The sequence below is a fragment of the Nicotiana tabacum genome, chromosome 1 (assembly GCF_000715075.1).
Source record: "Nicotiana tabacum cultivar K326 chromosome 1, ASM71507v2, whole genome shotgun sequence".
NCBI classification, from domain to species: Eukaryota; Viridiplantae; Streptophyta; class Magnoliopsida; order Solanales; family Solanaceae; genus Nicotiana; species Nicotiana tabacum.
In genome coordinates, this window is record NC_134080.1 from 35,373,934 (window position 1) to 35,518,112 (window position 144,179).

Here is a 144,179-nt window from a genome sequence, read left to right on the forward strand (position 1 = left end):
GCTTAAAAAATGAAAAGGATGCGTAAGTACAATAACGAAGCCCAAATGAAACACCTTTCTAAGGAAAGAAGATTACCATGGTTACGAGCCTTCCATTAACCCCTCGATAACTCCATCCTCGCACGCTCGAAGAAAGATTTTTGCGATAATAATACCTCAACCTATTGCCTCAGGTCAGGGATCACTTCTGGCACAACGACCATAACTGCAATACAAAAAACATAGATGAGGGGAAGACAAGAAGTAAAACGGCAAAAATAAATATTCAAAGGCAAAACAATACTTACGCTTCATGTTCCACTTTTCAGGGAACGGTATGTTTTCGACGGGGATTAGACCTGAATTCTTTATTAGGAAAAATCTGCCCATACAACCTTAGTCTCGGGTCTCGTCTGTGCTAGAGAATGGGGGTTTGGTGGCTCGGCAGTAAAGCTCGATCATGCCTCCCCAATAAAATTGGGGGCTGTAGAGGCGCATGAGGTGATCGAGGGTTAAAGAATTCCACTCAGTTTTGCTTACAAAGAATTGAAGAAGGATTACGATCCTCCAAAATAACGAATGGATTTGGCCCAGAGTGACATCGTACCTCTTACAAAAGGCAACGCTGATAGGGTAAGGGTTCTATCATGAAGGGGTAGGTATAGACACTCAGATACCCTTTTACGTGAGTTGTGATGGTTTCCTCGGGGCTAGGAACTACTACATCCATGACTACCCAGTTGCACTCCTCTTTTACCTCTCGAGGAGACCTTCTATAATCGTACATATGTACCTTGACATCTGTTCACATTGACCCAGTGTCGAGGGTGTATTCTCCACCTTGAAATCAGCAGTAGCGGCACACTTTATCGGAATGAAGTCTCCGAGGGGATGTTCTGTCGCGACTGCAGCGCGGAATGGTTTTTGAAGTTTTAGCCATTCTTATAAGTAGAGAAGGATGAAATAGGGGAAGAATGCTTGGTGTTTTGCGATGAAACAAGTAAAGAGATTCAGATATCTGCAAAATACAGAGCTCTGAATAAGGCAAAGATTTTGAAGATTAAAGTAAAGGAGATTTGTAAGAAAGTTTGAAAGAAGAAGAATGATGCAGTTATAGGTTGAAGACGATGATTCAATACTGGTAGTGGCTAACCGACAACTGAAGCGCCTTAAATGCCTGGGGAACTGAACCAACAGGACGTTTTGGACATCTCTACCGCTTAAGTCATGATGCTTATGTCATAATGAACTGAGGGGAAGTTCAAAGACTCAATTCATTTCTTGTCATTGCACTCTAAAAAACGAGGGACTATCTATATACAGTCAAAATCGGGCTTGCCTAATTTTGCATGACTGATCAAAATCGGGAAGAAAGATCAAGGCTTGGCCTCGGTTATATCGGAATGTGATTCGGAGATGGATTGGTAAGCTCGTGGATCAATCACCGACCAAGATCAAGACCAGCCATGATCGAGACCGAAGCGAGAAAGATATCGAGCAAGATCAAAAGAAGTCTGCTATGTTGAATAATACAAAGCCGAGATATCCGTGATCAGGCAAGGATCGTGGCAAAAATCTTGGCACATATCGAGTCAGGATCGATTATTTAGCCTATCATGGGATTTGTGTGATAACCTGATAGTTTATCTTATAATTTAAAACCAAATTCTATGTTCCAAGGCCTTTAAATCCATATTTTACCCCTCCTCAATTTGCGTGCACAGTCCGAGTTTGTTTTCGGAAAGCTTTTGTGCTGAAAGTTGATAAAAATAGGGGGTTTTGATTAAAAAACTTTAGTTGAGTTGACTTTGGTCAACATTTTTGGTAAATAGACCCGGATTTATGTTTTGACAATCCCGGTGGATCCGTATCAATATATGGGACCTAGGCGTATGCCCGGAATCGAAATCAGAGGTCCCTAGCTCGAGTTATAAATTTTTGATGAAAATTGTAAGTTTGAAAATTTAATGTATTTTATGAAATAGTTAATGTTTGATCTTGTTGTTATCGGGTTTGTTTTTTGGTTCCGGGACCCGATACAAGTTTATTGTAACATTTAAGACATGTTTGTGAAATTTTGTGAGAAAAGAAATTAATTTGACATGATTTAGACGTCTGGTTGTGAAAATAGGAATTTTAAAGTGTTCTTGAGAATTTCATTTGATTTGGTGCTAAATTCATGGTTTTAAGTGTTATTTTGGTGATTTGACCGCACGAGCAAGTTCATATAATGTTTTACGTCTTGTGTGCATGTTTCTTTTTGTAGCCCTGAGGGCTCGGGTGAGTTTCGGATAGGCTACGGAGTGGAATTGGACTTAGGCATTGGTGATATCCGCAATTTCTAGGAATTGGCCTCTGATTTTGCATTTGCGAGATCAGAGTTCACATTTGCGTGCATGACAGCTTCACATTTGCAAGCTCCTCAACGCAAATGTGAAGAGAAGTTGGGCCATACAGTCTTCGCAATTGTGAAGAATTCTTCGCATTTACGAAGTAAAGCTAGGAGGGGCAGTGATCGCAAATGCGATCCTTTTGTCGCATTTGCGGAGATTCAAGATCGCAATTGCGAGCTTATCTTCACAATTGTGAAGGCAGTAGAGATGTGAAGGACCTCGCATTTGCGAAGCTCAGGTCACAAATGCAACATCTGCAGCTGATGAAAGGGGACTTCGACGGGTTTTTTCATTCATTCTTCAAATTTTCAAAACCTAAAACACAATAGGCGATTTTCCAAAGACTTGTTCTTCCCCAAGTCATAGGTAAGTTATTCTAAACTAGTTTCTTTCAATCTTTCACTTCATTTTACAAGATTTCAACCTAGAATCTAAGGTTTTCATGGTGGAATTGGAGATTTTTGGGTAGAAATTAGGGATTTGATAAATTGGGGATTTAGACCTCAAATTGAGGTTGGATTCAAAAACAATTTCATATTCGGGCTCGAGGGTGAATGGGTAATCGGGTTTTGGTCCGAATTTTAGGATTGGACCAAGCGTACCCGGGTGTTAACTTTTGTTGACTTTTTCAATAATGGCTTAAATTGAATTCTTATTGACTGTGGGTGATTCCTAAAGTTTATTTTGAAACGTTTCATTGGTAATTTGATAGATATTGTTGGTTCGGAGGCATGTTTGAAAGGCAAAGCTGTGATTGAGCTTTGAGTGGCCTTAGTGCGAGGTTAGTGGTGTGCCTTACTTTGACTTGAGGGAATTAGAAATCCTCGGACTTTGTGTTATGTGAATTCCATGTGAGTAGCATATATGCAAGGTGACGAGTGCTAATATGCCGCCAAATTATCTGTTTCCCCTGATTTACTGCTTTACCTTAACTCTTTCCTTCCATGTATTAATTGATATATGATCTAGATGCTTTCCATGCTTAACTGCTATGTATTAATTAATATCTTCTTCTGTTAACTATGTTATCTAACTTCATAGTTCCACCAAATCCCTGTTATTTGCTTAATTTGACTTGTTTGTACCTTTTAACTGTGAATTGCTGGTTTGGTCTCATTGTGTATTATTATTTGTGTAAATTCTACATTGAACAAGGTTCCTTTTCGTGGTTCAGTTTGGTATTTATTTATCGTAAAGACCTTGTGATTTAGCCTGTTGATTTGACTGTGTACATTGACTGTTTGGTACTGATATAGTGGGATCGGGCTGCATGCCGCAGTAGGTGTAATAAGAGAGGATTGATATGGTGGAATAAAGATAAATATGTATATACGATAGGATCGGGTTGCACGCTACAACAAGTGGAATAAGGGTGGATTAAGATGGTGAAATAAGGGTGAATTATGATATTCATATTGATATATGGCAGGATCGGGTTGCACGCCACAACATATATATATTATTTATTGTTATTGATATTATGTTGGTAGAATAAGGGAGGATTATGTGATACCTGGTGGGATCGGGTTACGCGTCGCAACAACCTATATGTTTCATTTTCTTGAGCTGTGTTGTCTTCCGATACTTCTATTTAAACTGGTAGAGATTAGTAATTTTTGACGACACTGGTTTACTTTCGAGGCTGTGGTTATCATTTCCTATTGGCTATTTAATTTTGTACTGTATTTTAATTATTCTGTCATTATTATAGACTGCGTAGAGGTTTTAGCGTAGGTGACCCACCTTAGCCTCGTCATTACTTCATCGAGGTTAGGCTCGGTACTTACCAGTACATGAGTCATTTGTATTGATACTGCACTCTACACACTATGAAGATTTTGGAGACAATCCCGATAGAGGCTACTAGAGAGCTTGGATCGGACATTCGCATAGACTTGAGGTACGGCTGTTCAGCACCCGCAGCTCTTAGAGTCCCCATCCTCTGTTTATTTACCTGTGAACTTTCATTCGAATAGCTTGTTATTTACTTCATACCCTTATATGTATTACTCTAGTAGTTCGTGCACTCGTGACACCAGGTTCAGGGAATTGTAATAGATATTTGGCTAGTTCAACTTTCGCATTGTTATTTTAAATTTATTCAGTTATCTCAGTTCTTCGTTAATATCTATTTTAAACTGTTAAAAGGAGTAGATTGTTTTCATGTTGGCTTGCCTAGCAAGTGAAATGTTAGGTGCCATTACAGTCCCGATGGTGGGAATTTTGAGTCGTGACAAGTTGGTATCGAAGCACTAGGTTACATAGGTCTCACGAGACACGAGCAAACTTAGTAGAGTCAGGCGGATCGTTACGGAGAGGTATGTATTTATCTTTCGGAGGCTATGGAGTTAGGAACAATTTCACTTCTATTCTTCTCTGTCGTGCGATTTTATTCTATCATTGATGATCAAACCCTTCTATTCTGTTCTCTTGCAGATGGAGAGAACGCGTACTGCATCTTCAGCCGAGCAGCAGCCAGAGCCCCCAGCAGGAACTCCTCCTAGGGGCAGGGGTCGAGGCTGAGGTTATGCAGAGGTCGAGGCAGGGGCAGAGCTCATCCCCGAGCTCGAGCAGCAGCACCAGCGGTGGAGCTTCAGTCGGAGTTTGATAAGGAGGTTCTAGCCCAGACTGTGCATGTTGGACCAGCTCAGGTCCTAGAGGGGTTCATCGCCACCCAGTGCTTCAGTACGCTTTGGTCCGTCTAGTGGGCCTTATGGATAGTGTTGCTCAAACCAGCACATTTCCTGTGGCAATAGCCATATCTCAGGCTGGGGGAGGGTCAAAACTCCCGCTACTCACACTCTGGAGCATTTGGCTCCCCAATTTCAGATTCCAACAACCTAGCCAGTGGGGGAAGTTTTGCCGGGTGTTGCAGCACAGACCAGTAATGGATCAGCTATGTCTTCTAAGGCTTTGTGGAGGTTGGATAGGTTTACCAAGATTTTCACCACTACCTATGGTCCCTAAGACTATTTGGACAGTTGTCATGAGATGTTACGGAACATGGGGATAGAGGAGACCAATGGGGTCGACTTTGCTGCATTTTATTTGTCGGGTTCCGCCAAGAAATGGTGGAGGGATTATATGCTGACCAAACCAGCTGGGTTGCCTGCTCTTACTTAGGACCAGTTTCTCTCAGTTATTTCTTGATAAGTTCCTATCACTCAGAGAGAGGACTATCAGAGGCAGTTCGAGCATTTGTAGCAGGGTTCTATGACTATCACTCAGTATGAGACTCGATTTATGGATCTAGCCCGTCATGCTATTCTTCTACTTCCTACCGAGAGAGAGAGAGGGGGGGTGAGGAGGTTTTTTGAGGGACTTGATTAGCCTATCAGATTGCAAATGGCTAAGGAGACTAGGAGAAAGATTTCTTTTCAAGCGGCAGCCAACGTCACCAGGCAAGTTAAGATGGTACTAACTTAGGGGAGTGCTCAGGGATCTGACAAGAGACCTCGTCATTCAGGTGGTTTTAGTGGTGCCTCGTTTGGAGGTAGGGGTACTTTTTGTAAGGGCCATCCTCCCAAGCCATATCATTCAGCGCTTTAGACATCCCATAGTGCTTTAGGTAGTCGTGGTCATTATGTGCCTTATTCTAGACAGCCAGCCTACAGTGCACCGCCAGCTCCTATCAATGCACCTCCTATTTAGAGTTATTACCGTGGTTAGCTAGCTTATTTGAGTCAGTCTCAGTTTCAGTAGCCACAATACTAGGATGGATGTTTTGAGTGTGGTGGTTATGGGAATATTAGTAGGACTTGTCTGAGATTGTTGGGATATATGCCACAACAGAGTTCTCATGCCATGATTCCGGCACCGGTTGCATCATCGCCTGCTCAGCTAGCCAGAGGTAGGGGTCAGGGAGCCAGAGGTAGAGGTCAGGCCGCTAGAGGTGGAGGTCAGCCTGCTAAAGGTGGAGGTCAGGCTGTTAGAGGTGGATGCCAGGCTGTTAGAGGTGGATTCCAGGCCGCTAGAGGTAGAAGCCAGCCAGCAGGAGGCCGTCCTAGAGACATGGTTTAGAGTAGTGGGGCCCAGTTCTGATGTTATGCTTTTCCAGCCAGGCTGGAGGCTGAGTCATCTGGCGCTGTTATCATATATATTGTTTCGGTTTATCTTGGAGATGCATCAGTTTTATTTGAAGTGGGTTCTACTTATTCATACGTGTCATCCTATTTTTCTTCATATTTGTATATGTATCGTGATTCTTTGGATAATCTTGTTTATGTTTCTACACTTATGTGGGAGATTCTATTATAGTAGATCGTGTTTATCGTTCGTGTATGGTTACTATTGGAGGTTTTGAGACTAGTGTAGATCTTTTGCTTCTCGATATGGTTGATTTTAATGTCATTTTGGGTATTGATTGATTGTCACCTTATCATGCTATATTGGATTGTCACGCGAAGATAGTGACCTTAGCCTTGCGGGGGTTGCCTCGATTAGAGTAGAGGGGGACCCCTGGCTATTCTACTAGCAAGATTATCTCTTATATGAAGGCGCGACACATGGTCGAGAAGGGGTGCCTAGATTATTTGGCTTATGTCCGTGATTCTAGTGCGGAGGTTCCCTCTATAGATTCTGTGCTTGTTATTCGTGAGTTTCCTGAGGTGTTTCCTGCATATCTGCTAGGGATGCCACCCGATAGAGATATTGAGTTCAGTATTGATTTGGCTCCTGACACTCAGCCTATTTTTATTCTGCCATACCACATTGCCCCGCCAGAGTTGAAATAATTGAAGGAGCAATTGCAAGAGTTGCTTGATAAGGGCTTTATTAGACCTAGTGTCTCACCTTGGGGTGCGCCTATGTTGTTTGTGAAGAAGAAGGATGGGTCGATGAGGATGTGCATATATTATCGGCAGTTAAACAAAGTCACTATCAAGAACAAGTATCCATTGTGGAGGATTGATGCCTTATTTGATCAGCTTCAGGGTGCCAAAGTGTTTTCAAAGATTGATTTGAGGTCTGACTACAATTAGTTGAGGATTAGGGTATCCGATGTCCCTAAGACAACTTTTCAGACTCGGTATGGGCATTATGCGTTTCTAGTAATGTCATTTGGGATGACAAATACCCCAACATCATTCATAGTTTTGATGAACCAGGTGTTCAAGCCCTATTTGGATTCCTTTGGGATTGTTTTTATTGATGATATCTTGATCTACTCCCGCAGTCATGAGGAGCATGAGCAGTATCTTCGGATCATTCTTTAGACTCTGAGAGGCAGCCAGTTATATGCTAAGTTTTCAAAATGCGAGTTTTGGTCGAGTTCAATTGCTTTCTTGGGTCATATTGTATCAGCAGAGGGTATTCAGGTGGATCCTAAGAAGATTAAGGCAGTCAAGGACTGGACTAGACCCACATTAGCTACAAAGTTTCGGAATTTCTTGGGATTGGTGGGTTATTACTGTCGGTTAGGTTGACCCTGAAGGTTTCCCCATTTAGATGGTCAGGCGAGTGTGAGGCGAGCTTTCAGAAGCTCAAAACTACTTTAACTACGACGCCAGTGTTGGTGTTGCCCACAATATCAGGTCCTTACATAGTATATTGTGATGCATCTCGTATTGGACTTGGTGCGGTATTGATGCAGAGTGGCAAAGTTATTGCATATGCTTCACGGCAGTTGAAGGTTCACGAGAAGAATTACCATGTTCACGAATTAGAATTGGCAGCCATTGTTCATGCGTTGAAGATTTGGAGGCACTATTATTATGGCATGTCGTGTAGATGTTCACAGATCATCAGAGTTTGCAGTATTTTCTCAAGCAAAAGGAGCTTAATTTGAGGTAGATGAGGTGGTTAGAGCTATTGAAAGATTATGATATCACCATCTTGTATCATCTCGGGAAGAACAATGTGATGGCCGATGCTTTGAGTAGGAAGCTAGCTAGTATGGACAGCCTTGAGTACATTCCAGCCGGTGACCACTTGCATTAGACATTCAGGCTTTGGCCAATCAGTTTGTAAGGTTTGATGTTTCTAAGCCCAGTTGTGTTCTAGCTTGTATGGTCGCTTGGTGTTCATTGTTTGAGCGCATCAGGGAGAGGGAGTATGGCGACCCTCATTTGATCATTTTCTTGTCCTCAGGGACACAGTGCGACACGGAGATGCCAAACAAGTTACGGTTAGACATGATGGAGTTTTTAGGATGCAGGGTCGTGTTTGTGTGCCTAATATGGATGGACTTCGTGAGTTGATTCAAGAGGAGGCCCACAGTTCCCTGTATTTTATTCATCTGGGCGCCGCCAAGATGTATCAGTACTTGAGGCAGCATTATTGGTGGAGGAGAATGAAGAAAGGTCTAGTGGCATATGTGGCTCGGTGTCAAAATTGTCAGCAAGTAAAGTAGGAGCATCAGAGACCTGGTGGGTTGTTTCAGAAGATAGAGATTCCTGAGTAGAAGTGGAGCGTATCATTATGGATTTCATTGTTGTACTCCCACAGACTTAGAGGAAGTTCGATGCAATTTGGGTTATTGTGGATAGACTGACCAAGTCAGCGTATTTCATTCTTGTGGAAGTTTCCTATTCTTCAGAGCGGTTGGCAGAGATTTATATCCACGAGATCGTTCATCTTCACGGTGTTCCCATGTCTATCATTTCCGATTGAGGTACGCAGTTTACCTCGTATTTTTGGAGGGCATTACAGCATAGGTTAGGCACGCAGGTTAAGTTGAGCACACTATTTCATCCTCAGGTAGACAGACAGTCCGAGCGCACTATTTAGATATTGAAGGATATGCTTCGCGCCTATGTTATTAACTTCAGAGGCTCTTGGGATCAGTTCTTGCCACTTGCAGAATTTGCCTACAACAACAGCTACCAGTCGAGCATTCAGATGGCCCCCTATGAGGAATTATATGGTAGACAGTGTCGATCGCCTGTTGGATGGTTTGAGTCGGGGGAGGCTCGGTTATTGGGTACAAATTTTGTACAGGATGCCTTTGATAAGGTTAAGATCATTCAGGATAGATTTCGTGCAGCTCAGTCCAGGAAGAAGATTTATACCGACCGTAAGGTTCGTGATATTGCATTCATAGTCGGAGAGAGAGTGTTACTCCGTGTGTCACCCATGAAGGGTGTAATGAGGTTTGGGAAGAAGGGCAAGTTGAGCCCTAGAAACATCGGGCCTTTCGATATTCTTGATCGAGTGGGAGAGGTGGCTTATAGTCTTGCATTGCCACCTGGTTTATCAACCGTTCATCTAGTGTTCCATGTGTCCATGCTTCGGAAGTATCAAGGCGATCCATCTCACGTGTTAGACTTCAGCAGTGTCCAGTTGGACAAGGATTTGACCTACAAGGAGGAGCCTGTAGCTATTCTAGACCGGCAGGTTCATTAGTTGATATCAAAGAGTTATCCTTCAGTTCAAGTGTGGTGGAGAGGTCAGCCTATTGAGTCAACTACTTGGGAGTCCGAGTCCGATATCCAGAGTAGATATCCCCGCCTTTTTCCCAGCTCAGGTATTTTTCTATGTCCGTTCGAGGATGAACGGTTATTTTAGAGGTGGAGAATGTGATGACACGATACGTCATCTTGTGATTTAAAACAAAATTTTGTGTTTTGAGGCCTTTAAAACCTCATTTTACCCTTCTTCGATTTGCGTGCATATTCCGGGAATGTTTCCGAAAAACTTTTGTGTTGAAAGTTGATAAAAAAAAATAGGGATTTTTTAATTAAAAACTTCGTTTGAGTTTACTTCGGTCAATATTTTTGGTAAATAGACCTTGATTCATGTTTTGACAATCCCAATGGGTCTATATCAAAATATGGGACCTAGGCATATGCCCAGTATCGAAATCGAAGGTCCCTAGCTCGAGTTATGAATTTGTGATGAAAATTGTAAGTTTGAAAATTTAATGATTTTTATGAAATTGTTAATGTTTGATCTTGTTGGTATCGGTTCCATATTTTGGTTCAGGATCTCGGTACATGTTCATTATAATATTTAAGACATGTCTGTGAAATTTGGTGAGAAACGCAATTGGTTTGACATGATTCAGATGTCCGGTTGTGAAAATAGGAATTTCAATGTGTTCTTGAGAATTTCATTTGATTTGGTGCTAAATTCGTGGTTTTAAGTGTTATTTTGGTGATTTGATCACACACGCAAATTCGTATAATGTTTTAAGACTTGTGTGCATGTTTGGTTTGGAGCCTCGAGGACTCGGGTGAGTTTCGGATAGGCTACTGTCTGGAATTGGACTTAGGAATTGCTGATATCTGCAATTTCTGGGAATTGAGTTCTGATTTCGCATTTGCAAGCATGACAGCTTCGCACTTGTGAGCTACTCATCGCGAATGCGAAGAGAAGCTAGGCCATACAGTATTCGCAAATTGCGAACTTTTCTTTGCAATTGCGAAGGCAGCAGATATCTGAATGACCCCACATTTATAATTGTTGCGAAGCTCGGATCGCAGTCAAATCATAGGTAAGTGATTCTAAACTAGTTTCTTTCACTTCATTTTACAATATTTCAACCTAGAATCTAAGGTTTTCATGGCGGAATTGGGGATTTTTGGGTAGAAACTAGGGATTTGATAAATTAAGGATTTAGACCTCAATTTGATGTCGGATTCCAAAATCAATTGTGTATCAGGCTCGGGGGTGAATGGGTAATCGGGTTTTTATCTGAATTTCGGGTTTGGACCAAGCGGGCCTGGATGTTGACTTTTGTTATTTTTCAATAATGGCCTAAATTGACTTCTTATCGATTTTGGGTGATTCCTAAGGTTTATTTTGAAACGTTTGGTTGGTGATTTGCTAGATATTTTTGGTTCGGAGGCGTGTTTCAAAGGCAAATATGTGCTTGAGCTTTGAGTGGCCTTAGAGCGAGGTAAGTGTTTTGTCTAACCTTGACTTGAGGGAATTAGGAACCCTCAGACTTTGTGTTATGTGAATTCCATATGAGCGACGTATATGCAAGGTGACGAGTGCTTATACATGGCCGAATTATTTGTTTTCCCTAATTTACTGCTTTACCTTAACTGTTTCATTCCCTGTCTTAATTGATATATGCTCTAGATGCTTTTTATGCTTAACTGCTACGTGTTAATCAATATCTTCTTCTGTTAACTATGTTATCTAACTTCATAGTTCCACCAATCCTTGGTATTTGCTTAATTTGACTTGTTTGTACCTTTTAACTATGAATTGCTGGTTTGTCTCGCTGTGTATTATTATTTGTGTAGATTCTATATTAAACAAGTTTCCTTTTCTTGGTTAAGTTTGGTATTTATTTATCGTAAAGGCCATGTGATTTAGAATGTTGATTTGACTATGTACATTGACTATTTGCTACTGATATGGTGGGATCTGGTTGCAGGTGTAATAAGGGAGGATTGATATGGTGGAATAAGGGTGAATTTGTATTGTATGGTGGGATCGGGTTGCATGCCGTAACAGGTGAAATAACGGTGGATTGATATGGTGAAATAAGGGTGAATTATGATATTGATATTGATATATGGCAAGATCGGGTTGCACGCCGCAATATATATATATATATATATATATATATATATATATATATATATATATATTATTTATTGTTACTGTTATTGATATTGTGTTGGTGGAATAAGGGAGGATTATGTGATGTCTGGTGGGATCAGGTTGCGCGCCACAACAACCTATATGTTTCATTTTCTTGAGCTGCATTGTCTTCCAGTACTGCTATTTGAGCTGGTTGAGAATAGTAATTTTTGACGACACTGGTTTATTTTTGAGGTTGTCGTTATCATTTCCTGTTGGCTGTTTAATTCTTTATTGTATTTCAATTATTCTGTCATTATTATAGACTGCGTACAGGTTTTAGCGTAGGTGACCCACCTTAGCCTTGTCACTACTTCATCGAGTTTAGGCTCGACACTTACCAGTACATGGGGTCGGTTGTACTGATACTGCACTCTGCACACTGTGTAAATTTCGAAGACGGTTCCAACAACAGCTACTAAAGAGCTCGGATCGGACATTCGCGAAGACTTGAGGTACGACTGTTCAGCATCCACAGCTCCTGGAGTCCCCATCCTCTATTTATTTAGCTGTGAACTTTCATTCGAACAACTTGTTATTTACTTCAGACCCTTATGTGTATTACTCTAGTAGTTCATGCACTCGTGACACCAGGTTCATCTAAATTGTAATAGATATTTGGCAAGTTCAACTTCCGCATTGTTACTTTACATTTATTCAATTATCTTAGTTTTTCTTTAATATTTGTTTTAAACTGTTAAAAGGAGTAGATTGTTCTAACGTTGGCTTGCGTAGCAAGTGAAATGTTAGGCGTCATCATGGTCCCGATGGTGGGAATTCTGGATCGTGACAATTTGCTTCTGTAATTAGAATTATACCATAAATAGGATTCATCTACTATATAACGATGGTCTTAATCATTTTGTAATCATCATATATTCCCGCCTAAATATACTACATTTCTCTCTCGTAAACTCTCTTAAGTTCTACTGTTCAGTTCATACTTTTTCAACATACTCATTTGGTTCGAGGGCGATTTAGCTCGAAGGCCATAGTTGCTCATCACATTGGTTTACTTTATTTTACTGTTAATTTGTAGCTTTAATTCTCATATTTATCAGTTTGTGCGAAGAGAAATCACATATCCATAAAACCATTTATAAGTTTAATTGTTGTCCAATTTTAAGAGTAAACATGTCATGACCCAAGTTCTCCCTCCGTGAACTATCGTGACAGCACCTAGTCTCTACGACTAGGTAAGCCTAACAAATTGTGGAAAATGAAAATGAAATACGAAACTGGCAAGGATAAAACATAATAAAAGAGTCTAAAAATGTCGCTCGGCATATGCAATACATACTCTCAATATTGAATCAAACTCCCAAAACCCGAAATCTCATGAAGTCACAAGCTGAAGAAAAAAAATATAGTGTTCTAACTCCATAATGTCTAATCAAAAGTAAATTCAGGAAGTATAAAGCTAGAGGGGAGAATAAAGAGGGACTTCTAGATCTGCGGACGCGGCAGGTATACCTCGAAGCCTCTGATATCGCACACCTCACTGGTAGAACGGCTGAGCAGAAGAACATGGATCTGCACACGAAAAAAACCTATGAAGGAAAGGGCATGAGTACACCATAGCGGTACCCAGTAAGTGTCAAGCCTAACCTCGGTCGAGTAGTAATGAGGAAGGTCAGGGCCCTACTGGTTATATATATATTGTCACACCTCCTTTTTTTCTACACCCCCTAGAAGGGTGTATAGATGAGAATTTTTTTCAACTTAAAGTGACAATCGAAATGGGATTATTTTATTTAAAATCAGAGTCGCCACTTGGGATGATTTATAGTGTCCCAAGTCACCGGTTCAAATCCCGAATCGAGGAAAAGATTGACTCTGTATTACAGTCTGCGAACACAGAAATCCGGGTAAGGAATTTTGTTAACCCGGGAGAAGGTGTTAGGCATTCCCGAGTTTCGTGGTTCTAGCACGGTCGCTCAACTGTTATTATTGGCTCATTATCTGATTTTAATACATCTTTGAAACCTATGTGCATTTTTAACTTAACCGCTTTATTTAATTAATTTTAGGAAAATTCAATGTCATCTAAAATGCGTCTTGAACCACGCCACATAAATGCACCAGCGGTCCATGATACATTTTATCTAACGTTGTAGATATTTGGGTTTGAGTCACATAAATGCACACCCGAGTTTAGGAAAGTAATTTTAATTGCGCGCCGAAAGCAATTACACATTCTCAAGTTTGCGAGGGCCATGGAAAATTCGCTAAATGACACGCCTCGATTTCTAAGGAGTTAGCTCGTTTATTCAATTATTTCTCTTAGGCCTTGAAAAATTCATCTTATTCGATTCCAATTTATTCAATACTTCAAATCTGACCTCTCAAATCCAGTGAACAACCGGCCCAAGTAAGTTAACAAATAATGGTCTAATTATTTCTTTCGACCTAAATCTTTTCTACGTCATCTAAGGCCCAGCAAATTGTCTTGAAGGAAATGGCCCATCTTATTCCCCAAAATAAAGGGAAAATCCCCGTTTTCATTCCCACATATCAAAACAACAAAATTTAGCCCCATCACAATTAATTGGAGGAGACAATACCAAACAGATTTAGAAATGGGAATTATTAAGCCATCGAAGAAACATGCTTGCATTAGCACTTAAATGGACAAATTCATTATTTTCAAGTATTCATTAATCTAGCTTAGACAAAATAAGCAAATCAAAAGAACAAGTAAAACAATGAAAAGAGAATAGTCAAAGAAACGATATCTTAACAAATCACAAAGGAAAATATCTAATTAAAGTGAAACATCAACAACAATTAAGATGGAACTTCATAGCTTAAAGTGAAGAAAAATGACCTTCATATTGAATTGCTTCACACAACAAAGCTCGTCTGAGATTGGACGTTTAATAAGAAACAACACATCGACCGAAACCAATGAATGGAGCTCGAACTCGACCTCGACGACTCAACCTTGGAGCTGCAGTTTTTCTGTGCAAAAGGGGACGGTTTGGTATTGGTTTTCAGCCATGTTTGGGCTATTTTTTTACAGGAGATTTTAGCTAATGTTTGGGGTTGTTTTATAGCCGGTTTTGCCTCTGATTTTCGCTGTGAACAGGGCTGTTTTGAGGTCTTATTTTTTGGATTTTCGGACTGATTTTCAGCAATTTTTGCGATTGACTTTGCTGGTGATTTCCAGCTGCGTTTTTGGCTAGGAAGCCATGGCAGCAGGTCACTTCTTCTATGAAAAAGAAGATCAGGAGATGGAATGGGTGGTGGGTCCGATCTGCAGTTGTCAGCTTTAGGTCCTCTATTAGCCTTTTCTTATGGCTTTTTTGTGTGTCTTTTTCGCTGATTGTATGTATTTTCATTGATCCTCTTTGAAACGGCTGCCTCTTGATTTTTTAGGGTGTTCTCTTTATATAGAGTATAGGTTTAGGTTATTATTTTTGTGTATTTTCCAATTAGTCCCTAGGTCTTTTGTGTTAAGTCCTTAGGGTCTTTTTTATTTGTTTTTGGTTCCAAAGAAGAGTCTAGAAGGGTCCCTAGGCTTAATGGACTAATCTGAATTGGGCCAAGAATTGGGCTCTAAAGCTCTTGAAATTGTGATCCAACACCTTAATTGACTTCTTTTAAAATAAGATAAAAATACTACACAATGCAAAAGCTAATATGAAACTATTATGTATTTTTGTATTTTCAAGATTATTTAAAGATAAAATAAAGGTACTATTTTTGTATATTTTATTTAAATTTATGAAAGATATGTAAGCTAAAATATTTTTTGTGATTTTCCATTTTTATGACAAAAATAAAGGAAAAAAGTCAAAAATAGTTGAAATAGCTATATTAGGCCTAAATTAAATATTTACATGCTAAAATATAAAAAATCTTGGGGAGGGTGAAAAATCACATGTCTACAGCTGCCCCTCTTTGACTGGAAACGTGAAGCGTTTTCGGACAAAGAACGACTAGACAGGTATTTTGACCCGACCCTTATTTAAAGAAACCAAAACTAAGAGAAAAGGAGAATGTGACCGAGCCCTGGTATCTGAGCTGCCTACATATCCTTGGCTATAAAGGAATCAGGCCACGTGTAGTTCAGAGATGAGTGAGATGACGGAGTATGCCGAGGTGGAGAGCCGGTCGAGGTGCCGTTCCGCCGATGTTCCGGTCTGCGGTCCTGATGTTACATAAAAAATCAAAACATGAAAAAGACTAGCTAAGCCTATCAACTATGAGTTACAAGATTCCTATCTATAAGTCTTCTGAAGCTTGATCTTGAGTTTTGAATGGTTCTTTATACAGACTTTGGATTTGAACCTTGACGCTTGCTAGTTGCAGGTGCTAGTTCGTTCTTCTTCGGATTTTCAAAACAAGACGGATCATGCAGAGCTTGTGACCTCGGTCATGTCTTGAGCAGCTCACATCTTTCATCAACTTCTGCATTTGGATTCACTTCTTGCCTTTCTTTTTTTTATTATTCTGGATTGTGACTAACTTCTATTGATCATCTCGGACTGTTGACTCGCATTCCTGTCGTGAGCTTCTTTTGTTGCTGACTTGAATTGCATTCTGAAGTGAATTCCCTTGTTTTCCAGGTGGGTGCCTGATTGCCAAATCTTGAACTGTCTTCCTTCGGAACTACTTTCCCTTGAAACTTGAACTGTCTTCCCTTGTTCTCCAGGTGGGCGCCTGATTACTGAAACTTTCTGTATTCCCTTGTTCTCCAAGTGGGCTCCTGATTGCTGAACTTGAAATGTATTCCCTTGTTCTCCAGGTGGGCGCCTGATTGCTGAACTTGAAATGTATTCAATTGTTCTTTAGGTGGGCGCCTGATTGCTGAACTTGAAATGTATTCCCTTGCTCTTCAGGTAGGCGCCTGATTGCTGAAACTTGAATGTATTCCCTTGTTCTTTAGGTGGGTGCCTGATTGCCAAACATAAGAAATGTATTCCCTTGTTCTTCAGGTGGGTGCCTGATTGCCAAACTTTGAAAAATGTATTCCCTTGTTCTTCATGTGGGCGCCTGATTACTGAACTTTGAAAAATGTATTCCCTTATTCTCCAGGTGGGCGCCTGATTTTGAAATGTATTCCCTTGTTCTTTAGGTGGGCGCCTGATTTCAACAAAAATAGACGAAAGCAAAGAAAATTTCTGCCCCAGTTTGGTGGCTGGGCACATATGTGATTGTAAACTAAATCATGTTACCACATATCAGTAAGAATTTGAAAGGTAAGACTTGAATTGTACTCCCTTGTTCTCCAGGTGGGCGCCTGATTACTGAACTTGAAAATATATTCCCTTGTTCTTCAGGTGGGCGCCTGATTGCCAAAACTTGAGCGTGTTCCCTTGTTCTCCAGGTGGGCGCCTGATTGCTGAACTTAACATGTATTCCCTTATTCTCCAGGTGGGCGCCTGATTGCTGAACTTGAAATGTATTCCCTTGTTCTCCAGGTGGGCGCCTGATTGCCGAAACTTGAACTGCATTCCCTTGTTCTCCAGGTGGGCGCCTGATTGCTGAACTTGAAATGTATTCCATTGTTCTTTAGGTGGGCGCCTGATTGCTGAACTTGAAATGTATTCCCTTGTTCTTCAGGTGGGCGCCTGATTGCTGAAACTTGAATGTATTCGCTTGTTCTTCAGGTGGGTGCCTGATTGCCAAACATAAGAAATGTATTCCCTTGTTCTTCAGGTGGGCGCCTGATTGCCAAACTTTGAAAAATGTATTTCTTTGTTCTCCAGGTGGGCGCCTGATTACTGAAATTTGAAAAATGTATTCCCTTATTCTCTAGGTGGGCGCCCGATTTCAATAAAAATAGACGAAAACAAAGAAAATTTTCTGCCCCAGTTTGGTATGTTACCAAATATTAGTAAGAACTTGAAAACTGAAACTTGAACTATATTCCCTTGTTCTCCAGGTGGGCGCCTGATTGCTGAGCTTGCAATGTATTCCCTTGTTTTCCAGGTTAGCGCCTGATTGCCAAAAACTTGAACTGCATTCCCTTGTTCTCCAGGTGGGCGCCTGATTTCCACAAAATAAACAAAACAAAGAAAACGTCTGCCCCGGTTTGATGTGGGCGCATTGAATCATGTTACCAAATATCTCTATGAATTTGAAAGCTAAATCCCATTATCCAGGAGGGTCCTGAAAACTCCTAGTTAAATGACGGCTTTAAAAATCTTAATCATATCTTCTAAAGGTATTACTCCTGCTACATCTTGATATCTAAGAAAGTCTTAAACTACAGGGTCCTGACAACAAAAAATTAAATCTCATTATCTAAGAGGGTCCTGAAACCTTAAACCTAAATCCCATTATCTAGGCGGGTCCTGAACACCTAAAACTAAATCCCATTATCCAGGCGGGTCCTGAACACCTAAAACTAAATCCCATTATCTAGGAGGGTCTTGAAATTTAAAATCAAATGTCATCTTAAGGGTGAAAATTTCAGAGCTAAATTCAACTTCCTAATGGTGAAACTTATGCTAAATCTTAGCATCTAAGGGAGGTATTAAACTAAGCCCCATTATTAAGGAGAGTCCTTAAAATTTCAAATTGAATCTTATCCTAAGCATGAAAACTTCAAAGCCAAACTTATATTCCCTCAAGGTAGAGCCTAGCTAGATCTTGTTACTCACGAACATTTTGAATTTTAACTAAGTCCCATAGTCCAGGAGGGTCCTGAGAATTTTTAAGATTAAATCCCATTATCCGGGAGGGCCCTGAAATTTTAAAATTAAATTCCATTATCCAGGAAGGTCTTGAAAACTTAAAAACTAGATCCCATTATCAAGGAGGGTCCTGAAAACATAAAAACTAAATCCCATTATCCAGGAGGGTCCTGAAAATTTTAAATTAAATTCCATTATCCAGGAGGGTCCTGAAAATTTAAAAACTACATATCATTATCCAAGAGGGTCCTGAAAACTTAAAAAACTAAATCTCATTATCTAGGAGGGTCATGAGAATTTTAAAATTAAATCTCATTATCCAGGAGGGTCCTGAAAATTTAAAAACTAGATCCCATTATCCAGGAGGGTCCTGAAAACTTAAAAACTAAATCCCATTGTCCAGGAGGGTCCTAAAAATTTTAAATTAAATCTCATTATCCAGGAAGGTCTTGAGAATTTAAAAACTAGATCCCATTATCCAAGAGGGTCCTGAAAACTTAAAAATTAAATTTCATTATCCAGGAAGGTTCCTAAGAACTTTTAAAATTAAATCCCATTATCCAAGAGGGTCCTGAAAATTTTAAATTAAATCCCATTATCCAGGAGGGTCCTGAAAACAATTAAATCTCATTATCCAGGAGGGTCCTGAGAATTTACAAACTAAATCCCATTATCCAGGAGGGTCTTGAAAACTAAAAAACTAAATCCCATTATCCAGGAGGGTCCTAAGAATTTTAAATTAAATCCCATTATCCAGGAGGGTCCTGAAAATTTTAAATTAAATTTCATTATCCATGAGGGTCCTGAGAATTTAAAAACTAAATCCCATTATCCAGGAGGGTCCTGAAAACTTAAAAAACTGAATCCCATTATCCAGGAGGCTCCTGAGAACTTTTAAAATTAAATCCCATTATCCAGGAGGGTCTTGAAAATTTTAAATTAAATCCCATTATCCAGGAGGGTCCTAAAAATTTTAAATTAAATCCCATTATCCAGGAGGTCCTGAAAACATAAAAACTAAATCCCATTATCCAGGAGGGTCCTGAAAATTTTAAATTAAATTCCATTATCCAAGAGGGTCCTGAAAACTTACAAACTAAATCCCATTATCCAGGAGGGTCCTGAGAATTTTAAATTAAATCGCATTATCTAGGAGAGTCCTGAGAATTTAAAAACTAAATCCCATTATCCAGGAGGGTCCTGAAAACTTAAAAAAACTGAATCCCATTATCTATGAGGGTCCTGAGAACTTTCAAAATTACATCCCATTATCCAAGAGGGTCTTGAAAATTTTAAATTAAATCCCATTATCCAGGAGGGTCCTGAAAATTTATAAACTAGATCCCATTATCCAGGAGGGTCCTGAAAAATTAAAAACTAAATCCCATTGTCTAGGAGGGTCCTAAAAATTTTAAATTAAATCCCATTATCCAGGATGGTTCTGAGAATTTAAAAACTAGATCCCATTATCCAGGAGGGTCCTAAAAACTTAAGAACTAAATCCTATATCCCGGAGGGTCCTGAGAATTTTTAAAGTTAAATCCCATTATCCAGGAGGGTCCTTAGAATTTAGAAACTAAATCCCATTATCCAGGAGGGTCCTGAAAACTTAAAAACTAAATCCCATTATCTAGGAGGGTCCTGAAAACTTAAAAACTAAATCTCATTATCCAGAAGGGTCCTGAGAATTTAAAAACTAGATCCCATTATAAAGGAGGGTCCTGAAAACTTAAAAACTAAATCCCATTATCCAGGAGGGTCTTGAAAATTTTAAATTAAATTCCATTATCCAGGAGGGTCCTGAAAATTTAAAAACTAGATCCCATTATCCAAGAGGGTCCTGAAAACTTAAAAAACTAAATCTCATTATCTAGGAGGGTCCTGAGAATTTTAAAATTAAATCTCATTATCCAGGAGGGTCCTGAAAATTTAAAAACTAGATCCCATTATCCAGGAGGGTCCTGAAAACTTAAAAACTAAATCCCATTGTCCAGGAGGGTCCTGAAAATTTTAAATTAAATCTCATTATCCAGGAAGGTCTTGAGAATTTAAAAACTAGATCTCATTATCCAAGAGGGTCCTGAAAACTTAAAAATTAAATCCCATTATCCAGGAGGGTTCCTGAGAACTTTTAAAATTAAATTCCATTATCCAGGAAGGTCCTGAAAATTTTAAATTAAATCCCATTATCCAGGAGGGTCCTGAAAACAATTAAATCCCATTATTCAGGATGGTCGTGAGAATTTAGAAACTAAATCCCATTATCCAGGAGGGTCCTGAAAACTAAAAAACTAAATCCCATTATCCAGGAGGGTCTTGAGAATTTTAAATTAAATCTCATTATCCAGGAGGGTCCTAAAAATATTAAATTAAATCTCATTATCCAGGACCCTCCTGAGAATTTAAAAACTAAATCCCATTATCCTGAAGGGTCCTAAAAAAATAAAAAACTGAATCCTATTTTCCAGGAGACTCCTGAGAACTTTTAAAATTAAATCCCATTATCTAGGAGGGTCCTGAAAATTTTACATTAAATCCCATTATCCAGAAGGGTCTTGAAAATTTTAAATTAAATCCCATTATCCAGGAGGTCCTGAAAACTTAAAAACTAAATCCCATTATCTAAGAGGGTCCTGAAAATTTTAAATTAAATTCCATTATTCAAGAGGGTCCTAAAAACTTAAAAACTAAATCTCATTATCCAGGAGGGTCCTGAAAATTTTAAATTAAATCGCATTATCCAGGAGGGTCCTAAGAATTTAAAAACTAAATCTTATTATCCAGGAGGGTCCTGAAAACTTAAAAAAACTGGATCCCATTATCCAGGAGGGTCCTGAGATTTTTCAAAATTACATCCCATTATCCAGGAGGGTCCTAAAAATTTTAAATTAAATCCCATTATCCAAGAGGGTTCTGAAAAATTTAAATTAAATCCCATTGTCTAGGAGTGTCCTAAAAATTTTAAATTAAATCCCATTTATCCAGGAGGGTCCTATGAATTTAAAAACTAAATCCCATTATCCAGGAAGGTCCTGAAAACTTAAAAAACCTGAATCCCATTATTCAGGAGGGTCTTGAGAATTTTAAATTAAATCCCATTATCCAGGAGGGACCTGAAAATTTTAAAACTAGATCCCATTATCCCAGAGGGTCCTGAAAACTTAAAAAACTAAATCCCATTGTCTAGAAGGGTCCTAAAATTTTTATAATAAATCCCATTATCCAGGAGGTAATGAGAATTTAAAAACTAGATCCCATTATCCAGGAGTGTCCTGAAAACTTAAAAACTAAATCTCATTATCCCGGAGGGTCCTGAGAACTTTTAAAATTAAATCCCATTATCCAGGAGGGTCCTGAAAATTTAAAATTAAATCTCATTATCCAGGAGGGCCCTGAAAAATTAAAAACTAAATACCATTATCCAGGAGGGTTCTAAAAATTTTAAATTAAATCCTATTATCCAGGAGGGTTCTCTGAATTTAGAAACTAAATCTCATTATCAAGGAAGGTCCTGAAAACTTAAAAACTAAATCCCATTATCCAGGAGGGTCCGGAGAATTTAAAAACTAGATCCCATTATCCAGGAGGGTCCTGAAAACTTAAAAATTTAATCCCATTATCCAGTAGGGTCCTGAGAACTTTTAAAATTAAATCACATTATCTAGGAGGGTCTTGAAAACTTAAAATCTAAATCCCATTATCTAGGAGGGTCCTAAAAATTTTAAATTAAATCCCTTTATCCAGGAGGATCCTGAGAATTTAGAAACTAAATCCCATTATCCAGGAGGGTCCTGTAAACAAAAAAAACTAAATCACATTATCCAGGAAGGTCCTGAGAATTTTAAATTAAATCTCATTATCCTGGAGGGTCCTGAGAATTTAAAAACTAAATCCATTATCCAGGAGGGTCCTAAAAACTTAAAAAAAGATTCTCATTATCTAGGAGGCTCCTGAGAACTTTTAAAATTAAATCCCATTATCCAGGAGGGTCCTGAAAATTTTATATTAAATCCCATTATCTAGGAGGGTCCTGAAAATTTTAAATTAAATCCCGTTATTCAGGAGGTCCTGAAAACTTAAAAACTAAATCCCATTATCCAGGAGGGTCCTAAAAATTTTAAATTAAATCCCTTTATCTAAGAGGGTCCTGAAAACTTAAAAACTAAATCCCATTATCCAGGAGGGCCCTGAAAACTTAAAAACTAAATACCATTATCCAGGAGGGTCCGGAGAATTTAAAAACTAGATCCCATTATCCAAGAGGGTCCTGAAAACTTAAAAATTAAATTTCATTATCCAGGAGGGTCCTGAGAACTTTTAAAATTAAATCTCATTATATAGAAGGGTCCTGAAAACTTAAAATCTAAATCCCATTATCTAGGAGGGTCCTAAAAATTTTAAATTAAATCCCATTATCCATGAGGGTCCTGAGAATTTAGAAACTAAATCCCATTATCCAGGAGGGTCCTGTAAACAAAAAAACTAAATCACATTATCTAGCAGGGTCCTGAGAATTTTAAATTAAATCTCATTATCCTGGAGGTTCCTGAGAATTTAAAAACTAAATCCATTATCCAAGGGAGTCCTGAAAACTTAAAAAAACGATTCTCATTATCTAGGAGGGTCCTAAGAACTTTTAAATTAAATCCCGTTATTCAGGAGGTCCTGAAAACTTAAAAACTAAATCCCATTATCCAGGAGGGTCCTGAAAATTTTAAATTAAATCCTATTATCCAAGAGGGTCCTGAAAACTTAAAAACTAAATCCCATTATCCAGGAGGGCCCTGAAAACTTAAAAACTAAATACCATTATCCAGGAGGGTTCTAAAATTTATAAATTAAATCCTATTATCCAGGAGGGTCCTCAGAATTTAGAAACTAAATCTCATTATCAAGGAGGGTCCTGAAAACTTAAAAACTAAATCTCATTATCCAGGAGGGTCTGGAGAATTTAAAAACTAGATCCCATTATCCAGGAGGGTCCTGAAAACTTAAAAATTAAATCCCATTATCCAGGAGGGTCCTGAGAACTTTTAAAAATAAATCACATTATCTAGGAGGGTCCTGAAAACTTAAAATCTAAATCCCATTATCTAGGAGGGTCCTAAAATTTTTAAATTAAATCCCATTATCCAGGAGGGCCCTGAAAAATTAAAAACTAAATACCATTATCCAGGAGGGTTCTAAAAATTTTAAATTAAATCCTATCATCCAGGAGGGTCCTCTGAATTTAGAAACTAAATCTCATTATCAAGGAAGGTCCTGAAAACTTAAAAACTGAATCCCATTATCCAGGAGGGTCCGGAGAATTTAAAAACTAGATCTCATTATCCAGGAGAGTCCTGAAAACTTAAAAATTGAATCCCATTATCCAGTAGGGTCCTGAGAACTTTTAAAATTAAATTCCATTATTTAGGAGGGTCCTGAAAACTTAAAATCTAAATCTCATTATCTAGGAGGGTCCTAAAAATTTTAAATTAAATCCCATTATCCAGGAGGATCCTGAGAATTTAGAAACTAAATCCCATTATCCAGGAGGGTCCTGTAAACAAAAAAAACTAAATCACATTATCTAGGAGGGTCCTAAGAATTTTAAATTAAATCTCATTATCCTGGAGGGTCCTGAGAATTTAAAAACTAAATCCATTATCCAGGAGAGTCCTGAAAACTTAAAAAATATATTCTCATTATCTAGGAGGGTCCTGAGAACTTTTAAAATTAAATCCCATTATCCAGGAGGGTCTTGAAAATTTTAAATTAAATCCCATTATCTAGGAGGGTCCTGAAAATTTTAAATTAAATCCCGTTATTTAGGAGGTTCTGAAAACTTAAAAACTAAATCCCATTATCCAGGAGGGTCTTGAAAATTTTAAATTAAATCCCATTATCCAAGAGGGTCCTGAAAACATAAAACCTAAATCTCATTATCCAGGAGGGCCCTGAAAACTTAAAAACTAAATACCATTATCCAGGAGGGTTCTAAAATTTTTAAATTAAATCCTATTATCCATGAGGGTCCTCAGAATTTAGAAACTAAATTTCATTATCAAGGAGGGTCCTGAAAACTTAAAAACTAAATTCCATTATCCAGGAGGGTTCGGAGAATTTAAAAACTAGATCCCATTATCCAGGAGAGTCCTGAAAACATAAAAATTAAATTTCATAATCCAGGAGGGTCCTGAGAACTTTTAAAATTAAATCCCATTATCTAGGAGGGTCCTAAAATTTTTAAATTAAATCCCATTATCCAGGGGGGTCCTGAGAATTTAGAAACTAAATCCCATTATCCAGGAGGGTCCTGTAAACAAATAAAAACTAAATCACATTATCTAGGAGGGTCCTGAGAATTTTAAATTAAATCTCATTATCCTGGAGGGTCCTGAGAATTTAAAAACTAAATCCATTATCCAGGGGAGTCCTGAAAACTTAAAAAAAAGATTCTCATTATCTAGGAGGGTCCTAAAAACTTTTAAAATTAAATCCCATTATCCAGGAGGGTCCTGAAAATTTTAAATTAAATCCCATTATCTAGGAGGGTCCTGAAAATTTTAAATTAAATCTCGTTATTCAGGAGGTCCTGAAAACTTAAAAACTAAATCCCATTATCCAGGAGGGTCCTGAAAATTTTAAATTAAATCTCATTATCCAAGAAGGTCCTGAAAACTTAAAAACTAAATCCCATTATCCAGGAGGGCCCTGAAAACTTAAAAACTAAATACCATTATCCAGGAGGGTTCTAAAAATTATAAATTAAATCATATTATCCAGGAGGGTCCTCAGAATTTAAAAACTAAATCTCATAATCAAGGAGGGTCTTGAAAACTTAAAAACTAAATCTCATTATCCAGGATGGTCTGGAGAATTTAAAAACTAGATCCCATTATCCAGGAGGGTCCTGAAAACTTAAAAATTAAATCCCATTATTCAGGAGGGTCCTGAGAACTTTTAAAAATAAATCCCATTATCTAGGAGGGTCCTGAAAACTTAAAATCTAAATCCCATTATCTAGGAGGGTCCTAAATTTTTTAAATTAAATCACATTATCCAGGAGGGTCCTGAGAATTTAGAAACTAAATCCTATTATCCAGGAGGGTCCTGTAAACAAAAAACCTAAATCACATTATCTAGGAGGTTCCTGAGAATTTTAAATTAAATCTCATTATCCTGGAGGGTCCTGAGAATTTAAAAACAAAATCCATTATCCAAGAGGGTCCTGAAAACTTAAAAAAAAGATTCTCATTATTTAGGAGAGTCCTGAGAACTTTTAAAATTAAATCCCATTATCCAGGAGGGTCCTGAAAATTTTAAATTAAATCCCATTATCTAGGAGGGTCCTGAAAATTTTAAATTAAATCCCTTTATTCAGGAAGTCATGAAAACTTAAAAACTAAATCCCATTATCCAGGAGGGTCCTGAAAATTTTAAATTAAATCCCATTATCCAAGAGGGTTCTGAAAACTTAAAAACTAAATCTCATTATCCAGGAGGGTCCTGAGAATTTTAAATTAAATCTCATTATCCAGGAGAGTCCTGAGAATTTAAAAAGTAAATCCCATTATCCAGGAGGGTCCTAAAAACTTAAAAAAATTGAATCTCATTATCTAGGAGAGTCCTGAGAACATTCAAAATTAAATCCCATTATCAAGGAGGGTCCTGAGAATTTTAAATTAAATTCAATTATCCAGTAGGGTCCTGAAAATTTAAAAACTAGATCTCATTATCCAATAGGGTCCTGAAAACATAAAAACTAAATTACATTATCCAGGAGGGTCCTGAAAATTTATAAACTACATCCCATTATCCAAGAGGGTCCTGAAAAATTAAAAACTAAATCCCATTGTCTAGGAGGGTCCTAAAATTTTTAAATTAAATCCCATTATCCAGGAGGGTTTTCTGAGAATTTAAAAATTAGATCCCATTATCCAAGAGGGTCCTAAAAACTTAAGAACTAAATCCTATATCTCGGAGGGTCCTGAGAACTTTTTAAATTAAATCCCATTATCCAGGAGGGTCCTGAAAATTTTAAATTAAATCCCATTATCCAAGAGGGTCCTTAGAATTTAGAAACTAAATTCCATTATCCAGGAGGGTCCTGAAAACTTAAAAACTAAATCCCATTATCCAGGAGGGTCCTGAGAATTTAAAAACTAGATCTCATTATCCAGGAGGGTCCAGAAAACTTAAAAATTAAATCCCATTATCTAGGAGGGTCCTGAAAATTTTAAATTTAATCCTATTATCCAGTAGGATTCTGAGAATTTAAAAACTAGATCCCATTATCCAGGAGGGTCCTGAAAACTTAAAAACTAAATCTCATTATCCCGGAGGGTCCTGAGAACTTTTAAAATTAAATCCCATTATCCAGGAAGGTCCTTTAAATTTAAAATTAAATCCCATTATCTATGAGGGTCCTGAAAACTTAAAAACTAAATCCCATTATCCAGGAGGGTCCTAAAAATTTTAAATTAAATTCCATTATCCAGGAGGGCCCTCAGAATTTAGAAACTAAATTCCATTATCCAGGAGGGTCCTGAAAACTTAAAAACTAAATCCCATTATCCAGGAGAGTCCTGAGAATTTTAAATTAAATTCCATTATCCAGGAGGGTCCTGAGAATTTTTATTTAAATCCCATTATCCAGGAGGGTCCTGAAAACTTAAAAAAAAGATTCTCATTATTTAGGAGGGTTCTGAGAATTTTAAATTAAATCTCATTATCCAGGAGGGTTCTGAAAATTTTAAATTAAATCTCATTATCCAGGAGGGTCCTGAGAATTTAAAAACTAAATCTCATTATACAGGAGGGTCCTGAAAAATTAAAAAACTGAATCCCATTATTTAGGAGACTCATGACAACTTTTAAAATTAAATCCCATTATACAGGAGGGTCCTGAAACTTTTAAATTAAGTCTCATTATCCAGGAGGGTCCTGAAAATTTTAAATTAAATCCCATTATCCAGGAGGTCCTGAAAACTTAAAAACTAAATCGCATTATCCAGGAGGGTCTTAAAAATTTTAAATTAAATACCATTATCCAGGAGGGTTCTTAGAATTTAGAAACTAAATTCCATTATCCAGGAGGTCCTGAAAACTTAAAAACTAAATCCCATTATCCAGGAGGGTCCTGAAAACTTAAAAAACTTAATCTCATTATCCAGGAGGCTCCTGAGAACTTTTAAAATTAAATCCCATTATCCAGGAGAGTCCTGAAAATTTTAAATTAAATCTCATTATCCAGGAGGGTCCTGAAAATTTTAAATTAAATCTCATTAACCAGGAGGGTCCTGAGAATATTTAACCTAAATCCCATTATCCAGGAGGGTCCTGAAAACTTAAAAACTAAATCTCATTATCCAGGAGAGTCCTGAGAATTTTAAATTAAATCCCATTATCCAAGAGGGTCCTGAAAATTAAAAAACTAGATCTCATTATCCAAGAGGGTCCTGAAAACTTAAAAAACTAAATCCCATTATCCAGAAGGGGTCCAAAAAATTTAAAAACTAGATCCCATTATCCATAAGGGTCCTGAAAATTTAAAAACTAAATCCCATTGTCTAGGAGGGTCCTAAAAATTTTAAATTAAATCCTATTATCCAGGAGGGTTTTGAGAATTTAAAAAGTAGATCCCATTATGAAGGAGGGTCCTGAAAACTTATGAACTAAATCCCATATCCCGGAGGGTCCTGAGAACTTTTAAAATTAAATCTCATTATGCAGGAGGGTCCTGGAAATTTAAAATTAAATCCCATTATCCAGGAGGGTCTTGAAAACTTAAAAACTAAATCCCATTATCCAGGAGGGTCCTGAGAATTTTAAATTAAATCCCACAATCCAGGAGGGTCCTGAGAATTTAAAAACTAAATCAGGAGGGACCTGAAAACTTAAAAAACAGAATCCCATTATCCAGGACGGTCCTGAGAAATTTTAAAATTAAATCCCATTATCTAGGAGGAAACTAAAAATTTAAAAACTAGATCCCATTATCCAGAAGGGTCCTAAAAACATAAAAACTAAATCCCATTGTCCAGAAGGGTCCTGAAAATTTTAAATAAATCCCATTATCCAGGAGGGTCCTGAGAATTTAAAAACTAGATCTCATTATCCAAGAGGGTCCTGAAAACTTAAAAATTAAATCCCATTATCCAGGAGGGTCCTGAGAACTTTTAAAATTAAATCTCATTATCCAGGAGGGTCCTGAAAAGTTAAAAACTAGATCCCATTATCCAGGAGGGTCCTGAAAACTCAAAAACTAAATCCCATTATCCAAGAGGGTCCTGAAAATTTTAAATTAAATCCCATTATCCAGGAGGGTCCTGAGAATTTTTATAATTAAATCCCATTTTCCAGGAGGGTCCTAAGAATTTTAAATTAAATTCCATTATCCAGAAGGGTCCTGAATACTTCAAAACTAAATCCCATTATCCAGGATGGTCGTGAAAATTTTAAATTAAATCCCATTATCCAGGAGGGTCCTGAGAATTTTAAACTGAATCCCATTATCCAGGAGAGTCCTGAAAATTTAAAAACTAGATCTCATTATCCAGGACGGTCCTGAAAACTTTAAAACTAAATCCCATTGTCAAGGAGAGTCCTGAGAAATTTTATAACTAAATCCCATTATTCAGGAGAGTCCTAAGAATTTTAAATTAAATCCCATTATCCAGGAGGGTCCTGAAAACTTAAAAACTAAATCCCATTATCTAGGAGGGTCCTGAAAATTTTAAATTAAATTCCATTATCCAGGAGGGTCCTGAGAATTTTAAACTGAATCCCATTATCCAGGAGACTCCTGAGAACTTTCAAAATTAAATCTCATTATCCAGGAGGGTTCTAAAATTTTTAAATTAAATTCCATTATCCAGGAGGGTCCTGAGAATTTAGAAACCAAATCCCATTATCCAGGAGGGTCCTGAAAATTAAAAAACTAAATCCCATTAGCCAGGAGGGTCCTGAGAATTTTAAATTAAATCCCATTATCCAGGAGGGTCCTGAAAATTTTAAATTAAATCTCATTATCCAGGAGGGTCCTAAGAATTTAAAAACTAAATCCCATTATCCAGGAGGGTCCTGAAAACTTAAAAAACTGAATCCCATTATTTAGGAGACTCATGAGAACTTTTAAAATTAAATTCCATTATCCAGGAGGGTTCTGAAAATTTTAAATTAAATCTCATTATCCAGGAGGGTCCTGAAAATTTTAAATTAAATCCCATTATCCAGGAAGTCCTGAAAACTTAAAAACTAAATCACATTATCCAGGAGGGTCCTAAAAACTTAAAAAACTGGATCCCATTATTTCGGAGACTCCTGAGAACTTTTAAAATTAAATCCCATTATATAGGAGGGTCCTAAAAATTTTAAATTAAATCTCATTATCCAGGAGGGTCCTGAAAATTTTAAATTAAATCCTATTATCCAGGAGGTCCTGAAAACTTAAAAACTAAATCGCATTATCCAGGAGGGTCCTAAAAATTTTAAATTAAATCTCATTATCCTGTAGGGTCCTTAGAATTTAGAAACTAAATCCCATTTTCCAGGAGGTCCTGAAAACTTAAAAACTTAATCCCATTATCCAGGAGGGTCCTGAAAACTTAAAAAACTAAATCTCATTATCCAGGAGTCTCCTGAGAACTTTTAAAATTAAATCCCATTATCCTGGAGGGTTCTGAAAATTTTAAATTAAATCTCATTATCTAGGAGTGTCCTGAAAATTTTAAATTAAATCCCATTATCCACGAGGGTCCTGAGAATATTTAAACTAAATCCCAATATCCAGGAGGGTCCTGAAAACTTAAAAACTAAATCTCATTATCCAGGAGAATCCTGAGAATTTTAAATTAAATCACATTATCCAGGAGGGTCCTGAAAATTTAAAAACTAGATCTCATTATCCAAGAGGGTCCTGAAAACTTAAAAAACTAAATTCCATTATCCAGAAGGGCTCCTGAAAATTTAAAAACTAGATCCCATTATCCAGAAGGGTCCTGAAAATTTAAAAACTAAATCTCATTGTCTAGAAGGGTCCTAAAAATTTTAAATTAAATCTCATTATCCAGGAGGGTTCTGAGAATTTAAAAAGTAGATCCCATTATCAAGGAGGGTCCTGAAAACTTATGAACTAAATCCCATATCCCGGAGGGTCCTGAGAACTTTTAAAATTAAATCTCATTATGCAGAAGGGTCCTGGAAATTTAAAATTAAATCCCATTATCCAGGAGGGTCCTGAAAACTTAAAAACTAAATCCCATTATCCAGAAGGGTCCTAAAACTTTTAAATTAAATCCTATTATCCAGGAGGGTCCTCAGAACTTAGAAACTAAATACCATTATCCAGGAGGGTCCTGAAAACTTAAAAACTAAATCCCATTATCCAGGAGGGTCCTGAGAATTTTAAATTAAATCCCACTATCCAGGAGGGTCCTGCGAATTTTAAATTAAATCCCATTATCCAGGAGGGTCCTGAGAATTTAAAAACTAAATCAGGAGGGTTCTGAAAACTTAAAAAACAGAATCCCATTGTCCAGGACGGTCCTGAGAAATTTTAAAATTAAATCCCATTATTCAGGAGGAACCTGAAAATTTAAAAACTAAATCCCATTGTCCAGAAGGGTCCTGAAAATTTTAAATAAATCCCATTATCCAGGAGGGTCCTGATAATTTAAAAACTAGATCCCATTATCCAAGAGGGTCATGAAAACTTAAAAATTAAATCCCATTATCCAGGAGGGTCCTGAGAACTTTTAAAATTAAATCTCATTATCCAGGAGGGTCCTGAAAAGTTAAAAACTAGATCCCATTATCCAGGAGGGTCCTGAAAACTCAAAAACTAAATCTCATTATCCAGTAGGGTCCTAAAAATTTTAAATTAAATCCCATTATCCAGGAGGGTCCTAAGAACTTTTATAATTAAATCCCATTATCCAGGAGGGTCATAAGAATTTTAAATTAAATTCCATTATTTAGGAGGGTCATGAAAACTTAAAAATTAAATCCCATTATCCAGGAGGATCGTAAAAATTTTAAATTAAATCCCATTATCCAGGAAGGTCCTGAGAATTTTAAACTGAATCCCATTATCCAAGAGGGTCCTGAAAATTTAAAAACTAGATCCCATTATCCAGGACGGTCCTGAAAACTTAAAAACTAAATCCCATTGTCCAGGAGGGTCCTGAAAATTTTAAATTAAATCTCATTATCCAGGAGGGTTCTGAGAACTTTTATAACTAAATCCCATTATCCAGAAAAGTCCTAATAATTTTAAATTAAATCCCATTATCCAGGAGGGTCCTGAAAACTTAAAAATTAAATCCCATTATCCAGGAGGGTCCTGAAAATTTTAAATTAAATCCCATTATCCAGGAGGGTCCTGAGAATTATAAACTGAATCATATTATCCAGGAGACTCCTGAGAACTTTTAAAATTAAATCCCATTATCCAGGAGGGTCCTGAAAATTTTAAATTAAATCCCATTATCCAGGAGGGTCCTAAAAACTTAAAAACTAAATCCCATTATCCATGAGGGTCCTAAAAATTTTAAATTAAATCCCATTACCCATGAGGGTCCTGAGAATTTTAAAATTAAATCCCATTATCCAGGAGGGTCCTGAAATTTTAAAATTAAATCCCATTATCCAGGAGGGTCCTGAGAATTTTAAATTAAATCTCATTATCCAGGAGGGTCCTGAGAATTTAAAAACTAAATCCCATTATCCAGGAGTGTCCTGAAAACTTAAAAAACAGAATCTCATTATCCAGGAGGGTCCTGAAAACATAAAAAACAGTATCCCATTATCTAGGAGGGTCCTGAGAACTTTTAAAATTAAATCCCATTATCCAGGAGGGTCCTGAAAATTTTTAATTAAATCCCATTATCTAGGAGGGTCCTGAAAATTTTAAATTAAATCCCATTATCCAAGAGGGTCCTAAAAAACTTAAAAACTAAATCCCATTATCCAGGAGGGTCCTGAAAATTTTAAATTAAATCCCATTATCCAGGAGGGTCCTAAGAATTTAAAAACTAAATTCCATTATCCAGGAGGGTCCTGAAAACTTAAAAACTAAATCCCATTCTCCAGGAGGGTCCTGAGAATTTTAAATTAAATCCCATTATCCAGGAGGGTCCTCAGAATTTAAAAACTAAATCCCATTATCCAGGAGGGTCCTGAGAAATTTTAAAATTAAATCCCATTATCTAGGAAGGTCCTGAAAATTTTAAATATAATCCCATTATCCAGGAGGGTCCTGAAAATTTTAAATTAAATACCATTATCCAGGAGAGTCCTGAGAATTTAAAAACTAAATCCCATTTCCAGGAGGGTCCTGAAAACTTATATAAACTGAATCCCATTATCCAGGAGGGTCTTGAGAAATTTTAAAATTAAATCCCATTATCCAGGAGCGTCCTGAAAATTTTAAATTAAATCCCATCATCCAGGAGGGTCCTGAAAATTTTAAATTAAATCTCATTATCCAGGAGGGTCCTTAGAGTTTACGGTCAAACCTGTCTGGTGCTTGCCTTTCCTTGCGGTGGGTTTCTCCGAAACAAACGAAATTTCCTGCCCCTCTTTAAAATCAAAGAAAAAGCGTGTCAGTTTAAAATATGGTGGTTGGTTTGTGGCCTTGACTTTGAGGGCGGTTGCTCCTTCACTTCTCATGATAACTGATTCACTCGAAGACCTTGCTTGTTCCTTGACTAATCACTTTCTCTGTCATCCTTACCACAGAAAATACCTCTTCTCCGTTCAGACCTAATACCTTTTATTTGTTGCATTACTCATGAATTGACATTTACCAACCTTTGTGTCTCACATGAATCCCAAAGCACGTCAATTACCGTCCACTCAATGTGCATGCTGTTCTTTCCTAATTTAACCCACCGGCATTGGCCTTGAGGTCTATTGCTCCTTCACTTGCTCTGATAACTTTGATTTCTACTGGGAAGACCTTGCTTGTCACTAGTTAACCACTTTATTTGTTAATCTTATCACAGAAAATACCTTTGATCCGTTCACCCTACACCCTGCATCTGTTGCATTGTTCATGAATTGATATATACCAAACCTTTGTGTTTCTACGAAAATACCTTTGATTCGTTCACCTAACACCCTCCATCTTGTTGCATTATTCCTGAATTGATATGTACCAAACCTTTGTATTTCATAAGGATCCCAAAGCATGTTGATTATTACCAGCTCAATGCGCTTGTTGTTCTTTTCTGACTTATGACATTTTGATGTATTAGCCAGACCCCGTTTTGTGCAATTGGACAGCTGGTAGCAAATTTGAAGTCATTTCTCACTTGTTCTAACCGCACAGACTCAGGAAGAGGAAGTGAACAAGACAAAAAGAACAGAGTTAAGGACAATGGAAAAGATGATTCCTAACGAGAAAACAACAAAGTAGAAACCTATCATTTGTGGATACTAACTCTAATGACCATGACATGCACCTGTGGCCTATTCTATCAAGTAATCCCGATGTTTGACTCTTGTTGTACCTTTAAACCATGAAACTGGGCTTTAATGCTCCGATTATCCAATCTGATTCACAATCCTTATTCGACTTGTAGTGCCCGGAGAGTTTTCACCATCAAGCCTCTCTCATTTGTTCTTTCTCTCAACTTACCGTCGCCTCAAGGTGCCCGTGAAGGTTTTCACCAATAAGACTCTCTCATTTTTTATTTCTCTCAGCTTTCCATCGCCTTACAGTGCCCGTGAAGGTTTTCACCAATAAGACTCTCTCATTTTTAACATTTCCCTACTTGGACCAAAGTGATGCCCCTGATATGCATTACCTCTCATTGTTTGACCTGGCATTTCTCGAAAACTGATCGGAAGGTCTTTCTTTGGACCGTAATGTGGGATTTTTGATAGGGTTAGAAAGAAAGAATATCAAAACTCAAAACAATTCACATGGGTTCAAAATTACAACTTTCAGAATCAGATTTCTTACAACAACCACAACTTCTGCCCCAGTTTCTTGCTTGGGGACTTTTGGATTTTTATTTTGATGGGACCGAACCGTGAGGCTGCCTACGTATCCTTAAAAAGAATCAGGTCGAACGTAGTTCATGACATAGGAATTACTTTGTTTGTTGTGATTTTTCTTTTCTTTTCTTTCTCTTCTTTTCTTCTTTTTGTTTTTCTTTTTGTTGTTTTTTCCTCTCTTTTTCTTCTTTTTCTTTTCATTCTTTTCTTTCTCTCTTCATTCTTTTATTTCTCTTTTCATTCTTTTCTTTCTCTTTTTCTCTTTGTCCTTTACTTATATTTTGCACTTGCGTTTCTGAACTTTACTACTGATTCCAAAAAAGGGTATGAAAAAGAAATAAATAAGGCTCAAAAAGGGTAACAAAGGATAAAGTGTTTAGATAACAGAACAAAATGCCTTCGTCAATCCAATCTTCAAAACATGCCAAGTATAAACAAACACAACTTAACCAAAGAAATCATACATAATATCTTTTGACCGCATCAGAACTGATAGCCATTTCTACACATTTGCCTTCTACCTCTATTAAATACAAAGCACCATTGGACAACACTCTCACTCTCATTACCACGAACGGCCGCCTGCAAATTTGGGGCGAACTTGCCTTTAGCTTCGACCCGATGCGGTATAATGCATTTCGGGTGTTGACTTTTAACAATTCGGGCTTGAAGTGATCTCAAAATGCCTTTGCTTATTTCCCCTCGCATGTCCCTACATCTTCAAAATTGCTTCATTGCTTCATGACTAAGTTGACTTTTAAAACCAGGCTGAGAATTACGCGTGCATGTCATGTCACTAGAGTCAACAGGAAAAGAACTATAAAAAGAAAAGAGAACTAAACGAAAATGACTAGAAATCACAAAAACAGAAAATTGCATTAGACAGATGGTGAAAGGGTTTGGACAACAAAACAAACAAACCAAACTGGGGTTACAAACCTAGACAACATGAAACGGGCTATTATGACTAAACAAACCAAGCAAAATAAAAGGATAGAAGGGTTTGAGTCACAAGACAATATCCGGATTACAACCCTAAAATAACTCGGACAATAGAAATGACAACAAAATAAACCACCAAAACTCCTCCCTGGCAAACCAAGAAAAGAGCGTCTTTCCAATCATCAAACTCAACATATTAGCCACTAACTTCTGCATCAGCAATGTTAGGACCTTCACAAGCCTCCATCACATTGTTCTGAACCGATTGTCTTTGGGTTCCCTTTGCATGCTCATTCTTAGGATCAACCTCTGATAGCACTGAAAGTTTCGTAGCACGTGGAGCTCCAAGGATCCCAGAAGAATTCTCACATTCCTTTTCAAAATAAATCATACCCACCATATGTGTCTCATTATGCACAGGTGACAGACTTTGGCTAGTGTCTGCTGCATCTGGATTTTGCACGACAATGTCACCTGCATCAATAAGCTTCTGAATTGCGTTCTTCAGATTCCAACACTTCTCTATGTCATGCCCCGGGGCATCCGAGCAATATGCGCACCTCTGAGAAAAATCAAACTTCTTTGGAAGAGGGTCTGGCATTTTTATCTGGGTCGGCTTCAACATGTCCAATATCCTTAGCCTCTGGAACAGACTGGCATATGACTCTCCCAATGGGGTAAGGGTCTTCTTCTTTCGTAACCTCTCGTTCTTAAAGGCTTGATTGGGCCGGAAACCTGATCCAGGAGGTTTTCGGTAGGTTCGTGGAGGTATATAGGCATTTTGTGGAACTGGGTACTAGGAGAGTGATGTACGACTTTGGGAGTTGTGTGGAGAAAAGTGGCATTGGGGAGGATCATCTGGTGCATAAGGATATCCATGGGGACGATATCGAGGCTGGAAGTATTGATCGGGAAAGCTCATTGGATCATCTTCTCTATTTCTCTTTCTTCCACCCAAGCTTACTGGGATGTTTTGAATGTTTTTCGAACAACACATGATTTGTATTGAAAGTATTGAACAAAATCTTGAGCCATGTCACCCAATGTAGGCCACTTACAAACATCTTGACGAGCATGCCAGTCCAAAGCTGCCCCAGTCAGGCTCTCACAGAAATACGCCATCATCAAGTCATCTTTCTTTCCAACACCTCTCATTTCACTGCAATAAACCTTCAGGTGGGCTACCGGATCCCCACACCCATCATACAAGTTAAATTTTGGCACTTTAAACGCCGCGGGCAGGCGAACGTTAGGGGACACAAACAGTTCCTTGTAAGCCATGCTTCCCTGGTCTCCCATTCCTTGCTTGTTCTTTAAGGACTGTTCTATGCCTTTCAGCTTCTTGGGTGCCCCATCTTTCCCTTTTCTTCCTGTGAACTTTTCATTTTCAACATGAGGCTCATCCCTTGGGCTCTGTTTGTATGAGTAGGGAACCTTGTGGGCAACCTCTGAGGGGTAATATTGGGCATCATGAGCTTGGAGATAAGCGGGTGGATCTGGAGAGCATGGAGGATCATCTGGCATTGTGTCCAGAGTTTGGGTAAGGGTAGCATCCGGGAAGCTAGGTGGCGCCTTCCCAGTCATCCAAGCCTGATACATGTCAGCCATGTGTTGTTTTAATATCTTTACCTCTTCAACCAACCCATTGTCCTATTCAACCAACTGCTTTCGAGCGCCGGTATCAACCAACTCAGTTCTGTTGTTGTCCGCCATTGCCTTTGAATTTATGTTGTAGAGAAGAGTTACCACTTTAAAACCACAAACCAACCACCCTTCTGCTATGAATATAACAAAATGAAGCCATCACGTTAGCGTTAGAGAATTTAACATAAGATAATCTCACTTTATGTGCAATGCACCTAGCCACAGTTATCGGTTCTAAAATGACTTCGAGGGTACAAAGGTCAGTTGGCATCATCCCAATTTGTTCATTTCAACCTCTCTTTTCTTTGCTTTTCTAGCATTTGCTGGCTTGCCCATTTTCCTTCATTTCTCTTTTTTTTAATCATCACCCTTTCTTTCTCTCATATCTCACATCCCACAATTCCACCTTTTTTTTCTTTTCTTTTTTTTTTCCTTTTTTTTCTTTTAATGAAAAGAATGATTCGATCGAACCCTATGTAGGTTGCCTACGTATCATGACCTCACATGAATCAGATCTTTGCGTAGTTCTGGCAAATCGGGAATAAAAGAAACAAACTAACATTCTCTTCTTTTTACCTTAATGACTCTGACGAGAAAAAGGGAAATAAAAGAAACAAATCTCTTTTTTGGTTTTTGAATTTTCTAGACTTAATGTTCTATAACCTATTGCAAACTCAAGCTTAACGAGCATATATTTTTTGCTTTTTTGTTTGAAACAAACACTCTATGGGAAATTATTAAGGAAAACCCCTAGAAGAGAGAAAAAAAATATTTTTTGATTCTCTTTTTTTTAGGAAGAAGATCGAAAGAATAAACCACAAAAAAATATTTTGAATTTTCATTTGATATCCTGACGCAAGATTTCGAGCAAGCAATGAAAAAGATAAAATAGAATGTTTTTGGATTTCAATTTTGATTGCCTAAAGGAAAAATTCTAATGATAAAAAAAAGATAAAGTATACAATATCCTAAAGTTCTAATGAAAATAAAAAGAATTTTTTTCATCTTTCATTAATTTCCCAAAGAAACACCTCACAAGAAAATCTTTTTGGAATTAATGTCTTAAAGAAAACTTTTAAAGAGGTACTAAAAGAAAATTTTCTCTTTTTTTTTTTCTTTTTTTTGGTCCTAATATACTAAGGGAAGTATAAAAGCAATTTTTTTTTAAAAAGATTTCTAGATACTAACTTCCTAAAATAAAACCACATCAAACTTTTTTTTTCTTCTTGATTTCTAGGAGTAGTATTTCTAAAGAAAATTCTAACGGAAATATAAAAACGCAAAATATCCTTTTTTTGGATTTTCAATTACACCACACCTTTTCAAATACAAAATAAAAGTACAATAACAAAAAACTCGACATTGTTGTACAAAACTAGAAAGTAAAAGACGACGTAAAAAAAACATACTCCAAACATAAAAATAAAATAAAAATAACAAATATAAAAAATCTCCTTAAGAAACTTCTGAATGTGGTGGTCCTGGGGTATCTGTCATGCTCAAACTCCAGTAAGTGGATCCACACCTGTATGAGAAAACTTAAACCAACACTATGTGAGACAATAGCATTCCCTACTAGACACATACAAGACATGATTGAGGCTATTTTTGCAAAATGACTCATTTGGCCAAAAAGTGGTTAGAAGTGCAAAATTTGGCTAAGACCCCGCAAAGCCAAGAACCTAAGATTTACTAGGAAGACCAAACCTTATGTGGGTTGCCTACGTATCACGCCTCGAAAGACGAGAATCAGGTATGCGTAGTTCGGAAAGATTGGATACGGGCGAAAAATAAAAATAACAACTATTTAGAGAAAATATGTTTTTTTTGTATTTTCTTTCTCTTTTTGTTTGAAAAATGATGAAACATGTAAACTATTTTTTTATTTTCTTTTTCCCATTTTTTTTGATTTTTGATTTTTGCAAAATGATGAAAAAGTACAAATTTTTTTGAATTTTTCAAGCTCTTTTTTTCTTAACAAAATGTAACAGAAAACATAATTAGGCCCCACTCGCTTTATCTTCACACTTCACCCTCTTTTTTTTTTTTCTTTCTTATTTCTTTTTTCATTTCTTCATCTACCCTCAGCTATCATTGGTCCGCCAAATGACCCTTTTACCGTTGAATAAATGCAACATGTAGCACATAAGATGCATCAGGATGGTCTTTTATTTTTTGGGGTATACCTGTCCTAGACGGACCCAACCCCTGTGATGAGTCCCCTAAGTCAAAATGCACATGATGCAAACAAACGTTCCTACTAGGGATCCAACACGAGGTATTGTTATACTAGGTTTTAAAAAACCTGAGTTTATTTGTTCTAGACCTGGCTTACCCGAGCGGACAACTCGAGCCGAGGGGGGGCTGCGTACCGGTAACCAAAAGATCATCCGGCTTTGCAACTTGTCCGAAACTCGTTCTATTTGGGACATGACACTAACAGAAAGAAGTCACGACCAGCGTGGACTCCTCAGGAGAGAGAAGAGAGGGGTTTCGTAGCAGTTTATATATACAGTTCAGATAGTATCAAAGCGCTAAAAGCAACATTTAGCACATTATGCCCAAACATGTAATAAAATCAAATAATAAATAAAGCCAAATATAACAATTCATCTAAGCTCGAATTCTGAGCCCTGAACCAGAGATTCTGGGTTTGGATCCCCAGCAGAGTCGCCAGAGCTGTCACACCTCCTTTTTTCCTACACCCCCTAGAAGGGTGTATATAAGGGAGTTTTTTCCAACTTAAAGTGACAATAGAAACGAGATTAGTTTATTTAAAATCAAAGTCGCCACTTGGGATGATTTATGGTGTCCTAAGTCACTGGTTCAAATCCCGAATCGAGGAAAAGATTGACTCTGTATTACAGTCTGCGAACAGAGAAATACGGGTAAGGAATTCTGTTAACTTGGGAGAAGGTGTAAAGCATTCCCGAGTTCCGTGGTTCTAGCACGGTCGCTCAACTGTTATTATTGGCTCATTATCTGATTTTAATACATCTTTGAAACCTATGTGCATTTTTAACTTAACCGCTTTATTTAATTAATTTTAGGAAAATTCAACGTCATCTAAAACGCGTCTTGAACCAAGTCACATAAATGCACCCGCAGTCCATGATACATTTTATCTAACGTTGTAGAGATTTGGATTTGGGTCACATAAATGCACATCCAAGTTTAGGAAAGTAATTTTAATTGCGCGTCGAAAGCAATTACGCATTCTCAAGTTTGCGAGGGCCATGAAAAATTCGCTAAATGACACGCCTCGATTTCTAAGGAGTTAGCTCGTTTATTCAATTATTTCTCTTAGGACTTGAAAAATTCATCTTATTCGGTTCCAATTTATTCAATACTTCAAATCTGACCTCTCAAATCCAGTGAACAACCGGCCCAAGTATGTTAACAAATAATGGTCTAATTATTTCTTTCGACCTAAATCTTTTCTACGTCATCTAAGGCCCAGCAAATTGTCTTGAAGGAAGTGGACCATCTTATTCCCCAAAACAAAGGGAAAATCCCCGTTTTCATTCCCACATATCAAAACAACAAAATTTAGCCCCATCACAATTAATTGGAGAAGGCAATACCAAACAGATTTAGAAATAGGAATTATTAAGCCATCGAAGAAACATGCTTGCATTAGCACTTAAATGGACAAATTCATTATTTTCAAGTATTAATTAATCTAGCTTAGACAAAATAAGCAAATCAAAAGAACAAGTAAAACAATGAAAAGAGAATAGTCAAAGAAACGATATCTTAACAAATCACAAAGGAAAATATCTAATTAAAGTGAAACATCAACAACAATTAAGATGGAACTTCATAGCTTAAAGTGAAGAAAAATGACCTTCATATTGAATTGCTTCACACAACAAAGCTCGTCTGAGATTGGACGTTTAATAAGAAACAACACATCGACCGAAACCAATGAATGGAGCTCGAACTCGACCTCGACGACTCAACCTTGGAGCTGCAGTTTTTCTGTGCAAAAGGGGACGGTTTGGTATTGGTTTTCAGCCAGGTTTGGGCTATTTTTTTACAGGAGATTTTAGCTAATGTTTGGGGCTGTTTTATAGCCGGTTTTGCCTCTGAGTTTTGCTGTGAACAGGGCTGTTTTGAGGTCTTATTTTTGGAATTTTCGGGCTGATTTTCAGCAATTTTTGCGACTAAATTTGCTGGTGATTTCCAGCTGCGTTTTTGGCTAGGAAGCCATGGCAGCAGGTCACTTCTTCTATGAAGAAGAAGATCAGGAGATGGAATGGGTGGTGGGTCCGATCTGCAGCTGTCAACTTTAGGTCCTCTGTCAGCCTTTTCTTATGGCTTTTTTGTGTGTCTTTTTCGCTGATTGTATGTATTTTCACTGATCCTATTTGAAACGGCTGCCTCTTGATTTTTTAGGGTGTTCTCTTTATATAGAGTCTAGGTTTAGGTTATTCCAATTAGTCCCTAGGTCTTTTTGTGTTAAGTCCTTAGGATCTTTTTTATTTGTTTTTGGTTCCAAAGAAGAGTCTAGAAGGGTCCCTAGGCTTAATGGACTAATCTGAATTGGGCCAAGAATTGGGCTCTAAAGCTCTTGAAATTGTGATCCAACACCTTAATTGACTTCTTTTAAAATAAGATAAAAATACTACACAATGCAAAAGCTAACATGAAACTATTATGTATTTTTGTATTTTCAAGATTATGTAAAGATAAAATAAAGGTACTATTTTTGTATATTTTATTTAAATTTATGAAAGATACATAAGCTAAAATATTTTTTGTGATTTTCCATTTTTATGACGAAAATAAAGGGAAAAAGTCAAAAATAGTTGAAATAGCTATATTAGGCCTAAAATAAATATTTACATGCTAAAATATAAAAAATCTTGGGAAGGGTCAAAAATCACATGTCCACACACACACACACACACACACACACACACACACACACACACATATATATATATATATATATATATATATATATATATATATAATAAGGTAAAACAGTATGAAGTGCGACAGTATAATTGAAAATACTAACAGTCGATAAAGAGTAAAATCATAGACAGAATATACTCAGTACACAGAGATAGCAACATGGGATTTCCCAGGATATCGTCCCGTAGTCCCAAACATAAATGTGTAGAAGATCTCCCGGGATATCATCTTGTAGTCCGAATCATAAATATGCATGGGAATCTTCCGGAATACCAATCCGTAGTCCATAAGTAAATATCTAGTACAGGGAAATCTCCCGGGATGTCGTCCCGTAGTCCCAAATATAAACTTACATGGGGATCTCCAGAATACCGATCCGTAGTTCCAAAGTAAACATGTAGGGGGATCTCCCGGGATATCGTCCCGCAGTCCAAAAGTAAACACGCAATAGTCTCAAGAAAGAATCTACAGTTCAATTCGAGTATAAACAGGAGTGTCTACTCTAAACATGCTACACAGAATACAAGTAAGTAGTTAAAGCAGGTAAGACAATTAAATCACATAAGCATGCTTGTCATTAGCTAAACAAGAGGCTTCAAGTACAAGTATTGCTCAATTACAAGAAAATACAGATATTTACTTAATGAAAATGGGGGTTTCCAACAATTAGCATGTGTACGCACTCATCACCTCACGTACACAACATTCATATAACAACAATAGCAAATCCTAAGGGGAGTTCCCCCACGCAAGGTTAGCCAAGCCACTTACCTCGAACCAGCTCAAAATCAATCCGAAATTATGCTCTTGCCACGAGTGTCCAACTCCGAGTGGTCCAAATCTAATCAAATCAATATCATAATGTAAATATAACTACAAAAAATGAGTTTAACTGGAAGAATCGAAGCTAAGGTACGAAAATATAAAAACGCCCAAAAATCCTCCCCAGGCCCACATCTCGGAATAAGATAAAAATTACGGATTATGAACACCAATTTACTCACGAGCACACTCGAACAAAAATCACCAAAATCCGATGCCAAATCCTACTCAAAACTCGAATTTTCAATTGGGGAACTTTTCTCCTATTTTTAAACATTTTCCCTTAATTTACTTAATTAGAAGAGGAAAACAACAATAGATTATAGTATTATGATCAAAATCGAGTTAGAATTCGTTACCCAATGATTCTCCTTCAAACCCCTCAAAATATTATCTCCAACTGAGCTCCAATTCAATTTTTGTGTTATGAAATTTCAAACCCATGAATTTTCTATATCTGCCCAGGGATTACCGAACTTACGGTTCATGGGGCCGCACCTGCGTCTTGGGTTCCGCATCTGCGGAATTTCATTAACTCCACACACACCGCACATGCGCTCCCTTCTCCGCAGTTGCGTCTGCTTCTACGATCCTTGATCCGCATCTGCGGTCACTGGCCCTTGAGCTCTAGACCGCATCTGCGACCTCTTGCCTCGCATCTGCGGGCTCCTCACTGTAGATGTGAAAAATACCAGAAGCAGCAAACTTTAGAATAGCCTAAGTCAAAATTCAACTTTCGTTAAGCATCTGGAACTCACCTGAGGCCCCCGGGACCTCAACCAAACATACCAACCAATCCTAAAACATAATACGAACTTAATACAACCCTCGAATCACATCAAACAACGCTAAAACCATGAATCACCCTCCAATCAAAGCCTAATGAACTTGAAATCTCAAGAATTCTACAACCGATGCCGAAACCAACCAAACCATGTCCGATTGACCCCAAATTTTACACACAAGTCACATTCAACACTACGGAGCTGTTCCAATTTGTGGAATCGGATTCCGGCCTCGATATCAAAATCTCACTATCGATCCGGAAACTTCAAAAATTCAACTTTCGGTATTTCAAGCCTAAATAAGCTACGGACATCAAAAACACAATCCGAACACGCCCCTAAGCCCGAAATCACTCAACAGAGCTAACAGAATCGACAAAATTCCATTCTAAGGCCGTCTTCACATTGTTCTGACTATGGTATAAATTCTAAAGCTTAAGCTCTCATTTAGGACTAAGTGTCCCAAAACACTCCGAAACTCAAAACGAGTCTCCCTGGCGACTCACAATAGCAAAAACAAACACAGGGAAAACAATTACTAGGGGATCAGGGCGTTAATTCTTAAAACGACCGGTTGGGTCGTTACATCCTCCCCCTCTTAAAATATTTGTTCGTCCTAAAACGAGCATAGAGACATACCCAAAATGGTGAAAAGATGAGGGTAACGGCTGCGCATATCCTGCTCAGTTTCCCAAGTCGCCTCCTTGATCGGCTGACCCCGCCACTGAACCTTCACTGATGCAATGTTCTTTGACCTCAGCTTTCGAACCTACTTGTCCAATATCGCCACTGGCTCCTCAACATAAGATAGATCCTTGTCCAACTGGACTGAACTGAAATCCAACACGTGTGACGGATCACCGTGATACTTTCGGAGAATTGAAACATGAAATATCAGATGAACACCTGCCAAGATGGAAGTAAGGCATGCTCATAAGCAATCTCCCCAACACGTCGCAATACCTTAAAAGGACCAATAAACCTCAGACTCAATTTCCCCTTCTTCCCAAATCTCATAACTCCCTTCATTGGAAAAACCCAAAGCAAGACCCGCTCTCCAACCATATAGGAAACATCACGAACCTTTCGGTCCGCATAACTCTTCTGTCTGGACTTGGCTATGTGAAGTCTATCCTGAATCACCTTAACCTTCTCCAAGGCATCCTGAACCAAGTCTGTGCCTAATAATCTAGCCTCACCTGGCTCAAACCAACCCACCGGGGATCTACACCGCCTACCATACAAAGCCTCATATGGTGCCATCTGAATGTTGGACTGATAACTGCTGTTGTAGGCAAACTCCGCCAGTGGCAAGAACTGATCCCAAGAACCTTCAAACTCCATCACACACACACATAGAATATACTCAAGAATCTAAATTGTGCATTCGGACTGTCTGTCCGTCTGGGGGTGAAATGCTATGTTCAACTCCACCCGAGTACCCAACTCATGCTGTACGGCCCTCCAGAACCGTGATGTGAACTGAATACCTCTATCTGAAATGATGGAATCTGGAATACCATACAGACGAACAATCTCCCAGATATAAATCTCTGCCAACTGCTCCAAAGAATAGGTAGTACACATAGGAATGAAATGCGTGGACTTAGTCAGTCGATCCACAATCATCCAAATGGCATCAAACTTTTTCGAAGTCTGTAGGAGTCCAACTACGAAGTCCATGGTAATCCGCTACCACTTCCAATCCGGAATCTCTATATGCTGAAGCAAACCACTCGGTCTCTGGTGCTCATACTTTACCTGCTGACAATTGAGGCACTGAACTACAACCCAATTATATCCTTATTTAACCGCCTCCACCAATAGTGTTGTCTCAAATCATGGTACATCTTCACGGCACCCGGATGGATGGAATACCGCGAACTGTTGGCCTCCTCTAGAATCATCTGCCAAAGTCCATCAACATTGGGTACACAAATCAGACCCTGCATCCTCAATAGCCCGTCATCACCAATGGTCACATCTCTAGCATCACCATGCAGAACCTTATCCTTGAGGACAAGCAAATAAGGGTCATCAAATTGACGCTCTCTGATACGATCCACAAGGAAGACCGACAAATCACACAAGTTAGAACCCTACTGGGATCCAAAAGATCCAACCACACAAACTGGTTGGCTAAGGCCTGAACATCCATTGCCATAGGCCTCTCCGCTGCTAGTAGATAAGTCAAACTCCCTAAACTCTCCGCCAGGCAACTCAAGGCATCGACCACCACATTGGCCTTACCTGGCTGATACAAGATAATGATATCATAGTCCTTCAGCAGCTCTAACTACCTCATCTGGTACAAATTAAGGTCCTTCTGCTTGAACAAATGGTGCAAACTCTGGTGATCAGTATAAATCTCACAAGGAACACCGTACAAATAATGACGCCAGATCTTCAAGCGTGAACAATAGCAGCTAACTCGAGATCATGGACAGGATAATTCTTCTCATGTACCTTTAACTGTCTGGATGCATAGGCAATCACCCTACCGTCCTGCATCAATACCGCTCCAAGGCCAATCCTCGAGGCATAAGAATCGACAATATAAGACTCCGAACCTGTATGCAATATCAAAACTGGGGTTGTAGTCAAAGCTGTCTTGAGATTTTGGAAGCTATTCTAACACTCTTCCGTCCACTGGAACGGAGCACCCTTCTGGGTCAGCCTGGTCATAGGTGCTGCAATAGATGAAAATCCCTCAACAACTCAATGGTAATAACCCGCCAAGCCAAGAAAACTACAGATCTCTATAGCTGAGGATGGTCTAAAATCCTACACCGCGTCCACCTTCTTCGGATCCACCTTGATCCCTTCATTTGATACCAAGTGACACAAGAATGCCACAGAATCCAACCAAAATTCACATTTCGACAACTTCATATATAATTTCTTTTCTCTCAAGGTTTGAAACACTATCCTCAGGTGCTGCTCATGATCTTCCTGACTCCGGGAGTATACCAGAATATCATCAATAAAGACAATGACGAACGAGTCAAGATATGGCCAAAACATGATGTGCATCAAATGCATAAATACTGTTGGGGCATTGGTCAACCCAAATGACACAACAAGGAACTCGTAATGACCATACCGAGTCTTGAAAGCAGTATTCGGGATATCTGGCTCCCAAATCTTCAACTGATGATAACCCGAACGTAAGTCAATCTTAGAAAACACTTGAGCACCTTGTAACTGGTCAAATAAATCATCAATACGAGGCAAAGGATACCGATTCTTCACTGTAACTTTGTTCAACTGGCAATAATCAATGCATATACACATAAAACCATCCTTTTTCTTCACAAACAAGATAGGAGCACCCCAAGGTGATACACTAGTCCGAATAAAACCCTTATCAAGAAATTCCTGTAACTAATCCTTCAACTTAGGAAGGGCCATACGATAAGGAGGAATAAAAATGGGCTGAGTGCCCGACAACAAATCAATACCGAAATCAATTTCTCTGTCGGGTGGCATACTCGGAAGATTAGCTGGAAACACATAAGGGAAATCTCGTACTACTGGGATTGAATCAACTGTAGGGTATTAATATTGACATCTCTCATATAAGCTAGATATGCGTCACACCCATTCTCAACCATCCGCTGAGCCTTAAGAAATGAAATAAGTCTACTGGGAGTGTGATATAAGGTACCCCTCCACTCTACTCGCAGTACACCTGGCATAGCCAGCATCACAGTTTTGGCGTGACAATCCACAATATCATAATGGGGAGACAACCAGTCCATGCCCAAGATAACATCAAAATCTACCATGCTAAGCAATAATAAATCGGCTCTAGTCTCAAAAACACTAAGAGCAATTAAACACGACCGATAAACATGGTTCACAACAAGAGAATCTCCCACAGGAGTAGAAACATAAATAGGGAAACTCAAAGAATCCCGAGATACGCCCAAATGCGGGGCAAAATAGGAGGACACATAAGAATAAGTAGTGCCTAGATCGAATAAAATCAATGCATCTCTATGACAAACCAGGATAATACCTGTGATGACAGAATCGGAGGCAACAACCTTAGTACAGGCAGAAAGGGCATAATATCTGGCTTGACCTCCCCCTCTAGGGCGACCTCTACCTCCCTGACCTCCACATCTAGCTAGTTGGGCAGGTCGGGTGGAAAATGGTGCTATAATCATAGTTTGAGGACCTGGTAGAACATGTTGTGGCTGAGAAGGCTCTGATACAAACTTGTCACGACCCAAGTTCTCCCTTCATGAACTGTCATGACGACACCTAGTCTCTACAACTAAGTAAGCCTAACAAATTGCGGAAAAAGGAAATGAAATACGGAACTAGCAAGTTGATCGCTGCCGACTCGACACTACACTATGGTAGTAAGAGCGGATCGCAATAGCTTTTACCCGAATAGAGGTCCGGGATCGAATTTCCACATGGATCTAGTAGTGGAGTTGTATTTTCTGTCTAGCCTAGAGTTGCGGTTGTGCTTCTAATGTCACTTCAAGCATCTTTTGAGTTTTTGTATTTATAACTACTATTATAAAACTACGGATTAAAGCTAGATTATGCTAGGAGAATATTGCTAAGTTGTAATTATTGGGAAGGAAGAGCACTAGGTTGTGGCATTACCTTGGTGGCTAATTGACGGGTAGATGTTATTTAGGTTCGATTGACTTATTTGGAGATTATGCTATAACCGTTGCACAATTTTACCCACTCACACCTCTTGGTAGAGAGAGTTATTTTGCTCAATTGACTCTCTTGAGACCAATTGGGTTGACAAATTAGACCAAGCAACTAGGGTTCAAGTAGGGTGATTACTCTCTCGAGATTTAACCCATTAATTGGGACTATCATTTCTCATGAGTCCATCCCAATTCCTTGTTGGGTCAATTTTGAGGTCATAGACTCTCTTTCTCAAGAAGAGTTAAACCCACAAATCTTGAATCAGTGTTTGCAACCACCAATTCTAAATTAAATCATAAAATCAATCCAAATAACAAACACTCATAGTCAATCTAACCCTAGATAGCAACACCCATCAATTACCCACACTAGGGTTGAGCCACAACCCTAGCTAATGGGTTTAGCTACACATAATTAAAGAAGAAACTGATGAAATAGATGAAGAACTACACATATTAATTAATTACTAAGAAGAAACTACAACAATCTATTGTTAATGGGAAGAAAATATGCCAAATATGGCTACAACACCAAGCGCAGCTATTCTTCTGTTCTCAGATCTGACCTCTCTACTAAAAAAATAGTAAAATGTTCTATTTATACTAGGCTAGAAAAACTGGACAAAAATACCGCTGTGGGATTAGTGCGGGCCGTACAAAATGGACCGCGGCCACACTGGCTCTTGGGCTTCAGTTGTTTGATGACTTGAACTGGGGGATGTAGACCGCGTGGGAGTGCCGCGGCCGCGAAGGCAACTGGCGCGGTCCACGCAGATGTGACCGCGGACCACATGAGGACAAATGCCCTTTGCTGAACCCTGTGAATGCGGACCACACAGAGCATAAGTGCGGCCGCGAAGCTACTCCGCGGGCTTCGTGAATCCTACCGCGGCCGCGTGACCTTAAGCTTGAAAATGTCCAGTCTCTGAACCTCCTAGTGCGGCCACGGTCATTGTTACGCGGTCCGCACTAGGCCCCTTTTTCTTTACTTCTCTTGGTCTTTGATACTTGAATAGGTTTCACTCCTTTTTGAGCCAATCTTTGACATTTCGTCACTTTGTCAATCAACTCTGCAATAAGCACAACTTGTGAGCATTTTGGGACTGTTTTTGTATCAATTTATACTCAAAGCATAGGCAAGTAGGGACATAAACACTTTAAAATCCTAACTTATCAACTCCCCCAAACTTAAACCTTTGCTTGTCCTCAAGCAAACAAAATAAGACTACCCCTTAAAGGAACATCCAAGTAATTCCAGCTATCCTAAAATAACCTCAACAAGCATCAATTGGGACTAACAATTGCCCTCAATACGAATGCATTGTCGACGCCCCTTTTCCTCTAACCGTGGGGTCAAAAATCGGGTATACGACATTGGGAGGACAACTCTATTCCCTTTCAAGAATTGGGTTTGGAAGTTGAAGAGTCGCCACCTAATGATTATAGTGCATTAGGACACTTTAAGAAGGGTTTGAGATGAAGAGACCAGAGATTAGGGTAAGGGCTAGAAATTATCCCGAGGGGAAGGTGTTAGGCACCCCTCAAGATCCACTAGTGTGGTTCCCAGCCATGTTGCAATTGTGACTTTATAAGTAAACAATCAAGGCTCAAATAAGGATTCGCACATAAGATTGCGACCAAGTTGAAAATTTTCAAAGATAAATAGAGAAGGCAAAAATTCATGAAAAAGAGATTTGAACAGTTTTACAAGAAGAGATGAAAGCAAGTAAATGGAGAGGAGTCCTAAGTTTATAATTAATATGGATCACTTCAATGCAATACCTAGCAATCACTCCTCAGAAGAGGGGTCGCACGTGATATTAGCGCATCAGTCATCATATCCATATCTACCCTTCCCACCCCGTTAAGGTGTTAAGGCGCAAAATGGTATCATTATTTATTGCATGCTATTACCCGTCCCAACCTATCAGTCCCGGGGTATCAAGACTTCTAATCCTAAAGGGGAAGGAAAGAGATATAGGCATATATGGGGTTCAAAGGTTAAAATTCTAATTGCGACATACAAAACAAGCAACAAATATAAGGATGAACAAAAAAATAGGTAAGGCTCAAGTAAACCCCTTAACCAAACAAACACTTAGTTTAGCATGTCTTAGCATATACTGATTTGGTCTTAAGTTAAAAAATTAAGCGGCGAGCGGACTAGTTCAACACATATGTTTAGACAGAAAGTCTACATTAGGTAACTCGGATCCGATTGTCAGAGATTAAGGTATTTCAAGTGAGTGATTTAAAAGGTACTGGTTTCAGGAAAAAGTAGTCCAATGCAGAGGAGTTTTGAAAAGAAAGTATGGACTGCAGTAAAAATAAAACACAGAAATGGTTGTGAAAGAGTTTCAGAGATAGAAATATCTAAGGAAAGGGTAAGTTGCAACTGTTTTAAAAGACAATTTCAGGGTCTGAGTAAAACATTTAGACATAATGTTTAGAAAGAAACTGTTTCAGAAAAAGATGCCGATTTGAGGGATTTAAAAGCATACTGAGTCAAGAGAGTTTTTGTCAAAGAATTAAGACTTCTGAAATCGTTGTTGTATTAAGACGTTAAGGACCAGTTAATAGATTATTATTACTTTAAGCGAATCAGACGAGTTTGATGCTGATCCTATAGGCATGATATCTATTTTGATTTTCTAAAACATGTTATTGAACTTGTAAAAGATGATTGGGTTAATTAACCCTACAGTTTGCCTAATGCATATGCATTCCTTATAGGCATGGTCTCTATATGCATTGATTACATGAACGTTAAGTCCTATAGGCCTGATTTCTATGTGATTTGTAGCACAATGAAGCGTTAACCCTATAGGAATGGTCTCTAGGTGATGTGGAACCAGAAATATTGAACAACCATATAGGCAGGATTTTTAAAAAATTACAATCCTAAAGCATGGTTTCTACCCCTACTAATGCAAGAATGTAAAACTCCTCCCACACCCTTTTACTATATTCCCCAAATCCTTTATACAAATTATTACAGACCAAAAAAAAATAAAATAAATACATTAAAAACTAACAGTTAGATCCGAGCAGCCTAATTCAATCTTAATGCCCAACAACATGTGATTAACCAATTCTGAATTTCCAAAGCCTTCTATTTATCCAAAGTGTTTCAAAGTTCCAAAGAATCTCAAGGATTCCCGGCATTTCTTACACTCAGGATACCATTTAGAATTAGAATAGTGCAGTGCAGAACAGCCAGCCCTCAAACATCCAAGTTCAGTGGGAGCTCAAGGGTCCCAAAGCATGGCTTACCAGAGAGGGGCAGAACTTAGAACTAGGAATGAGTGCAAAGTGAAGGAGGGATTGGGGAACCATAGCAAAGGGTGGTCACGCCCAGCCATGGGTATATACTGGCACACCCTTGACCAATTGCTTGGTCCAAACAAATTAAGATCAGACCTTAGGAGTCAGACTTGAGTTGGATGGTGATTAGAACACCACCATACTTGAGTCAAGGCTCAGCACATAAAGGGGGAAGAAGGGAGTGGGAATTTATTTGAGTAAGGGTTCAAGAACCTAGTTCAAAGTCATGGTAAGCAATAACCGGGTGCTGCCATGACTCAGAATTGTACTCTCACACAAAAGGGGGTCAGCGGGAAGAGACTCACCTAGAAAAGCATTTATAGAAACATTAGGAAAGAAAGAAAGGACAATAGGCTAAGGGTGCAGAAACATAAGGAAGGAGAGCATAACAGACTAGGATGTAGATGCATAGTGCAAGAAAGCACAACAGGCTAGGAGTAAAATAAACACATAGTAGAGAGGGTATTATTTAACTAGAGTGACATACCAGTTGCAAGTTTTAGAACAGCAGAACAACAAAAGTAAATAAAACAGCCAGAAGTCAGCAAGATCAAAATCCATATTCCTCCGCAAGTACTTGAGAGTTCAAAAGGAACTCAAGAATGTTTCAGACAGTAAAAGAGAAGAGGAGCAGAGTGCTCAGTATTAGAGGTAGAGTAGTAGTAGTAGAGAGAGTTTTTTTTTGAAATTGGATAGTGTTCAATTGAGAAAAAAAAAGTGCTCGAAGTGTGTTTGAATTCTGAAGTTTTTTTTTATGTTAAGAGAGGAGCATGTATTTATACATTGAAATCAGGGTAAGCAAGGCAAGAAAATAATCATGTATCAATTAAAATCAATCAATAGCAGAGATTCCTTTATTTAAGGAGTCCAAATTTGAACGGTAAAAGGCAGAAATTATTTAAGGAAAGGGGATCAAGTAACACATTGTGCATAACATACAAATAAGGGGTAAATACATAGGGGAAGATTTGAAACACGCGGTTAAATAAATAAGGCAAGGAGTAAATCAATTAGTACATAGTAAATCAAGGAATCAGAGATTCAAAAATCACTAATGAACCGAGTCAGAAAATAGGGGAATCGAAAGGTTAGAGAGGGTTTTCAAATTAAACAAGGAATGAATCAATCAGGCTTACACAAGGAAGTCTGAAATCAGTCCCAAAATTAGAGGTTATTCTGAGTGGGAAATTCTACCTATAAAGAGTGCATAAGCTTTAAACATGCGAGGCTGGATTTCAATCAAAAATCAGTGAGTAATGGACTATAGGCAAGATGGAATATCAGAGAGCATGCGGAAGGTCATGCAAAGATGAAACAACTTCAGGAACTCAGAAATTAGGGATTTGAAACCAAACAAGTTTAGAGATGGGAAGCAAACAAGTCACGTAACAAGTGGCCTCAAGAACTCGAATGAAACCCCCAAATTCTAGGGTTTTTACCATTAATCGAGTGTAGAGACGAAAGCAAGTAAATCAAGCAGGAATAACAACAAAATAAGTTCAGAAAACCCAAAAGAACTTAAGACCTTACACATTTCATGAAAACATAATAAAAGAACAAGATACAGTAAAAGAAATCATAAGGAAACGGTAGAAGAAAGTATAGTCGAAGAAAAACACACAATAATCACAGTAGAACAAATACAGTAAAAACACATGAGAGTCACAGTAGAGCAAGTAAAGCTAAAGAAACCCTAAGTCGAAGAAGATGAACGGTTTTGAAAGCAAAGTTTTTGAAAGAAACTTCGAGAAATCGTTTGAAAACCTTAAAATAAACATAGATCTAGAATAGATCTAGAGAAATTAGGAGAACCTCAAAAGGCTAGGGTTTCAGAAGAACCCTAGGGGGAAGAAAGGCCTGGAAAAGGTCTGATCTGAGTCGGATGAGTCAGAGATAGGCCCATAGGACCAGGACATGCCGGAGCAAAGCCGGAGATGGCCGTGAAACTTGAATCGGCGGAGATTTGAGTGAAAACCTTCAAGGTCAAACCTCGATTCTTCAAACAGCAAGTGTACAAGAGCACATGGAGGTGAGTACAGGTCACCCAGGGCTTGGGATGCCATGGGTTCCGGTGAAACAGGGTAGAAACCGGTGGGGAAGATTAGGGTTTCGGAGAAGGCTTAGAGAGAGTTTGAGGGGACGAGGGTTTAGAGGCGGCATATCTGATAGAAGTGATTTAGGGTTAGGGTGTAAGTGGGAATTAAAAAGGAAAGAACTAATCGTGGCCGTTGATCAGAATGATCAACGGCTTGGACTAAAAATGGAGGCCGGCCGGGTTAGGTTAGTTGGGTCAGGGGCGGGCTAAATTGAAATTGGATCGTTTGATTTGGGGATTGAAATTGGGTCGAATTGGGGTGCAATTTGGGCTGTAATTGAAATGCAACTGGGGCTAGGTTTTAAATAGCCATTTTCCCCTTTCTATTTTATAAAAATAGTATAACGATTTTAAAAGCAAATTAAAAATACTAGGTAGGCAAATATTATATGAATATTAATTTAAAAATATTGAAGCAAATTTTATTGTTATAAAATGCTATTAATTACAAAATAGGCTATAATTGCAATTATATGCAATTTAGCTTTAAATGCCAAATAAATTGGTAAAAATATGCAAAAATCACCTTAATTATATTTGGTGTAAATATGAGAATGAAATAAGTTATTCATCAAAAGTGATAATTTTGGGAATGATTTTGGATTTTTGTGGTATTAAAATAGGCAGTAAATTGGTTTAAAAATCACAAAAATACCAAAACTCTTGGGTGTGCTTATATATGCACATATATGGTATTTTGAAAATTTTTTGGGTATAAAATACATAGGGAAAAATTGGGTATCAACACCTGCCCCTCTTTACCCGAGGAGGATGAAAGAGTTGTCGGGTAAAGACAAGATGGCCAATTTTGACCAGAAACGATGATTGAAAAAGAACTTTGACCGCGCTTTGGTTTCTGAGCTGCCTACATATCCCTGGTTTTATAGGAATCAGGCCACATGTAGTTCAGGAACCATTGACGGAATGTGTCGATGGAGATTCGAAAAGACGGACGCGATGGTTAGATTTAAAAGGTGTTTGGAGTCGAATAGATTGCGGAGAACCGGAGCGGGATCGCTCCTGCTGAGGCGGCAGTGGGCCAGCCGATGTACCTGCAAATGAGAAATGCGGCGTATATTGTGCATAATTAAAACATGATGCAAGTTCCCATTGGACTATGAATGTTGTCTTCGGACGGTTAGGATGACGTCTTCAGACTATGACGTCCTGGGCCATAAAGAGCATAAAAATAAAGATTCGCAGGCTATGAAATGGTGTTCTCGGGCTATGCATATGGTGCCTCCGAACTATGACGCCTTTGAATAAGTTGGCGATCTTTCAGCCCATGAAAATATGGCCATCTTTCAGCCAAATGAATGCAAAGGGTGGTGATCTTTCAGCCAAAGCGAGAATTTAAGTGCAGGTGGCGATATTTCAGCTGAAGTAAGAGATTGAATGCAGGTGGCAATATTTTAGCCGTTCGAAAAAATAAAGTGGCGATATTTCAGCCAAAGCGCGATGGAGACAATGCTTAGTCTTGGAAGGCAGATAGTTAGCCTTATGCAAGATGGAGGTAGAGCTTAACCTCGGAAGGTAGAAGATAGCCTTATGCAGGATGGGGGTAGACCTTAACCTCGGAAGGCAGAAAAGTAGCCTTATGCAAAATGCAGATGGAGGTAAAGCTTAACCTCGAAAGGCAGAAAAGTAGCCATATGCAAAATGCAGATGGAGGTAGAGCATAACCTCGAAAGGCAGAAAGGTAGCCTTATGCAATGCAGGGAAGTGCGGATGGAGACAATGCTTAGTCTCGAAAGGCAGATAAGGTAGCCTTATGCAGGTGATGATGGAGGTAGAGCTTAACCTCAGAAGGTAGAAAAGTATCCTTGTGCAAGAATGCAGATGGAGACAGAGCTTAGTCTCGAAAGGCAGATAAGTAGCCTTATGCAGGATGGAGGTAGAGCTTAACCTCGAAAGGCAGATAAGTAGCCTTATGCAAGAATGCAGATGGAGACAGAGCTTAGTCTCGAAAGGCAGAAAGTAGCCTTATGCAATGCAGGAATGTAAAGGAGCAAATAGTAGTAATTTTCTTAGCTGATAGGCGGTTGCGATATCATGACTGCTGGGTAATGTTGGGTGTAGATAGTAGACCTTTGTGAGTTGAGTGATTATTTCGAGGGTTTCGACTTTGAAGAGTGAATGCGTTTTGCATTGCGATCTGAGTTCCTGCATCCAAAGAAAAATCGTGAGTTCTGTAGAGGGGAAAGGTTAGTTCGTATCCCTTGGATCTTGATGTTACGTATCATTGGGGTAGCATTGCTAAACGACGGTGATGCAAATGATGTTTATGCATGATTCAGTAAATGTAATGTAAGTATATATATTTTGAAAAAAAATGATTTTATTTTGGATGAACCAACAACTGCAACGTGGTTCAAGACATGAAAACCTTTCTTGCTCCGAAATTTTGAGGGTCCTCCTCAAAATTCTGCCCCAGTTCACTGGGCTGGCGCTGCTGACAGCTGTGCTGAATAATTGAAAGCGGATCGGTTCCAGAATTTTGAGGGTCCTCCTCAAAATTCTGCCCCAGTTCACTGGGCTGATGTTGATGCGAAAGCCGACAAACTGACTTCGGAATTTTGAGGATCCTCCTCAAAATTCTGCCCCAGTTCCAATAGCAGGGAAAATGGAATTTTTATTAAAATGTGACCGAACCCATAGGGCTGCCTACGTATCCCCTCTTAAACGGGAATCAGGTCAGGCGTAGTTCAAATTAAATCATAAAGAAAAGCATACGATCAAATGTAGTATCTCTTTACTGCGTCTGAGTTGATCGGCTTCGGCTGGACTTCTCCGTCCATTTCTGCAAGAATAAGGGCTCCTCCGGTTAGAACTCTATGAACCATGTATGGACCCTGCCAATTGGGAGAGAATTTCCCTTTGGCTTCGTCTTGATGTGGAAACATCTTCTTCAACACCAACTGTCCTGGTGTAAACTTCCTTGGTTTAACTCTCTTGTTGAAGGCTCTAGACATTCTGTTCCGGTATAACTGACCGTGACAGACTGCATTCATCCTCTTTCCATCTATGAGGGCTAACTGCTCGTAGAGACCTTTTACCCATTCTGCGTCATCTAACTCGGCTTCTTGTATGATCCTTAATGATGGAATTTCTACCTCAGCGGGAATGACCGCCTCTGTACCATAAACCAGCATGTAGGGAGTTGCCCCAGTTGATGTGCGGACTGTGGTACGATAACCCAATAAGGCGAATGACAACTTCTCATGCCATTGTTTGTGCCTCTCGATCATCTTCCTTAGTATCTTCTTGATGTTTTTGTTGGCCTCTTCTACGGCTCCATTCATCTGCGGTATATAAGCCGTAGAGTTCTTGTGTCTGATCTTGAAAGTTTCACACATTGTTTTCATCAGGTTGCTGTTAAGATTGGAACCGTTGTCGGTGATGATTGACTCTGGAATTCCGAACCGACAAACAATACGGTCGCGGACGAAATCTGCTACCACCTTCTTGGTAACTGCTTTGTATGATGCTGCTTCAACCCATTTAGTAAAATAATCAATTGCTACCAAGATGAACCTGTGCCCGTTTTGACGTGGTAGGCTCGATTGGACCGATAACATCCATTCCCCAAGCGGCGAACGGCCATGGTGAGCTTGTTGCATTAAGCTCGTTTGGAAGCACTTTTATCATATCTGCATGTATCTGACAGCGATGGCACTTTCGGACATACTGGATGCAGTCTGTTTCCATAGTCATCCAGAAATATCCTGCTCGGAGTATCTTTTTTGCTAAAACAAAACCATTCATGTGCGGTCCGTCGGTCCCTGAATGTACTTCCTCCAATAACTTGGTTGCTTCCCTTGCATCGACACACCTTAGTAAACCCAAATCAGGAGTCCTCCTGTATAGGATTCCTCCACTGTGAAAGAAATTATTGGATAGTCTCCGAAGCGTGCGTTTCTGGGTAGCATTGGCAAGCTCTGGATATTCTCCTATGGTCAAATACTCTTTGATGTCGTCGAACCATGGTTTCCCGTCGGATTCTTCCTCAACATGAGCACAATAAGCTGGTTGGTCATGAATATTGACCTGGATGGGGTCAATGAAATTTGTATCTGGATGCTGAATCATAGATGACAAAGTGGCAAGTGCATCGGCGAACTCATTCTATACCCTGGGAACATGCTGGAATTCTGTCTTTCTGAACCTCTTTCTCAATTCCTGTATGTGATGCAGATAAGGGAGTATTTTGGGATTCTTGGTTGCCCATTCTTCTCGAACGTGATGTATGAGTAGGTCCGAGTTTCCGATTACTAGTAACTCCTGAATGTTCATATCAATGGCCAGTTTAATCCCTAGAATGCAGGCTTCATATTCGGCCATGTTGTTGGTGCATGGGAACCTGAGCTTGGTGGATACCGGGTAATGCTGACCAGTTTCTGATACCAGGACTTCTCCTATGCCAACTCCTTTGAAATTTGCAGCTCTGTCGAAAAACAACCTCCAACCATCATAGGATTCTGCAATATCTTCTCGTATGAAAAATACCTTTTCATCGGGAAAATATGTTTTTAGGGGCTCGTATTCTCCGTCTATGGGATTTTCGGCGAGATGGTCCGCCAAGACTTGCCTTTTGATTGCTTTCTGGGTTACGTAAACAATGTCGAATTCACTTAGCAGGATCTGCCACTTGGCGAGCATGCCAGTGGGCATGGGTTTCTGGAAGATATACTTCAGAGGGTCCATTCTGGATATGAGATAAGTAGTGTAAGCACATAAGTAATGCCTCAACTTCTGCGCGACCCAAGTCAGAGCACAATAAGTGCGTTCTAAAAGAGAATACCGGGCCTCGTACGGTGTGAACTTCTTACTGAGATAGTAGATGGCTTGCTCCTTTCTCCCTGTTTCATCATGTTGTCCTAAAACACAACCGAATGCTCTATCCGATACCGCAAGGTAAAGCAATAAGGGTCTTCCTGGCTCAGGTGGAACCAAGATCGGCGGCGTTGATAGGTATTCCTTGATTCTGTCAAAAGCTTTCTGACAGTCATCAGTCCATTTGGTAGCAGCGTCCTTCTTCAACATTTTGAAGATAGGTTCACAAATGACCGTGGATTGAGCTATGAATCGGCTGATATAGTTGAGTCTTCCCAGGAAACTCATCACGTCCTTCTTGTTCTTTGGCGATGGCAATTCTTGGATAGCTTTGACCTTCGATGGATCCAATTCTATTCCTCAACGGCTCACGATGAAACCCAATAATTTTCTAGCAGGAACCCCGAATGCACACTTGGCAGGATTCATTTTCAGATTGTACCTCCTCAGTCTATTGAAGAACTTTCTTAGATCTGCCATGTGATCCATGACTTTCTTGGATTTGATGATGACGTCATCTACATATACCTCGATCTCCTTGTGTATCATCTCATGAAAGATGGTAGTCATGGATCTCATGTAGGTGGCACCAGCGTTCTTCAAACCGAATGGCATCATTTTGTAACAGTACATTCCCCACGGCGTGATGAAAGCCGTTTTCTCTGCATCTTCCTCATCCATCCATATCTGATGATACCCAGCGAAACAATCAACAAAAGACTGCAACTCATGCTTGGCGCAGTTATCGATAAGAATGTGTATGTTAGGCAAGGGGAAGTCGTCTTTGGGGCTGGCCCGATTAAGATCTCGGTAGTCAACACAAACTCTAACTTTCCCATCCTTTTTTGGCACTGGCACGATGTTGGTTAACCATGTCGGATACTCTAATACCCTGAGATCCTTGGCTTTGACTTGCTTGGTAACCTCCTCTTTGATTTTCAAACTCATGTCGGGTTTGAATTTCCTGAGCTTCTGCTTTACCGGCGGGCATGTTGGATCTGTTGGCAGTTTGTGAGCTACAATGGATGTGCTGAGACCAGTCATATCATCATATGACCAGGCGAATATGTCTTCATATTCCTTTAGGAACTCCGTGTTCTCTTTCTTTTCTGAAGGTGACAAGTGAACACTGATGCGCATTTCTTTGACATTCTATGCATCTCCCAGATTAACGACCTCAGTTTCATCCAAATTAGACTTAGGCCTATTTTCAAAATTCTCAACTCCTCTAACGACCTCTTCTGGTATATCATCCTCTTCGGAGTCCGTATCCGTTTGTTGCGTTGTCTCGTTGCAAGTCACAATCATTCATCATCAGGGCAAGTAATAGTAATGCTGTGTAAAATAAAGTGAATGATAGGAAAATAATAAGAGCGAGATATATAATAAACTGAAATGCTTCGATTAGATTCATAATTGTTTTGAATATCAGAGCTCTTTTCAAAATTAAAGACAATGCAGAAATAAAATTAGCTAGTAAAAAGTAAAACTGTGATGCATGGTGCTTTTGTTTAGCCTTGCTACCCCGAAGCTTTCCGGGCCCTGGTGGTTCTGATTGACCAATTACTGACTGAGCATTGGATTTCTTACTGTATGATGATGGTTCCAGAATGCACGAACTAACCTTTGAGGAGGGGAATAAAATAAAGAAAAACAAAAAGGTAACAAGTTAGTGCAGGTTATGAGAAGAAAATGTTGCAATAATTAAACACATTGTGCAAGAATATAAATCCCGCCCTAATTTGGGTGCCTCGTTGTGCCCGAGGTAGGCCTAGCGACAAATTAGCTTGGAGAACTTATAATGCTAAGTGCCTCATTTTATTGATAAAAATAAAATGAATCCCAAAACGACACTAAAATAGCGGAAAGTAAAAATGTCACTAATGGCCATTAGCCTTATTACATTAAAAGCAAAAAGAAAGACTCCTAACTACTTGGTCCCAGAAGGACTTTCTTCAGGTTGAATGTTCTCGTTGATCAAGTCCTCCAGCTTGCGCAGATTTTCCAGTAAAAATGCTATCGCCAAACGTTCTCCTTTGCCTTCCTCAACATTTTGATAGTCGATGACTCTTTTCCTCACTTTCCCTTCCAATTCCAGCAAGCTGTACTCCAGGTATTCTAGCTTCTCACTAGCCTTGGTGACTCTCTCTTTCCATTCATTAATTCGGTTGCTCAATGGGAGGTTTCTCCACCAAGTCTGCAAGAGTGAAGGTATGTTTACCTTACCGAAGTCAGGAACTTTGTCATTCATTTTATGCAAAACAAAAGGGTTAAGACCTCACCCCCACCGGACTCGACTATTTAATACCAATAATCAGCATAAAAAGAATTTAGTTCTCCAAATAAATGCACAGAACATGTAGGTGTCCGTTTGGGTTTCAGGGAAACCCGATGGACTTTGGACAAGGCTATCTTAATGAGTCATTATGTGGACAACATGACTGACTCGGCTATGTTTGACCATGATGCATGCATAGTTAGACAGAGTAAGGTTTCTATTGGGGTGTTAAACAGGTACCCTTGAGCGGACAACTCAAGAGGGAAAGGCACGGAACCGTCGACTGCACCGCTGATCGACTGGTTTTACCGCAAATACGCCTTTGCCGAATTTAAAGGGTGATAATATTGGAAGAGCGCAACCACTCATTATAAGCGTTGCTATGGTGTTTGTTTGGCACGAGTGAAGTATGATGTTGAAGATGTAGTTTACAAGAATGAAACAAATTGACATGTATTTTCACGTTCATAAGATAAATAATTACAATAATTGTAGTAATTACAACAAAATTGAAATAAAGCAATAAAAGAAAGCAACTAAAGGAAAGAAAAGACATGAAGAGCCAAGTCAGTTTCATAGTGAAAGAATAAAAGACAGTAAATAAAGCAATTAATGAGATAGTAAAGTCACAAGCAACATGCAATGGTAAAAGCCTAAACAAAATCCCCAGCAGAGTCGCCATGCTGTCGACGCCCCCTTTTCCTCTAACCTTGGGGTCAGAAATCGGGTATACGACATTGGGAGGACAACTCTATTTCCTTTCGAGAATTGGGTTTGGAAGTTGAAGAGTCGCCACCTAAAGATTATAGTGCATTAGGACACTTTAAGAAGGGTTTGAGATGAAGAGACCAGAGATTAGGGTAAGGGCTAGAAATTATCCCGAGGGGAAGGTGTTAGGCACCCCTCAAGATCCACTAGTGTGGTTCCCGACCATGTTGCAATTGTGACTTTATAAGTAAACAATCAAGGCTCAAATAAGGATTCGCACATAAGATTGCGACCAAGTTGAAAATTTTCAAAGATAAATAGATAAGGCAGAAATTCATGAAAAAGAGATTTGAACAGTTTTACAAGAAGAGATGAAAGCAAGTAAAGGGAGAGGAGTCCTAAGTTTATAATTAATATGGATCACTTCAATGCAATACCCAGCGATCACTCCTCAGAAGAGGGGTCGCACGTGATATTAGCGCATCGGTCATCATATCCATATCTACCCTTCCCACCCCGTTAAGGTGTTAAGGCGCGAAATGGTATCGTTATTTATTGCATGCTATTACCCGTCCCAACCTATCAGTCCCGGGGTATCAGGACTTCTAATCCTAAAGGGGAAGGAAAGGGATATAGGCATATATAGGGTTCAAAGGTTAAAATTCTAATTGCGACATACAAAACAAGTAACAAATATAAGGATGAACAAAACAAATAGGTAAGGCTCAAGTATACCCCTTAACAAAACAAACACTTAGTTTAGCATGTCTTAGCATATATTGATTTGGTCTTAAGTTAAAAAATTAAGCGGAGAGCGGACTAGTTCAACACATACGTTTAGACAGAAAGTCTACATTAGGCAACTCAGATCCGATTGTCAGAGATTAAGGTATTTCAAGCGAGTGATTTAAAAGGTACTGGTTTCAGGAAAAAGTAGTCCAATGCAGAGGAGTTTTGAAAAGATAGTATGGACTACAGTAAAAATAAAACACAGAAATGGTTGTGAAAGAGTTTCAGAGATAGAAATATCTAAGGAAAGGGTAAGTTGCAACTGTTTTAAAAGACAATTTCAGGGTCTTAGTAAAACATTTAGACAAAATGTTTAGAAAGAAACTGTTTCAGAAAAAGATGCCGATTTGAGGGATTTAAAAGCATACTAAGTCAAGAGAGTTTTTGTCAAAGAATTAAGACTTCTGAAATCGTTGCTGTATTAAGACGTTAAGGACCAGTTAATAGATCATTATTACTTTAACCGAATCAGACGAGTTTGATGCTGATCCTATAGGCATGATATCTATTTTGATTTTCTAAAACCTGTTATTGAACTTGTAAAAGATGATTGGGTTAATTAACCCTACAGTTTGCCTAATGCATATGCATTCCTTATAGGCATGGTCTCTATATGCATTGATTACATAAACGTTAAGTCCTATAGGCATGATTTCTATGTGATTTGTAACACAATGAAGCGTTAACCGTATAGGCATGGTCTCTAGGTGATGTGGAACCAGAAATATTGAACAACCCTATAGGCAGGATTTCTAAAAAATTACAATCCTAAAGCATGGTTTCTACCCCTATTGATACAAGAATGTAAAACCCCTCCCACACCCTTTTACTATATTCCCCAAATCCTTTATACAAATTATTACATACAAAATAAAATAAAATAAATACATTAAAAACTAACAGCTACATCCGAGCAGCCTAATTCAATCTTAATGCCCAACAACATGTGATTAACCAATTCTGAATTTCCAAAGCCTTCTCTTTATCCAAAGTGTTTCAAAGTTCCAAAGAATCTCAAGGATTCCCGGCATTGCTTACACTCAGGATACCATTTAGAATTAGAATAGTGCAGTGCGGAACAGCCAGCCCTCAGGCATCCAAGTTCAGTGGGAGCTCAAGGGTCCCAAAGCCTGGCTTACCAGAGAGGGGCAGAACTTAGAACTAGGAATGAGTGCAAAGTGAAGGAGGGATTGGGGAACCATAGAAAAGGGGGGTCATGCCCAGCCATGGGTATAGACTGGCACACCCCTGACCAATTGCTTGGTCCAAACAAATAATAATCAGACCTTAGGAGTCAGACTTGAGTTTGGATGGTGAATAGAACACCACCAGACTTGAGTCAAGGCTCAACACATAAAGGGGGAAGAAGGGAGTGAGAATTGATTTGAGTAAGGGTTCAAGAACCTAGTTCAAAGTCATGGGCAGCAATAACAGGGTGCTGCCATGACTCAGAATTGTACTCTCACACAAAAGGGGGTCAGAGGGAAGGGACTCACCTAGAAAAGCATTTACAGAAACACAAGGAAAGAAAGAAAGCATAATAGGCTAAGGGTGCGGAAACATAAGGAATGAGAGCATAACAGACTAGGATGTAGATGCATAGTGCAAGCAAGCACAACAGGCTAGGAGTAAAATAAACACATAGTAGAGAGGGTATTATTTAATTAGAGTGACATACCAGTTGCAAGTTTTAGAACAGCAGAACAACAAAAGTAAATAAAACAGCCAGAAGTCAGCAGGATCAAAATCCAAATTCCTCCGCAAGTACTTGAGAGTTCAAAAGGAACTCAAGAATGTTTCAGACAGTAAAAGAGAAGAGGAGCAGAGTGCTTAGTATTAGAGGTAGAGTAGTAGTAGAGAGAGTTTTTTTTGAAATTGGATAGTGTTCAATTGTGAAAAAAAAGTGCTCGAAGTGTGTTTGAATTCTGAAGTGTTTTTTTTTGTGTTAAGAGAGGAGCAGGTATTTATACTTTGAAATCAGGGTAAGCAAGGCAAGAAAATAATCATGTATCAATTAAAATCAATCAATAACAGAGATTCCTTTATTTAAGGAGTCCAAATTTGAACGATAAAAGGCAAAAATTATTTAAGGAAAGGGGATCAAGTAACACATTGTGCATAGCATACAAATAAGGGGTAAATACATAGGGGAGGATTTGAAACAAGCGGTTAAATAAATAAGGCAAGGAGTAAATCAATTAGTACATAGTAAATCAAGGAATCAGAGATTCAAAAATCACTAATGAACCGAGTCAGAAAATAGGGGAATCGAAAGGTTAGAGAGGGTCTTCAAATTAAACAAGGAATGAATCAATCAGGCCTAAACAAGGAAGTCTGAAATCAGTCCCAAAATCAGAGGTTATTCTGAGTGGGAAATTCTACCTATAAAGAGTGCATAATCTTTAAACATACGAGGCTGGATTTCAATCAAAAATTAGTGAGTAGTGGACTATAGGCAAGAGGGAATATTAGAGAGCATGCAGAAGGTCAGGCAAAGATGAAACAACTTCAAGAACTCAGAAATTAGGGATTTGAAACCAAACAAGTTTAGAGATGGGAAGCAAACAAGTCACGTAACAAGTGGCCTCAAGAACTCGAATGAAACCCCCAAATTCTAGGGTTTTTACCATTAATCGAGTGTAGAGACGAAAGCAAGTAAATCAAGCAGGAATAACAACAAATTAAGTTCAGAAAACCCAAAGGAACTTAAGACCTTACACATTTCATGAAACATAATAAAAGAACAAGATACAGTAAAAAAAATCATAAGGAAACGGTAGAAGATAGTATAGTCGAAGAAAAACACACAATAATCACAGTAGAACAAACACAATAAAAACACATGAGAGTCACAGTAGAGCAAGTAAAGCTAAAGAAACCCTAAGTCGAAGAAGATGAACGGTTTTGAAAGCAAAGTTTTTGAAAGAAACTTCGAGAAATCGTTTGAAAACCTTAAAATAAACATAGATCTAGAATAGATCTAGAGAAATTAGGAGAACCTCGAAAGGTTAGGGTTTCGGAAGAACCCTAGGAGGGGAGAAAGGCTTGGAAAAGGTCTGATCTGAGTCGGATGAGTCAGAGATAGGCTCATAGGACCAGGACATGCCGGAGCAAAGCCGGAGATGGCCGTGAAACTTGAATAGGCGAAGATTTGAGCGAAAACCTTCAAGGTCAAACCTCGATTCTTCAAACATCAAGTGTACAAGAGCACATGGAGGTGAGTACAGGTCAGCCAGGGCTTGGGATGCCATGGGTTCCGGTGAAACAGGGTAGAAACCGGTGGGGAAGATTAGGGTTTCGGAGAAGGCTTAGAGAGAGTTTGAGGGGACGAGGGTTTAGAGGCGGCATATCTGATAGAAGTGATTTAGGGTTAGGGTGTAAGTGGGAATTAAAAAGGAAAGAACTAATCGTGGCCGTTGATCAGAATGATCAACGGCCTGGACTAAAAATGGAGGCCGGCCGGGTTAGGTTAGTTGGGTCAGGGGCGGGCTAAATTGAAATTGGATCGTTTGATTTGGGGATTGAAATTGGGTCGAATTGGGGTGCAATTTGGGCTGTAATTGAAATGCAACTGGGGCTAGGTTTTAAATAGCCATTTTCCCTTTTCTATTTTATAAAAATAGTAATAATGATTTTAAAAGCAAATTAAAAATACTAGGTAGGAAAATATTATATGAATATTAATTTAAAAATATTGGAGCAAATATTATTGTTATAAAATGATATTAATTACAAAATAGGCTATAATTGCAATTATATGCAATTTAGCTTTAAATGCCAAATAAATTGGTAAAAATATGCAAAAATCACCTTAATTATATTTTGGTGTAAATATGAGAATTAAATAAGTTATTCATCAAAAGTGATAATTTTGGGAATGATTTTGGATTTTTGTGGTATTAAAATAGGTAGTAAATTGGTTTAAAAATCACAAAAATTCCAAAACTCTTGTGTGTGCTTATATATGTACATATATTCTATTTTGAAAATATTTTGGGTATAAAATACATAGGGAAAAATTGGGTATCAACATGCATCATTAACACATTTAAAACTTTGAAAACTATGGATCAAGTGTGACGCAAGAGCATCAAGAGTTGGCAAATTTCATCAAAGAGCTTTTCTCACTTACTTTGGTTATTGTGGAACCCAAACTCTCACATCCTCAACTCTCTCTAAGCTAACCTCACCTTTTAAATATTGACACACAAATCGAAGCAAATGAAATTTCACTCATCTCTCTCAAAAAGGAAGGTCACAAGTCCGACTCTAAGTACCATATGCTTGCCCCTTATGTAAGTATCCACTAATGTAAGCTCCCTTCAACTTGAGATCAAATAGGGCTTTTGTGGAGTCATTGTGAAGGCTTTTAGGCAGGGGTAGGACATATTTTTATTCACAGGGGTTCAATCTTCCCTTAAGCACTTCTTTTGATTCATTTCGGCGCAACTTTCTTGGCTCTTTTTGAGGATTTCACTTCTTCACAAGGGGTTAGAGAGATACATTGTCACTCTTTCTTATACAATTTAAAACATTTCTCCTTTTTCTACTTTCTCCACACCTTTTTCACTTTTGTTTTCCTTTAATCCCTTTTTATTCTTGTTCACATGGGACTTTCTTTTTGTCCTTTTTCTTTTCTTGCTTTTTCATTGCCTTCTTTTCTTTATTTTGTACCTTACTGCTTTGCTTCCTTTCTTGTCTCTCCCCCCAAACTTAGATTTTTGTCATTACTCAATGGAAGATTTGGGTGCCGAGAGAGGGTACTCGTTTAGAATGGGTATAAGCTACAAGCATTGGTTCTTGAAAGAAAAAGGTTTAAGGCTCAAAAGGGTTAACTAGGGATTATTTCATTGGAAGGCTATGAAATTGTTCAACTTAGCATTTGGATCAAGGAGAGCCTATAATCATTTCTCAAGTCAAATTTCACCTAGGATTTCGCCTCAACAGACATTCAGGCAAGTTCTAGACCATTGGCTCGGGACTTGGACTCAAATTTCAATTACTCACCATACACGCTAGGGATTTGCTAAAGTCATCGAGTCAAGGGACCACAACGACCTTAGTTATGATTTAAACACACAATGGTCCAAAAAGACCACATGATGATCGTTTGGTCAACGCAACAGTCTCAAAGCCACGACTTTTGCCATCCTGAACACAACATTATGTCTTTGACCATGGGATCAAAGGCAAATGTGCTAGGCCCAAGTGAAGCTTTGCTTGAGGTGCCTTTAACTACGCTATCAAAAACAAAAGAAAAATCAAAGAAACAGACTCAAACTCTTAAGAAGGTTGTCACACCATCTATCATTGGGAAGAGCCACCCGGTTCGCACAATACTCCACCCTTGGAAAGAACCGTGGCATTAAGAAAACGAAGGGCTTATTGGAAATGCCAAAATCAAGAGCCACCCAGTTCGCACAATACTCCACCCTTGGAAAGAACCGTGGCATTAAGAAAATCAAGGGCTTATTGGAAACGCTAAAATCAAAACAAGCGGCTACGAGCCTAACTACAAAGCTAAAAACAAAAATTTTGCGAAAATAGAAAATAAAATGAATATGTACAATAGGGGAGTAGAATATACAACGGGGGATGAATATATACAGAAATGTAAAGTTATATACAACCCAAAGTAAAAAAAACACAAAATCAATAAAAATAAACTAAGAATCTATATATATACAGTCATCCAGAAAAAAGTAGGGCGCACCCCCACGAATAAAAGCTGGCATTGTCCTCAATGCCAACTATCAAATAAATATCAAAACAAAAGAAAACATATAGTATCTCCCTATGCCTGGTCCGTCTGCATGGGATCATCAGTAGTCCCCAAGTCCTCTGTATGTATGGGAACCTCAGACTGGTTCCCGATCTCCTACTGCTCAGCTGTTGGGACTGAGGCCTGCTCCTGAACCGGCTGAATGATAGGTGCATCACTGGAGAGGGTCTCCTATGGGTCTGGTAGCTCAATAACTGCACCAACTGAACTAGGGAGCTTCCTCTTCTTTCTTGGGGGCCTGGGTGCCTGCTCCTGCTGTGGCTGTGGCACTGGTGCTGATGTGGGGCTGGATCTGCTACTGGGGCTGGATCCCCGAATAACAAGTCTAAAGTCATCTGGTCGGCCAATAGACTGTCCACATCAGTCCGTAGCACTCTCACTGACTCCTTAGACGCCCTTGACTTCCTCATCTTCTTGTGCTCCTTGGCAAGCTCCTTCAAAGCCTTGCCATGTGAATCCACCGCCATAGTCAAGGCGTCCTAAGTCCTTATAATCTTCTCCTGGTTTTCTAGGAGCTTCTTCAGTGTGTCCTCAATGGACTGAGGAAACTGAGTAGTGGAAGGTGCTGAATGGGCCTCAACTGCAGCAGTTAGACAACTTGGATGTCGCAGCTGACATCCAGTTGTTCAAACTGGCTAGTGTCCAGCTCAACTGCTGGGCTGTGAAAGGATGAGTCCGGGAAGAAGGGACCCTCGTGTCAACTAAAGTACTGGGGCCAGCAGAGGAGGAGGGTCATAGAGGCAAATCATCATCAGTGGTGACAGTAGGCATGGTGGAAGGCTCTGTGGGGGGCTCAACCGAAGACACTACCGCCACTAGCTCCTCAGACTGGCCAGCTGGAGTAGAGGAAGGCGGCTTGTAACTTTTGTCTTTGGGGTTGTCTGGCCCCTTCAAACTGTACCAGGAGAATGGAGCCACAGGTTTTACCTTGACGTCAAACGGTCTCTTCTTCACCTCCAAGTCCCGGAAATACATAGTAAGGGTGCTGGGAAAAGGGTAGTTCCGGTCATGCTCAATCCCTACTGCAGAAATGGTGCGGGACATCACATTACCCATATTGATAGGATAGCTTGCCATAATAAAAGCAATAAGAACCGCTCGGGCAAGTGGAATAGTCTGATCATGAGTAGTTGGGTCGAGCCGACTGCATACAAAGGTCAACCACCCTCTAGCCTCGAAGTTGAAAGTTCTCCGAAGTATATTGGTTCCTGCTTGTAACCATTCTGGAATCGTACCCAGGATTGCCAGGTACGAAGCTAACCACGGACGAACCTCCTCGCCCATTGCTAACTTTTCATAGTACAGGGACTTATCTTCGTCAGTGAACCCCAAATACGCATTCAACGCCTTCCCGATGAAAACACCATTTTTGTTTCTCACTTTCGTCACTTTAGTGCATTTCAAGATATGAGCCACATTGCTGTAAAACTCCTTGACCATATGCTCATTTGCCTTCAAACAATTGTCTTTAAAGAATTCCCAACCCACTCGAGCCTGGAACTGTCTATGCACATTGCGATTTAGGGGTAGAATGTCTTTGTCAATAAAGCTCCGCTCAAGTATCAACTTCCGTGATGGCCACCATTCTCTAAATTTGTGGAACGCCACCTGGCTGACAAATCATCTTCCCAAACTTCAGGTTTTCTAGTTCTCTCAACACCCCCAACCTGGGGCACCCCACTGTCCGGTACCTAATTATCACTATTAGTCCTGCCTTCTGCACTCTCCCCAGATACTGAAGCTGTGGGGGAGGTAGAGTATTCATCAATGCATGCTGTTGAGTCATCAGACAACTCAGAATGTATACGTTGTGGGGCTTGGGCAGTATGTGAAGCCGGGACTGCAGTAGCTGGCCCTGAATCACAAGAGAGGTCTTGAGAGGGTACGTACTCACTCCCTGATTGGTCGTCTATAACAATTTGTTTCCTTGTTTTCAGTTTAGGTTGGGAAGTGAGTTTAACTTGTTTCCCTTTTCCTCCCCGGGAGGAGTCACCTCGACCGGGTTGTTTAGAACTTCTTCCTCGTTGTTTTACCATTGTCTGCAAACAAACACATCTAACATTGTTAGTTGAAGCACAGGCAGTGAAACATGTGACTGAATTAAAATTGCAGAAGCAAAATGAAAGTTGCAGACACTGCTACAGAACCAGGCACCGCGGACCGCACCATCAGGAATGCGACCACGTTGGAAGCACCGCGGACCGCGCTAAGGCGACTGCGGGCCGCACTGAACAAAACCCCAGGAAGGGTCTTCTCTGAATCTCACACCGCGGTCCGCACAAAATGGGGTCGTGGCCGCGGTGGGCCACCGCAGACCGCACAAAAGTTACCGCGGCCGCGCTGGACACAAGTTGTTCCTCAGTCATTCAAGCATCGCGAACCGCGTGGAAGCGTAACGCGGACCGCATTAGGGCACCGCGGACCGCTCTAAGGCGACCACGGGCCGCACTGGGTTAGGTTCAGTGAGTAAGCTAGGGATTGCATGCTTTTGTTCTATTTGTGTTCAACTTTTTACCCCTACTTGTCCCTACTCATGTACCCAATCCTTAGTTATTTCAAACTAACATGGAAGATACCCTAAACTAACAATTCAAAGACAATTGTGAAGGCAAAGAAGTTACAGACTACTGGCAAGCAATTAAAATAAAAATAAAAGAGTAATAATAAAAAATGCATGAAATGTTACCAGGATTATGAAGAATGAATGCAATCTATCCACACAAGCAAGAATCTCAGTCTTGGACGGGGATGAACAGTAGAATTAGGGTTCTGGGTTTCCAATTTGCAAAAAGGGTAAAATGAGACCCTTGGTCTCTATTTATAGAGCCCCAGTAGGACCCGTACTTTCCTACCAGCGCGGCCGCACAAAAGTGACCGCGGACTACGCTAGGTTTATTTGTGTGACCCCTCATGATGAAACCCACGCGGACTGCACAAACGTGTACCGCGGCCGCGTCAGCCCACCGTAGACCGCACTAACTTGACCGCGACCACGGTGAATAACTTCAGAGAGTCACCCTTTTGACTCATGCCAGCGCGGACCGCACAAAATGCACCTCGGCCGCGCTAGCACTCTTCAGAGACTATGCTATTTTCCAACTTTGTTTTGCACTGCTTCAACACAATCCCTACAACATCTCATAAACAGTTAGCTCAATAATCCTAAGCTACACATGGGTTGCCTCCCAAGAAGCGCCTGATTTAACGTCGCGGCACGATGCATGTTACCACCACATCACTTTAGATGAAGAAGCGCCACTACGTGGCTGCCATCAAACTTTCCGAGATAATGCTTGACCCGGTGACCATTGACTCTGAAGACTTCACCATTTTTCTTTTTTAGATCAAGAGCACCAAACGGGGTCACGAACACAACTTCAAATGGCCCACTCCACTTTGACTTGAGCTTACCCAGAAACAAACGTAACCGGGAATTAAACAAGAGAACCATATCCCCAACTTTGAACTCCTTGCCCCGAGCATATTTGTCGTGAAGGTACTTCATTTTGTCCTTATACAAGGACGAGCTAGAGTATGCATGGAATCTAAACTCATCGAGCTCATTAAGTTGTTCAACCCTCAGATTTGCAGCAACAACCCATTCTAAGTTCAACTTCGTCAAGGCCCACATAGCCTTGTGCTCCAATTCCACCGAAAGATGGCAAGCTTTCCCAAACACCAACCGGTACGGGGACATACCAATCGGAGTCTTGTAAGCTGTCCGATAGGCCCAAAGAGCATCATCCAATTTTTTCGACTAATCGGTCTTATTTGCATTTATAGTTTTAGACAAGATAATCTTAATTTCTCGCTTGAAGACTTCCACTTGACTGCTAGATTGAGGATGATATGGGGTGGTTACTTTGTGATTAATTCCATATTTGGCTAGCAATGAATCAAAAGCTTTGTTGCAAAAGTGATATCCCCCGTCACTAATGATAGCACGGGGAGTGCCAAACCTCGTGAAGATACTCTTTTTAAGAAATGCCGCAACACTACGAGCTTTATTGTTGGGCAAAGCCACGGCTTCAACCCACTTGGAGACATAATCTACCGCCACCAGAATGTAAGTGTTTCCACAAGAGCTCACAAAAGGACTCATGAAGTTGATGCCCCAAACATTAAAAATGTCTACCTCGAGAATTATATTGAGGGGCATTTCATCCCTTTTTGAAATTCCACCGGCTCGTTGGCATTCATCACATCTTTTGACCACATCACCGGCATCTTTAAACAAAGTAGGCCAATAAAATCCGCAACTAAGCACTTTAGAAGCCGTTTTCGCCCCGCCATGATGGCCACCATAGGGTGAGGAATGACAAGCTTCCAAAATACCCAATTGCTCCTCTTCCGGGACACATCGTCGAATCACACCATCGGTGCAAATCTTAAACAAATAGGGCTCGTCCCAATAATAATCCAAGCTATCCCGTTTGAGCTTCTTCCTTTGTTTAGAAGAGAGCTCACACATGATGATTCTGGTAACAAGATAGTTTGCAATATCGGCAAACCATGGTATTCCACTCATTGACACCGCAAGGAGTTGCTTGTTGGGAAATGGATCATTGATCTCAAGGCCGTCACAAGGCCTCCCCTCCTCTTCCAAACGGGACAAGTGGTTTGCCACTTGATTCTCGCTACCTTTTCGGTCAACAATTTCTAAATCAAACTCTTGAAGGAGAAGAACCCATCTCATCAATCTTGCCTTTGAATCTTTCTTGATCATCAAATACCTAAGGGCGGCATGGTCGGTGTGCACAATAACTTTAGCCCCCATAAGGTAAGGACAGAACTTTTCCATAGCAAAAACAATAGCCAACAACTCCTTTTCGGTGACTATGTAGTTCCTTTGAGCCTCATTCATGGTCTTTCTTGAGTAGTACACCGGATGGAACATCTTGTTGATCCTTTGGCCTAAAACCGCCCCCACCACAACGTCACTCGTGTCGTACATGAGCTCGAATGGTAAGCTCCAATTTGGTGCAGTGATGATGGAGGTAGTTGTCAACTTATGTTTAAGGAGCTCAAAAGCCTCCATGCATTTCTCATCAAAAACAAACTTGGCATCTTTCTCTAGCAATTTGCACAATGGGTTAACTACCTTAGAAAAATCTTTGATGAACCTCCGGTAGAAACCCACGTGCCCAAGAAAACTCCTCACCCCTTTGACAGAAGTAGGGGGAGGAAGCCTTGAAATAACCTCAATCTTGGCCTTATCAACTTCAATTCCTCGCTTCGAGATCTTGTGACCCAACACTATACCCTCTTCTACCATAAAATGACACTTTTTCCCAGTTTAGAACAAGGTTGGTATCTTCACACCGGGCCAACACTCTATCCAAGTTTACCAAGAACTCCTCAAAAGAATCCCCAACCACGCTAAAATCATCCATGAAGACCTCCAAGATATCCTCCACCATGTCGGTGAAAATAGCCATCATGCAACGTTGGAAGGTCGCCGGAGCATTACATAATCCAAATGGCATTCTGGAGAAAGCGAATGTGCCATAAGGACATGTGAAAGTCATCTTCTCTTGGTCCTCCAGGGCAATGAGAATTTGATTGTACCCCGAGTAACCATCCAAAAAACAATAGAAAGCCCGGCCCGCAAGACGATCAAGCATTTGGTCAAGGAATGGCAATGGGAAATGATCTTTTCTAGTCACCTTGTTCAGCTTCCGGTAATCCATACAAACGCTCCAACCCCTCATTGTCCGAGTCGGAATAAGCTCATTGTTGTCGTTGGTCACCACAGTCATTCCACCTTTTTTCGGTACACATTGCACTGGAGAAATCCATGAACTGTCATAAATGGGATAAACCACACCTGCGTCAAGCCACTTGATAACCTCTTTCTTTACTACTTCTTGTATAGCCTCATTTAGTCTTCTTTGATGCTCAAGTGAAGGCCTCGCATACTCCTCCAATATGATTTTATTCATGCAAAAGGTGCCCGCTTATACCCCGAATATCAGCTAGAGTCCATCCGATTGCCCTTTTTCGCCTTTGAAGAACTGCCAAGGTGGCCTTAACCTGCATGTTAGCAAGGCAAGAAGAAAGAATGATAGGTAAAGTAGAATTTGAACCCAAGAATTCATACCTGAGGTGTGGAGGAAGTGGCTTCAACTCCAACACCGGTGGCTCCTCAATCGATGGCTTAGTTGGTGGAGTTTTGATGTTTTCAAGATCTAAAGATAGCCTTCTAGGCTCATAAGAATATGAACCCATACCATGCAATGAATTCACGCACTCCACTCTACTAGCATCATCATTGGCATCCATGTTAAGAACAATGGCCTCAAGAGGATCTTCAACATTGATCATGGAACTTGTGTCATCCACTATCACGGCTGTGACAATGTCCACAAAAGAACACACCTCCGTGCTATTTGGTTGTCTCATGGATTTGCAAACATGGAATACCACCTTCTCATCTCCCACTCGGAATGTCAACTCACCCGCTTCAACATCAACTAATTCCTTCCCCGTAGCTAGGAAAGGTCTTTTAAGAATAATCGGCACTTCAAAATCCACCGCACAATCTAATATGACAAAGTCGGTCGGCAATATGAATTTTTCAACACGGACAAGAACATCAACGATTATGCCCAAGGGTCGCTTCATCGATCGATCCGCCATTTGATGTCTCATTGAGGTAGGTCGAGGTTGCCCAATTCCTAAAGTCTTGAAGACCGAGTACGACATCAAATTAATACTAGCCCCCAAGTCACAAAGGGCTTTAGCAAAATCCGCACTTCCGATAGTACATGGGATAGTAAAAGTTCCGGGATCCTCAAGCTTGGGTGACATTGAATGCACTATGGCACTCACTTGATGAGTCATCTTAATTGTTTCACACTCCATCTACCTCTTCTTTGTAACCAAATCTTTCATGAACTTTGCATACCCCGGCATTTGCTCAAGTGCCTCAACCAAAGGGACATTGATTGTGAGGCTCTTCATCATGTCAATGAATTTTTTGAATTGATTGTCACTCTTTTGCTTTGCTAACCGTTGAGGATAAGGTGGAGGTGGTCTAGGGAAAGGTGTCTTGGCTTTTTGTACAACCAGCTCGGGCATGTCAATCACGTATTCCCTAGACGGGTTCACGACATCTTGAGTCTCTACCTCGGCCTCATCATTAATATCAATCCGCACATCATTGTTTGCATTTTGATTCACCACATCATCAACAATCACAGGTACATCATCATCCCGCAACTCAACATCTTCATCCATAACTTGTTTTTGCATTGAGGCATTCACATCACCTTGTCACACCTCCTTTTTCCGCACCCGCGAGGGTACAAGGGAGTTTTTTCCAATTAAAGGACAATCGAAACGGGATTGGTTTATTTATTTTAGAGTCGCCACTTGGCAGATTTAGGGTGTCCCAAGTCACCAATTTTAATCCCGAATCAAGGAAAATAATGACTCCATATTACAGTCTGCGTACCAGAAATCCGGATAAGGAATTCTGTTAACCCGGGAGAAGGTGTTAGGCATTCCCGAGTTCCGTAGTTCTAGCACGGTCGCTCAACTGTTATATTCGGATTGGTTATCTGATTTTATACAAGTGTGAACTTATGTGCCTATTTTATCTTTTAACCGCTTTTATCATTTAATGTTATTATTTTACGAGAATTGCAACGTCGTGGAAACACACCTCGAACCACGTTACAATCAATGTACCCATGGTTAGAGCTACGTTTCAACTCTGTTGAGATTGGGATTTGGGTCACATAAATGTGCACCCGAGTTTAGGAAGATAACATTATTAAATACGCGCCTAAAGCAACTAGTGTATTATTATGTTGGGAAAAGGCCGTGAAATTCGCTAAACGGCATGTCCCGAATTCTAAGTATATACATTTAGAGGGACCCGCAGCTTGTGCATTTTTTGTTTGTCGAGGCTCGTCTCATTCATTATTATTTTTTTAAAAGGAATTCGCAACGTCATGGAAATGCATCTCAAACCACGTCACAATCAATGTACCCGCGATTAGAGACACATTTCGACTCCGTTGAGATTTGGATTTGGGTCACATAAATGTGCACCGAGTTTAAGGAAGTAATTTAATTAAATCGCGTCTAAAGAGGCTAACGCGTTATTATCTTTGGGGAAGGTAGTGAAATTCACTAAACGGTCCATCCCAAATTCTAAGTATTTATTATGACTAATTATTGAGGGCCCCGCGATTTGCATTTTTATTTGGCGAGGCTCGTCTCATTTTTATTTTTAAGGATAAACCTACAGTGACTACATTTCTCTATTAAGTTCGTCTCTAAAAAGAAAATCCTAATTTATTAATCAAACAATGGAAGCTAGTAGGATACACGGCTAATGAAGAGTATCTCGAGCTTGACGAATTATAATTAAACATGAACTTACATTTAGAACTAACCCATATGGTAAACAACAGAACAATGACTAATAAAATTATGATAGAACTTATTAAATCAATCCGACTACCAATTCGGCGAGCTAGTCACGAACATGAAGACTTTTGTACAACTTTCGTCTAGCATGCCAATTTGAGATAGCAATAACGTAAGCACAAAACTAAAACTCGACAGATTTAAACAAGATCTTCAACATAACATTTATTCAAGCTCGGACACTATAGTGACCGATAGCAACTCAAACAAAGATTAGAAAATGAACCTCTAATGATAAACACTACTGGGGATTTACAACTCATTCGTCAAACCGAAATGGAGCCATAGTCGGCGAAATGAAGCAACGAGACCAACGAACTGGAACCTCCCATCGGCACTCGAACGGACTTCAAACGGGAAACCATAGAAACAGTCATCACAGCTCAAACGGAATAGCTTGCGCCAAAACTCGAACACGAACGGGCTGAGCATGAACCATGGCTGCTACTGGTTTTTCCCGGTGTGTTACTGGTGGTTTGCTGGAGGGGTCGTGGTCTGGTGGTCGTTTGGACGTAGTGTTCAGTGGTCGTTTGATCCACTGCTGGGCGTGAGGAAACGACGGGGAGACTGGTGAGGCAGATGAGGGTTATGGGGCTGGTCACGGTGGTTGATGAAGAAGAACGTGAAGCAGCAGCAGCAGCGACAGCTGCTCGTCGGGGCTCCGGTGGTCGTTTGGCTTGAGGACGGAGCAGCTGTGGAGGGTCGTTTGAGCAGTGACGACGCAGCAGCAACAGCTGTGGTCGTCAGCTTCAATGGAGGAATGGTTGCGACAGTAGTGATGGGTTTCACGGAGGAAGAAGGCGATGGGCTAGTAGTTTGGGCAGTAGGGTTCGCGGGTGGTTGCTGGAGGAAGGAGGTGGTGTTTTTGTGGTGGTTTGGGCAGTGGTCGACGGAGAAGCTGGACGGCGAACTGAAGCAGCAATGGTGATTGCCGGTGGTTGTAGGCGATGGGGAAGGTGACGATGGAGTTGGTGTTTTTGGTTGGGTTCTGCTAGGGTTTTTGTTAGGTTTTTGGTGAGGAAGAAGAAACGTGAACAGTGCGTTTTTCTTTCAAAATCTGTCCGTTCCAAAATTTTCAAGTCCCCCCTTTTCCAAAATCCTTGTCCGTGTATTAATTAGCCTTTTGCCAAGAAAAATGAGCCCCACGCGTGGTGGGGTTCAAGGCTTGTGTCCCCCACGCGTGGTGGGGTTCCCCGTGTACGGTGTTCCGTCCGTGTTCCCCAGGTGTGGTGGACTCGGATTATTATGGGCTAGGTCCGAAAATTAGGCCTAAAAGCGGGTAGCCTAAACCCAAATATTATTCTTTTGCCTGGACCCGAGAATAAGAATACGACGTTGTTTGACTAATCCTATGTAAGCAAAATAGCTACTAAAATCAGACTAATTATTTAAAACAAAACCATATATTTTTTTTAAATATTTTTCAAGATTTAAAATAGCTACCAAATATTAATAAAAACTATTTTTTGTAATTTTCGTTTTTATATAAAGATAAAATATAAAGTAATATTTTTGTATTTTTGCAAAAATTAAAATGACTACAAAACATTAATAGAACTATTTTTTGGTAATTTTCGAAATTATGTAAAGTACAAAATAAGGTACTATTTTTTTGTATTTTTCAATTTTATGAGAAATACATAAACTAAAAGTTTATGTATATATTTTTTGTAATTTTTCTTTTTGTAACGAAATAAAGCAAAAATAGTCAAAATAGGTATATTAGACCTAAATTACATATTTATGCTAAAAAATGTGAAAATCCTCGGGGAGGGTCAAAAATCCGGTGTCTACACACCTCCTCTCCCACTTTTTGTTGTAACCGCCATCACATGATTATTATTCCTACCCTTCGGACACCGTATCACTTGGTGGCGCACCCTTGGGACGAGTATTCAATGTTTGAGAGATTTGGACTAATTGCACTTCCAAGTTCCGGATAGATGTGTTATGCGAAGCTAGTTGGGCCTCGGAATATTGGTTCTTTTTCATCATTTGCTCGAACATGCTTTCAATTCTCCCCATATCATTTCCGGATGAACTCGGACCTTGAGAAGGAAAGGGGGTGGGTTGTTCGGTTGTTGGTACATGGGGGGCCTTTGAAAGCTTTGCCACCGATTACCTTGGTTCCCGCTATTGTTCCACCCTCCTTGATTGTTGTTGTTGCCCCAATTATTGTTACTACCATTCCAATTTCCTTGGTTGCTTTGATTACCCCAATTGTTGTTTTAGTTGTTGTTATTTCAATTACCTCCGCCTTGTTGTTGATTGCCCTAATTTACTTGAGGACGCCATTGTTGATTTGAAGAGTTACCTCTATTCCCTTGGTAGTTGTTGACATATTGGACCTCTTCGCTTTGATCATCATAGCACTCATTTGAATAACCACCACCATCATTGTTGTTGTCATATTGTTCACAATTACCTCGAGGTTGTTGTCCTCTTTGCCTCCTTTTCAAAATGAAAACACCTTCCATTGCATTGACTTGGCCCGGGTTTTGGACTTGTTGCAATTGCTCCTTTGCCAATTGATTCATAGTTGTTGTAAGCTCGGCGATGGCTTGGCCATGATCGTGCAATTCCTTGTGCAAATGGATGACCGTGGGGTCACCTTGGGGCACATTTGCTCGGCTTTGCCATGCCAAAGAGGTGTCGTCCATTTCATCAAGTACATCACATGCCTTTTGGTAAGAAAGTTTCATAAAGTTCCCTCCAGCTAATTGGTTCACAATGCATTGATTCATGGTGTTGATGCCCGATAAAAGGTTTGTTGAATTATAGCCTCGGTCATGTCGTTATTAGGGCACTCTTTCACCATTGTTCTATATCTTTCCCATGTATCGTGCAAAGGTTCCGTTGGCTCTTGCTTGAAAGCTAGAATTTTATCCCGAAGAGCTGCCATATGACTTGGAGAAAAGAACTTGGAAATAAATTTGTCTGCCAATTCATCCCATGTTGTAATAGAATGATTGGGGAGCCTTTCTAACTAATCCAATGCTTTATCCCAAAGAGAAAATGGGAAAATCCTCAACCTCAATGCATCCTCAAACACGTTTGTCTGCTTGCTACCCCAGCATGTATCCATGAACCCCTTCAAGTGCTTGTAGGCATTCTGATCGGAGGCACCCGTGAAATACCCTCTTTGCTCGAGCAAGGTCAACATAACATTTGTGATTTGAAAGTTCCCCGCCCGGATTCGGGGAGGAACAATAGCACTGGCGTATCCTTGATTTGGTAAAACTCTGGGAGCCACTCTCGGTGGTGCCGGAGGAGGGTCTGGAATATTGTTGTTCTCAATTGCATTTACATTGACATGTCGGCCTCTCCATGGAAGTTGAGGTAAGACCTCATCTGGTTCTAGATCCTCTACCTCCTCCCCCGTTATCACATTGCCATGAGGGTCATTTGCATTAAGAGCCATTGTACCTGATTGATCGACACAAACAAAATTAGTAAACAAGAAGGAAAGATAAGCAAAACACAAAACTAACTAAACAGATAGTCAACACCGTAAGCTCCCCGGCAACGGTGCCAAAAATTTAATCGTTGCCAACTCGACACTACACTATCGTAGTAAGAGCGTATCACAATAGATTTTACCCGAATAGAGGTCCGGGATCGAATTTCCACAGGGAGCTAGTAGTGGAGTTGTATTTTCTGTCTAGCCTAGAGTTGCGGTTGTGCTTCTAATGTCACTTCAAGCATCTTTTGAGTTTTTGTATTTATAACTACTATTATAAAACTACGGATTAAAGCTAGATTATGCTAGGAGAATATTGCTAAGTTGTAATTATTGGGAAGGAAGAGCACTAGGGTCGTGGCATTACCTTGGTGGCTAATTGACGGGTAGATGTTACTTAGGTTCGATTGACTTATTTGGAGCTTATGCTATAACCGTTGCACAATTTTACCCACTCTCACACCTCTCGGTAGAGAGAGTGATTTTGCCCAATTGACTCTCTCGACACCAATTGGGTTGGCAAATTAGACCAAGCAACTAGGGTTCAAGTAGGGTGATTACTCTCTCGAGATTTAACCCGTTAATTGGGACTATCATTTCTCATGAGTCCATCCCAATTCCTTGTTGGGTCAATTTTGAGGTCATAGACTCTCTTTCTCAAGAAGAGTTAAACCCACAAAGCTTGAATCAGTGTTTGCAACCACCAATTCTAAATTAAATCATAAAATCAACCCAAATAACAAACACTCATAGTCAATCTAACCCTAGATGGCAACACCCATCAATTACCCACACTAGGGTTGAGCCACAACCCTAGCTAATGGGTTTAGCTACACATAATTAAAGAAGAAACTGAAGAAATAGATGAAGAACTACACATATTAATTAATTACTAAGAAGAAACTACAATAATCTATTGTTAATGGGAAGCAAATATGCCAAAAATGGCTACAACACCAAGCGCAGCTATTCTTCTGTTCTCAGATCTGACCTCTCTACTAAAAAAATAGTAAAATGTTCTATTTATACTAGGCTGGAAAAACTGGACAAAAATACCCATGTGGGGTCAGTGCGGGCCAAACAAAATGGACCGCGGCCGCACTGGCTCTTGGGCTTCAGTTGTTTGATAACTTGAACTGGGGGATGCGGACCGCGTTGGAGTGTACCGCGACCACGAAGGCAACTGGCGCAGTCTGCGCAGACGTGACCGCAAACCGCATGAGGACAAATGCCCTTTGCTGAACCCTATGAACGCGGACCGCACAGAGCAGGAGTGCGGCCGCGAATCTACTCACGGGCCGTATGAATCCTACAGCGGCCGCATGACCTTAAGTTTGAAAATGTCCCGTCTCTGAACCTCCTAGTGCGGCCATGGTCATTGTTGCGTGGTCTGCACTAGGCCCCTTTTTCTTCACTTCTCTTGATCTTTGATACTTGAGCAGTTTTCACTCCTTTTTGAGCCGATCTTTGACATTTCGTCACTTTGTCAATCAACCCTGCAATCAAACACAACTTGTGAGCATTTTGGGACTATTTTTGTATCAATTTATACTCAAAGCATAGGCAAGTAGGGACATAGACACTTTAAAATCCTAACTTATCACAAGTTGCGGGTAAAACATAATAAAAGAGTTTAAAATGCCGCTTGGCATATACAATACACTCTCTCAAAATTGAATCAAACTCCCAAAACCCGAAATCTCATGAAATCACAAGCTATAGAAAACTACATAGTGTTCTAACTCCAGAATGTCTAATCAAAAGTAAATACAGGAAGTTTAAAACTAAATGAGAGGATAGAAAGGGACTTCTAAGTTTGCGAATGCGGAAGATATACCTCGAAGTCTCTGATATCACCCGCCTCACTGATAGAATGGTTGAGCAGAAGAACCTGGATCTACACACAAAAAAAATGTGCAGGAAAGGGCATGAGTACACTACAGCGGTACCCAGTAAGTGCCAAGCCTAACCTCGGTCGAGTAGTGACAAGGAAGGTCAGGGCCCTACTGGTTATATATATATATATATAACAAGGTATAATAGTATGAAATGTGACAGTATAATTAAAATACTAACAATCGACAAAGAATAAAATCATAGAAAGAATATAACTCAGTACACAGGGATAGCAACAAGGGATCTCCTAGGATATCGTCCCATAGTCCCAAACATAAATGTGCAGAGGATCTCCCGGGATATCGTCCCGTAGTCCAAATCATAAAGATGCAAGGGGAATCTCCCAGAATACCAATCCGTAGTCCCAAAGTAAATATCTAGTACATGGGGATCTACGGGGGATCTCAACCCGTAGTCCCAAATATAAATGTGGGGGGATCTCCCGGAATACCAATCCGTAGTCCCAAAGTAAAAATGCAAGGGAATCTCCCGGAATACCGATCCGTAGTCCCAAAGTAAACACACAACAGTATCAGGAAAGAATCCTACAATTTTATTCAAGTTCGTATCAGGAAAACAGGAAATTTCTACTCTAAACATGCTACACAAAATCCAGGTAAGCAGTTAAGGCAGGTAAGACAATTAAGTCACATAAGCATGTTTTGCCTAAGCTAAACAGGAAGTTTCACATATTAGTATTTTCCAATTAAGGGAGAAAACATAGATAAGTATTTAAAGAAAATCGAGGTTTTCAACAATTAGCACGTGTATGTACTCGTCACCTCACATACACGACACTCAAATAACAACAGTACCAAAATCCTAAGGGGAGTTCCCCCACATAAGGTTAGACAAGTCACTTACCTCGAACCAGCTCAAAATCAATCCAAAAGCATGCTCTTGACACGAGTATCCAACTCTAAGTGGACCAACTCTAATTAAATCAATTTCATAATGTAAATATAACTACAAACAACGAATTTAGCTAAAGGAATTGAAGCTAAGGTAAGAAAATAGAAAAATGGCCAAAAATTCCTCCCCGGGCCCATGTCTCGGAATCGGGTAAAAACTAGGGATTATGAACAACCATTCACGCACGAGTCTAACCATATCAAAATCACTCAAATCCGATACCAAAACCTCGATCAAAATCCTAAAACTCGGCCTAAGAACGTTTTCTCAATTCTCCCGATTTTTCACCCCAAATCCAAAATTAATTGATAAATTTAAGCTTAGATTAATGGGATATAATCAAAAACGGATTAGGAATGATTACCCAATGGTCTTATCTTCAAAATCCCCACATAATCGCCTTCCCCCGAGCTCCAATTTGACTTTCCAAGTTATGAACTCAAACCCTCAAATTTTATATTTCTATCCAGCGATTTCTGCTTTTGCGGTCATGGGGCCGAATCATTGGGTAACAAATTCTAACTCGATTTTGATCATAATACTCTAATCAATTGCTGTTTTCCTCTTCTAATTAAGGAAATTGAGGGCAAAAGTTTGAAATTGGGAGAAAAGTTCCCCAATTGAAAATCCGAGTTTTGAGTAGGATTTTGGCATTGGATTTTGGTGATTTTTGTTCGAGTGTGCTCGCGAGTGAATGGGTGTTCATAATCCATAATTTTTACCCAATTCCGAGACGTGGACCCAGGGAGGATTTTTGGGCATTTTTCTATTTTCTTACCTTAGCTTCGATTCTTTTAGCTAAACTCATTGTTTGTAGTTATATTTACATTATGATATTGATTTGGTTAGATTTGGGCCACTCAGAGTTGGATACTCATGGCAAGAGCATGATTTTGGATTGATTTTGAGCTGGTTCGAGGTAAGTGGCTTGCCTAACCTTGCGTGGGGGAACTCTCCTTAGGATTTGGTAATGTTGTTATATGAATGTTGTGTACATGAAGTGATGAGTGCGTACACGTGCTAATTGTTGGAAAAACCCCATTTTACTAAGTAAATATCTGTGTTTTTCTTGTAAATGAGCAATACTTGTACTTGAAGCCTTATGTTTAGCTTAGGAAAAGCATGCTTATGTGATTTAATTGTCTTGCCTGCTTTAACTGCTTACTTGTATTTTGTGTAGCATATTTAGAGTAGAAATTCCTGTTTATTCTCGAATAGAACTGTAGATTCTTTCTTGTGACTATTGTGTGTTTACTTTGGGACTGCGAGATGATATCCCGAGAGATTCGCCTGCATGTTTACTTTGGGACTACAGATCGGTATTCTGGGAGATACCCATATACGTTAATATTTGGGATTACGGGATGACATCCCGGGAGATTTCCCTGTACTGGATATTTAGTTTGGGACTACGGATTGGTATTCTGGGAGATTCCCCTACATATTTATGATTTGAACTACGGGACGATATCTTGGGAGATCCTCTGCACATTTACCGCTATGGTGTACTCATGCTCTTTCCTGCACATGTTTTCGTGTGCAGATCCAGGTTCTTCTACTCAGCCATTCTACTAATGAGGCAGGCAATATCAAAGACTTCGAGGTATATCTGCCGCGTCCGCAAATCTAGAAGTCCCTCTCTATTCTCCCTTCTAGATTTATACTTCCTGTATTTACTTTTGATTAGACATTCTAGAGTTAGAACACTATATAGTTTTTTTTCAGCTTGTGATTTCATGAGATTTCGGGTTTTGGGAGTTTGATTCAGTATTGAGAGTATGTATTGCATATGCCTAGGCATTTTTAGACTCTTTTATTATGTTTTATCTGTAACTTTCCAGTTTCGTATTTCATTTCCTTTTTCCGTAATTTGTTAAGCTTACCTAGTCGTATAGACTAGGTGGCGTCATGACAGTTCACTAAGGGAAAACTTGGGTCATGACAAGTTGGTATCAGAGCTCTAGGTTCATAGGAGTCATGAATCATTGGCCGGTTTATTAGAGTCTCGCGGATAGGTACTAAGATGTTTGTATGTATCTTCGATAGGCTATGTAACTGTTAGGAAAATTCCATTTCATTTGATTTTCTTGTTGGGCAAGATTTTGATATCAAGATTCTAAACCTCTGTCATCTATTTTCTCATAGATGGTGAGGACACGTGCTACCGAAGATGACCAGGCACCTGTGCCCCCTGCTAGAGCTGCCAAAGGTCGGAGCGGGGGTAGAGGCTGAGGACGCGCACGTAGTGCAGCCAGAGCACCCGCGCGAGCTACCATAGAGGAACTACTAACAGCTCCAACCGGAGCCCAGACATCTGATACGCCTACTGCTACTACTATTCCAGCTCTTCAGGAGACCCTTGCATATTTTGTGAGCATGTACACCACTCTAGCTCAGGCAGGGTTGATTCCCCTTATTGCAGCCACATCCTAGGCCGGGGAAGGAGCACAGACTCCCGCCGCCCGCACTCCTAAGCAGCAAGTCCAGGTTGATCAGATCCCAAAGGTTATACCGGTATGACCTGTAGCCCCAGTTCAGCCCAAGGACAGGGCAACAACTTTAGAGGATGAGAAACGGAGGCTTGAGAGGTTCAATGTGATGACCCAAAAGGTTATCACTTGATTTATAAGTAAATTATGCATTCTGAGGTCTTAAAAGCCTCCTTTTATCTCACCTTAATTTGTGTGCATAGTCCGGGCGTATATCCGGAATGCTTTTATGTGAAAATTTGATGAAAATGCTAATTTGGCCTTAAAATTGAATTTAAGCTGATTTAGATCAATATTTTGGGTAAACGGACCCGGACCCATGATTTGATGGTTCCGGAAGGTCCATAGAAAAATATGGGACATGGGTGTATGCCCAAAATTGAATTTCGAGGTCCCAAGCCCGAGAAATGAATTTTTGAAGAAAATTGTTTAACTGAAATCTTAAGAGTTTTTGGAAATTTGAATGTATTTGAAATTAACGGTATCGGGCCCGTATTTAGTTTCAAATCCCGGTACAGGTGTTATATGGTATTTAGGATGAGCCTATAAAATTTGGTAAGAAACAGACTTGATATGACATGAATCGGACCCTCGGTTGTTAAAAATGGAACTTAAGAGTTCATGAGATTTTTCTTTGATTTTGATGCTAAATTCGTTGTTAAAGGTGTTAATTTGGCGATTTGATCGGACGAGTAAGTCCATATGATGTTTTTGAGTTAGTATTCATGTTTGGTTTGGAGCCCCGAGGGCTCGGGTGAGTTTCAGATAGGTTTCAGGATATTTTTACACTTAGAAAAGTTGCAGGTTTTGCTGTCTCAGGTGCTTCAGGATATTTTTACGGCCATCTGGGCCTGACACACTGTGAACGCGACAAAGCCCATCGCGAACGCGATGAAGGCTTGCCTAGTCATTTTAAAACAGACTCCAACGCGGACAGAACTCATTTTTCTTCATATTTTCAATCTCTCAAGGCCTAGAGGCAATTATATTCACACAAATTCAACCCAAAAGTGTTGGTAATCAATTCTAAACTTTACTCTTTTAATTACCCAATGTTTTTCATCACTTTTTAATCAAAAATCAAGAGTTTTCATGGTAGAAATTAAGAATTTGGGTAGAGTTTGAGCTTTTTGAATAATTGGGATTTAGACCTCGTTTTAGGGTCGAATTTCAAAACTAATTGCATGTTTGGGCGAATGGGTGATCGGGTTTTGGTCCGAACCTCGAGTTTTGACCAAGCGGGCCCGGGGTCGATTTTTCACTTTTTGGAAAAAATGGTAGAAAATCTATAATTTAGCATTGGGTATGAATTTCTTAGCATTTATTGATGTTGTTGAATTAATTTGGACTAGATACAAGTAATTTGGAGGCGAATTCTAAAGGAAAAGCGGTGTTTGAGGCTTGAGTTGGCCGTGGAAATTCGAGGTAAGTGTTTGGTCTAACCTTAGCTTGAGGGAATAGGTATCATGCTTTATTTGCTATGTGCTAGTGTAGTGTACGATATATAGGTGTGTTGACGAGTATCTATACGTCGTTGTCAATCATGCCCGTGAGTCTTAAATTGAAATTGTTGTGTTCTTAATAAGTACTACAAATGCCTAATTAGTTGATTCTCGGTGTTGGGTAAGAATTATGATCATTCTCGTGGTATTTGTTTATGGTTGAGTATTGGTTATAGTTGAGGTTTATTTTGTGAAGTTAAATGTTGGAACAAGTTTGGTTATAACTGATTCCCTTACCGGGACATATTTACTTCTTACTGTTGGTTCCCTTGCCAGGATGTATTTATTCTCATTGTTAATTCCCTTGCTGAGATAATGTTGTTTCCTTATTGTTCCCTTGTTGGGATTCTTTTGTGATTGGTGTTGTATTGTATATTAGGATCAGGTTGCATGCCGCAACAACATTATATGGGATCGGGTTGCATGCCGTAACAAGGAGTAATAAGGGAGGATAGGAGGGGTCGGATTGCATGCCGCAACAGTGATATATGATTGGATCGGGTTGCACGCTGCAACAATAATATACGATTGGATCGGGTTACATGTCATAACAGTGTTATATGATTTGGATCGGGTTGCGCGCCGCAACAATAAATAATAAAAGTGGATATTGATTTGTTATTGTTTCCTTATTCTTAGTGATGCAAACCTTAAAATGTTCTTTATGTTTTTCTCCTGAGTTACTATTGTCACTTGATATTCCCCCATAGTATGTTCCCCTTCCCATCTTTAACTGCAAGTTTTCATTATTATTGCTTGTCGTATATGCTTTAACTGCACAGATTTATTTGGTAGTCTTGTCCTAACCTCGTCACTACTTCACCAAGGTTAGGCTCGACACTTACTAGCATATGCGGTCGGTTGTGCTAATACTACACTCTGTACTGTATGCAGATCTCAATACTGGAGCATACAGACCTTAGCTAAGGGTTGCTGCCTTCAGTCCATCAGGAGACCCGAGGTAGACTTGCAGGCGTCCGCAGGCCTTAGCGTCCCCTCCTTATCTAGTTACTTTCTCTTCTTTTATGTTCTAAATATAGACATGGACTTTCTTATTCAGACTTTATTTGTAGTTTTCTTAGATAGTTCGTGATATTGTGACACCAATTTTGGGTGGTTTATGTTATAGATTTGTATCGGTATTAGCTTAAAATGTTACATTTCATTCTTCCGCTTTAATATTTCTGCTGTTTATAAAATGTTAATTTACAACTGTTAAGGGATTAAAACTAAAAAGGGTTAAGTAATTGAAATCATTGGCTTGCCTAGCTTTCACTAGTAGGCGCCATCATGACTTCCAAGGGTGGGGAATCCAGTTTGTGACAATTTGGTATCAGAGCTCTAGGTTGCTTAGGTCTCACAATTCACATACAAGCTTGGTAGAGTCTAAGGGATCGGTATGGAGACGTCTGTGCTTATCCCCCAGAGGCTGCAAAGTTAGGAACAATTTCACTTCTATTCATCTCTTTCATGCGGTTTGGTTTCCCAATGCTAATTGAATTTCTACTCTATTCTTTTGCAGATGGCGAGAACACACGCTTCCTCATCCACTGATTAGCAGCACGAGCACCCAGTAGCAGCTCCCACGAGGGGCAGAGGGCGAGGGCAAGACCGTTCTAGAGGCCCAGGCAGGGGCAGAGCTTAGCCCAGAGTAGCAGCACCAGTGGCGGAGCCTCAGGTAGAGTTTGATGATGAGGTTCTGGCCTAGATAGTTCCAGTAGGCCCAGCTCAGGTTCCGGAGGGGTTCATTGCTACCCCAATACTCTAGGATGCTCTTGTCCGTCTAGCGGGCCTTATGGAGAGTGTCACTCGGGCAGGCTTACTTCCTGTAGCACCAACCGTCTCTCAGGTTGGGGTAGGAGCACAGACTCCCGCTACCCGCACCCGGAGCAGATGGCTCCCCAGTTTCAGACTCCAGCAGCTCAGTCAGTTGGAGCAGTTCAGCTGTATGGTAGCTTAGACTGGTGATGGAGCAACTATGTCTACCAACACTTTGTTGATATTGGACAGGTTCACCAAGATGTTCACTACTACTTATGGCAGTACATCTTCAGAGGATCCCTAGGGTTACTTAGATAACTCTCATAAGGTTCTTCGGAACATGGGGATAGTGGAGACCAATGGGGTCGACTTTGCTGCTTTTCGTCTGTCAGGTTCCACCAAGACTTGGTGGAGGGATTATTGTTTGGCTAGGCTAGCTGGGTCACCTACCTTAACTTGGGATCAGTTCTCTCAGCTATTTCTAGAGAAGTTTCTTCCTATCACTCAGAGGGAGGACTATCGGAGGCAGTTTGAGCGTCTCCAGCAGGGTTCCATGACCGTCACTCAGTACGACACCGTATTCATTGCTATAGCCTGTCATGCTCTTATCATACTTCCCACCAAGAGAGAGAGAGAGAGGGTGAGGAGGTTCATTGAGGGACTCGCTCAGCCGATTCGATTGCAGATGGATAAGGAGACTGAGAGTAAGATTTCTTTTCAGGATGCGGCCAATGTGTCCAAGAGAGTTGAGATGGTTCTATCAAAGGGTAGTGGTCAGGGGTCTAACAAGAGGCCCCGTCATTCGGGAAAGTTCAGTGGTACCTCATCTGGAGGCAGGGATTCTTTTGGTAGGGGCCATCCTCCCAGGCCGTTTCATTTAGCACTTCAGACTTCACATGGTGCTTCAGGTAGCCGTGGTTCTCATATGTAATATTCTGATAAGTAGTCCTACCATACACCATCAGCTCCTATCAGAACACCTCCTATTCAGAGCTATTCTTATGGTCAGCCAGCCCACTAGGATCAGTCCCAGTTCCCTCAACCACAGCACTCAGGTGGATGCTTTGAGTGCGGTGAGTATGGTCATATCCGGAAGGCTTGTCCGAGATTAGTGGGTGTTCAGTCGCAGCAGCAAGGTTCCCGTGATATGGTTTAGGCACCAAGTGTTCCACCGCCCGCTCCGTGATCACTTCCAACTCCGCACCACTAATAAGTAGCGAGAGAGGGTCGCAATAGCTTTTACCCAATTTGTGGGTTGGGATCGATTTCCACAGAGAGCTAGGAATGGAATTGGGTATCTATTTAGCTTAGGATTGCATGATTGATCCAAGTTGCACTTCTATTCATTTTTGGGTTTTCTTTATACTCTACTATTATCAAACTACAAATTACAATTGCAACTAGGTTAAGCTAAGAGTTAAATACAACAAGTTGTATCTAATTGTTTAAAAGGCACTAGGGTAGTGACTTCCTCCTAGGTGGTCAATTGACGGGTAATTGCATCTAAGGCACGATTGACATGATTGGTGAATATATTATAACCATTGCTCGATACTACCGACTCTACACCTCTCAGTAGAAATAGTGATTTTGTCCAATTGGCTTTCTCAAAACCAATTGGGTATGCATATTTGCCCAAGCAACTAGGGTTCAAGTCGGGTATTACTCTATCGAGGTTTAACCTTTTAATTGGGACTATCAAATCTCTTGAGTCCATACCAATTCCTTGTTGAGTCAATTTCGGAGACTTAGGCTCTCTTTCTCAAGAAGAGCCCAAGTCAACTTAGCACAAACTAGTGTTTGCAACCACTAATTCATAAATTAAACCATGAAATTGACCCAAATAACAAACACCCATAGTCAATCTAGCCCTAATCATAGCACCCATCAATTACCCACACTAGGGTTGAGCCACAACCCTAGCTAAAGGGTCTAGCTACTCATGCTTGAAGAGAAACATAGAGATACAGATGAAGATGAACACATATTAATTAATTGCTAAACTAAATACAAAGATTCAATGATAAAAAGTAAGTAAAAATGCCCAAAATGGCTACAAAAGATGTTCCCACAAGTGCAGTTGTTGTTCTAAAATGTCCGATACCCTAAAAATAGGAAAAAGATCTATTTATACTAAGTTGGAAACTGGACAAAATTTCCCCTACGGGGTTAGTGAGGACTGCACAAAATGGTGTGCGGCCGCACTAGACTCTTGAACTTGAAAACTTGACTCTCTAAACTCAGGCTCCGCGGACCACACTGAATGGACTGCGGCCACGGAGGCTTCTAGTGCGGTCCGCACAAACTGGACCGTGGACCGCACAGGCTTGAAAGCTCCAACTTCACCCTCTTTGAACCTTGGCTCTGCGGAGCACATAGAATGGTAGTGCGGCCGTATTGCCTACAGTGCGGACCGTACAAAACCTTCTGCGTCCGCACTACCTTAATGCCTGGAATACCATCTCTCTGAATCACCCTAGTGTGGACCGCACTAGGCCTGTTTTTCCTGAGTTTGTCTTGTCTTTGGTACTTGCGCAAGTTTCACTCCTTTTGAGCTGATCTTTGACATATTGTCACTTTGTTGATCCAACCTGCAATCAAGCACAACTTATGAGCCTTTTGGGACTATTTTGTATGAATTTATAATCAAAGCGAAAGCAAGAATGAGTATAAAATGCGTCAAAATCCATAGTTATCAACTCCCCCAAACTTAAGCTTTTGCTTGTCCTCAAGCAAACAAAATAAAACCCACCCCTTAAGGGAAAATCCAAGAAATTTCAGTTGTTCTAAAGCAACCTCAACTAGCATCAATTGGGACTAACAATTGCCCTCAACACATATGAGTCATTAACAACATTTACTCTTTGAAAAACTATGGATCAAGTGTGACACAAGAGCATCAAGAGTTGACTCAACACATCAAAGAACTCTTTCAATTACTTTGGTCATTATGGAACCCAAACTCACACATCCTCAACTCTCCCTAAGCACCTCACCTTTAGAATATTGGCACACAAAACTAGGTTAATGGAAATTCACTCATCTCTCTCAAGAAAAAGTCACAAGTCCAGCTCTAAGTATCATATTCTTGCCCCTTATGTGAGGATCCACTAATGTAAGCTTCATTAAACTCAAGATCATATAGGGCTTTTGTGGAGATATTGTGAAGGCTTTTGGTTCATAGTAGGAAATGTTTTGGTCTAAGTGAGTTCCATCTTCCCTTAAGCACTTCTTTTGATTCATTTGGCTCACATTCACTTGACTCTTTGAGTCATTTCACTTCTTTCAAAGGAGTTAGAGAGACACATTGTCACTCTTTCTTATGTCTTTCAAACATTTTCTCCCTTTTCAACTTTCCACACCTTTTATTCTTTGCCTTTCTTGAATCTCTTTTTATTCTTTTTCACATCGAGTATTCTTTTTGTCTTTAGCTTTTCTTTCTTTTTCATTGCCTTTCCTTTTTTTCATTTTCGTACCTTTTTACCACTTTGTTTCCATCCTCGTCTCTCCCCCCAAACTTATACTTTTGCCATGTGCTAAAGGAAAGAACGGGTGACAAGAGAGGGTATCTTTTAGAACGGGTATAGGCTTGTATCATGGTTATTGAAAGAAAAAAAAAGGTCTAAGGCTCAAAAGGGTTAACTAGGGATCATATCATTGGTCGGCTATGGAACTGTTCAAATTATCATTTGGATCAAGGAGAGCCTATAATCACGTCTCAAGTAAAAACTCACTTATGATTTTGCCTCAACAAACATTCAGGGCAAGTTCTAGACCAATGGCTCGGGACTTGGACTCGCAATCCAATTACTCACCACACAAGCTAAGGGATCACTAAAGACATAGAGTCGGGGGCTTACAACGACCTTAGATACGATTTGAGCACACAATGGTCCCGAAAAACCACTTGATGATTATCAGTCAACACAAGAGTCTCAAGGTCACGACTTTCACCATCCTAAACACAACAATTTGTTTTTGACCATGAGATAAAAGGCAAATGTGCTAGGCCCAAGTGAAGCTTTGCTTGAGGCACCCTTAACTACTAACTACTAAAAACAAAAAGAAAAAAAAACACTCAAACCCTTATGAAGGTTGTCACGCTATCCATCATTGGGAAGAGCCACCTGGTTCACCCAACACTCCACCTTTGGAAAGAACCGTGGTATTAAGAAAACCAAAGGCTTATTGAAAACGTCCAAAACAAAACAAAAAACTACGAACATAAATAAGAAGCTAAGAACGAAAAATTTACGGAAAATAGCTTGAATATGTACAAGAGGGGATTTGAATATACAATGGATGGGATGAATATATACAATGTGATATAACTTTATATACAGACCCAAAATAAAATAAAAGTGCAATAAATGTAACTAAATATCAAATTATATACAAACCAAAGATGAAAAATCAAGAAAGCATAAAAATGTATCAATATATATACAGTCATCCATCAAACCCCTCAAATGGAAGTTGGCATTGGGGACAATTCCAACTAGTCTAAATAAGCACCAAAAAGATAGAGAAAAGGGATATAGAAAACTCCCTAAGCCCTGTCTGTCTACATAGGATCATGAGTGGTCCCTGGGTCCTCTGTGTGATCGGGAACCTCAGACTGGTTCCTGGTGGTCTACTCTTCTGCTACTAGGACCTGGGCCTGGACCTCAACAGGCTCTGGAACTGGTATATCCTGTGGCTGACTAGAGAAAGTCTCCGGTGGGTCCGCCAACTGGATGATAACATCATCAGCTCTAGGAATCCTCCTCCTCCTATTCAGAGGCATTTGTGACTGCTCGGGCTCTAGATGAGCTGCTGGCACTGGGTCATCAAACAACAAGTCTAAAGGCAGCTGGTCTGCCTTCAGTCTATCAATATCTGCCCGCAGCACCTTTACTGACTCCTTGGAGGCCCATGTCTTCCGCAACGTCTTATGCTCCTTAGCAAGCTCCTTCAGAGCCTTGCTATGTGAATCGACTGCCTTTGAGAGCGCAGCCTGAGTATCGAGGATCTTCTTCTGGTTGTCAAGTATCTCCTTGAGTGCATCCTTTATCGACTATGGCACCTGTAGAGCTGGGGGGAACCGACTGAGCCTCTACAGTGGTAGTCAAAATGGACAACTTGGATGAGGCAGTCTGCATCTAGTTGTTGATACTCAAAAGTGCCTGGCTCAGACGGTGGGCAGTAATAGGATAGGCCCGGGTAGATGGGATCTCCGGGCCTGTTGATGTGGATGGGCCAAGATGAATGGTTAAGGATGTGGATGGACCGGGAGGGATATCTGTAAATGTGGAGGTATGCTCAGCAGAAGCCACTACCTCAACCGACTCCTCAGATTGTCCAGTTGGAGCAGTAGCTAGTACTTTGTAGTTCTTGCTCTTGGGCTTGTCATCACCCTTCATGCTATACCAGGAAAATGGGGTTGTCGCCTTGACCTTTATGTCATATGGTCTCTTGTCCACTTCTAGGTCCTGGAAGTACTCAGTGAGGAAACTGGGGAAAAGGTAGTTCCGGTCATGCTCCACACCCACTATCATGATAATCTGGGACATCACATTCCCCACATTTATGGGGTACCCCGCCATAATCAAAGCAACCAATACAGCCCGGTGGAGAGGAAGGGTGTTGTCATGAGTGGTAGGGTCCAACCGGCTGCAAACAAAAGTCTCCCATCCCCTCGCTTCAAAGTTCAAGGTCCTTCTCAATATTTTGACCCCAGCAGTCAACCAATCGGGGACGGTACCTGGGATTACCAAGTACTGTGCTAACCATGGACGGACCTCCCTGCCCATCTCTATCTTCAGTATATACAGAGTCTCATCCTCTTCATTGAAGCCCAGATATTCATTAATCAACTTCCCATCAAATAACACCTTGAGGTTCCGAACCTTGGTCACTTTGGAGCCCTTTTTTATGTGGGCTACATTACAATAAAACTCCTTGACCAAGTGTTCGTTGGTGTCCACACAAGCATCTAGGAAGTGCTCCCAACCCACTCTAGTTCTGAATTATCTCTGCACGTTGGGGTTGTGGGGTAGTAAGTCTTTGTCAATGAAACTCTGATCCGGTATCAACTTTCTCACCGGCCACCACTCCCTAAACTTATGGTATGCCACTTCACTTACAAACCTATCCTCCCAAGCTTCGGGCTTCCTAGTTCTAGCAACGCCTCCCACTTGAGTCTCACCACCTTCAGCTACTCCCTCATCACCCTCTACTTCCTTCTCACCTCCTCCTGCACCCTCTCCGGATAATGAAGCTGTGGGGGAGGTGGAGTATTCCCCACTACCGACTACTGAACCCTCAGATGACCCAGAAGAAACATGTGTTGGTGCTTGGGCAGTGGGTGATGATGGAGGAGTGTCTCTCAATCGATGCCTCTCCGGCCAGTCAGGGATGTATTCAGGTATAGAATCCGAAGAGATTTCCCGGGAGGGCTCGTACTCACTCCCCGACATGTCAATGGCCCTATTAGCTACTTTTATGGCCTTTCTCATATTCTTGATGTTTTGCCTTACATGGGCAGTAAGTTGTACCATTTTCTACTTCCCAACCTGGGAGGATACACCTCTGCCGGGTTGTTTCGAGCCTTTTCCTCGTTGTTTAACCATGATCTGCAAGCACAATCATATAAACTTATTAGTATCAGTTGCAACATTAGAGAAGAAGTGAAATTCAGTGTTGCAAAACATAGAACATAGTTGCAGAAGTCCATAGAAGTCCCAGTGCGGACCACACAAAATGGAGTGAGGTCGCACAGGGGTCAGTGCGGTCTGCACAAAATGGTAGTGCGGTCCACACAGAGATGGGGTTCAGACTACTCATTCTCTGTATCTAACCAGTGCGGGCCGCACAAAATAGTGGTGCGGCCGCACATGGGCCAATGCGGTCCGCACAAAATGTAGTGCGGTCGCACTAACCAAGGTTCAGCTTTCCAGAAGTTCGTCAGTGCGGTCCGCACAAAATGGTACTGCGGACCACATTGGGGCAACGCAGACCGCACAAAAATGACCACGGTCCGCACTAAGTGCCCAGTTTTGGCACTGAGTTAGGGTTCATGGGATTTTTGTTTTTAAGTCCAAATTTTCACTTAATGAGTGCCCCTAAGTCATTTCCCAGTCCATTAAACTAACAAAGTCCTTATGAATTCAAAATTTAACTACTCTAGCCTAGGCAATTGAAATAAATACGGGAGGAAGAAGAACAGAAGATAAGAAAAACAAATATTAAACGAAATTACAAAATTAAACAAGGAATAGGAAGATTTTATTACCAGATTATGAGATGAAGTGAAACTAATCAATGCCAAGCAAGTAATTACGATCAAATGCAAGGGATGAACAGTATTAGTATGCTCTGAGAGTTAAAATTTCAAAAAGGGTAACAGAAGACCCTCAAGGTCTATTTATAGAAAAGCCCCTGGGGACCAGTCTCACCTACCAGTGCGGACCGCACAAAATTGACCGTGTTCTGCATTGAACTGTTTTGGTCAAGTTTGAGAAGGCAACACTCTGCAGTCCGCACAAAATGGACTGCGGCCGCAAAGGTTCACTGCAGACAGCACAAAATGTAGTGCGGCCGCGGTGGAAAACTTCAAAGAGGCTTCATTTTACCCACACCAGTGCGGTCTGCACCAAATGTACTGCGGTCGCACTGGAAACTTCAGAGACCTGTGCATGCATCAACATAACCCTGGAACATCTCACAACCAGTTAGCCCAAAAATCAATCCTATACTACAAAGAAAATCAAAGAAAAAACACATGGGTTGCATCCCAAGAAGCGCCTGATTTAATGTCACGACACGACGCATATTACCATCACATCATTTGAAATGAAGGAGCGCCACCACGTGGCTGTCATCAATTTTCCCAAGATAATGCTTAACCCGGTGCCCATTAACTGTGAAGACTTCACCATTTTTGTTATTTAAATCAAGAGCACCAAAAGGGGTCACAAACACAACTTCAAATGGTCCACTCCATTTGGATTTGAGCTTTCCCGAAAACAGACGTAACCGGGAGTTGAACAAGTGAACTAAATCACCTACTTTAAACTCCTTTCCACAAGAATATTTATCATGAAGGTACATCATCTTGTCCTTATACAAGGACGAACTAGAGTAGGCATGTAATCTAAATTCATCAAGTTCATTTAGCTGCTCCACACGAAGATTGGCTGCAATATCCCGTTACAAATTCAACTTCCTCAAAGCCCACATGGCATTGTGCTCTAATTCAACCGGTAGATGGCAAGCTTTCCCAAACACCAACCGATATGGAGACATACCAATAGGAGTCTTGAAAGCTATCCTATAAGCCCATAGAGCGTTATCCAACTTCTTCGACCAATCGGTCCTATTTGCATTGACCGTCTTTGACAATATGCTTTTTATTTCCCGGTTTGAGACTTCCACTTGACCACTTGCTTGAGGGTGATAGGGGGTAGAAACTTTGTGATTGACACCATACTTAGAAAGCAACATGTCGAAAGCTTTATTGCAAAAATGAGATCCCCCATCACTAATAATCGCACGAGGAGTGCCAAACCTTGTGAAAATGCTCTTCTTAAGAAATGCAACAACACTCCGGGATTTATTGTTAGGCAAAGCCACGGCTTCAACCCATTTTGAGACATAGTCAAGCACCACGAGAATGTAAGTATTCCCATAAGAGCTAACAAAAGGACCCACGAAATCGATGCCCCAAACATCAAAGATATGCACTTCAAGAATGGTATTGAGAGACATCTCATCCCTTTTTGAAATTCCACCCGCTCTTTGGCATTCGTCACACCTCTTCACAAAATCACCCACATTTTTGAACAAGGTTGGCCAATAGAACCCAACTAAGAACTTTCGAGGCGGTCCTCACCCCACAGTGATGACCACCATAGGGTGAGGAATGGCAAGCTTCTAAGATACTCAATTGTTCTTCTTCCGGGATACACCTACGAATCACACTATCCGTGCAAATCTTGAACAAGTACGGCTCATCCCAATAGAAATCCAAACTATCCCACTTGAGCTTCTTCCTTTGGTTAGAAGAGAGCTCACATGGGATTATTCCGGTCACAAGGTAATTGGCAACATCGGCAAACATGGCATATCATTCATTGACACCGTAAGGAGTTGTTTGTTGGGAAATGAATCATTGATCTCAAGGCCATCACAAGGCCTCCCCTCCTCCTCCAAACGGGACAAGTGGTCCGCCACTTGGTTCTCACTACCTTTTCGGTCCACAATTTCTAGATCAAACTCTTGAAATAGTAACACCCACCACATCAATCTTGCCTTGGAGTCTTTCTTTGTCATCAAGTACCTAAGGGCGGCATGGTCGGTGTGCACTATGACCTTGGCCCCCATAAGATACGGCCAAAACTTTTCTATTGCAAACACTATGGCCAACAACTCTTTCTCGGTAACTGTATAGTTCTTTTGACCCTTATTCATGTTCCTGCTTATGTAGTACACTGGATGAAACATTTTATTAACCCTTTGACCCAAAATAGCCCCTACCGCAACGTCACTTGCGTCACACATGAACTCGAAAGGCAAGCTCTTATTTGGTGCGGTAATGATAGGGGTAGTGATCAACTTGTGCTTGAGAAGCTTGAATGCTTGCATACATCTCTCATCGAACACAAACTTGGCATCCTTTTCTAGTAACTTGCACAAAGGGTTTACCACTTTCGAAAAATCTTTTATAAACCTCTGGTAAAAACCCGCGTACCCAAGAAAACTTCTCACCCCTTTGACAGAAGTGGGGGGGAGCCTTGAAATCACCTCTATCTTGGCTTTGTCAACTTCAATCCCTCGCTTTGAAATTTTGTGACCCAATACTATACCCTCTTCTACCATGAAATGGGACTTTTCCCAATTGAGTACAAGGTTAGTGTCTTCACACCAGGTCAACACTCTATCCAAATAACACTCATCAAAGGAATCCCCAACCACACTGAAATCATCCATGAAAACCTCCAAGATATCCTCCACCATGTCGGTGAAAATAGCCATCATGCATCGTTGGAAGGTCATCGGAGCATTACACAATCTGAACGGCATTCGAGAGAAAGCGAATGTGCCATACGGACAGGTAAAAGTTGTCTTCTCTTGATCCTCCGGTCCAATAAAAATTTGATTGTACCCCGAGTAACCATCCAAAAAGCAATAAAAAGCACGCACCGCAAGACGATCTAGCATTTGGTCAAGGAATGGCAATGGAAAATAATCCTTTCGAGTCACCTTGTTTAGCTTCCGGTAATCCATACATACTCTCCACCCGGTGACCGTCCGAGTAGGAATAAGTTCATTGTTGTCATTAGTCACCACAGTCATACCACCCTTCTTCGGCACACATTGTACCGGATAAGACCATGAGCTATCAGAAATGGGGTACACAACCCCGGCATCCAACCATTTGATCAATTCCTTTTTCACCAATTCTTGCATTGCCTTGTTCAATCTTCTTTGATGCTCCAAGGAAGGCTTTACATCATCCTCCAAGATAATTTTGTGCATACAGAATGCGGGGATTATTCCCCGAATGTCAGCCAAAGTCCATCCAGTTGCCCTTTTTCGCCTTTGAAGCACCGCCAAAGTGGCCTCAACCAGCATGTTAGTTAGGCCAGAAGAAAGAATAACTGATAAAGTAGAATTTGAGCCCAAGAACTCATACCTGAGTTGTGGAGGCAGTAGTTTCAACTCCAACAATGGTGGATCCTAAATTGATGGTTTTGTTGGTGGAGTTTTCCGGTTTTCAAGATCCAAAGACAATTTTCTAGGCTCATAGGAATAAGAGTCCATTCCATGTAAAGCATTCACGCACTCCACTCTGCTTGCATCATCATTGACATCAAGATTTAATAGAACGTCCTTAAGGGGGTCCGCCATGTTGATCATAGCACTGGTTTCATCCACAATCACAACTGTGACAAGGTCTACAAATGACCACACCTCGGTGCTATTGGGCTGCTTCATAGATTTGCAAACATGAAAGACGACCTTTTCATATCCCACTCGGAAAGTGAGCTCACCCGCTTCAACATCAACCAATGCCTTCCCCTCCGCAAGGAAAGGCCTCCCTAGAATGATAGGGACCTCATAGTCTACTTCACAATCCAAAATCACAAAGTCGGCCGGCAAAATGAATTTGTCCACCCGGACAAGCACTTCATCAATAATGCCCAAAGGTCGTTTCATCGATCGATCCTCCATTTGTAACCTCATGGAAGTCGGTCTAGGTTGCCCAATACCTAAAGTTTTGAAGACTGAGTAAGGTATCAAATTGATACTAGCTCCAAAATCACATAGAGCCTTGGCAAAATCCGCACTCCCTATGGTGCAAGGAATGGTGAAAGCACCGGGATTTTTAACCTTCGGGGCCATTGAATGCACTATAGCACTAACTTGGTGAGTCATCTTTATAGTTTCACAATCCATAGAACGCTTCTTTGTGACCAAGTCTTTCATGAATTTTGCATAGCCCGACATTTGTTCAAGTGCCTCCACCAAAGGCACATTAATAGATAAGCTCTTCATCATGTCAATGAACTTTTTAAACTGATTATAATTCTTTTTCTTTGCGAGCCTTTGAGGATAAGGTGGAGGTGGCCTTGGCAAAGGTGCCTTGGCTTTAGGCACAACCGACTCCGGCATGTCAATTATATGTCGCCTAGATGGGTTCACATCATTTTGAGTTTCCACCTCGACTTCTTGAATATCAATCCTTACTTTATTGTTCACATTTTCATCAACCACATCTTCAACTACCAAAGGAACTTCGTCATCTTGCAACTCAACATCATCATTCACGACTTGCTTTTGCTTAGAGGCATTCACATCACCGCCTCTCCCACTTCTTGTTGTAACTGCCATAACATGATTGTTCCCACCCTTTGGGTTCACTACCGTATCACTTGGTAGAGCACCCTTCGGGCGAGTATTTAATGATTGAGAGATTTGGCTTAATTGCACCTCCAAGTTTCGGATAGAGGTGTTGTGAGAAGCTAACTATGCATCAGAATCCGCATTCTTCTTCATCATCTACTCGAACATCATTTCAATTCTACCCATATCATTACCTAAAGAACTAGGACCTTGATATGGAAATGGTGGTGGATTTGTCGGTTGTTGGTACATTGGGGGCCTTTGAAAGCCTTGCCCCCGGTTTCCTTGGTTTCCATTGTTCCATCCACCTTAACTGTTATTGCCACCCCAATTGTTGTTATTACCATTCCAATTCCCTTGGTTGCCTTGATTGTTGTTCTGATTGCCCCAGTTGTTGTTTTGGTTGTTGTTCCCCCAATTACTATTGTTTTGTTGTTGACTCCAATTGCCACTGTTTTGTTGTTGATTGTCCCAATTTCCTTGAGGTTTCCACTGTTGTTGGCTGGAAGAATTGCCCCGTTGGCCTTGATAGTTGTTTACATATTGAACCTCTTCACTTTGGTTATCATAACCATCATTTTGAAACCCATCACATGCATCATCAAATTGTTCATAATTCCCTTGGTTTTGTTGCCTTCTTTGCCTTCTCTTGTTGACAAGTATACTAACACCCTCCATGGCATTCACTTGGAGAGGATTTTGGACTTGTTGCAACTGTGCCTTAGCCAATTGATTCATAGTAGTTGTCAACTCCGCTATAGCTTGCCCATGGTCATGTAATTCCTTGTGCAAACGAATAACCGAAGGGTCACCTTGAGGCACATTGGCTCCACTTTGCCATGCAAAAGAAGTGTCAGCCATTTCATCAAGTACATCACAAGCCTCATCATATGATAGCTTCATAAAGTTGCCCCCTGCAAGTTAGTTCATTATGCATTGATTTGTTGTATTGATGCCCCGGTAGAAAGTTTGTTGGATCATAGCGTCGGGCATATCATTGTTGGGGCATTCTTTCACCATCGTTCTATACCGCTCCTAAATCTCATGCAAAGGTTCCGTGGGCTTTTTCTTGAAAGCCAATATCTCATCTCGAAGTGCCGTCATATGCCCGGGTGAAAAGAATTTAGCAATGAATTTATCTGTCAATTCATCCCAAGTTATGATGGAATGGTAGGGAAGTCTCTCAAGCCAATCTAATGTCTTCCCCCGAAGTGAGAATGGGAAAGGTCTCAACCTAAGAGCATCCTCGGACACATTCATCTGTTTTCTCCCCAGCATGTATCCACGAACCCCTTGAGATGTTTGTAGGCATTTTGATCCGCAGCGCCCGTGAAGTACCCACGCTGCTCAAGTAAGGTCAACATCCCATTGGTTATCTTAAAGTTGCTCGCCCGGATTCTGGGTGGGACAATAGCACTTGCATAACCTTGGTTCAGTAATACTCTGGGAGATACTCTTGGAAGTAGCGGAGGAGGGTCTAGAATATTGCCATTTGGATTAGCATTGGAATTTCGGCCTCTACGTTACCCTTGGGGTATAAGAGCCACGTCATCTTGTTCAACATCATCTACCTCCTCCCCCACAATCACATTTCCAAGAGGGTAGTGACATCCGCCTAGGTGGTCAATTGACGGGTAATTGCATATAAGGCACGATTGACATGATTGGGGAATATATTATAACCGTTGCTCGATACTAACCACTCTACACCTCTCGGTAGAAAGAGTGATTTTGCCCAATTGTCTTTCTCAAGACCAATTGGGTATGCATATTTGCCCAAGCAACTAGGGTTCAAGTCGGGTATTACTCTCTAGAGGTTTAACCCTTTAATTGGGACAATCAAATCTCTTGAGTCCATCCCAATTCTTTGTTAAGTCAATTTCGGAGACTTAGGCTCTCTTTCACAAGAAGAGCCCAAGTCAACTTAGCACAAACTAGTGTTTGCAACCACTAATTCATAAATTAAATCATGAAATTGACCCAAATAACAAACACCCATAGTCAATCTAACCCTAAATCACAACACTCATTAATTACCCACACTAGGGTTGAGCCACAACTCTAGCTAATAGGTCTAGCTACTTATGCTTGAAGAGAAACACAGAGATATAGATGAAGATGAACACATATTAATTAATTGCTAAACTAAATACAAAGATTCAATGATAAAAGTAAGTAAAAATTCCCAAAATGGCTACAAAAGATGTTCCCACAAGTGCAACTGTTGTTCTAAAATGTCTGATACCCTAAAAATGGAAAAATGATCTATTTATACTAAGTTGGAAAATCTAGTTAAAATTGCCCCTACGGGGTTAGTGAGGACCGCACAAAATGGTGTGCGGCCGCACTAGGCTCTTGAACATGAAAACTTGACTCTCTAAACTCAGGCTTCGCGGACCACATAGAATGGACTGCGGTCGCAGAGGCTTCTAGTGCGGTCCGCATAAACTGGACCGCGGACCACACAGGCGTGAAAGCTCCAACTTCACCCTCTCTGAACCTTGGCTCTGCGGATCGCACAGAATGGTAGTGTGGCCGCATTGCCTTCAGTGTGGACCACACAAAACCTTCTGCGGCTGCACTGCCTTAATGCCTAAAATACTAGCTCTCTGAATCTCCCTAGTGCGGACCGCACAAAGTGTAGTGCGGCCGCACTAGGCCTGTTTTTCCTGAGTTTGTATTGTCTTTGGTACTTGTGCAAGTTTCACTACTTTTGAGCTGATCTTTGATATATTATCACTTTGTTGATCAAACCTGCAATCAAGTACAACTTATGAGCCTTTTGGGACTATTTTGTATGAATTTATAATCAAAGCGTAAGCAAGAAGGAGTATAAAATACGTCAAAATCCATAGTTATCACTCCTCCAACTAGGGGTGGGGGTAGAGGTGCTAGAGGTGGAGGTAGAGGTATTAGAGGTGGAGGTCAGGCTGCTAGAGGTGGAGGCTAGCCAGCATGAGGCTTTCCTAGGGACGTAGCTCAGAGTGGTGGGGCTCAGCCCCGATGTTATGCTCTTCCAGCCAGGCCTAAGGCTGATGCCTCCGATGCAGTTATCACAGGTACCATTCTGGTCTGTAGTAGAGATGCTTCAGTTTTATTTGATCTAGGGTCTACATACTCCTATGTGTCATCTTATTTTTCCCCGTATCTGGTCATGCCTAGTTATTCTTTTAGTGCTCTTATATATGTGTCTATACCGGTGGGTGATTCTATTGTGGTGGATTATGTCCATCGTTCATGTATAGTTGTGATTGGGGGTTTTGAGACCTCGTGTAGATTTGCTTCTTTTGGACATGATCGATTTTGATGTCATATTAGGGATGGATTAATTATCACCTTACCATGCCATCTTGGACTGTCATGCCAAGACTGTGACCTTAGCTTTGCCAGGTTTACCTCGTTTAGAGTGGAGAGGGACTCCTGGTCATTCCACCCGCAGTGTTATCTCGTATGTGAAGGCTCGGCGTATGGTCGAGAAGAGGTGTTTGGCCTATTTGGCATATGTTCGTGATTCTAGTGCCGAGGTTCCTTCTATGGATTCTGTGCCCATTGTTCGTGAGTTTCTTGAGGTATTTCCTTCAGACCTGCCGGGTATGCCACCCGATAGGGATATTAACTTCTGCATTGATTTGGTTCTGGACACTCAGCCTATTTCTATCCCACTGTATCGTATGGCCCCGCTTAAGTTGAAAGAATTGAAGGAGCAGTTGCAAGACTTGCTTGATAAAGGCTTTATTAGACCTAGCGTCTCGCCTTGGGGTGCGCCGGTATTGTTTGTTAAGAAAAATGATGGATCGATGAGGATATGTATAGATTACCGGCAGTTGAACAAGGTTACCATCAAGAATAAGTATCCATTGCCGATGATTGATGATTTGTTTGATTAGCTTCAGGGTGCCAGGGTATTTTCGATGATTGACTTGAGATCTGGCTACCATCAGTTGAGAATTAGGGCATCTGATGTCCCTAAGACAGATTTCCGCACTCGATATGGGCATTATGAATTCTTGGTGATGTCATTTGGGTTAACAAATAACCCAGCAGCTTTTATGGATTTGATGAACCGAGTGTTCAAGCCTTACTTGGTTCATTCGTGATAGTCTTCATTGATGATATTTTGATCTATTCCCACAACCAGGAGGAGCATGAGCATCTGAGAGTGGTTCTTCAGACTTTGATAGATATTCAGTTGCATGCTAAGTTTTCAAAGTGTGAGTTCTGGTTAAGTTCAGTTGCATTCTTGGGTCACGTTGTTTTAGCTGAGGGTATTCAGGTGGATCCGAAGAAGATAAAGGCAGTTAAGTATTGTCCTAGACTCGCGTCAGCTACAGAGATCCGTAGTTTTTAGGTTTGGCAGGTTATTACCGTCAGTTTGTGGAGGGGTTTTCATCTATTGCAGCCCCAATCACCAGGTTGACCCAGAAGGTTTCCCCATTCAGGTGGTCGGATGAGTGTGAGGCGAGCTTTCAGAAGCTCAAGACAGCTTTGACTACGGCACAAGTGTGTGTTTTGCCCATAGGTTTAGGGCCATATATAGTGTATTGTGAAGCATCGCGTATTGGACTTGGTGCGGTGTTGATGCAGAATGGCAAGGTTATTGCATATGCTTCGCGACAGTTGAAGATCCACGAGAAGAATTATCCAGTTCATGATTTGGAGTTAGCAGCCATTGTTCATGATTTTTTCCTATATATTTTTATATGCATAAATACTTTCAAAATAGCATATATATATATATATGCATATATAAGCATGCACAAGATTTTTATAATTTTTCTATAATTTTAAAGATTTTAAATTGATTTATTTCCTCCCCTTTTACTCATAAAATCCCCGATAATTACCCCTCAAATTATTATTGTGGTAATTTAGTCATCTAAATTCTATGTTTATCCCAAAATATTGTTAAAATATTTTTAGTGCATTTTTATAATTGCATTTTATATTTTAATTTGCATATAATTGCAATATTAGCCTTATTAATGTACAATTATGTTTCATATGCATAAAATTGATCTTCTATATTTTTAAATGTTAAATATATATTTAAATCATTTTAGTACACAAAATTATTTTCTAGGAATTATCTGTTATTTATTATAAATTATATGGGGGTAAATTGGCTATTCAAAATCTAGCCAGATTGCATTTCAATTTTAGCTTTAATTTTAACCCAACCCCAACCCAATTTCGGATTAAATAACCAGACCCATGCCCTAATTACCGCTACCCGACCCAAAACCTATCAAATACTGGCCGTTGATCTTTAGATCAACGACCCTCATTCGTTCTTGCCTTTTTTATTCCAAACGACCCCCCAACCCTAACCATTTTTTCAAATCCGCCGCCCTAAGATCCTCTCTTCTCTCAGTAACTCTCAACCAAACCCTAGCCCTTCAACCGCTGACCCCTCCTCTCTGGCCATCCATGGTGACCTCTCATCGTCTCCTAAGCCTCATATGGCTTCTCTCATGCCATGCCTGCCTTCTCTAAGGTCTTCAAGGGCCCAGGGCCATGCCGACTTGCATCTAGGATTTGTCACTTGTCTGTTCTTGGCTACTCCAATGTGATTTCGAGCAAAATCATGTTGTATCTGTTATGATCCTTGGGATTCTAGATAGGTTCTTTCATCTCTCTATGGGTTTCTTCTGAAACCCTAATTGCTTCCTATGTCTCTTAGATCTGTACATATCTAAGACGATTTGAGTTTGTTTCTTTAATGTTTTACATTATCCTTGGAACTCTTTTGCAAGAATCGTTGATTTTAAGTGTTTTTCACCTTCTTCTAAAAATTTAGGGTTTCGAAACATCTTTTAAAATTTTAGTTTAACTGATTCTTTGTGTTTAAACTTCTATTTCTTGCATATTTTTGACGGATTCTATGATTTAGCTACCTCTTCAACTCGTCTATGTTGAAAGCCCTAATTTTCTAGGTTTCTTATTTGGCTCTGTGTATTAGCATGACTGATCGTTTCTTGTTTGAGTTTCTGTGACTATCTTGCCTCGAATATGTTCTTACTGAGTTTTTAGCCTAACTTATATCACTTCTATGTTCTTGTGTCGATCTTGATTGTTCAAGACTTGCTTCTTTCTATCAGTGATGTTTAACCTTCGTGTTTGCTATGTCTGATTGTTCTTATCTTACTCTATTTATATGTTGAACACTGAATCATGACTTTCTCTTTGATTGATTCTGGATTCCCTATTTCATGGTAAGATTGGAAGACCTTCATTTAAACCTTTGATTCCTACTCTTTCTATTCAAATTGATTGATTTGCTTACCTTGTCTACATTAGTATTTTCTTCCTACTGATTATCTCATTTATTAGAGTTTTCTGAACTTAGCCCTAATTGTTTACCCTATACTTACTAAATTTGAAATCTTTCCGTATTGGTCATACATTGATTTCTTTCCTTATTTGTTACTTGTTCTTACCGTTTGAACTGATTCCCTTAACTTATGGGAATTCTTGTACTGATTTTGCTCTAATTGGTTCTGAGTTCCATAATTACTATACTATTGTGATTCTTGCCTTATTTTACCTAGTTTCGAACTACTATATATACCTACTTTCTCATTGACACAAACAGGACGCTGGTTCAAAAACTCTCTCTTTCACACTAAAAGCTTTTTGCTCTTTTTTGTGTTACTTACTACTGTCTAAAGTCAGCCGGCTGCAAGCCAAGGCTAGCTACTGGTTTCTCTTTCACTTTGTGCTTACTATCCCCTTACTGGTATGTTCCAATTTTAATTCAAGTCCCAAAACAATATGCTTCTCATATTACTTCAATTTGTCATGTTTCTAATATGCTTCTATCTATAGGTTTGTTTTTCAACCTACAATTAACATGTATACTTCACTGTCTTTTTGTTGCATGCTATATACCCTTTAGGACTATGTTTCTCTGACCCCTGGCATGTACTTTCCTGTATGAAGTAATTGGCTATCCTAAGCCTATTGATTCTGTATTAACTCTATAATTCATGCTATACTTTAAAAGCCTTGACCCCTTTTAAGGCTCCCCTGATTCTGTTCCTATGTGCATCGGTGCTTACTATGTGCCCTATGCTTACCCTAAATCCCCATTACCCCTAAGTGGATGTGTGCACCTGTTTGACTCCATGTATTGAAGTGCTGATGAACCTCTTTCTTGTTCTGTATTTGGTTTGGCTGATTGTTAGTCACCTTACCTTTTAAAATTGTCTTATTTAGTAACTCCCTATGTGTTTTCTTACAAAACTATTTCAAGCAAATCACTTTTTAACACTGTTTTCTCACTAAAACCTTTCAAACTATGTCAAGGACTCTCACTCTACTCCTAAGTCACTAGGTTCTGCCCCCTCCAGTGTGTGTACTACCTCAGGATCCTCTTGAGAACCTTCTGAACTCTATCACACTAAGGCTGGCCCTTCCACACTACACTTACTCATTTGGTTACAAAATCTGGGTGTGAGCACTGCCCAGGATCCTTGAGATCCTTAGGGAACTCTTACGCACCTAGACAATGATATTGTCTATGAAATTGGCATTTGAGACTATTAGAGGTCTTGGGAAACCACTTGGGCCTACTTCAGGCTCCCTATAATGTAGCTTCTTATTTTCTTTTTATCTATTTATGTAATTCATTCATTTGGTTTGTAATATTTTGTAAATGAATATTGGGGTAACTAGTGAAAAAGGGTGGGTAGTTACATATTTGTGGGGTAATATGGGTAGAAACCATGCCTATAGGATGTTAATTTGGTATGTTTGCCTTACCATATTAGAAATCATGCCTATAGGTTTCAAGTGGTTCAAATAATAGAAATCATGTTTATAGGTCTTAAAATCAACTTCACAAATAGATACCATACCTATAGGATATGGTCCAGTTCAACTTCTGTTATAACGAGTGTTTACATGTGTTTTTCATTTGTTATCATGCCTACAATTTTCTAGCATCAGCTCTTAAACAATTAGATGTCATTCCTATAGGAAACAACATCAGAAACTCTGCCTAGATCTAAAATCAGTTTAGTTTAAATAAGTTAATCCAGTTCATGATTAGTTTACTTTGAAACTGGTCTAATCAGTGGTTTGTTTTTCCTGAAATAATTTCTTTCAAAAACTACCTTAATCTATCACTAGACAGCATGCCTATAGGAATTCAAGAGTTTGTTTTAAAATCTGCCCATTGTTTTACTATATCAAACGTAGTATCATGCTCTTCGGATGCCATTACCCAGCGTTTAGGCAAGCCTATAAGGTAAGTTTAAATTCTGCAACTCTGAAACTGTTTCTGCTACTTAATGTTGTTCTGATTTTAATAAGCTTAAAATCAGTAGGCAAATGGATAGGGCCATCACTTCTGAGATAATAAAACAAAAACTACATATCTCATGTGCTCTGATATTCGCCTAGACATCATGTCTTAGGATACTATTTAATAATATTGCTCTTATTTGTGTTTGAGTCGTGTTGCTTACATGCATTGTCTGTAGAGGTGAACTTAAGCCTCTAATTGCTTCTCTTCTGCCTTATGTGCTAAGGTCCTATTTGTTCTTGCCTGTCGCCTTAGAATTTTCTCTTTTTAAGCACCTTAGGGGTCGTCTAGAACTGCCCAGATTTAGAGGTCCTAGAATACCTCCAGGGCCACAAGGAAGGGATAGGTAGTGCACGCATAGGCATCGTCAAGTTTGCTAGCATGCTTTAGGCTAAGACCACGGGGTGGGAAGGGTAGATATGGGATATGATGACTACGCGCTAATATCACGTGTAGCCCCTCATTGAAGAGTGTTTACCGGACATTATGTGGGGTGATCATGTAGGCTAACCAACCTAGGACCCCTCCTTTCCCAAATCCCTTCTGTTTAAAACTTTGTTTTATATACAACTTATTCAAAACCGTTGTCTTATTATTTGAGTTATACAATATCCAACGTACTATACTTTCAAATTATTTTATTCAATTATTTATTTGTTAATGGACTAATTCATGAATTTAAGTTCTTCCAGGACCCACCATTGTGGACCGAGAGGGGTGCCTAAGACCTTCCCCTCAAGGTTATTTCGAGCCCTTACCCTAATCTCTGGTAATGCAAACTAGTCTAAGAGTTAATCGCTCTAAGTGCCCTAACGCACCATAATCCGTTAGGTGGCGACTCTTCAAATACCCAATTCCCAAAAGGAAATTAGTTATTACCCCCATGAATGTCGAAACCCGGACTTTCTCTGCGGAGAAAAAAAGGGGGCGCGACAGCATGGCGACTCTACTGGGATACCTTTAGGCTCTTACCATAACGAACTTATCTTTTTACAAATTAGTCCAAGCATGCTTTATCACATACTCTTCTCCCTTATTTGAATCTAATTGTCCATTTTTTAAGCATTTATGGTTCTTTATCCCTGGAACTGACTTGTCTCTTTGTTTTCATTTTTCCTGTAACTATCTTTCAATTATTTAAATGGTGTATTTATTTTTCCCTACGTGCAAATACTTGACTACATGTTATTAATTGCTGCATAAATCATGCTCTGCATCATATTCCACTCGTGCGTATCAAATCCTATAGCAATACTTTAATGAGTGGTTGCGCTATTCCTATTTACTACCCTTAAATTCGGAAAGACTTATTTGCGGTAAAACCAGTTGATCAGCAATGCAGTCGACGGTTCTGTGCCTTCCCCCTCATGTTGTCCGCTTGAGGGTACCAGTCTAAAACCTCATAGAAACCTTACTCTGGTTAAAATTGTGCATGCATCATGGTCAAACCTAGTCAGATCACTTATCTTGTCCACATAATGATCCTTTAAAATAAACCTTATCCAAAGTCCATCGGGTTTTCCATAATCCCAACGGACATAACCACGTTCTATGCATTAATTTGAAGAACTAAATGCCGATATATTGATCATAAATGTATAAATAGTCGAGTCTGGTAGAGGTAAGGTCTAACCCTTTTTGTTTTGCAGAAAATGAGACATAAGGTCCCTAGATTCAGTATGGTTAGCAACATCCCACCATTGCTGCTAGATTGGTGGGAGGACTTTTCCTCAAGTGACAAGAAAAATGTGAGAAAGTACCTGGGTAACCTACCTTCCTTGCTAGATATTGAGCCAAACAACAAACTGATCGAGATTGCCACTTAGTTCTGGGATAATGAATGGTCTGTGTTTTGTTTCGGCGACATAGAAATGACACCGCTTCTAGAGGAAATTGGAGGGCTTGCGAGATTGACTTGGAACAGTCCCGGGCTATTGGTACTAGAAAATCATACACGCGTGGGATTTTTAAAGATGATGGGGCTGAAGAAGAATGTCGACCTAGTGTGCTTGAAGGAATCTTACATACCTTTCGAATACCTGTACGAAAGGTATGGTCACAGCAAGCCTTTCCGTACTTACCACAATGAGATCTCTCTCAATTCTCTAGGTCACATCCACCGCAGAGTATTTGTATTCATTATGTGCTTCCCAGGCCTGATAGTGTTCCCAATGAAAAAGGGAAGAATCCACACTAGGTTGGTCATGGTCGCCAAGACTTTGATGGAAGGGATTAATGGACAGACATATTGATCGAGGCCAACCCTGCACTACTATTGAGTAGCGAGAGAGGTCGAAGCAGCTTTTAGCCAATTAAGGTCGGGATCGATTTCCATAGGAGCTAGATATTGGAGTAGGGTGTCTATCTAAATGAGATTGTGTATTTTCTCTTAATTGCACTTTTACACATTTTTGGTTTGATTTACTTCTAATTGTATAAAACTACAATGCTCAATTAAACTAAAATAAGCTAAGGTTAAACTATTGCAAGTTGTTCAAATGGATAAAAGGCACTAGGGCAGTGACTTTCGCCTAGCTAGTCAATTGACGGATACTTGAGTCTAAGGCATGATTGTCACATTTGGGGAGTATGATATAACCATTGCACGATTCTACTCACTCTACACCTCTCGGTGGTTCGAGTGATTTTGCCCGAATTGACTTTCTCAAGACCAATTGGGTATGCAAATTTACACAAGCAATCAAGGTTCAAGTCGGGTATTACTATCTCTAGGTTTAACCCTTTAATTGGGGCTATCAATCTCTTGAGTACACCCTAATTTTTGTTGGACCAATTTCAGAGACTTAGGCTCTCTTTCTCAAGAAGAGCCAAAGTCAACTAAACACAAACTAGTGTTTGCAACCACTAATTCAGCAATTAAACGTGAAATTAGCCCAAATATCAAACACCCATAGTCAATCAAGCCCTAAAACACAAGACTCATCAATTACCCACACTAGGGTTGAGCCACAACCTAGCTTATGGGTCTAGCTACTCATAATTAGGGAAAAAAATAAAGAAATAGATGAAGAAAAACTCATATTAATTAACTACTAAATTAAACTTGAAAATTCAATGTTGAAATGAAGCTAAAATTGCTCAAAATACCTAAAATAAATGAAGTCATGAGCGCAGCCTTCAGTACAAATTATCTGATGACCTAAAAATGGGAAAAGAAGCTATTTATACTAAGCTGACAATTCTGGACAAAAATGCCCCAGCGGGGCTAGTGCGGATCGCACAAAATCAAGTGCGGCCGCACTAAGGCTCTTGACTTAAATATCTAGCTCTCTGAACTGGGGCAATGCGGACTACACTAAATCGAGTGCGACCGCACTGGCTTCAAGTGTGGTCCGCATGAAATGGATCGCAGACCGCATTGGGCTTCAATCTTCAAAATGGCAACTCTCTGAACCTTGGATCTGCGAACCACACTAAATCAAGTGCAGTCACAGTGAATCCAATATGGACCGCACTAAATCCTTTACGGCCTCATTGCCTTTTGGCCTAAGATGCACACTCTCTGAACTTCACTTGTGCAGACCGCACAGAATGGTGTGCAGCTGCACTGGCCCTATTTGACTGAGCTTTGTCTTGTCTTGGTACTTGTGCAAGTTTCACTCCTTTTTGAGCTGATCTTTGACATCTTGTCGCCTTGTTTATCAAACCTACAATCAAGCACAACTTGTGAGCCTTTGGGACTATTTTGTACACATTTCTAATCAAAACTTGAGCATGAAAGAGTGTAAAATGTATCAAAATCCCTAGTTATCAACTCCTCCAAATTTAAGCTTTTGCTTGTCTTCAAGCAACCAAAATAAGACCCACCCCTTAAGAGTAATTCCAAGAAAATTCAGTTGTCCTAAAGTGTCCTCATATAACATCAATTGGGACAAACAATTGCCCTCAATACAAATGAATCATTAACAACATTTACCCTTTTAAGTACCATGGATTAAGTGCAACACAAGAGCATCAAGAGTTGACTCACCATATCAAAGAAACTCTTTCTATTACTTCGGTCATTGTGGAACCCAAACTCATACATCCTCAACTCTCCCTAAGCCAACCTCACCTTTAAGACAGTGGCACTCAGAACGAGGTTAACGGAGATTCACTCATCTCTCTCAAGGAAAAATCACAAGTCCGGCTCTAAGTACCATATGCTTGCCCCTTATGTGAGTCACCACTAATGTAAGCTTCATTCAACTCAAGATCATATAGGGCTTTTGTGGAGACATAGTGAGTCTTATGGTTCAGGGTAGGAAATGTTTGGTCTAAGTAGGTTCCATCTTCCCTTAAGCACTTCTTTTGCTTCATTTTGGCACACATTCACTTAAATTTTTAAGTCATTTCACTTCTTTCTAAAGGGTTAGAGAGACACACTGTCACTCTTTCTTGTTCATTTCAAATCTTTTCTCCTTTTTCAACTTTCCACACCTTTCATTATTTGCTTTTCTTGAATCCTTTTTATTCTCTTACACATTGAACATTCTTTTTGTCTTTTTGCTTTTCTTTCTTTTTCATTGTCTTTCCTTTTCTTCATTTTTTGTACCTTTTTACCACTTTGTTGAAATCCTCATCTCCCCCCCCCCCAAACTTATACTTTTTCCATATGCTAAGGAAAGACGGGGTGCCAAGAGACGGTATCTTTTATAATGGGTAAAGGCTTTTATCATGGTTCTTGAAGGAAAAAGGTCTAAGGCTCAAAAGGGTTGACTAGGGATTTTATAATTGGTGAGCTATGGAAGTGTTCAAGCTATCATTTGGATCAAGGAGAGCCTATAATCATGTCTCAAGTCAAATTACACTTAGGATTTCGCCTCAACAAACATTCAGGGCAAGTTCTAGACCAAAGGCTTGGGACTTGGACTTGCAATGCAATTTCTCACCAGACAAGCTATGGGGTCGCTAAAGACATAGAGTTGGGGACCCACAATGACCTTAGATAATATTTGAGCACACAATGGTCCCGAAAAATCACTTGATAATTATCGGTCAACACAAGAGTCTCAAGGTCATGTCTTTCACCATCCTATACACAACAATTTATTTTTGACCATGAGATCAAAGGCAAATGTACTAGGCCCAAGTGAAGCTTTGCTTGAGGCACCCTTACCACTAACTAGTAAAAAGCAAAAAGAAAAACGGACTCAAACACTTAAGAAGGTTGTCACACCATCCATCATTGGGAAAAGCCACCCGGTTCACATGAACTCCACCTATGGAAAGAACCGTGGCATTAAGAATACCAAAGGCTTATTGCAAAAATCCATAACAAAAAGCTACGAACACAAATAAGAATCTAGGAAAGAAAAAATTGCAGAAAGTAAAATGAATATTTACAAGAGGGGGGTTTAATCGAATATACAATAAGGGAGATGAATATATACAATGTAACATAACTTTTATATACAGACCCAAAGTAAAAAGTACAAAAAATGTAATGAAGTACTAAAATTATATACATACCAAAGATGAAAAATAAAGAAAGCATAAAATCTGTCAAATATATACAGTCATCCATATCAAACCAAAGTAGGGCCTACCCCGTCAAATGAAAGCTGGCATTGTCTTCAATGCCAACTAAGCAAAATAAGCACCAAAAATAAAAGTGAAGAGGATACAGAAACTCCCTATGGACTGTCTGTCTGCATGGGGTCCTGAGCGGTCCCTAGGTCCTCAATATGATCGGGAACCTGAGACTGGCTCCCTGTAACCTGTGGCTCTACTGCTGGGACCTGAGACTGGACCTGGACAGGCTCCTGGGCTACATCCTGTGGCTGACTGGAGGAGGTCTCCGATGGGTTTGCCAACTGGATGACTGCATCATCTGCACGGGGAATCACCCTCTTCCTCTTTGGAGGCCTCTCTGACTGCATTGGCTGGGGATGGGCTGCTGGCACCGGGTCATCTAGCAATAAGTCCAAAGGCAGGTGATCTACCTTGAACCTGTTAACCTCAACCCGCAACTCCTTCACGGACTCTTTGGAAGCCCAAGTCTTTCTCATCTTCTTGGCCTCCCTAGCAAGCTCCTTAAAAGCTTTCCCATGAGAATCCACAACGTCCGTGAGAAATTTCTACGTGTCAAGGATTTTATTCTAGTTGTCTAGAATATCCTTGAGGGTGTCCTCAATAGACTATGGGACCTGTGTAGGTGGAGGTGCCTACTGAGCTGCCACTATAGTAGTAAGGACAGACAACTTAGATGAAGTTGTCTGCATCCAGTTGTTGATGCTGAGAAGGGCTTGGCTCAGACGGTGGGCAGTCACTGGGTAGGCTGGGGTGAAGGGTATGTCTGGAACTACCAAAGAGGATGGGCCAGGGGGCATATCCGTGGAGGTGGAAGAAGGATGAGTAGGAGCCACTACCACTACTGGCTCTTCAGACTGGCCAGTGGAAGCAATGGCTATTCCCTTGAAGTTCTTGCTTTTAGGGTTGTCATCACCCTGCATGTACCATGAGAACGTGCCTTTGCTTTCACTTTGATATCAAAGTTCCGCTTCTCTACCTTTAGGTCCGCGAAGTACATGGTCAAGAAGATGGGGAAGGGGTAGTTTCTGTCACCTTCACTTACTACCTGTGTAATCACCCAAGACATCACATTCCCGATGTTAATCGGGTACCCCGCCATGATTGATGCTATCAGTACTACCCGGTGAAGAGGGAGTGAGTTGTCGTGGGTAGTGGGGTCTAGTCTACTGCACACGAACGTCTCCCACCCCTTAGCCTCGAAATTCAAACTTCTCCTTAAGATCTTCACTCCTGCATTCAACCAATAGGGGGTGGTACCTGGGATTTCCAGGTACTGTGCCAACCAAGGATAGACCTCCTCACCTAATTCCATCTTTTCCAGATACAGTGATTCATCCTCCTCATCGAAGCCCAAGTAGTCATTTATTGCTTTCCCGTCAAATAGTACTTTCAAATTCCGCACCTTGGTCACTTTGGTGACCTTCTTGATGTGAGCAATATTGGTGTAGAACTCCTTGACTAGGTGCTCGTTTGCATCCTCACAGGTGTTTAAGAAGTACTCCCAGCCCACTCTCTCTCTAAACTGCCTTCTCACATTGGGGTTGTGAGGCAAGAGGTCTCTATCTACGAAACTCCTCTCCTGAATCAATTTCCTCACAGGCCACCATTCTCTGAACTTATGGTAGGCCACCTCACTCTCAAAACGATCTTGCCATGCCTCCGGTTTTGTAGTTCTAGCTACTCCTCCCACCTAAGATTCACCCCCTTCTCCTACTACCTCTTTTCCTCCTACTTCCTCTTCTTCTCCTTCTGCACCCTCTCCGAATAATGAAGCTGTGAGAGAGGTGGAGTATTTATTGTCACTACTAGCAGCTGAGCCCTCAAACAACTCAGAAGAAACTCACACTGAAGCTTGGGCAGTGGGAGAAGCTGGAGGAGTGTCTCGTAGTCTGTTTCTCTCTGGCCAGCCAGGAATGTACTGTGGCACTGAATCTGATGATGCCTCCCGGAAGGGCTCGTACTCACTTCCCGATTGATCAATAGCCCTATCAGCAGCTCTGATGAGTTTCCTTATGTTTTTTATGTTTTGTTGGGCTTGGGGTGTCAACCTTATCATCTTCTGTTTCTCACCCCGGGAGGATTCCCCTCTACCTGCTTGTTTAGCACTATTGCCTCTTTGTTTCACCATTGTCTGCAAACAAGATTCATTAGATTTGTTAGTATCCAGTAGAAGCAATGAAGTTCACAGTTGCAGGAAAGAGAATGTTGCAGACAATATCAAATGCTACAGAGTGCGGACCGCATAAAATGTTGTGCGGCCGCACAGAGGCCAATGCGGACCGCACAAAATGGCACCGCGGTCCGCACAGAGGTGGGGTTCAGACTACCCACTCTCTGAATAAATGCACCGTGAACCACACAAAATAGCAATGCGGTCCGCATTAGGGCACCGCGGACCGCACAAAATGCAATGCGGTTGCGGTCCTCATCGATCAGGTTTCAGAACTTTTAGCAATGCGGTCCACACAAAATTCCATTGTGGACCGCACAAGGGCACCGCGGACCGCACAATTTCCACCGCGGTCCACATAGAGAACTAAAACATAGCACTAACCTAGGGCTCATGAAATGTTCATTTTAAATCCAATTTTTTCACCTATTAAAGGGTCCCTAAGTGTTTGTCCAATATTTTAACTAATTAATACTAATTTAAACAACAAATGAACTAACCTAAGCTACCAATTCAAAAGAAATACGGAAAGAACAGAAGAAAAGTTAAGAAAACAAAAATTTAATGAAAATAGTAAAATTAAACAACTAAAATTAAGTATAAGTTACCAGATGTGAGAAGTATTGATGATTAATCAATACTATGCAGATGAATTTGTGCAAATTTAGTGATGAACAATGATTTGTAGGGCTTTGAGAGCAAAAGGATCAAAAAATTCAAATAGTAGGCCTCAGGTACTATTTATAGAAAAAGTCCTGGGACCCAACTTACCTACCCAATGCGGACCGCCAAAATGCAGTTCGGTCCGCACCACACAGTGTTATGCAAATTTGAGAAGGCAACCACTGCGGTCCGCACAAAATACCATTGCGGCCGCAGTGGTCCACCGCAGACCGCACAAAATGTAATGTGGCCGCGATGGCAAACTTCAGAGAGCTGGTTGTTTCATCCCTCATCAGTGTGGTTCGCACTGATTTTTGTGCCCTCGCACTAAGTTCCTTGCGTCCGCACAAAATGTAGTGCGGTCCGCATTGCAAACTTCAGAGACTTTAACAATTTTTTCTACTTTGTCCTGCACTGCATCAACACAATCCTGTAGCATCTCACAACCAGTCAGTCCAAAAATAAATCCTCTACTACAATGAAAATCAAAGAAAAATAAGAAGAACACATGGGTTGCCTTCCAAGAAACGCCTGATTTAACGTCGTGGCACGACGCATGTTACCATCAAAACATTTGAGATGAAGAAGTGTCACCACGTGGCTGTCATTAATTTTTCCCAAGTAGGTTTTGATTCTATGCCCATTCACTCTGAAAGCTTCCTGATTTTTGTTCTTTAAATCAAGTGCACCAAACAGGGTCACACACCACTTCAAAAGGTCCACTCCATTTTGACTTAAGCTTTCTCGGAAACAGACGTAACCGAGGGTTGAACAAGAGAACCAAATCACCCACTTTGAACTCCTTGCTATGAGCATATTTATCGTGAAGATACTTCATCTTGTCCTTGTACAAGGAGGAACTGGAGTAGGCATGAAATCAGAATTCATCAAGTTCATTAAGTTGCTCCACATGAAGATTGGCTGCAACATCCCATTCAAGATTTAACTTCCTCAAAGCCCACATGGCCTTGTGCTCTAACTCAACCGGTAGATGGCAAGCTTTCCCAAACACCAACCGATATGGAGACATACCAATCAGAGTCTTGTAAGCAGTCCTATAATCCCATAGAGCATCATCCAACTTCTTTTGACCAATCGGTCCTATTTACATTGACCGTGTTTGACAATATGCTCTTAATTTCTCTATTGGAGACTTCAACTTGGCCACTCGCTTGAGGATTGATAGGAGTAGAAATTTTGTGATTGACACCATACTTTGCAAGCAAAGTGTCAAAAGCTCTATTGCAAAAATGAGACCCCCATCATTTATGATTGCACGTGGAGTACCAAACCTTGTAAAAATGCTCTTCTTGAGAAATGCAACAACACTTCGGGCCTCATTGTTGGGCAAAGCCATGGCTTCAACCCACTTTGAAATAAAGTCCACTGCCACAAGAATGTATGTGTTCCCACACGAGATAACAAACGGGCCCATAAAATCAATGCCCCATACATAAAAAATATCAACCTCAAGAATGGTATTGAGAGGCATCTCATCTTTCTTTGAAATTCCACCCGCTCTTTGACATTCATCACACCTCTTCACAAGTTCACTTGCATCTTTGCACAAAGTTGGCCAATAAAACCCACAACTAAGAACTGTGGAGGCCGTCCTCGCCCCGCTATGATGGCCATCATAGGGAGAGGAATGACAAGACTCCAAGATACTAAATTACTCTTCCTCCAGGACACACCTTCGGATCACACCATCTGTGCAAATCTTGAACAAGTATGGATCATCCCAATAGAAATCAAAACTATCCCGCTTGAGCTTCTTCCTTTGGTTAGAAGAGAGCTCACACGGGATTATACCAGTCACAAGGAAATTAGCAACGTCCGCAAACCATGGCATATCATTCACCGACACCGAAAAGAGTTGTTCGTCAGGAAATAAATCATTGATCTCTAGGCCATCACAAGGCCTCCCCTCCTCCTCCAAGTGGGACAAGTGGTCCGCCACTTGTTTTTACCACCCTTCTGGTCCACAATCTCCAAATCAAACTCTTGAAGTAACAAGACCCACTGCATCGGTCTAGCTTTGGAATCCTTCTTCGTTATCAAGTACCGGAGTGCGACATGACCTGTATGAATAATAACCTTGGCACCCATGAGATATGGCCGAAATTTCTCCATTGAAAACACAATAGCCAAAAGTTCTTTCTCGGTCACCATGTAGTTCACTTGAGCATCATTGATTGTCTTGCTCGCATAGTATACCGGATGAAACATTTTATTCACTGTTTGACCCGAAACCGCCTTAACCGTAACATCACTCGCATCACACATGAGCTCAAGGGTAAGCTCCAATTAGGTGCGGTAATGATAGGAGTGGTGGTCAACTTATGCTTGAGAAGTTCAAAGGCTTGCATACATTTGTCATCAAACAAGAACTTGGTATCTTTTTCCAACAACTTGCACAAAGGATTCACTACCTTTGAAAAGTCTTTGATAAATCTCCGGTAGAACCTCGCATGCCCAAGAAAACTTCTAACTCCCTTGACAGATGTAGGGGAGGTAGCCTTGAAATCACATCAATTTTTGCTTTGTCTACATCAATACCATGCTTTGAAATTTTATGCCCAAGAACTACGCCTTCTTCCACCATAAAGTGGCATTTCTCCCAATTGAGAACAAGATTGGTTTACTCACAACGGGCCAAAACTCTATCAAGATTCTTCAAGCACTCATCAAATGAATCCCCCAAAACACTAAAGTCATCCATGAACACCTCCAAAATGTCTTCCAATATATCAGTAAAAATGGCCATCATACACCGCTGAAATGTAGCCGGTGCATTACACAACCCAAAAGGCATCCTAGAAAAGGCAAAGGTGCCATATGGACAAGTGAATGTGGTCTTCTCCTGATCTTCCGGAGCAATCAAGATATGGTTGTACCCAGAATACCCATCCAAGGAACAGTAGAAGGCACGCCCAGCAAGTCGGTCTAACATCTGATCAAAAAAAGGCAAAGGAAAGTGATCCTTGCGGGTCACTTTATTCAACTTGCAGTAGTCCATGCATACCCTCCAACCGGTGACAGTTCTGGTAGGAATCAACTCATTTTGTGAATTTGCAACCACGGTCATGCCACCCTTCTTCAGTACACATTGCACCGGTGAAGTCCAAGAGCTATCAGAGATGGGTACACAACCCTGGCATCCAACCACTTGATTACCTCCTTTTTCACAACTTCTTGGATTGCCTCGTTCAACCTCCTTTGATGTTCCAAGGAGGGCTTTGCCGTCTTCCAGTATAATCTTGTGCATACAGAATGCGGGGCTTATTCCCCGAATATCAGCAAGAGTCTATCCAATTGCCCTTTTCCGCTTTTGAAGCATCGCCAAAGTGGCATCAACCTGCATGTTAGTAAGACAAGAGGAAAGAATAACTGGAAAAGTAGAACTAGGGCCTAAGAACTCATACCTGAGGTGTGGAGGCAACGGTTTTAACTCCAACACTGGAGGCTCCTCAATTGAAGGTTTTGTTGGTGGAGTCTTCCTATTCTCGAGATCCAAAGAGAGTTTTCTAGGCTCATAAGAGTACGATCCCATTCCATGTAAAGCATTCACACACTCCACCAGGCTTGCATCCTCATTGACATCAAGATTCAATAAAACGGCCTCAAGAGGGTCCTCAACATTGATCATTGCACTGGTATCATCAATTATCACTTCTGTGACAAGATCTACAAAAGATCACACCTCGGAACTGTTGGGATGCTTCATTGACTTGCATACATAAAAGACCACTTTTTCACCACCCACCCGGAAGGTGAGTTCCCCTGCTTCCACATCAACTAAGGCCTTTCCCGTAGCAAGGAAAGGTATCCCCAATATGATAGGAACTTCATAATCCACCTCACAATCCAAGATCATAAAGTCAGCTAGCAAGATAAATTTGTCCACCCAGACAAGCACATCATCAATAATACCCAATGGTCTCTTCATCGTTCTATCCACCATTTGTAATCTCATGGAAGTCGGCCTCGGTTTCCCAATACCCAAAGTCTTGAAAACTGAATAGAGCATCAAATTGATACTAGCCCCCAAATCACATAGAGCTTTAGCAAAATCTGCACTCCTAATAGTGCAAGAAATGGTGAAAGCACCGAGATCTTCAAGCTTCGAGGCCATTGAATGCACTATTACACTAACTTGGTGAGTCATCTTTATAGTTTCACAATCCATAGACTGCTTCTTTATCACCAAGTCCTTCATGAATTTAGCATAGCCCGACATTTGTTCAAGAGCCTCCACCAAAGGCACATTAATGGATATGATCTTCATCATGTCAATGAACTTTTTAAACTGATTCTCATATTTCTGCTTTGCGAGCCTTTGAGGATAAGGCGGAGGTGACCTTGGCAAAGGTACCTTGGCTTTAGGCACCACCAGCTCCGACATGTCTATTACGTGTTCCCTAGATGGGTTCACGTCATTTTGAGTTTCCACCTCGACATTTTGAATATCAATCCTCACTTCTTCATTCACATTGTTATCCATCACATTTTCGACCACCAGAGGAACTTTATCTTCTTGCAACTCAACTTCATCACTCAAAATTTGCTTTTGTTTGAAGGCATTTACATCACCGCCTCTCCCACTTCTTGTTGTTACCGTTATAACATGATTGTTCCCACCCATCGGGTTTACTACCATATCACTAGGTAGAGCCCTCTTAGGACGAGTATTCAAAGACTATGAGATTTGGCCTAACTGGCCTCCAAATTTCTGATAGAGGTATTGTGGGAAGCCAACTGAGCATCAGAGTCCGCATTCTTCTTCATAATTTGTTCGAACATCATTTCAATTCTCCCCATATCATTTCTAGAAGAACTAGGACCTTGGGATGGAAATGGAGGCGGATTGTTCGGTTGTTGGTACATTGGAGGTCTTTGAAAGCCTTGCCCTCGGTTTCCTTGGTTGCCATTGTTCCATCCACCTTGATTATTGTTACTAACCCAATTGTTGTTGTTACCATTCCAATTTCCCTGATTGTTTTAATTGTTGTTTTGATTTCCCCAATTGGAGTTTTGGTTGTTGTTCCCCCAATTTCCATTGCCTTGGGGTCTCCATTATGTTGATTGGAAGAATTGCCCCTTTGGCCTTGATAATTATTCACATATTGCACCTCTTCATTTTGCTCATCATAACCATCATTTTGGAATCCGCTACAATCATTGTCAAATTGCTTCGAATTCCCTTGGTTTTGCTGCCATCTTTGTCTTCTTTTGTTGACAAGCATGTTGACACCCTTCATAGCATTCACTTGGCGAGGATTTTGAACTTGTTACAACTGTGTCTTTGCTAGTTGGTTCATTGTTGTTATCAACTCAGTTATAGAATGCCCATGATCATGTAACTCCTTGTGCAAATGAGTAACCGTGGGGTCACCCTGTGGCATATTGGCTCTACTTTGCCAAGCGAAAGAAGTATCAGTCATCTCATCAAGAATGTCACAAGCCTCATCATAATACAGTTTCATGAAGTTGCCCCCAGCAAGATGGTTCACTATGTATTGGTTTGTGATGTTAATACCCCGGTAGAAAGTCTGTTGGATCATCGCCTCGGTCATATCATTGTTGGGTCATTCCTAACCATTGTTCTATAACGCTACCAAATCTCATGTAAAGGTTCGGTTGGCTCCTGTTTGAAAGCCAAGATCTCATCTCTCAATGCTGCCATATGCCCCGGTGAGAAAAATTTTGCAATGAATTTGTCCGCCAACTCATCCCAAGTAGTGATGGAATGGTTAGGAAGTTGCTCGAGCCAATCCAATGCCTTCCCTCTAAGTGAAAATGGGAAGAGTCTCAAACGAAGTGCATCATCGGACACATTTGTTTGCTTGCTCCCCCAATAGGTATCCATGAACCCCTTGAGATGTTTGTAAGCATTTTGATTTGCAACGCCCGTGAAGTACCCGCATTGCTCTAGTAAGGTCAATATCACATTGGTTATTTGAAAATTGCCCGCCTGGATTCGGGGTGGGACAATAGCACTTGCATACCCTTGGTTCGGAAGCACTCTAGGAGCCACTCTTGGAGGTGGCGGAGGAGGGTCTGGAATATTGTCATTGGGATTAGCATTGGCCTGGCGGCCTCTACGTTGTCCTTGAGGTACAATAGGCACCTCATCATCTCCGACATCATCTACCTCTTCCCCCGCAATCATATTTCCAAGAGGATCATTGGCATTGTTTGCTGCCATTTGGTACCTGAAGTTGTGACACACACAAATTAGTAACAAAGAAGGAAAGAAGAACAATACACAAAACTAGTTAGATAGATAGCCAAAACCGTTAGTTACCCGGCAACAGTACCAAAAAGGTGATCGAGACCAACCCTGCACTACAATTGAGTAGCGAGAGAGGTCGAAGCAGCTTTTACCCGATTAAGATCGGGATCGATTTTCACAGGGAGCTAGATATTGGAGTCGGGTGTCTATCTAAATGAGATTTGTATATTTGCTCTTAATTGCAATTCTACACATTTTTTGTTTGATTTAATTCAACTACAATGCTCAATTAAACTAAAACAAGCTACGGTTAAACTATTGCGAGTTGCTCAAATGGATAAAAGGCACTAGGGCAGTGATTTTCGCCTAGCTAGTCAATTGACGGATACTTGAGTCTAAGGCATGATTGTCACATTTGGGGAGCATGATATAACCATTGCACGATTCTACTCACTCTACACCTCTCGGTGGTTCGAGTGATTTTAACTGAATTAACTTTCTCAAAACCAATTGGGTATGCAAATTTGCACAAGCAATCAAGGTTCAAGTCGGGTATTACTATCTCTAGGTTTAACCCTTTAATTAGGGCTATCAATCTCTTGAGTACGCCCCAATTCCTTGTTGGACTAATTTCAGAGACTTAGGCTCTCTTTCTCAAGAAGAGCCAAAGTCAACTAAACACAAACTAGTGTTTGCAACCACTAATTCAGCAATTAAACGTGAAATTAGCCCAAATATCAAACACCCATAGTCAATCAAGCCCTAAAACACAAGACCCATCAATTACCCACAGTAGGGTTGAACCACAACCCTAGCTTATGGGTCTAGCTACTCATAATTAGGGAAGAAAATAAAGAAATAGATGAAGAAAAACTCATATTAATTAATTACTAAATTAAACTTGAAGATTCAATGTTGAAATGAAGCTAAAATTGCTCAAAATAGCTAAAATAAACGAAGTCACGAGCGCAGCCTTTAGTATAAATTATCTGATGACCTAAAAATGGGAAAAGAAGCTATTTATACTAAGCTGATATTTCTGGACAAAAATGCCCCGGCGGGGCTAGTGCGGATCGCACAAAATCAAGTGCGGCCGCACTAAGGCTCTTGACTTAAATATCCAGCTCTCTGAACTTGGGCAATGCAGACCGCACTAAATTGAGTGCGGCCGCAGTGGCTTCAAGTGTTGTCCGCATGAAATGGAGCGCGAACCGCATTGGGCTTCAATCATCAAAATGGCAACTCTCTTAACTTTGGCTCTGCGGACCGCACTAAATCCAGTGCAGCCGCAGTGAATCCAATGCAGACCGCACTAAATCCTTTGCGGCTGCATTGCCTTTTGGCCTGAGATGCACACTCTCTAAACTTCACTTGTGCGGACCGCACAGAATGGTGTGCGGCCGCACTGGCCCTATTTGACTGAGCTTTGTCTTGTCTTGGTACTTGTGCAAGTTTCACTCCTTTTTGAGCAGATCTTTGACATCTTGTCACCTTGTTGATCAAACCTGCAATCAAGCACAACTTGTGAGCCTTTGGGACTATTTTGTATACATTTCTAATCAAAACTTGAGCATGAAGGAGTGTAAAATGTATCAAATACCCTAGTTATCACATATACCATAGTCCCCATGATCATAGCCGACTTCTACAGGGCTCTGGAGCACTGTCAAAGAGGGGATAAGCAATTCGAGGGTTGTAATTTGTTGCTGCAGTTATGGTTGTTGGAGCATTTCCAAAAGGGTCGCTATCGCCGAGAATTTCCGCGAAAGGCTTGGAACGACCATATTGCCTTCCATAACCCTAAGCAGATGACTTACATTCTAGATAGATTTGCTCAGCCGGAAAGCGCCAAAGAATGGGTATAGTTCTTCGACAATCTGACCGAGGAACAGGTGCAGTGGATGTTTGAATTGTTCCCAATAGACGAATTTATTATCAGATCCAGGGATGCTCCGCACTTGGTGTTGATTGGGTTGAGAGGGATATACATGTATGTCCCTATACGAGTTATAAGGCAAGTAGGTAGAAAATAGGTTGTACCAAGGGTTGTCAAGATGAGTCATTTCAGGGAAGATTTTCAAGACGACGACGTCCCTTACAAGTGCCAAGCTCAGCACATGTGGCACTGCAAAATCATTGTAGAGAAGAACACTGTTGAGCTAGACAGGTATCATGCAGGGTGTGAGCCTCTCTAAACGGCATGGTTGGAGGACAATCTGAAAATAAATGGTAAAACCAGGGGCCGGTCGAGGGAACAGAATCATAGATGAGGAAGCTGAAGCTGAAGTCAAATACAACAGATTGGGCAAAAGGGTCCACGACTCTGAGAATGAGCACCGGGAGATACATGAGAGGAATGAGAGGTTGATCGAGGAGTGGAAAGAAATGGTAGTCACTTCCAATAGGAAACTGGAATATCTAGAGCGAGGAATAGTGGAGCTAGAAGGTAAAGTCATAAAGAGGATTGAAAATTGCCAGAATGATGAAGGAGCTGAAGGAGGACATCTGGCTAGAGCCTACTTGCTGCTGGGGGCTACGCGAGCTGGGGGATCTATATGATGGAGTCTGGAAGATCGAATCTGGGGAAGGTCCTTATGGGACCAAATAGGCTAGATTTATTTGCTTTTCCTAAATGTAATAAGGCCAAGTGCCAGTAGTGACTTATTTTATTATTATCTTAGTGTCGTTTTGGGATTCATCTATTTTTTATATTATGAAATGAAGCATTTATTGGCATTAAAAGTTCTCCAAGTTTATTTGTTGCTAGGCCTACCTCGGGCACAACGAGGTTCCCAAAGTAGGGCACGAATTTACATTTCTGCAATATGTGTTTAAATACTGCAAATGTTTCAGGATCCTCACTGACTTGTTACCTTTTTGTTTTCGCTTATTTTTACTATTATTCCCATCCCCTTAGGTTGGTTCACTCATACTGGCCTCATTAGCGTATCACACCAGATCTAGAAGCCCTCCACCTCCTCCTCCTCCAAGCAACACAAAAGACATAGGAAAAGCAAAGATGGATGACTTAAGTGGAACCCGAAAGGAAAATGTTGAGAACGCAGAGAATTCAGATGGCCGTAGTACTCCGGCCCCAAATGATCTAGTCTTGAGACTGGAACAAAAGATACTAGAATTGCAAGGAGAACTTGAGTAGGTTCGTAACTTGGCAAACTTGTCACTCACCCTCAATGTCCCTGATATCCACCAACAAAACATAAAGAACCTAGCACCTCCTCAGAACACACAAAACCAAAATCCTCCCGCACCAAATCAATATGCAACTCCACCCCAAAATATCAATCCGTTGCCAATACCAACTCCACCGCAACATCATCAACCAATTCAGTACCCACCGTCCACCACATACCACACTCCCCATAACTCACCACAACCTATTCCCGATCGACAAAACTCCACCAATGACGATCATTACATCCAAGTTCCTGGCACCCATCAAAGCAACCCTATATATGTGGAAACTATACCTCATTCTACCCAACCAACCTTCTGTACACCGGAATCTTCCGAGAAGGACTTACTCATTAAAGACATGGTTGAAGAACTCAAAACGTTAACAAGCCGAGTTCAAGGTGTTGAGGTCAAAAGAGGAATAGAAGGTTTGAACTATGAAGATCTGTGCATACAGCCGGATGGCGAACTGCTAGAGGGGTACAAACCTCCCAAGTTCGAAATTTTCGATGGTACAGGTGATCCCAGGGTTCATCTCAGGACCTATTATGACAATCTTGTCGGGGTCGGGAAAGATGAAAAGATCCAAATGAAGCTCTTTATGAGGAGTCTTACTGGGGATGCTTTGTCTTGGTATATCAGCCAAAATCCCAAGAAATAGTCCAATTGGGTAAGCATGGCGTCGGATTTCATGGACCGGTTCAGGTTCAACACAGAGAATGCACTGGATGTCTTCTACATTCAGAATCTTAAGAAGAAATCTACTGAGACTTTCCGTGAATACGCTACTCGTTGGAGGTCGGAAGCATCCAAGGTTAGGCCCTCTTTGGACAAAGAACAGACGAATAAATTCTTCGTCAGAACACAAGATCCACAATATTATGAGAGGTTGATGGTTATCAAAAATCACAAATTCTTTGACATCATCAAACTCAGAGAAAGAACCGAAGAAGGTATCAAGAGTAGGATGGTAACAAACATCAAGGCCTTGCAAGCCACGAATAAGGCACTACAATCAGGGGGACATATCAAAGAAGAGAGATGTGGGGTCAATAATGGTGGCCCAGGGCCCAAAATATCCAATTACCGATCAGACACCTCCACCCACATATCAAACACCTCCAGCCACATACGAAACATCACCACCTACATATCAACCTTCATCTCTCAGATATTCCCAACCAGCCACTATCCATCACACCTATAACTCCCAACCATCCCACTTCCAATCACCACCAGCTCGCCAAAATTATCCAAGACCAGGGCCCAACTTCGACTGCAAGCCACCCAGACAATACACCGCCATTGCTGAGCCCATCGACCAACTGTATGAAAGGTTGAAAGTTGCATGTTAAGTCAATCCTATTCCCATTGTGGCATTAGAAAATCCATCCCAATAGGTCAATCCGAACAAAACTTGTGCGTAACATTCCAGTATAGAAAGGCACACCACTACTGAGTGCCGAACATTGAAGGATAAGATCTAGACGCTAATTGACAACAAGGTCATACAAGCAAATGAAGCCGCACCTAATGTCCGCAATAATCCCTCCCTGATCACAGAGGTGATAGTGTACATGTGATAGAGACAAATGAAGAATAGGACCCTGAGGGTTCAGACTGAGGCGCCAATCGAGGTTGAGGTAACTTCATCAGTTTCATTCGAGGTGGAAGTGACTCCGCCCGCAGCCACCCCCGCTCCATTTGAAGAAAAAGTGGTCACACATTTCACTATAATAGTATCAACTACACCCCCATTCAACTCAAAAGCAATACCCTAGGATTATATCGTCGAGGCTCGGCGGAAAGGGAAGGCCAAGGTAGAGGAATTTGACGTTGCACAAGGAATGACTAGAACCGGAAGAGTTTATAACCCTGAACACCTGGGAGGTTCAAGAAAAGAGGCCACTACTAGGCAACCTATCATTGAGACCGGGCCAGATGACCTGTAGATGAAAGTGCAGGCAAAGAAGTACTCTGTTGTTGACCATCTGAACAAAGTCCCTGCTCAGATATCTATCATGTCACTATTGCAGAATTTAGAGGCACGTAAGAACGCTTTAATGAAAGTGTTAAGCGAGGCTTATGTACCCAATAACATCACTGGCGGAGAAATGTTCAACATGGTTGGGCAAGTACTAGAAAGTCATAAGATCATCTTCCATGAGGATGAGCTACCACCTGAGGGGCTGAATCACAATCGAGCATTGCATATTACGGTGCAATTTGAAGACAAGTTCATTGCCAGAGTCTTGGTTTATGGAGGTTCAAGCCTAAATATTTGTCCATTGGACACTCTGAAAAGGTTGGACAAAGGTTTCCATGAGATACAGGTAGGAAGCATGAATGTGAAGGCTTTTGATGGGTCCTAGAGGGCCACGATCTGGGAAGTCAACCTTTGATTACAGATGAGACCAACTTGATTCGACGTTGAATTTCAGGTGCTTGACATACCAGCCTCATATAATCTTCTGTTGGGCCGGCCATGGATCCATGCCGCTAGAGCCATTCCTTCCACACTACATCAAGCCGTGAAGTTTGAATGGAACCGTTAGGAGGTAATCATTCACGGAGATGGAAGTAACCCTATCTACACTAGTCAAACCATCCCAGCCATTAGACATAGAAAAAGGCTAGGAGGGGAAACCTATCATCACATCGAACGGGTCAATGCGGTCGAGAAGGATAAGTGGTGGACTAACAAAATAGAAAGCATACTAGCATGGTCTGCATATGAACCCGGTAAAGGATTGGGAAAGAACCTCCAAGGTATCACCAAACCAATACAGCTGAAAAATCATGGTACCACCTTTGGGATCGGATACCAATATACATGGCAAGAGTATAATGATTGGTAACCTCCATGGCGTGGACCGTATTACCCTCTTGAGCAACCAGTGCCACGCTTGGAACAATCTTTTCACCAAGTTGATATGATATGGGGGACTGCAGAAGAGGAAGCACCAGCTAGGTTGAAGAATTTGTTCTTGGAGGATGAAGACATGGACGATAGTGCCATAATTGAGGAGGAGGAGGAGGAAGAAGGCCTCACTATTCAGACTGTGGTGAAGGGAGATATTCTCAGGAACTTGACCGCCACACCATCCTGAACCCGCTGAGTCCCGGGGTAGCTTGATAGAATTTACTTTTATAGCCATTCTAGGCATTTACGATTTCCTGTAATTTCATTTTAAGCTTTACTTATTTCAAAATAAATGCTCGATTCATCGAACCGTGCTTTGTCTAGACAATTTTTCAAGTTTTAATCAAATGCATTTGCTCTTTATTATTCACTACTATTTTTACACTTTTTCCTTTCCACAACGTTATTATTACTTTTCCTGATGAACTAGTGACTGTGACATGTAATGAGGCAACGCAACATGAGAGTAGTGATTCAGAGGAAGAAGGTGAGATACCTGAGGAAATTGTCAGGGAGGTGGAAAATTTCGAGAATAAGCCTAAGTCCAATCTGGATGAGACCGAAGCAGTAAATTTGGGAGACGTTGAGACCATCAAGGAGACCCGTATCAGCATTCACTTGTCACCAACAGAGAAGGAAGAGTACATTCATTTCCTAAAAGAATATGAGGACATTTTCGCATGGTCGTATGATGACATGACTGGTTTGAGCACTTCTATAGTGGCTCACAAGTTGCCTACTAATCCCATGTGTCCGCTAGTAAAACAGAAACTCAGAAAGTTCAAACCAGACATGAGCCTGAAAATCAAGGAGGAAGTTACCAAGCAGATCAAAGTCAAAGTTCTCAAGGTGGTTGAATACCCAACCTGGTTAGCTAACATTGTACCAGTTCCGAAGAAGGATGGGAAGGTCAGAGTATGTGTTAACTATTAGGATTTAAACAGATCAATCCCCAAGGATGATTTTCCACTACAAAATATACACATCCTGATCGATAACTGCGCCAAGGATGAACTCCAATCCTTTATAGATTGCTTCGCGGGTTATCACCAGATTTGGATGGATGAAGAAGATGCAGAGAAGACAGCTTTCATCACACCGTGGGGTGTGTACTGTTACAAGATGATGCCATTCGGTCTAAAGAATGCTGGGTCCACTTATATGAGAGCCATGACAACCATCTTCCATGATATGATACACAAGGAAATAGAGGTGTATGTAGACGATGTCATTATCAAATCCAAGAGGACAGCAGATCACATAGCAGACCTGAGAAAGTTCTTTGACAGGCTAAGGAGGTACAATTTGAAATTGAACCCCGCAAAGTGTGCATTCGGGGTTCCCGTAGGAACATTATTGTGATTCATCGTCAATCGTCGGGGGATCAAGCTGGATCCGTCCACTATCAAGGCTATTCAAGAGTTACCATCACCTAAGAGCAAAAAGGATGCGATGATCTTCCTAAGACATCTCAACTACATCAGTCGCTTCATAGCACAGTCCACAGTTATATGTGAACCCATCTTCAAGATGCTGAGAAAAGATGTTGAAACAAGCTGGACAGAGGATTGTCAGAAAGCATTTGATAAGATCAAGGAGTATATGTCCACACCACCAGTTATGGTCCCGCCAGAACCAGGATGACCTTTGCTACTCTATCTATCTGTATTAGATGGAGTCTTCGGATATGTTTTGGGATAACATGATGAGACAGAAAGAAAGGAGCAAGCCATATATCACTTGAGTAAGAAGTTCACACCTTATGAAGCATGGTATTCTCTGCTTGAACGCACTTACTGTGCTTTGACATAGACAGCTCAGAAATTGAGGCACTACTTCTACACCTACACTACATATCTCATATCTAGGATAGACCCTATGAAGTATATATTCCAGAAACCCATGTCTACTGGGAAGTTGGCTAAGTGGCAGATGCTACTAAGTAAGTTTGATATCGTCTATGTAACTCAAAAGGCGGTCAAAGGACAAGCATTGGCAGATCACCTTGCTGAAAATCGGGTGGGAGGAGAATACGAACCCTTGAAAACGTATTTTCCTGATAAAGAAGTATCATTAATAGGATAAGACATTACTGAAGCATATGACGGTTGGAGGATATTCTTTAACGGAGCCGCAAATTTCAATGGAGTGGGCATTGGAGCAGTTTTGGTATCAAAAATGGGCCAGCATTATCCGGTATCTGCTAAACTTATATTTTCTTACACTCATAACATGGCAGAGTATGAAGCCTACATACTATGGCTAAACATGGCAGTCAACATGAACGTTCAAGAGTTGCTGGTGATCGGTAATTTATATTTGCTTGTGCACCAGGTACAAGCAGAGTGGGCAACCAAGAATTCCAAGATATTGCCATATCTGCACCATGTGCAGGAATTGAGAAAGAGGTTCACGAAAGTAGAATTCCGACATGTGCCCAGAATTCAGAATGAGTTTGCCAATACGTTGGCCACCTTGTCATCTATGATACAACATCCAGATAACAATTATATTGATCCCATTCCGGTAAAGATCCATAATCAGTCGGCATATTGTGCTTATGTTGAAGAAGAAACGGATGGTAAGCCTTGGTTCCATGACATCAAGAAGTACTTATCGAAAGGAGAATACCTGGAGCATGCAAATCACACTCAGAAACGCACTCTCCGGAGATTGTCAAATCACTTCTTCCATAGCGGAGTGAACTTGTACAAAAGAACTCCTGATTTGGGTTTACTAAGATGTGTTAACGCAAAGGAAGCTTCTAAGCTACTTGAGGATGTGCATGTTGGGACCTGTGGTGCACAGATGAATGGTTTCATCTTGGCTAGGAAGATACTCAGGGCACGTTACTTTTGGATGACCATGGAGACAGATTGCATTCAGTATGTCCGCAAATGCTTTCAATGTAAAGTGCATGCCGACATGATAAAAGTGCCGCCAAATGAGCTCAATGCAACGAGCTCACCTTGGCCATTCACTGCCTGGGAATGGATGTTATTGGTCCAATTGAGCCCACTGCTTCAAACAGACATAGGTTTATTCTGGTAGCCAATGATTACTTCACAAAATGGGTAGAAGTTGTAACCAAGAAAGTCATCGCAGATTTTGTCAAGGATCGTATTGTCTGCCGATTCAGAGTTCTTGAGTCCATTATTACCGACAACGCTGCCAATCTCAACAGTGATTTGATGAAAGCTATATGTGAAACTTTCAAAATCAAGCACAAATATTATGCAGCCTACAGACCTCAGATGAATGGAGCCGTAGAAGCCGCCAACAAAACATTAAGAAGATACTAAGGAGAATGGTAGAGAACCACAAACAGTGGCATGAGAAGTTACCCTTCACTTTGTTGGGATACCGCACTACAGTTCGCACATCAACCGGATCAACTCCCTACATGCTGGTTTGTGGTACCGAGGCTATCATCCCAGTCGAGGTAGAGATTCCTTCTTTAAGAATCATATAGAAAGCTGAACTCAGCGATGCAGAGTGGATAAGGAGCCGCTATGAGCAATTAGCCTTTATAGATGGAAAGAGGATGATGCAGTGTGTCACGGTCAACTTTATCAGAACAGAATGCCTAGAGCTTTCAACAAAAGGGTCAAACCAAGGCAATTTGCACCAGGTCAATTGGTGCTGAAGATGATCTTCCCACATTAAGATGAAGCCAAAGGGAAATTCTCACCCAACTGGCAAGGTCTGTACATGGTTCATAGGGTGCTGATAGGAGGAGCACTCATACTTGCAGAAATGGACGGAGAAATTTGGCCAAAACCAATCAATTCAGACGCAGTCAAGAGATACTATGCTTAGATTATGTACATTTCCTCATCTGATGTAATTGAACTACGCTTGACCTGATTCCCATTTATGAAGGGATACGTAGGCAGCCTTATGGGTTCGGTCATATCATAATAAAATTTTCATTTCCCCCAAGACCAGAAACTAGGGCACAATTTTGAGGAGGGTCCTCAAAATTTTGAAGCAAGTCCAGCCAACACCAACGTGTGTCAGATGGTCAGTAACCAGTTAAGAAACTGGGGTAGAATTTTGAGAAGGATTCTCAAAATTCTGGAGAAAGTTCAGCAAGATCCATTATCTGCAAATAGTCAAAATATCATCTACCAAGTTGAAGTAGAATTTTGAGGATGACCCTCAAAATTCCAATATGAGGGAGCTACAATGCCTTTGAGATGTGTTACAGTCACTAGTTCATCAAAATTACTTGATATATCAATACGTTTCTAAAACAACTCTATTTTTTTATCAATAATTGCATATTTTCAAAAACTCTATTTCCATAACAGTCAGGTGTCACCCAGGGGAACTCGAAAGGTTTTCAGAGCGGAGCAAAGCAAAGCCAGCTGACTGGAGCGCGAACCAACCTTCCCCCCACAAAACATACAATTTCTTTGAATACAGGCACATTTGACGTAATAATAGCATTCGCAAAACATGTATACACAAAGATAATTTACTATCAATCAAGCTGTCAGACATCGAATACATCTCTAGCTAAGACATACACCACTCTTATTTGTTGCTCGCTCCTTGCATGGGACTAATCCCTATCCCCCATACTTGCATGAGGTTAATCCTTGCCTTCCCATCTGCATGAGACTAATCCCTGACTCCATATTTACAAGAGGCTAATCCTTGCCTCCCCATTTGCATGAGGCTAATCCTTGCCTCCCCATTTGTATGAGGCTAATCCTTGCCTCCATATCTGCATGAGGCTAATCCTTGCCTCCACACTTGCATGAGGCTAATCCCAGCCTCCCTATTTGCATGAATCTAATCCCTAACTCCACATTTGCATGAGGCCAATCCTTGCCTCCCCATCCGCATGATGCTAATCCTTGCCTCCATACTTGCATGAGGCTAATCTCTGTCTCCCTACTTGCATGAGGCTAATCCTTGCCTCCCTATCTGCATGAGGCTAATCCTTGCCTCCATACATGTATGAGGTTCATGCCTCCCTATTTGCATGAGGCTAATCCTTGCCTCCATATCTGCATGAGGTTAATCCTTTCCTCCATACTTGCATGAGGCTAATCCTTACCTCCCTATTTGCATGAGTCTAATCCCTGACTCCACATTTGCATGAGGCTAATCCTTGGCTCTCTATCTGCATGAGTCTAATCCTTGACTCCATGAGGCTAATCCCCGCCTCCATACTTGCATGAGGCTAATTTCTGCATCCCCATTTGCATGAGTCTAATCCTTGACTCTATGAGGCTAACCCCTACCTTCATACTTGCATAAGGCTAATCCCCGCCTTCCTATTTGCATGAGTCTAATCCATGACTCCTTATTTGCATGAGTCTAATACCTGACTCCATACTCGCATAAGGCTAATCCTTGCTTCCATACTTGCATGAGGCTAATCCTTGCCTCCCCGTCTGCATGGGATTAAGCAATGTCCCTCTTTGCATGAATATTGCTCTATTTCTAAGTACTCTTTATTCGCTTTTCAATCGGGCTAGGCTCTGCCCTCCATTTCACAAGACTAAGCATTATCTTGATAACATCATGACTACTACATATCATGGGCTGAAATATCGCCAACCTATCCAAAGGCGTCATAGTCTAAAGGCATCATCCTCATAGCCGGAAGACACCAGGCCACGGCCTAAGGATCTCTCAAACTTGCATATCATTATTCAAAGGTGTCATGGTTCGGAGGCACCATCTTTATTGCTCGAGAACATCATTTCATGGCCTGCAAATCCCTCACTAAATAATTCTGACATCATAGTCTGAGAACGTCATCTTCAACTGTCTAAAGACAACCTTCATGGTCCAAGGGGAATTTGCATCATGTTTAATTTTTCGCAAATACATGCTTGTAGCATCTTCTATCTGCAGGTAACCAGTGAGCAACCACTATCATAGTAGGAGCGATCTCGCTCCAGTTCCCTCCAACTATCCCGAGGCTTAACCGGTCACCATAGCCGCTTCGGCATCGCGTGTCCGTTCTTGCAATAATTTCATCGGCATATTCCGCATATCAATCCAGAACTACACATGGCCTGATTCCAGTAGAACCAGGGATATGTAGGCAGCTCAAAGATCGAAGTCTGTCCCCTATCTTCCAAACCATTCCGATCGGTCAAAATTGGCCATCATTTCTTTACCAGAAAATTCATTTATCCTTCCCGGGTAAAGAGGGGCAGCTGTTGATACCCAATTTTTCCCTATATATTTTTAATATGCATAAATACTTTCAAAAACACATATATAAGCATACATAAGCATGCACAAGGTTTTTATATTTTTTCTATAATTTTAAAAGATTTTAAATTGATTTATCTCCTCTCCTTTTACTCATAAAATCCCCGATAATTACCCCTCAAATTATTATTGTGGTAATTTATTCATCTAAATTCTATATTTGTGCCCAAAATATTGTTAAAATATTTTCAGTGCATTTTTATAATTGCATTTTTGCATTTTTAAAGCTAATTTACATATAATTGCAATATTAGCCTTATTAATGTACAATTACGTTTCATATGCATAAAAATGATCTTCTATATTTTTAAATGTTAAATATATATTTTAAATCGTTTTAGTACACAAAATTATTTTCTAGGAATTATCTGTTATTTATTATAAATTATATGGGGATAAATTGGCTATTTAAAATCTAGCCAGATTGCATTTCAATTTTAGCCTCAATTTTAACTCAACCCAGCCTAATTTAAGATTAAATAACCCGATCCAGGCCCTAATTACCCCTACTCGACCCAAAACCTATCAAATCCTGGCCGTTGATCTTTTTAGATCAACGACCCTCGTTCATCTTGCCTTTTTTATTCTAAACGACCCCCCAACCCTAACCATTTTTCCAAATCTGCCGCCCTAAGATCCTCTCTTCTCTCAGTAACTCTCAACCAAACCCTAGCCCTTCAACCGCCGACCCCTCCTCTCTGGTCATCCCCGGTGACCTCTCATCGTTTCCTAAGCCTCTTATGGCTTCTCTCATGCCATGCCTGCCTTCTCTAAGGTCTTCAAGGACCCAGGGCTATATCGACTTACATCTAGGGTTCCTCACTTGTCTGTTCTTGGCTACTCCAATGTGGTTTCGAGCAAAATCATGTTGTATCTGTTACGATCCTTGGGATTCTAGACAGGTTCTTTCATCTCTCTATGAGTTTCTTCTGAAACCCTAATTTCTTCTTATATCTCTTAAATTTGTACAGATCTAAGACGATTTGAGTTTGTTTCTTTAATATTTTACACTGTCCTTGGAACTCTTTTGCAAGAATCATTGATTTCAAGTGTTTTTCACCTTCTTCTAAAATATTAGGGTTTCAGAACTTCTTTTAAAATTTTGTTTAACTGATTCTTTGTGTTTTAACTTCTATTTCTTGCATATTTTTGACGGATTCCATTATTTTACTACCTCTTCAACTCGTCAATGTTGAAAGCCCTAATTTTCTAGGTTTCTTCGTTTGGTTCTGTGTATTAGCATGACTAATCATTTTTTGTTTGAGTTTCTGTGACTATCTTGCCTCGAATATGTTCCTACTGAGTTTTTAGCCTAACTTATATCACTTCTATGTGCTTGTGTCCATCTTGAATGTTCAAGACTTGCTTCTTTCTATCAGTGTTATTTAACCTTCGTGTTTGCTACGTCTGGTTGTTCTTATCTTACTCAATTTATATGTTGAACACTGAATCGTGACTTTCTCTTTGATTTATTCCGTATTCCCTATTTCATGGTTTGATTGGAAGACCTTCCTTTAAACCTTCGATTCCTACTCTTTCTATTCAAATTGATTAATTTGCTTACCTTTTCTGCATTAGTATTTTATTTCTACTGATTATCTCCTTAATTAGAGTTTTCTGAACTTAGCCCTAATTGTTTACCCTATACTTACTGAATTTGAAATCTTTCCTTATTGGTCATACATTGATTTCTTTACTTATTTGTTACTTGTTCTTACCGTTTGAACTGATTCTCTTAACTTATGAGAATACTTGTAATGATTTTGCTCTAATTGGTTCTGAGTTCCATAATTACTATACTATTGTGATTCTTGCCTTATTTTACCTAGTTTCGAACTGCTATATATACCTACTTTCTCATTGATACAAACACGGACATTGGTTCAAAAACTCTCTCTTTCACACTAAAAGCTTTCTGCTCTCTTTTGTATTACTTATTACTATCTAAAGTCAGTCGGTTGCAAGTCAAGGCTAACTACTGGTTTCTCTTTCACGTTGTGCTTACTATCCCCTTACTGGTATGTTCCAATTTTACTTCAAGTCCCAAAACTATATGCTTCTCCTATTACTTCAATTTGTCATGTTTCTAATATGCTTCTATCTATGGTTTTGTTGTTCAACATGCAATTAACATGTATACTTCACTGTCTTCTTTATTGCATGCTATATACCCCTTAGGATCCCCTTTCTAGTATGACCCTATGTGACTATGTTTCTCTGACCTATGGCATGCACCTTCCTGTATGAAGTAATTGGCTATCATAATCCTATTGATTCTGTATTAACTCTACAATGCATTCTATACTTTAAAAGCCTTAACCCCTTTTAAGGCTCCTCTAATTATGTACCTATGTGCATCAGTGCTTACTATGTGCCCCTATGCTTACCCCAAATCCCCATTACCCCTAAGTGGATGTGTGCACATGTTAGACTCCATGTATTGAAGTGCTGATGAACCTCTTTCTGGTTTTGTATTTGGCTTGACTGATTGTTAGTCACCTGACCTTTTAAAACTATTTTATTTAGTAACTCCCTATGTGTTTTCTTACAAAACTATTTCAAGAAAATCTCTTTTTAACACTGTTTTCCCACTAAAATCTTTCAAACTGTGTCAAGCACTCTCACTCTACTCCTAAGTCACTAGGTTCTGCCCACTCTAGTGTGTGTACTGCCTCTGGATCCTCTTGAGAACCCTCTGAACTCTGGCACACTGAGACTGGCCCTTCCACATTGCACTTACTCATTTGGTTACAAAGTTTGGGTGTGAGCACTGCTCGAGATCCTTGAGATTCTTAGGGAACTCTGACGCACCTAGATAATGATATTGTCTATGAAATTGGCATTTGAGGCTATTGGAGGTCTTTGAAAATCACTTGGGCCTGCTTCAGGCTCCCTATAATGTAGCTTCTTCTTTTCTTTTTATCTATTTATGTAATTCATTCATTTGGTTTGTTATAATTTGTAAACAAATATCGGGGTAACTAGTGAAAAAGGGTGGGTAGTTACATATTTGTGGGGTAATATGGGTAGAAACCATGCTTATAGGATGTTATATTTGCTTTGTTTGCCTTACCATGTTAGAAATCATTCCTATAGGTTTCAAGTGGTTCCAATAATAGAAATTATGTTTATAGGTCTTAAAATCAATTTCACAAGTAGATACCATGCCTATAGGATATGGTCCAGCTCAACTTCTATTATAACGAGTGTTTATATGTGTTTTTCATTTGTTATCATGCCTACAAGTTTCTAACATCAACTCTTAAACAATTAGATGTCATGCCTATAGGAAACAACATCAGAAACTCTACCTAGATCTAAAATCAGTTTAGTTTAAATAATTTAATCCAGTTCATGATTAGTTTACTTTGAAACTGGTCTAATTAGTGGTTTGTTTTTCCTGAAATGAATTCTTTCAAAAACTGCCCTAATCTATCACTAGACAGCATGCCAATAGGAACTCAAGAGTTTGTTTTAAAATTTGTCCACTGTTTTACTATACCAAACGTAGTATCATGCTCTTAGGATGCCATTATCCAGCATTTAGGCAAGCCTATAGGGTAAGTTTAAATTCTGCAACTCTAAAACTGTTTCTACAACTTAATATTGTTCTGATTTTAACAAGCTTAAAATCAGTAGGTAAACGGATAGGGCCATCACTTCTGAGTTAATAAAACAAAAACTGCATATCTCATTTGTTCTGATACTCACCTAGACATCATGTCTTAGGATACTGTTTAACAATATTGCCCTTATTTATGTTTGAGTCATGCTGCTTACATGCATTATTTGTGGAGGTGAACTTGAGCCTTTAATTGTTTCTCTTCTGCCTTATGTGCTAAGGTCCTATTTGTTCTTGCTTGTCGCCTTAGAATTTTCTCCTTTTAAGCACCTTAGGGGTTATCTAGAACTGCCAAGATTTAGAGGTCCTAAAATACCTCCAGGGTCACAAGGAAGGGAAGGGTAGTGCACGCATAGGCATCGGCAAGTTTACTAGCACGCTTTAGGCTAAGACCACGCAGTGGGAAGGGTAGATATGGGATATGATGACTACACACTAGTGTCATGTGTAGCCTCTCATTAAGGAGTGTTTATCGGGCATTGTGTGGAGGGATCCTACAGGCTAACCAACCCAGGACCCCTCCTTTCCCAAATCATATCTGTTTAAAACTTTGTTTTATATATAACTTGTTCAAAACCTTTGTCTTATTATTTGAGTTATACAACGTCCAACGTGCTTTACTTGCTAATTATTTGATTCAACTATTTATTTGTTAATGGACTAATTCGTGAATATAAGTTCGGTCGGGACCCACCATTGTGGACCAAGAGGGGTGCCTAACACCTTTCCCTCAAGATTATTTCGATCCCTTACCCTAATCTCTGGTAATGCAAACTAGTCTAAGAGTTAATCACTCTAGGTGCCCTAACGCACCATAATCCGTTAGGTGGAGACTCTTCAAATACCCAATTCCCAAAAGGAAATGAGTTATTACCCCCATGAATGTCGAAACCCATACTTTCTTCGCGGAGGAAAAAAGGGGCGCGACAGCAGCCATTGTTCACGCGTTGAAGATTTGGAAGCATTATTTGTATGGCGTGTCATGTGAGGTGTTCACGGATCACAAAAGTTTGCAATACTTGTTCAAGCAGAAGGAGCTAAATTTGAGGCAGAGGAGGTGGTGGAGCTATTGATAGACTATGATATCACCATCTTGTATCATCCGAGAAAGTCCAATATAGTGGTCGATGCATTGAGTAGGACGTCAGCTAGTATGGGCAGCCTTGCGTATATTTCAGTTGGTAAGAGGCCTCTTGCTTTGGATGTTCAGGCTTTGGCCAATCAGTTCGTGAGGTTGGATGTTTCTGAGCCCAACCATGTTCTAGCTTGCACAGTCACTCGTTCTTCATTATTTGAGCGTATCCGAGATCGGCAGTATGATGATCCTCATTTGCATGTCCTTATAGACATAATGCGGCACAGAGGTGCCAAGCAGGTTACAGTTGGAGATGATGGAGTTCTGGGAAGCAGGGTCGTATTTGTGTGCCTAATATGGATGGACTCTGTGATTTGATTCTAGAGAAGGCCCATAGTTCCCGGTATTCTATTCATCCGAGCGCCACTAATATGTATCAGGATTTGCGGCAATATTATTGGTAGAGAAGGATGAAGAGGGACATTGTTGCGTATGTGGCTCGGTGTTTGAACTGTCAGCAGGTAAAGTACAAGCATCAGAGGCCTGGTGGTTTGTTTTAGAGGATTGAGCTTCTTGAGTGGAAGTGGGAGCGTATCACTATGGACTTTGTTGTTGGACTCCCACGGACTCAGAGGAAGTTCGATGCAGTGTGGGATATTGTTGATAGGCAGACTAAGTCAGCGCATTTCATTCACGTGGTAGTTTCCTATTCTTCCGAGAGGTTAGCTGAGATCTATATCCGGGAGATTATTCGTCTTTATAGTGTGCCGATGTCTATCATTTCCGATCGAGGTACGCAGTTTACCTCACATTTTTGGAGGGCAGTTTAGTGTGATTTGGGTACACGGGTCTAGTTGAGTATAACATTTCATCCCCAAACGGATGGACAGTCCGAGCGTACTATTTAGATTTTGGAGGATATGCTCTGAGCTTGTGTTATGAACTTTGGAGGTTCGTGGGATCAGTTCTTGCCTTTAGCAGAGTTTGCCTACAATAACAGCTACCAGTCGAGCATTCAGATGGCTCCTTATGAGGTACTATATGGTAGGCGGTGTCGGTCGCCAGTTGGATGGTTTGAGCCGGGAGAGGCTCGGTTGTTGGGTACATATTTTGTCCAGGATGCCTTGGATAAGGTGAAGATTATTCAGGACAGGCTTCGTACAGCTCAGTCTAGGCAGAAGAGTTATGCCGACTGCAAGGTTCGTGATGTAGCATTTATGGTCGGTGCTTCGGGTGTCGCCCATAAAGGGCGTAATGAGATTTGGGAAGAAGGGCAAGCTAAGCCCTAGGTTCATTGGTCCTTTTGAAATTCTTGATCGAGTGGGATAGGTGGCTTATAGACTTGCGTTGCCGCTGAGTTTATAAGTTGTGCACCCAGTGTTTCATGTGTCCATGCTTCGAAAGTATCACGGCGATCTATCCCACGTTTTAGACTTCAGCACTGTCCAGTTGGACAAGGACTTGACCTATGAGGAGGATCCGGTAGCTATTCTAGATCGGCAGGTTTATCAGTTGAGATTGGAGAGTTACCCTTCTGTTCGTGTTCAGTAGAGAGGTCAGCCTGCCGAGGCTGCTACTTGGGAGTCCGAGTCCGATATGCGGAGCCGTTATCCCTATATTTTGCCCGACTCAGGTACTTCTTTTCTATGTCCGTTCGAGGACGAACGGTTGTTTTAGAGGTGGAGGATATGATGACCCAAAAGGTCATCATTTGATTTACAAGTAAATTCTGTGTTCTGAGGTCTTAAAGCCTCTTTTTATCTCACGCTGATTTGCGTACGTAGTCCGAGCATATAGCTGGAACGCTTTTATATGAAAATTTGATAAAAATGCTAATTTGGCCTTAAAATTGAATTTAAGTTGACTTAGGTCAACATTTTAGGTAAACAGACCCGGACCCATGATTTGACGGTCCCGGAGGGTCGATAGAAAATATAGGACTTGGGCATATGCCCGGAATTGAATTCCGAGGTCCCAAGCCCTAGAAATAAATTTTTGAAGAAAATTATTTAACTGAAATCTTAAGAGATTTTAGAAATTTGAATGTATTTGGAATTAATGGTATCAGGACCGTATTTTGGTTCCAGAGCCTGGTACAGGTCTTATATGGTATTTAGTTTGAGCCTGTAAAATTTGCTTGTCGTATATGGCTTAACTACACAGATTTATTTGGTAGTCTCGTCCTAGCCTCGTCACTACTTTGTTGAGGTTAGGCTCGACACTTACCAGCACATGGGGTTGGTTATGCTGATACTACACTATACTATGTGCAGATCTCGGTACTGGAGCATACGGACCTTAGCTAGGGGTTGCTGCCTTCAGTCCATCAGGAGACCCGAGGTAGACTTGCAGGCGTCCGCAGGCCTTGGCGTCCCCTCCCAATCTAGTTTCTTTCTGTTCTTTTATATTCCAAAGATAGACATGTACTTTCTTGTTCAGACTTTATTTGTAGTTTACTTAGATAATCCGTGAGATTGTGACACCAGTTCTGGGTGGTTTATGTTATAGATTTGTATCGATATTAGCTTAAAATGTTACATTTCATTCTTCCACTTTAATATTTTTGTTGTTTATAAAATGTTAATTTACAACTGTTAAGGGATTAAAAATAAAAAGGGTTAAGTAATTGAAATCATTGGCTTGCCTAGATTTCACTAGTAGGCGCCATAACGACTTCTGAGGGTGGAAAATTCGGGTCGTGATATTCAAGAAGTACAAGCCTCCTATATTCAGTGGTCTAGCATCAGATGATGCTCTGAGATTTCTGGAGGAGTGCTCTCGTATCCTCCGCACTATGGGTATATCAGGATCGAGTGGGGTTTCTTTCACTGCCTTCCAGCTTTGAGGAGAAGCCTATCAGTGGTGGCGTACTTATGAGTTGGACAACCCAGCTGAGGCAGCTTCCCTTACATGGACCCAATTTTCAGATATGTTTTTGAGGGAGTATGTTTCTCAAAGCCTCAGGGACGCATGTCGCGCAGAGTTTGTCCGCTTCACTGACTTGGATAGGCATGCACCAGTCTTGGTTTCTACAATTCGTGAGAGAGTTTGCTGGTTTATTGAGGGGCTCATTCCCAGCATCAGGTCTAGCATGGACCGGGAATTGGACATGGATATTATCAGCAGGTGGTGAGTATTGCTAGGAGAGTAGAGAGCATGCATGCTCAGGAAAGAGAGGAGAGAGAAGCCAAGAGATCTCGAGAGTCGGGCCATTATTCTGGTGCTCGTGCCCCAACTGCGGTTCGTCATGGTTGGTAGGGGTTATATAAGCCGCCCCGCTCATTCAGCTCTTCCAGCAGCCAGTGGTATTCCAGCTCCTCCTAGACCTCAGGAGCTTTATTATGCACCTCCAGTATCTGGTGCGCCTCCTGCACGGAGTCCTTTTAGTGGTCAGTCCAGTAGACCTGGCCCGAGCCAATCATAGCCGCCACATCCTCCCAGAGCTTGATTTGAGTGTGGCAACACACGCCATATGGTTAGAGATTTCCCCAGAACTTGGGTCATGACAAAACATATATATAGGTAAACTTTCAGCTTAGGTGGATCTAGCAATGTTATAGTGGTTGTTCGGCTTGGACAATAATAGCCTATTTGTCCAAGCTTCTTTTTGGCCAAAAGTACGCTTTTTCAAAGTTAAGGATGTTGGCTAAATTTTGAGAAAGAAAAAAGTACTTTTGAGTAGAAACAAAAGTAGTTTTTGAGAAACAGAAAAAAGTAGCTTCTTCTCAAAATC